The sequence below is a fragment of the Taudactylus pleione genome, unplaced genomic scaffold (genome assembly GCF_031769625.1).
Source record: "Taudactylus pleione unplaced genomic scaffold, aTauple2 ptg000464l, whole genome shotgun sequence".
In the NCBI taxonomy this organism is placed as follows: Eukaryota; Metazoa; Chordata; class Amphibia; order Anura; family Myobatrachidae; genus Taudactylus; species Taudactylus pleione.
In genome coordinates this window covers 3399042-3511397 of record NW_028284866.1, presented here as the reverse complement: position 1 = coordinate 3511397, position 112356 = coordinate 3399042, and the positions used below count along the sequence as shown (strand labels likewise).

Sequence of the window (112356 nt, the reverse complement as noted above, 5' to 3'; positions counted from 1 at the left end):
TGGCCGCCGTGCTGTGCTCCGCTCCCGGCTCTTACCTCTCACCTGTTCCAAGTTTGTCCTTGGGGGTGGTTTTTCGCCAGGGTGAGGCGCTGCCTTACTGTTGCTGTCCCGGGTAGTGGGCGGGACTTGGCGGATGCGGGACGCTGCTGCTGCTCCCGTAGAGTAGGCGGGTCCCGGGACAGGGTGGTGGGCCAGCCGGTGTCTGCCTGCTCTCTGTAGTTGGAGATTGGGTGAGGACTGGAGGGACGGGGGCTAGTTAAGTAGACGCCGCCGGCGGGTATTGGTTGAGAGGATGCCACTGGTGGCGATTGGCTTCTGCAGCGCTGCACACAGACAGCGCGTCCTGCAGGACCCACTCATTTTTTAAAACCAGGTCCCCAACTGCCTGTAGCGCATAAAAAAAATGCGCTATGGCGTGGATTTTGCAATCCCTGATTCTGTCCACCAATGCTATCATGGCTTTTGGTCACAAGTTTCTAACCAGCAATCAGGAGCAGCCAATCTTATAAAAGGTCTTCCTTATCTGATTTCCAGTGCAACATCTTGGATTTCCAGCATGTCTTGGCTCCTGTGAATCAGCTTTGGCTCTCTGCGCTTCCAGTGTTGTTGTCTGAATCCAGCATTCCTGCAGTAGTCAGCAAACTGGTGTCTACACCTGCCGATCCTAGACCGGTAATCCTCTTTTTCGGTCCCAATCCGGAATCCTGCTCCACTGGTCACAGTCCGGTAAGCCTCTCAGCCGGTCCCAATATGGAAGCGTGTTCCACCGGTACCAGTACGGTAAACATCCCAGCTAGTTCCTAATCCAGAATCCTGCTTCACCAGTCTTAGGGCCTGATTCATTACGGATTGCTATTGCGATAATGCACGCAGTCCTCCCACTGCAAAAATATGCTTAAGAATGGTGTCGCAGCCTAACATAAGGACGCCCACTTTACCTTACACACATCTGTAATATTTTGCGAAACCATCAGTAACATCGTGTACCATCGGAGCCCCACGCACAAGGTCTGACCTTGCTCAGCAATTGCTAACCTCATCGCACGCAGTGAAAGCCCAAGCTGTGTATGGCAACGCAGTGGCAAATTTTTTCACGCACCAGTAACGACATGAATCCTGACAGACTTCCGAGCACAGATCCAGTCCGGGAAAACAAAATCCTGCTGTTCTGACACCTCCGAGTTATGCCATAGCAAAAATACATGCACACACTCATGCTGAAATAACAGTAGTCTATTGTTACAAGGACCTGACTAATTTCATTATGAAGAACTGAAGAATGTACTGCTGTATTAGTCATTGATCATGGTATTTCATGCCTTTTGTTCTATATGACTTTTCAATACATGTGTGTGTCGGCAGATCTGATGAGACATGCTGCACATAGCTTGATCTCCATTCAGGTAAATGAATCTTTTTCTGCTAAAGCAGCTACGCCCAGTATAGCTCACTGAAAAGTCATTATGTAAATTCTTCAATTCCCCCCTTCCCCCATTTGGCTCATTTAACATATCTGTGATATCTGGATAGAGAATTGATCCAATGGAAGTACCCTGAACAAAGTTCTGCTTTCTAATGATAATGCTTTTATTTCTCGTGAATGAGATTATTTTCAACACTGCCTCCTTTCAATAAGAAGCTGGACTAAGCTTCTTTACATAAGCCCGGGGCTTTGGGAAGCTACAACATTCTAAAGCTTAGTGACCCTCTATCTACACCTCAGGGTTGTGGGACTTAGTTGCAAGCCTCCTGGGGTTTGAAACCACTCCGCACCTCCCTGTACCATTGATGCTGAAGAGGTTACTCAAAGTCTTTTCCATACCTGGAAGAAGAGGGGAAGGGGGGCATCCTACACCTTGCACTTTGGGCATGCATCTGGTCCATAACATGGATTGACCTTTGTCTTCTTTTTGGTTTCCAGGCTCACTCCTGTCTCCTGAGGATTAAATTTTTACTTCAGGGCTTCCATCTTTAACCATCCATGTTCCAGTAGTTGTTCTAGGAGGTCTTCACTTGGTCCTTTCTAGCTTTCATGAATGCCTTCTTTTGAGTCCTTTTGACTTTTAGTTCCTCTCCTACTTTGGTGTTTCCTTCTTGACTATTGCCTTATCAAGATGGAACCTGCATTGGCTGCTTCTATTGTGGGTCACTGTGTTTGTGTTTGGTTGTTGAATAGAAAACAAAGACAACCTTAGTAAATACAAAATACAGTTTTTAATTGATTATATCTAGAGATGAGAGGTTCAGTTTTCACTCTGTTTGGATCTGAAAAACTAATCTATTAAGATTAAGGTTTCCAGGTGTCACGTGTTTTGGATAGCCAATAAAATAAATCCGAACTGCGCTAATTTTGGTGAAAAGAACTTAGTAGAACCAAACTCATCTCTAATTATTTCATATGTTGAAGGAAAAAAGTTATCCAACATCTATATTACCTATGTGAAAAATTAATTGCCCCCTTAACTTAATAACTGATTGTGCCACTTTTAGCAGCTACAACTGCAACCAAATAATTCTGATAACTGCTGAGGTATTTTGGCCCACTCTTCTTTGCAGAGTTGCTTTAATTCAGCCACGTTGGATGTTTTTGAGCATGAACTGCCTTTTTAAGGTCCAGTCACAACATCTAAATTGGTTTGAAGTCAGGACTTTGACTAGGCCACTCCAAAACCTTTATTTTATTTACTTTGAGCCATTCAGAGGTGGACTCTTGTTATTCGAATAACTGTCTTGCTGCATAACCCAAATGTGCATGAGCTTCAGACCATGGCCTCATGACCAGACATCTCCCGCAGAATTTTCTGGTAAAGAGCAGAGTTCATGATTCCATAAATTACGGCAAGGCATCTCCACACCATCACACTGCCAACACAATGTTTGACTATCGGTATGATGTTCTTATTGTGGAATGTGTGTTGGCTTTACTCCAGATGTAACAGGACCCATGTTTTCCAAAACCATCCATTTTTGTCTCATCAGTCCACAGAACATTAACTCAAAAGGCTTGGCGTTTGTCAAATGATTTTTTGGCAATTGGGAGACAAGCGTTTATGTTCGTCCTGGTAAGCAGTGGATTTCGCCTTGCATCTCTCCCTTGGATACCATTTTTGCCCTGTCCCTTTCTTATGGTGGAATCATAAACACTGACATTAACTGAGGTAAAAGATTCTTGCATTGCTTAGATGTTTGACTATCGGGGTTCTTTTGTGACTTCCTGAATGAGTCGTTGATGCACTCTTGGAGGAATTTTGGTAGGCTGGTCAATCCTAGGAAGATTCACCAATGTTCCAAGCAGTTTCCATTTGGAAATAATATCTCTGTGTCATTCGCTATAGTTTCAAGAGCATTAGAAATGGCTTTGTAACCCTTTCCAGATATATATTTCAACAACTTTCTATCTAATCTCTTTTGTGATTTGTTTTGATCGTGGCATACTGTGCTTCTTGTTGATACCATGTAGCCGCCTTCACATTGCTAGAAAGGTTCTATTTTAGTGATGTTTAGATTCAACAGGGCTGGCAGTATTCAAGCCTGATTGTGTCTAGTATAACTGAACCCAATTATCAATTTAATTCAGTTTATTGTGAATTACTAACTAAGGAGGCAATTACTATTTCATACAGGGCCAGTTGGTGTTGCTTAACTTTTTATGATCATTTAAAAAATCTGTATATTGTGTTCACTTGGGTTGTCTTTGTCTTGTTTCAAATCTTTAGTCAAAAATTTTATATAAGTGTGACAAACTAGCAAAAATAGAAGAAATCATGAAGGGGCAAAAACTTTTTCATGCCACTGTAGGTATGTTCATTCCACCAGGTATGATGAAAGAGAAAAGATAATTCCTTTTTCATCCATCTGGGGGATCCCATTACTTCTGGGTTATGCGTAGTGAGGTGTGGAGTCGGACACTAACTAATTGAAACTGGCTCCCACCCCCTATATAACCCCTCCCCTTCCACCATAAACTCAGTGTTGTTTTTAGTGCCTTGGAGTAAGGCACTAGCTAGGTCCTAGCTTTACTTAGGTTTAATTTCTTTATTTTTCTGTTTTGGTTTGGGTGCTTAGTTCCTGGCAACAGGGGACAAGCACTAGCAGAGTGGGAGTTAGCTAAAATAGAGGTGTGTGTGAACCCTGTATCCCACTCTAAAGACTGCCCCTGGGAGAGTCACCAAACTACATAGTCCCTGGGTCTCCATACCAGACACACATCTGAGGGTACTGCTGGCAAAACAGAAGGTAAGCTTTATACTTGTTATATGTAAAAGACCTTGTTGCCTGTGTATGCTGCTTCTCGAATGCTGCTTTTGAGCAGAGTGGCCGAGTATGTTATTACTCACATAGTTGCACTGTAGGGCCAGCGTGTCTCACACTTTCCCAGGCTTCCACAGCACCCACTGCTCTCAGGACCCCGACGGTTCCCTTTGGAGGACCGCCAGGATGGGATTACAGAGCAGCAACATGCTGCAGGCTTTGTGGGAGAGAGAGGCTTGAAGGGTCAAAGGAAGCGGCGCAGCTGCATGTTCCGGTGCACCATAGGTTGATGTCATCATTTTGGGAACGATAACACTGTAGTTTCCGGAAATGCTGGAGGCTAGGATAACATCAGGTGATCTGCGTGAAGCAGGACACTAACAGCGCGCCCGGCCACACCTCCTCTGGTGATCTATGTAGGGCTTATAATATTGTGATGTGTATATATAAGCACCTTTACTGCAAATAATGTGGACTTCTAGGAGTCTGGGGTTTTGCATTTAACAGATAGGTGAATTAGAGTCTTAATTCGCCCCTCCTTTTGTTTTTTTTCTATTAAATCAGTGAAATTTAGGTAGATATCTGTATTGGTTAGACTTGTCTTGTCTTTCTCTCTACGTATGGATAAGCCAAGGGTTCCAAAAAACAGGGGTCAGTCACTTTTTTTACTTGTATAAATGTGATAAAAAATTGCCAAAAGGTACGGACCCAGGGTTGCTCTATGCTGGTTGTTCACAGGGATTTATTACGGGGAGGTTCGGCTGAACAGCCAGTGATGGCTGATTGGGCCAGGTCTATGGTTGAGGCCATAGGTGTATTACATCACTCTCAGGCAAATTATATGATACCCTGTGCTCAAGCTCCAACTTTGTCTGATCCCTTGGTAGAGCCCAGATGGGCCCAGGATACGGGACAATGTCTTGTTCAGATGGCAACATCTCCCTAAATAAAATGGTAACGTCAGCAGGGGCCACAGCCGCTAAGAGACGTTCAGGCCATTCCTCAGTGGAGTTTCCTGGTGAAGAGGCTTCAGCTACCTCTTCCCAGGAAGAAGGGGAATTGGATTATGACTGGGAAGACACCTCAAACTGGAAGGATGACTCCCATTCTGATTCAGGAGTTTCTATGTTGATAAATGTGGTTAGGGAGACTTTGTGGTAAATTTACTAAGATGGGAGTTCTATTTAAGTGATGTTGCCCATAGCAACCAATCAGATTCTACTTGTCATTTATCTAGCACCTTCTAGAAGATGATACCTGGAATCTGGTTGCTAGGGCAACATCACTTCTTAAATAGAACTCCCATCTTAGTAATTTTACCCCTTTGCATCTACAGGAAACAGCTATTCCCGTAACTAGTTCAGTTTCTTTCTTTCTTTAAACGTAAGAAGAAACATGTATCTGTGTTCCCAGAATCTTCACATTTTGAGGAAATATTAAAAAATGCCTGGTTAAAACTTGATTCCAAATTTCATATTCCAAAAAAATGTAAGTATCTTTATTTGATATGCATTGGTTAAGGCTCAATTCCATCTAAGGAGCCTACCAGTGTGAATCCAATCAGACAATGCCATGGCAGTTGCTTATATAAACAGGGTGATGCATGCAGCTGGCAAGCAATGAGCAAGGTTTCTTACATCCTTCATTGGGAAAAAAATTGAGTTCCAGCTATTTCAGCAATTTACATTCCAGGGGTGGACAACTTGGAGGCAGACTTCTTAAGTCACCACAGTGTGCATCCAGGGGAATGGGAATTAAACAAGGAGGTGTTTGCAGAAATAATTGCCAGATGGGGATCTCCAGACATAGATCTAATGGCTTCTCGTCTCAGCAAGAAACTTCCGAGGGATGGATCTCAGTCCTGGGATCCTCAGGCATCTCTGGTGGATGCCATGACAGCACATTGGGTGTTCCACCTGGGATACATCTTTCCTCCTCTGGTAATGTTACCAAAGGTACTTCAATGGATTTGATCAGTGGCACGGCTGGTCATTCTGGTGGCTCCAGACTGGCCATGCCGTCATTGGTGCACAATTCTTCAGACCATGTTGGCAGAAGTTCCATATCGTCTGCCCCTGTGTCCAGATCTGTTACTTCAGGGTCCATGCCGTCACCCCAATTTGCCTCACTTGGCTTTGAAGGCATGGTTCTTGAATCCAATATCTTGAGGGTTTTCAGTCTGTGGTGAAAACCATGATACAGGCTTGCACAACCAATTACTTCCCATGATTTATCATCGGATATATTCTTGGTGTGAGCAACACAAGTTCAATCCTGAAAGGTTCCGAGTATCTCGTCTCTTGTCTTTTCTGCAAGAGGGGGTTGGTTAAGGGTCTTAGATTTAACTCTTTTAAGGGACAAATTTCAACCCTATCGATCCTGTTTCAGAGGAAATTGGCCTCCATTCTTGAAGTTCAGTCTCGCAAGAGGTTCTTCGTATACAGCCTCCTTATGTCCCAACGGTTCTTCCTTCGGACTTGAATTTAGTTTTGGAGGCACTTCAAAAGGCACAGTTTGAGCCTTTGGAATCTGTAGAATTGCGATATCTCACTTTGAAGGTTGTTTTCCTTTTGGCCATTGCCTCGGCCAGAAGGGTATCTGAGTTAGCGGCTCTTTCTTGTAAATCTCCGCTTCTCATTTTTCACAAGGATAGGGTAGTGTTATGCACTAAACCTTCCTTTCTTCCATAGGTGGTATTGACTTTCCACATTAAACATCTTCCTCAGCACTGTTGGATGTGGTATGTGCGTTATGCATTTACTTGGACTGTACTGCGTCTTTGAGGCGTACTGATTCCCTGGTGGTGTTTGATGCACCAAATAGAAGCTGGTCAGCCTCAAAAGGATCCATAGGTCACTTCTGCCATTAGGCAGGCATATTTGTCCTCAAATGTGATGGTTCCGGCCTCAATTCGGGTCCACTCGACTTGTGCTGTTGGGGCTTCTTGGGCTGTACCGCATGGTGCCTCGGTAGAGCAGCTGTGCCAAGCAGCTACCTGGTTATCTCTACACACTTTTTTTACAAAATTTTACCGCTTACATACATTTGGCGCAAGGGATGCCAGTGTTGGGCAGAAAATTCTTAGAGCGGTCGGTTCTGGGGGCCCTTAATAGGCTTGCTTTGGTATATCCCAGAAATACTGGCATCCCCCAGATGGATGAAGAGGGAAATTAGATTTTTACTCACCATAAAATCTCTTCGGTGGAGTCCATCTGGGGGATGCCGGGGTCACTCCCTTGTTTGGTTTCATTCATGATACCTGTTGGTTTCTGGTTTCTGCATTCTTCCCGGGATCTTTCTCCAGCTTTGTTAACTATAGACTGAGCTTAGGGTGGAAGGGGAAGGGTTATATAGGGACTGGAAGCCAGATTCAATCAGTTAGTTTCCGACTCCACACCTCACTATGCATAATCCAGAAGTAATGGCATCCCACAGATTTTACGGTGAGTAAAAATCTAATTTATTTGCACTTAATGCTAAATCTGTTTCTCTGACTAGATCTGGCGAACATTGTGTTTACTTTCTTTTTTTTTGATCTGTTCTGTTCTTGGTGAGTTTGGTTCTGGTTCAGTGTTTGTTTTTGTTTTTTTTTAGTTATCTTTCGGGCTATAAAGTTTCAACTGATGTCTGGTGGCCTAATAGAATGTAGGAAGGGGAGAAGCAAGCCTTCCAACCAATATTGTGTCTGCTCTTGGTTTGCCTTAATCTGGCAGGCGGCACAGATTTGATTAGTGGTTGCTCTTCCTTGAACAAAAACCAACCTATATTCCCAGGCGCTAAGTGTTTTAAAAGAAACCTTAGGGCCTGATTCAGAGGTGGATGCAGATCCGGTTGCAGGTGCGTCTATTGGCAGTCGCACGTCTGCAACTATATGCAAATGCTGCTACAAAGTCCTTCCCTGATGTAAATCTGTGCATATGAATGTCAAGGACTATGACACCAACTTTCAGCATTCGTACACGCTGCAATAGCCACCATCAATGGTTGCACAATGGAAACTTACTCCAGCCCTATGGTCTCCAAAGTGCACATTTGAGCATCTGAGCAGGCAAACGCATTAGTGACGCACCCTTGACACTCCCATAACATGCACAACAGATGGATCATCTTCATGCATGTTTACTCCCGAGAATGGCCAGCAAGACATCTGTTACCGTGTCTTAATCACAACATCGCCTTTGTGTGTACACTCTGTGCGTGCGCAGGTTATTTTGTGCATGCACGGAAAGAAAATTGTGTAGCTCCGTCAACATCGCCGTAGCCTGCATCTCAGCATTGGGCCCTTCATGTGACAGAATGCCGTTTCTAATGAGGGAATACTCCGATACCCTCTAAAATTTTGGAGTATCAATGTCAAATCTGAAAAGGCATTGCTATCCTCCTCAAATTGAACGTGAAAGTATGCGTCCTTGATGCCCACGGGTACCATGAGCTCATTCTGGGGTCTATTTACTAAGCCTTGGATGGAGAAAGTGAACAGAGATAAAGTGCCAGCCAACCAGCTCTTAATTGTCATAGGAGCTGTTTGGCTGGTACTTTGTCTCCATCCACTTTATCTACATCCAATGCTTAGTAAATAAACCACTCTGTTACATGGTGTTTATGACAGAGATCAAAGGAGAGGATTGAGTTCCAGCCATTTCTGCTTTTCCTGGACTAAAATGACATCTTGTTTTGTCTTCAGGGAGACCGGTGGTGAAAAAACGTTTGTTCACTACGGGTGGTCTGGCTAGAATAAATAAGCAAGCTTCCTGCAATGACACAGGAAAGGTGGGAGGGCCTGCTGACAGGAGATGTAGAACTATCTGGCTCAGCATGCTAAAATGTTAGAGACAAGGCACTTATCCTCACACACACATTAAATATGTCTTTATATCAAACCCCGAATACTCACACATTTCATATTCACACATAAGGTTCCATAAGCATCAAAATGTATGATTCAAGTTGGTTGTTAGTTTAAATGCTAAGAAATAAAGGTTTTTGATAACTAAGGTATTATACCTGATAAGCAAGGTGTGTTTGGTCTCGTTCTGATGCATACGCTTTTTACAGCATCCCGGTGTTATCGGTGGAGAGATCGCATCATGCAAACTCAAGTTACGGATCGCAGAACTTACAAGCAACAAAATGTTTAGCTGATGAAATGTTACAGGAGGCGTTACCAGAAAGACTCCGGCTGTTAGAGGCAGGGAAAGTCTATTTGAAACAACCTGTTAAATGTGCCGTAACATATGCTTCTCCTCTGGGAACCAATGACATCAGCAGGAAGTTTCCCCTTTGTCCTGCTTTAGTCTGGGGGGAATAAATACATGTGCCCGAATACTGGTTTAAGAGTCCATGCTGAAGGTTGTATGTACTAGGGGTCTCTAGTCTGAGGTCTATCTCTGGGTCCGGAGGCGCAGCGTATGTATACTGTACTTGGGTCTGTATTATTTCCTTTTTACGCCTAAATTATGTATGTATAGATTGCGTGTAACTGACTGTACTTTTACCTGAATAATACTTGTGCGTTGGAACCACAGATTCCACTCCTGTCTTTATTTGCGGTCATACTGCGTACGCAATTAGCGTTGTGTTTAGAGGTTTATAGGAAGGTTTTCAGAAGGTATAGGCAGGGGTATATAGAGGTTAATTTCTAATATTGTTAGTTGGGGGCTCTTGAAGAAGTCACTTACCTGCTCACACGGTACATACGGTCATCGATATTTCAGCAAAGGGTGAAGTGGCCACATGCAGGGTTTGCCTGCAACCGCTTTGTGCTGAAAGATCGCTGTCCATCTCCGTGTGAATTAAGGAAGCTGACTAGAATCCAGGGACAAGAGAGGAAAAAGTTTGTTTTCCTCTGTTGATAGAACCTTGTGTTTAGAGGGGTGCCGCAGTATTGCGTACGCGGCTAAAACGCATTTTTGCATACGCAGTTAAAAAGTCATTATATGGTTGTGTGGTAGTCGCATAATTGTGTATGCGGCCGTTCGCACAATAGCGTATATGCACTTCCGGTTCTGCTGCCACGTGTTTGAACAAAGCCATTGAGGTTTACATTTTTTTTTTCTATTACCAATGTATGGGTTAAACGTGTATTTTTCTGCGCAGGAAAAAGTGTGTAACAGTGAGTGTATTGTTGGTAGGGGTAATTTATTCCCTAAAGTTAAGGGTATCGTATGATCCTTAAGGGCTAGGCGCAAGGGTTAGCCTAGTCGCTCGGTAAGCAGCTTACCGTTCTAAACACAGTAGCAGGTGTACATGTTGTCTTTGTTGTATAGAGGTGCGTGAGAGTGGCCGACATATAAACTCTCATAGGTCTGGAAGTTACCTTACTAAAACTTATCCGGGTGTGGAAGTGGCCTGCTTCAAATCTTATCCAGGTGTGGAAGTTGTCCACAGGTAAGTGAAAGTGTCTTGATTGTCTTTCACCGGTTTAAATTTTTATTGAAAAGCGTAGGAGTTGTCTCAGAATGGGAGCCACGCAAACAGTAGAGATGTTAAGCAATGATGTGCTGCTAATGGAGGCGCCGATCGGATCGGCCCGTCGTATCATGCATACCAAGTACGGTACTTATGCAATAAGGTATTGTGATATATGGTTTAATATGACGAGGAAGAGTGTTAGACCGTTTCCCAGAATTGGTAGTTTTGACAAAAATGTGTTAGATAATGTCCAGGATCACATCAGTATGGTGCAATCCCGAGAGAAAAAGATTAAGTATTTTGAATGTTTAAAACTATGGCAGCATGAAGGGGATGCTTGGCTTAAAAATGTGCAAACGACGCAAACTAGCGTTGCGAACGCATTGCCAGAAAATACATCCACGACGCTGAATTGCAATACGGGCGAGCCGCAAATTGGCGTGCACGTGCGGCAAGGTAGCATTGTGGAGAGTATTGCCAACAGTTCACGCTCACCTCCCCCACCTTATGTGGACGGAGGTGCAAGTACAGTTACCAAAAATACCAACAAAAATGTAACAAGTAAATTGTACCCCCTCTAAAGTAACCATAAAGAAAATGTTTATGACGTAGATGATGAGCCTATTGTAATGTCTGCCATTTCCCATGCTGTGCAAATGATAGATGCTGCATCACCACAATCACGGGTGGTGCCGCCATCTCCATCGGTAACAGCAAGGGAAGTGTTAATATACTCTGCACCCATTGAGGAAGTTGTTAATACCATACGTAGCAGCAGCAGATTAAACCCCCAGCCAGGTAATCAGGTCAGAGGTAGCAACGCTGCCGGTCTGCATCCCATTCGGACAATAACTGTTCCGAATGGAAATGCGGATGCAAACGGTGTAGTGCCCACTAGGGAAGTAGTAATGCATTGTCCATGGACAAGGGCAGAACTAAATTCCATCATAAATGATTTCCCTGATCCAAAAAAGGAATTAGCCAAATCTCAAAGATTTTTGAGAAATTTGGGTAGTTCTCATCAGGGCCGCCATCAGGGGGGGACTGCCGGGACTGGAGTCCCGGGCCCGGACACTGACAGAACGGGAGGGGGCCCGTGCCAGTTCCTACCCTATTCTATCGCCAATGTATAGCCCGCACTACCCCCTGGAGTTAAAATAGGGTGGGGTGCTGCTACAGCCTGCCGGCCTGCACTACTCGTGTGCGCACCTGCTCCAACCAGAGAGCCCGCTCCCCTCCTCCGATGGACCGAAATAATTCCCTTCACGCTGATTGAAATGGGGGCGGAGCCAATGTGACAAGCCCCGCCCCCGCACGGACGCAAATCGCGTTATCGCGCTGGGGGCGGAGCCTAACGATGCAAGGTGCCCGCCCCCCATTACCAAGCTGCTGTTGCTTCAAAGTGTAAGTTAGAAGTATGTATGTGTTTTAGCATGTGTATGTATGTGTCTGTATGCTTTAGTGTGTATGCGCTAGTGTATATATACAGTATTTATGTGTCTGTGTTAGTGTGAATATGCTAGTGTGTATATATGTGTTTGTATGTGCTAGTGTGTATATACGGTATGTGTCTATATGTGCTAGTGTGTATATGTGTGTGTGTTAGTGTGTATATGCTGGTGTGTATATATATATATGTGTATGTATATTAGTGTGTATATATGTGTATGTACTGTATGTGTTGGTGTGTATCTGCTAGTGTGTATATATGTGTATGCATGTTGCTATATACTGTATATATTATATATATATTATATATGTGTATATATATATATATATATATATATTATATATATATATATATATATATATATATATACCAGACCTACGAGGCGGCACTCGGAGACAGTGCAAATGTGATAAAGAAGCAATGTGGTTTATTGCATAGTCATCATCATCATAAACCACATTGCTTCTTTAACACTTTTGCACTGTCTCCGAGTGCCGCCTCGTAGGTCTGGTACACAGTGGGGACACAGCTCTCCTTCAAGGAGGGCATCGGAGCAAGTAATACTGCATTTACTGCATCTATTTCTTTGTGGTGTTTGTGTGTGTGTGTATATATATATATATATATATATACATACAGAGTATATTAGAACCCCCCCCCTCAGAAAATCCTTTGTTTGCCCCTGCTCTTGTTTAATATTTTTTTGCGGTCGGAGCGTGTGACTTCATGACGCCACGCTGCTGGAAGGGAGAGGTCAGAGGAGCCGCGAGAGCCAGACCTGAATGAGAAGAAGCCAGAAGAAAGGAGCATTCTTCAAGGCGATAAGGTAAGTCATGAATAATGAGACTTTTAGTGCATACACACGGGACGATTCGCTCCATGAATGAAATCGTCCCGTGTTTCCCTGGCAGATGTGTGCTCAGTGTCATTAACGACACTGAGCACAAACACTGAACGAAATCAAGAACGATTTAGTTCAGTGCCGGGCTCCCTCCCTCATCCCAGAACATGTTCAACCTTACAATATTGTCAGGTTGGACGGGAGGTTCGGCCGATGAACGTTAACTACCAACTACAAATGGGAGCGCGCATTGGTAGTTATCGTTCATCGTTTTGGGGCAAAAACTGAACGATTTTTTTGATGACTGAATGATAACGATATCGTTATCGTTCAGTCGTCCAAAAAATCACTGCGTGTGTATGCACCTTTAGCGGTAGTGGGGGGATGGGGGCCCAGGGGCCCTGCCTATTTTGTCAGTCCCGGGCCCCACAATTGCTGATGGCAGCCCTGGTTCTCATGAGCCTACTAATAAAGATTGGCGCGTAGTGTTATGGGCCTGTCTACCACGCAATACCGACGTGACAAAATTTATCACGGATTGTGTATTGGATGGCGACGTTCCCTTAACAGACCAAGTAAACCAAGGTAACATTTCCCGTATTGTGACTCAATTGGGTATATATTTTCCGGTAGTAGTTAACTGGAACAAAATCTTGACAATCAAACAAAAGGAGAGTGAAACTGCAGAAGACTATTGTGATCGGGCTCTGCAGGCTATCACCCAGTACACTGGGATAGAAGATATTAATGATAGCATTCACCACAGGGGAATGATAGTCACGATATTAATGGATGGTTTAAAAGAGAATTTAAAAACTCGGGTTCAGACCTCACAGCCTGGCTGGAGGGGACTTACAATAGATAACCTCATAGAGTCTGCCATAGAACATGACAAAAACATCTCAAAAAAGAGGGAGACCCAGAGCAAAAAATTAATGGCTGTCAGTATGCAAGCTCTGGAGGGAATGACGGTAACACCAAAGCCAACAGACACGCTTGCATTTGCACACACACTCATGTCAGAACAAGTTGCTCTCACTAACCCCACTCAACAACAAACACAACTCTATCCTACTAACCCAATGCAACCACAGGTCCCAGGATATCCACCTACTTCTTATCCCCCACAATACCCTAACCCTCCCTATCCTTACCCATATCCACCACCTTTACCCTCTGCTCAAACTCCACAACAACACATGCTTTCACCTGAATCACGGACATGTTTTAATTGCAAACAAACAGGACACTTAAGTAGAAACTGCACAGTAAAAAGAGTATGGACCCCACACCAAGGGAAACCTGGATATCCCCATAAGGGATATGCACAGAGATCAGCAAATATTCAGCAAGCACCAGCTCCAATTGTAGCCGTAAATGCTTTATTGGAGAATGGTAGCCAACGATAGGGGTCAGGTCATACCTGTAGTCTACAGATAGTCAGGTTAACGGGAACTACTAGGGAAGAACCGGTCATGATGGTTGATGTAGCTGGTACTGAATATCCTTTTCTTGTAGACACAGGGGCGACCAAGTCAGTGATGAAATCTCCCATTAATTTACAGGTGACCAACGAGACAATACCAACAATGGGTGTGACAGGTAGAGTGGAACTTTATCCTTTAACAAAGTCCGCAGAGGTTAGTATTGGGCCATTGCATACCAGACATTCTTTTTTCCTGGCTGCCGCGGCTCCTACTGACATGCTGGGCAGAGACTTGTTATGTAAAATGGGATGTGTCATATATTGCACCCCTGATGGTGTATATTTAGATATCCCAGAGAGAATGGTATACGAGGTGCGGGATATGTTAGACACTCCTCAAAGGATAATGTATCACTCTACCATTGTAAAAGAAAATCCATCACAAGTAGATGAAATGTTGTCCCAAATTCCAGATTCCCTTTGGACAAAAGATGGACAGGACACTGGATTAATGGCAAACGTAAGCCCGGTAATGGTAAACTTAAAAAGCGGTAGGCAAGCTCCAAAAATTCCCCAGTACCCACTAAAACAGGAAGTAGAACTAGGGGTGTTTCCAATAATCAAGCGATTATTGCAACAGGGAATTTTAGTTCGTACAGCTAGTGTAGCCAACAGTCCCATCTTTCCAGTAAAGAAGAGTGGTGGGAGGGGTTATAGGCTGGTGCAAGACCTTAGAGGTGTTAATAAGGTAGTAGAGAGCCAATTCCCTGTAGTGCCGAATCCAGCTGTCATCCTGATGCAGATCCCACCAAATGCAACCCATTTCACTGTCATTGACCTCTGTTCTGCTTTCTTCTCTGTGCCTCTCCACCCTGACTGTCAGTACCTATTCGCATTCACATAGAGAGGTGTGCAATATACATGGACACAATTGCCCCAAGGTTTCATAGACAGCCCCAGTATTTTCTCCCAGGCATTGCATGACTGTTTACAAGCTTTTCAACCTGCCAATGGATCAGTTCTAATTCAATATGTGGACGATTTATTGCTATGTTCTGACTCTTTTATGTCATTTGTGAATGATACTAAACTTTTGTTACTTCATCTCTCGCATACAGGACACAAAGTGGCTAAGGACAAATTACAGCCATGCCAGCCCAGAGTAAAATATTTGGGACACTGCCTAACCCAGGGGTTACGACATCTCACAAATGATAGAATCCAGGCCATACAAAACATGACACTGCCACAGAATCAACAGCAAATTCGTACCTTCTTGGGAATGTGTGGATATTGCTGAACGTGGATCCCAGGTTTTTGTATTTTGGCCTTGCCGTTACAGGAACTAGTCTCTTCCTCAAAGCCCAATCGCGTCACACACACTGAGGAATCAGAACAGGCTTTTCTTAATCTTAAGGATAGTCTGACAAAAGCTCCAGCATTGGGAATACCCGATTATGAAAAACCTTTTGATTTATATTGTACGGAAGCCGATGGTTGTGCTGCAGGTGTCCTTACACAAAAACATGGTGATGCCAGTAGGCCCGTAGCATACTACAGTGCTCAATTGGACACGGTAGCAAGATCACTCCCCACCTGTTTGAGAAGTGTAGCAGCTACCGCTTTATTGGTGAGTAAAAGTGAGGACGTAGTATTGGGCCATGATATGATTGTCTACACTCCCCATGCTGTATCTGCTCTGTTGAACTCAGCTCAAACCAGACACGTCTCCTCGGCTAGGTTCACCAAATGGGAACTAGCCCTAATCGCTCTTGCAAATATTACTGTTAAACGTTGCAGTACGCTGAATCCAGCAACATACCTACCATATGTACAACATGATGTACAGAGGGTGGAAGGAGAGGAGTTGCTGGTGGGAGGTGAGTTCAGCAGTCATGATGACACTCACGATTGTATGACATATCTGAATCAGACCTTTACTGCTAGACCTGACATACATGACACACCTTTAGAGAATGTGGATGTGACTTTCTATACGGATGGGAGTTGTCATAGACAAACAGACACAGGTGAATTATGTACAGGTTATGCTGTTGTAAATGACACAGACATCATAGAAGCTAAACCTCTCGGTCCTCCTCACTCAGCCCAGGTGGCAGAGTTAGTAGCACTGACTAGAGCATGTGAACTGGCAGCAGGCAAATCTGGTAACATTTACACTGACTCGAAGTACGCGTTCGGGGTGGTGCACGATTTTGGGTCTCTATGGCGTCTGAGAAATTTTATGACAGCAGCAGGCACACCAGTTGCACACTCCCGACACATAAAACATCTCTTAGAAGCAATCCAACTGCCCAAGGCAGTGGTAGTAATTAAATGCAAAGCCCACACATGTGAGGATGACCCGGTGTCACTGGGCAACAACAGAGAAGAATGAAGCTGCAAAATGGGCAGCGGGGTTAAAAATGTCTTCCCCGATTGAAACAATTATGTCATTCCAAACCATTGATATGCTGAAATTAATTGAGATGCAAAATTTGTGTTCAATTCAGGAAAAATCCATATGGAAGTCCAAGGGGTGTGGGCAAGAGTCCTCTGGGCTCTGGAGGGACGGACATGGTAAGCCAGTAGCCCCCAAGGCATATTACCCCAGCCTGGCTGAGGCAGCACACGGTCAGCACAAGGGTAACAACGAGGTAACTGTAAAGTATCTTATATCAATGAGTAGGCAGTTAAAGCAACAGCAGAAATTGAAATTGTTGTCTAATGATATGCCTGAAACTAACTGTCATGATGTTGAACCAGGAGAATATGTAATGATCAGAAATTTCTTGCATTCAGGTTGTTTGACTGATCGGTGGGAAGGTCCATACCAGGTGCTGCTGACGAGTACTACATCTTTGAAGGTGGCCGAGAGAGATACCTGGGTCCATTCCACTCACTGCAAAAAGGTCAATCAACTGGTGGAGAAACAAGGTGGAGACAAGGCTGATAGTGTGGACCTGTCGCTCGCGAACTTGTTCCAGGAGGATTGAAACGGTCGTAGTGAGATACCTGAACCGAGAGAAATTTTGCAGGACTTGTTGTTAAAATGGACAGGCCTGCTGTGTTCATTCTCATATTCTCTTTTAGAGTGTTCACCATCCTGGTCAGTTTGGGAATATCCAGTGTCTGTGATGGGGGACCGATTGAGGAAACAGGAGCTGATGGCAGTGCTGATGGAGTGGAGAAAGGAGGAGTGCAATTCCAATCAGGGGAGTGTCTGACCAATCTTAGTACTGTTATTGTTAAGAGAGCTGTCATTCCGGATACTCGGGGAAGGTGTGGAGGTTTATCGTCTGAAGATTCCTGTATTTGTGAGTTTTGTGGGTCCCTAGTTGATGAGAACTGTATCCAACGGTGTCAACCTAAATATAACCCGTACAGGGGAGGGTATCCTTTATAGGATTATCACAGCATGGTAGGCAAAGTGTTAAATCAAACTGATTGCTGGGTGTGTTCACATGTGCCACAGGGACAGCATAATGTAGGGTTGGTGCCATTTCCGCTGAATACCACGGAAATTTTAGATTTACAAAAAGGGAAAACTTTGGATGGAAAATTCCTCTCATCCAAACCACCTCATTTCAAACTCTATCAATTCCAAGTAGATAGATCACTTTTGTGTTTAAACATAACCAACCCCAATAAACCCGGAGGTTGGGAAGGGACGGGGAATAACCAGACGATGACCTTCTCACAAAGAGCTGATAATAAATCCATAAACTATGATCTGTTACACTCAATTAAATCAAGTGGGAAACATTTTAGGTACCGGTATACATTGAGTTCCACCAAAGAAATGATTGGTAAAGTACCAGATGGTTATTGTGCTAAAATAATACAACCCGAAACTTGCATATACCAAATGGAAGAGCCTGAGATAGGATTGTTTGCAAGAGAAATGTGTTTAATGATAATGATGCATACTATTCCTTATGTTCTCCCTGATAATGTATATTTTATATGTGGAAAAAAAGCGTATAAATGGCTCTCCCCGAGTTCCGAAGGTTTGTGTTATCTGGGAAGAGTAGTCCCAGGAGTTATGACCCTCACACATGTTGAAATGTTGGGAATACATAAAAATACACTGTCACCATATCTTCACACGCAATATGAACACAGAGGCAAGAGAAATATGATACCTGGTGATATGCATAAAGCCGCTCAGTTAATCAGTGAGACAACTGGCTTCCAAGTTTTAGTCGCCCTGTTTGGCTGGTACTTTGTCTCCATCCACTTTATCTACATCCAATGCTTAGTAAATAAACCACTCTGTTACATGGTGTTTATGACAGAGATCAAAGGAGAAGATTGAGTTCCAGCCATTTCTGCTTTTCCTGGACTAAAATGACATCTTGTTTTGTCTTCAGGGAGACCGGTGGTGAAAAAACGTTTGTTCACTACGGGTGGTCTGGCTAGAATAAATAAGCAAGCTTCCTGCAATGACACAGGAAAGGTGGGAGGGCCTGCTGACAGGAGATGTAGAACTATCTGGCCCAGCATGCTAAAATGTTAGAGACAAGGCACTTATCCTCACACACACATTAAATATGTCTTTATATCAAACCCCGAATACTCACACATTTCATATTCACACATAAGGTTCCATAAGCATCAAAATGTATGATTCAAGTTGGTTAAGTTAGTTTAAATGCTAAGAAATAAAGGTTTTTGATAACTAAGGTATTATACCTGATAAGCAAGGTGTGTTTGGTCTCGTTCTGATGCATACGCTTTTACAGCATCCCGGTGTTATCGGTGAAGAGATCGCATCATGCAAACTCAAGTTACGGATCACAGAACTTACAAGCAACAAAATGTTTAGCTGATGAAATGTTACAGGAGGCGTTACCAGAAAGACTCCGGCTGTTAGAGGCAGGGAAAGTCTATTTGAAACAACCTGTTAAATGTGCCGTAACATATGCTTCTCCTCTGGGAACCAATGATATCAGCAAGAAATTTCCCCTTTGTCCTGCTTTAGCCTGGGGGGAATAAATACATGGGCCCATATACTGGTTTAGGAGTCCATGCTGAAGGTTGTATGTACTAGGGGTCTCTAGTCTGAGGTCTATCTCTGGGTCCGGAGGCGCAGCGTATGTATACTGTACTTGAGTCTGTATTATTTCCTTTTTACGCCTAAATTATGTATGTATAGATTGCGTGTAACTGACTGTACTTTTACCTGAATAATACTTGTGCGTTGGAACCACAGATTCCACTCCTGTCTTTATTTGCGGTCATACTGCGTACGCAATTAGCGTTGTGTTTAGAGGTTTATAGGAAGGTTTTCAGAAGGTATAGGCAGGGGTATATAGAGGTTCATTTCTAATATTGTTATTTGGAAGATAGTTGCTTAACTATCCAAGTTTTCCTATGACGACTCTTTGCTATCCCAGGGGATGAAATTAACAAAATCTGGAAACCCTAGGTCTGAGAGCATAAACAAACAGGAATGATATAATTCCATGGCATGCCTTATTCAGATGTGGATATTTTAAAATGTTGGTAAAAAGAGTCTCTAGAGTCCCCTTATACCCCTTTCACACATAAATGAAAACCCGCATTGACCCAGGATTTTGGTATATGTGAAAAGAAGCTATCTGGGATGAATTCCCAGGTCCACAACCCTGCCCTTTACCAGGAATTTGCTGGGTTGATAGATCCAGGAATTTCCCGGATCTTAAGTCTGAAAGGGGTATTAGACTTCACTTCTACAACCTGCTAATTAAGCCTTAGCGTCCAGCGTCCAGCGTCCCTAGATTTCTCAGGTTGAAATACTTGTCCCAATTACTCGGGCATCTAGATCCTTGTCCCAAGTATTCTGTAGCCTCGAGACGGTGTCCTAGCAAGACCAGCAACTCTAGCCTGAGTTTAGTGGACTGCAAGCCACCTCCTCTCTACCACTTTTTCAGCCAAGACTATGACAGATGATGATGATAGCCCCTCAGCCTTAGCTCTTGAAGCACTCCCTTTATCAGATTGCAAAACACAATATGTTTATAAAAAGAAAATGAACCTGCAGGACTCCTGAATACAGCATGTCAGACTGCGCTAACCATTCAGAATTACTACCTCTCAATCAGAAGGTGTATAGAATGCGAGAGCTGGACATGTCAGTATGACTGTCAGTTCTGGCTTGCCTCTATCAGTGAGTAGGTCCTGAGAAACTATGCAAAAAAAGTGACCTCTTGACAAGAAAGGAGCTATAGATGGTGAGGAAGTTAAGCTTGTATGGGGTCTTTAACATGCGGCACACCAGATGCTGTGAATCTACACCTCCCAGCATTCCCTGCCACAGTGTTAGAATGCCCTAATAGCAGCTGGAGGGTTGCATGCTGAATACCCCTGTTACAGTGTAGAAATATAAGGTCCTGCAATCCTAGCTGAGCCTCTCTTCCCCAAGGTTTCCAGTGTTTCTAAATGGGATGAATTAGGGGCCTATGTATTAAAATTGTCTGTCTCTGTGGATATTTTCATCTTGAATGAAAATATCTCCACTATGTACTAAACTGAACCCTCAGGGACAGCGGTAGCAATAACTGCTGTCCCTGATAGTTACTTCCCCAGTATTTTGGAGGAGTTTTTCAAATTAGTGAAAGGCTTCTCTGGGGGAATCTGACACTGCGCATGAGCACAGAGTGCAGTGTCAGATTGGTTGCGATGTGAAAATATACACATGCCAGTTAAAGCATCCCCCTTGTGCAGCAACGAACGGACTGAGTAAACCCTGCGAGGCCCACTTTACATATTTGAGCAATGCTCAAGTCCACTGGTGGGTCCAACCACTCCACCATCGGTTGGAACATCAACTCCTCGAGCAACCCCTGGCAAGCGCATAGTCTTTCTTTTAACTTTCTCAAAATATGACCACTGTGGCTCCAGTGCGGCGAAAGAGAACGCAGCTGTATACATGTACATGCCCATGACACTCCCGTAACACGCTCTCTTTTTGCATCCATGGATCGCAAGTACCGTCTCTAATCATAGCTATGTCATAACTCAACTGTGTACTCCAAAGCACACCAGGGTTCGCACGTGCGCAGTGAGGGTGTCCTAGGCTTTTTGCACATGGGCAGTAGCAAACAATTATTCAACTGCACAAGCATTGGCACCACATCTACCTCTCTACCAGGCCCCATCGTACCTTAAAGACGTTTAGTTGGCTTTTTACATATCAGACAATAAACCTCTCTAGCGCATGAGATAAATGCAATACAAATGTACACAACAGACGTAGGGCCTTATTTAGAGATGTATGCAAACCTTATGGTGTGAGATCTGTGCAAGCGCAGATGCTGTACAGCACATGTGCAGATCTAGCTCTGCGAGTTCGCTCGCAGTGCCTCCTAAGCCACAGTCTGATTACACTGCACAACAATGAAAATGTTTCCGATGTGAAAATAGTTACTTCTAATTGATTTCAGCATGCAAAAAATGAATATGACATTTAAAACTCTCAGTTAGCTCTGAGTTCCGAGATATAGCCCATTCATGACGATGTAGGGGTATTCCTAGTGAAGTGGACAGAATGGAGAGAATCTTACCAGCAATCTGCATTCCGCGCAGAGGGGGCGGGGCCTAATGATCCAATTAAATGAATCAGTTATTTGTTCTCTCCCCTATTCAAATATATGCGATTCACGGGATTACTCACACAAGATAACTGTGGTGCACTGAGTGACAAGCATAGTGAGCGATTCCACCAAGACATTTCACCAATGGAACAAAGATATCAGGGTAGGTGATCACTACTGTTGGACACTGACAAGAGATGCCCCAGAAGAGGAGTACAAGCGACAAGCAAAGAGAAAGCACCCCCATAAATAGGCCACTATATTAGATAGTACTTTCGTATGGTGTATGTTTGTTTCGTATGCTGTATGTTTGTTTCTTTTTGTGTTCTTATTTGTGATTGATTGAATTAAAACAACTGTTATTTATTATCTATGAAGAAAATATCAGATTATTTTAAAATAGCTTTTCACTATGACTATATTACTAATGTACATACAGTATAGTGCAAGTAGTGTAGCTCAAAAAATAGAGCTAGTAAAAACATTCTGAAATCATTTTAGTTTTTCTTGACCTCAAATTAGTAATGTATGACTATTTTTACAAGGAAACAAATTAAAAGTATTAATTTGTTGTACAGTGTTATCATGCTGCAGCCGTTTGGGAAAAGGGGCTGGGCAGCTACAGACAGCGTTTTCAGAATAGGGGCGTATTAGCCTCGTTTTCGAAGCATGCTGAGGCCAGTTCCTGTGTCCACCGACACAGCTTCTCTGGCCCCAGGAGCAAGTAAACACCAGCCATCCCTAGGAACCTGAGAGTTACTCAGATGAGCGTTGTTCACGCAGAGTGATCCAATACTGCGTCTTTGGAACAGCCCTCGGATCTGCAATGCCGGCAGTAGGCGTCATTGTTACAGTAGATGCGCCATTAGCATATAATTGCACAGCTGTGCAATAGTTTGTCTCTGAAATAGGCCCGCAGTACGCTGTCCAGGATAAATTCTGCCTACAATTGGAAATTATAGTGCTGCAGACCACGATAGATAAATATGCAGAATCTTTAACACAATTTAAAAAATTTACTTTATTTTGTTTTACACAAAGTGCATATGTGTCTTTTAGCATTACAAATTTCACACAAATGAAGCATAATATTGACAATTAGCACAGTGTTACCATTTTCTTAGATGTTGCGTGTCAATAAACCAGTCTTCAAAGTATGCCGGTCGCCTGACTACAGAGCAGGAAGTCATTTTGTGAGCTGAACTACCGTTCAGACATGGATTGAAGAGACATCTCAGCCCACAAAATGGCTGCAGTGCATGTAGGTGACAGGAATACTTTAATAGTTGTGTCTCACTGGCCAAAACACAGATGTCTTGAGGGAGATGATTCACTAACACTTTATATATTCTATGATGACAACAAGTCATTGTGAAGGCAATAATTTACTAAATGTGTTGTCACCGATTCAATACAAGTTTTTTGTTAGAGTATTAATAAAAATATATTCAGCGATAGATTTTAATGTATGTTTGGATTGCATATAAGAGAAATCTTGAGCTAGCATGAACAACATTTGCCTCTTGGTCCCTTCACTGTAAACACGACCATGTGTAAACATTAGTGGTGCCTCCTCCGAATTATATTTCCTTACACACCAACAAATGATGGCTTCCATACTCTGGGGCCTGATGCTTACGAAGACATTGTGGATGTTGCAGTACGGTATAATAACCTGAACCATTTTTCACTTCTGTAAACACAGGTTCACTAGTCAAACTTTGCGTGGGGCTGCAGGATGCCATTGCTGACACCATGCAAGCCACATGCAGCTGCCGTAGGTCAGCGACAGTGCCGACAATAGGCCCCTGTGCTCTGTGCGCTGGCACCGCTTGCTCAACCCTAGTTACGGCCGTGGATGAGAGGCATTATACATAGCAGCTAAAATAAACAGTAGTTGAACCCAGAAAAGGAAATATTTATCAGTATGTTATCTCATTTTATTGTATTACACATTTTAACACCGTGTAGTGGTAGGGATGGCATGCGGAAATAAAACAGAGAAATCTTGTTAATAGGCCAGTGTTACCAAACATAAATTACAGATGAGCGGGTTCGGATTTACTCGGTTTTACTCGGATCTCAAAACGGCATTTTATTGGCTATCGGCTATTACGTGTTTTGGATAGCCAATAAAATAAATCCGAACTAATCAGAACTTGCGGTAAAATGGCGATAAGAACCGAGTAAATCCGAACCCGCACATCTCTAACATAAATATAGAATAATTAAAGAGAATGATGTCAAAACTCACTAGTTCGTCATCGTGTAGTCCAGCTGGTTCCCAAACTTGGTCATCAAGGCACCCTAACTGTCCAGGTTTTAAGGCTATCCATGCTTAAGCACAGGTGACCTAATTAGTACCTCAGCCACTCAGTATGGATAACTGTAATGGACTAGTAGAGGGCCTTAAGGAACATAATTGGGAAATCCCAGTGTAATTCATTGGCACTATAATAATCGGAGAATAGCTCCTCTATAATAAATTGATTAACATGTCTACTATGTAATCTATATAAAAGACACCGGTTACTCTGCGGACACTGCCACATCAAATACTTTGCTTGTCCTAAGTGTTCTCTCATGGATATTATAAGCTTTCTACTTAACCACAGCCCAGTCGGCTCTCAAGGCATTAAAGAGTACTAAATGAAAAAAAGACATTAAAGAGTACTAAATGAAAAAAGACATTAAAGAGTACTAAATAAAAAAAAACAACATTTCTGAAATAAAGACAGTCTGTAGACATGAGAAGGTTATTGTAAAAAAATTCTTTCAAATATACAACTTCAATAAAATTTAGACAATTACAACTAATATAAAGAGATTATAAAACAAAAAAAACATAACAAGATGAAAATAAATGTATCTTATGTAATTATTTATCAGTCCAGTTACCCAGATCATTAGCATAAGACAGTTTAAGGCAGTTCGGGCTCTTTAGCTGTTGTTGAACTACAGCCCCCAACTGAACACAGGTGTTGCTGGGAATTGTAGTGCAATAAGGTCTAAAGAGCAGCAGTTATGCTTCTTCTATGTATATACAGAATGTTTACGTTGCATTTTATGTTACGTATGAGGTGTGTGGGGGGGATTTTTATACTTTTTTTTCTCTTAACCACTTAACTCAAGGTTTGTGTTCTATAGAAAAAAGCTAGTGAGATAGATGCAGATTTAAATTCCCAGGATATATAAAACATTTAGACCTCACTGCTCAAAGCACAATGCAGTGACAATGCTATTTACAGTTCTACGCTGTTGACACATAACCCCCTTGAAATGTAAAGTGGCATTTTTACTAAGGTGAACATGGCAAGCCACTGCTTAGAAAAAGGAATTTTAATGCCCCATGGATCACAAAATATGTTTGGCATTTACAGATCAAAGAACATCGCAAGCGAATATGACAATAATAAACATAGTAATATCTTTACATTTCCTCCAAAGTCATGTGAGAGATTTTGGACTAATGGAATCTGTGACGTGGACAATTTCAGATAAATATGAGTTCTCTCTGGCTGCTTAGCTATGTGCTCATTGAGCGGCACTGTGTCCTGATAGTTACAGCTGGAAAGGAACAGAAACGAAATACTCTCAGCTCAGGCTAATATTTCATCAATATAGCAGGCACAGTGGTCTGGCCAATCACTCGCTCAGGCAATCCTGTCAAACGCCCAGGCTTCTTCGCTTCCGTTTTCCGACAAAGATTTGTTCTCCTAAAGGGGGAAAAAATAAGAAACATTGACTGAGTTAAGTGTGTTTTTGAATGGAAACTCTGCATATTTTGCAAATTCATTTGTCATATGGCACCAGGGGCAAACGTAGGTTTTCTAGAGGGGGGTTTCTAAATGTTTGAAATTAGAGCAAGTGTGGCCAGTCCATGAGAAGGGCAGAATTAGCACTTATCCAGCTATAATATACGTTATACGAAGTATAGTGTATGTAATAATTCTGACATATGCAGGACCAGTGATCACAGTTTGCCATAATATGCGGCAGTAGGGCCATCCTGCCTGAGCTGAATGGTTTTATTTCAGATGTGGGATCATTCCAGAGCATTTGAGCAAGTTTGGGAGTCTGGGGGAGCAGCAAAAGAACCTTGCACTGCCCTGAGCATATATGTACACATCTCCTTATGTACTGGATAGTTAATTATCATACAGTATACAGACACTATAAATGGTCTATAACAGTGCATGTTTTCCATACAGTATATCCTAGTTGGTGCAAAAGTGTAGTCATTACTGGCTCACACATTTTAAAAGATCAACAGGTGCTGCTAATTATTAAATATGTTACACTGAGTAGATCTTAAAAACATGCAGCTTTAGTATTAAATGCTATTTCTATTGTGGTAATCATGATGTGGACTGGGGAGGGGGTTTCCAGGCAACTGGAACCTGTATTTGCCTATGGGCACCCTATACTTTTTCCACCAGATCATATACTGTAAATAATAAATAAGGGGTGATCAATGGGGAAGTACTGTAATTGGGGAATGGAAATTGCAAAATCATTTTGGTAGTGAGTAGCCTCCTTCCCCATATGGAGATCAGGTAGACTTGTAATGTTTTCTCCAACATCATCCAGTATCAAATATCTTTAACCCTCTAAGAAAGAAATGTATGGAATGATTGTAAAAGGATGGCAATTTTAATATTGCTGACCCTCTGTATGGCTGTTTTTGAATATGACTCCAAAGGATAGCTGAGTAGATGGAATAGGTTATGGGTAGTGTACTGAGTATCTTGGTACTGACTGAGAAAAATTAATCTCTAGAGGCCAGAGATTGTATTATGTGTAGGTCTCCTATGTGTTTGGTTTCCCTGGGCAGTCATCTTTTTTCCACCCAAAATTGTAGACTCGTTGATCATATCTTCCCCTTGTTCAGACTCCTTGTGCCCCCAAAATGAAGATAAGTGGGAATAGATTCTGATAACTGCTTTACTATATCTTGGACATAAAATAAAGTATAGGATGGAATTTATGGCCTAAGCAAACCTCAGGTCACATGGATGTGCCTGTAGCCCCCCCCAGCAAATTAATATACAACCCATCTAACTAGCCTAATTGGGCATGGTCCTTTATTTGTGGATGTGATCACTGCATAAATGGTCTGTGTGGTAGCTGTATTGCACATGTTTGTAGTTTGGTAGGGTTCCGGCCTTAACTGATCACATTGAGTTATTGGGACCTGATTTTATTATATGCTGTCTGAACCAACATCCATGATAATGCAGAACACATAGAGGCAGCCATTTTGTGTACTGATACGATATTTATGCAGTCTAGAGTCATTTATTAGAAGTTTTAATATCCCTGAAGCACAGTACATAATAAAAGGGAAATACCCTTTGTTTCACAATCTGTGTGTGTAGTTGATTCCATAGTCAGGGTTTTAACCTTGCTCTTTTTTTTTTTAGCATAGTAGTTTACAACAATCAGACAACCCAAGCTGGAGTTAATCACCAGCCATGGGTCAAGCATGAGGGTATCTTGTTTTCCTTCTAGAGGGTAAACGCGATAATGGTATCTCAGGAAAGGCATTTCATATTCACTAAAGGGTTTGTGACTGACTTAGTGTGAGGTGGAAATTGGTGGTGATCAAGACATGTAGGGCATATCCTCTAATAGCCCAAGGCACTTCCCACTGTCCCTAATCGTCACGCACTATCCATCCACAATTTGTGGAGCCCTGCCAGTTCTGTACATGGAAATATGGACTGTTCAATGAAAATGAAACTCTTGTGGAGTATGAACAAATTCAAAATCTTTATAATGGCATTAGTCTGAGATATAAATGTGGTCATTACATAAAAACCATGATGTATTTTGGAAATGCTGATTTTGGGGGGTACCACACCTTTGTCTCCCTTATGACCTCTTGGTCCTGGTGGTCCAGTGTACCCTGGCTCTCCTCTGTCACCTGTAGAAATAAAATTAATTATTTACCATCTTTAATGCATAAATAGTTTTCTAAAATTATACTATAAGTAATGTAAATAATTCCACAATGTTTTAGGGAAAGATGGCTGTGGGATTTTTTTTTACGGTTACCCTCATGAGCTATTAAAGGGAACCTGCTGTCTGCAGCCGAGGCAGACATTTTGTTGCCTAGATTAATATTAATGAGGACAGAATTAGGAATGAGTGGCACCACTGAGGCATAGGGAACCTTAGTCCAATTGATTTCATTTATTGATTGGCGGTTGAGAACACAAAATGGCCACTGCCATGGTATGTAGACGAAAAGGCACCCTTTAATCTCTAGTTGACAAGTGATTGGACTGTACCACTGCCCCAGTCCTTGGTGGGGATCATTTAAAGAAACTGATTTTAAAGTGACATGGACAATAAAATACTGGTAATATCCTTTCCACTCATGAAGGTGACATATTTTTTAAATATGCTACTTACCTTTGGCGCCTGGGTATCCTCTCTCTCCCTTTTGTCCTGGTAAACCTGGGGATCCGGCAATTGTTCCATGAACTGAAGAATAAAATAGAAGTGGTTGATAGTTTTGATTGTACATAACGATGATCATGATATAACTACAAATAGAAGGACAACTGTATTTTCTAAAAAAAATAATAATAATACAATTTAGACAACAAGGCCATCGAATAGTAACATTGGACAATTTAGAATTCCAATTTTTTCCTCGAGGGTTAGTTGTAATGAGGCCACAGTCTCTTCACAGGTAACCAGGATTAATCATGTAGATGTCCTTGACAACTTGCCTCTGCCATTAGTTTAACATGCAAGCTCTTTCTCGTGAACAAATCTTATTCTAATATCATGGAAACCCTTTTTTTCCCAAACACCTCCCTCAACACTATTTGTATTATGTTTGACGATAATCTTTGTTGTTAAAGTGAACCTGTCACCTGTAAAGACAGTGAAGGAAGCCACTTGTGTGTATTCAACCAACATTCATGAGAATATGACCTATTAATTCACTAGCTGGCTCATAGTGAATGGAGGAGCTGTAATTTCCATGGAAACTGTCAGGCACTTATTCCAAGTCAATGCATGGCTGCTTTCTTATACAGATTGGTTCAGCCCACAAAATGTCTGACACCACTGCATTTAGGTGAAGGTTGCATTTTAAGACCCTGTGCACCATACACACAGTATGACTAAGAAATTCACATATTAAGTCAAACTTAGAAAGGAAGAGTACATGAAATGCATACGGTACCTCTAAATAGCTCCATGAGATCGGTTGTGATGTTAGCATGGGTTGCATATACTTGGCAGATTCCGGGTGGTCCTGGTGGTCCTTGGGGACCGGGAATACCTGATCTATGCACGTTGTAAGTGGTATCTCCAAGGAGCCCCTGACCTAAGGTTGAAAAAACCAACAATGTTTACTGATTTAGTTATGACGTTCTTATGTGGTCATTTAATATATTAATAAGGATATTTGAGAGCTAACAATCAAACAAAATGTTATTAATCTAAAGGAAATATTTAAATCATTATTTAAAAAAAAAAAAAAAACCTGAACTACTGATCATTTTGTGATAAAGGTCCTTTAAAAATCTATGTATCAATGCACCAACTCCAACTGAAGTTCTATGATATTATGTGACCTGCAGCAACAAACTTCTTAATTTTGTTCCACTATTCTGCACTTGGGTCTATGTCTATCTAAGTGCACAAACGAAATCGAGTTAAACTGATCCAACCAAGAATATCAACACACTCACTCTGTATTCTTTCTGTTACACGAGATGCAACTTCATTGTAATCAATTGACAAAGATGATGAAGAGGAGGAAGAATATGATGACCCTGATGATAATGATGATGATGCTGAAATTGCTGCACTGTCTCCCTTAGGACCTCTTGTACCTTGAAGACCAGGAGGTCCAGGTGGACCTGGTGGTCCTGATATATATTGACGAATGTTGTCACCTGGAGGTGGACCATAGAAGTTAAATAATCAGGGTACTGTAATGTAATACATTTTGCACAACTAAATTTAACTACATTGGCTGAAATGAGATTGTCCAGCATAAATTTTGATAATGTAATAATTTCTACACAATATGAACTGTTTGTGTGCCATTACCGATATGTTATAAATCAGAAAAAAGAAGGCAGATATTTCCGTGGTTAAATGTATTCTTAAGTAAATTCTGTCACCAAATTGAAGCCTGGACCATTATGTGTACTATACAGTCAAACCATAATTGTGGAATGACTTGAATTTTAGAAAAATAGGTATATTTACTTGTCAGATATTCAATAAGTTCAGTCCGTAATCGATCGCTCCTGTTGTCCTCAGCATAGGAGACCATGCTGCCACCTCCAAGGCCAGGTGTTCCTGGGGGTCCAGGGGGTCCTGGTGGTCCTGGAGGTCCTGAGTTGTATCCAAAACCTAAAGGAACAAAATCTTGGTTATACCATTTTTCTTAAAGTCAGTATTCTTTCTATGTCACATTCATGTTTTAGACCTAATGTGGCAAGTTTTATTTTTTATTGTGTTCGATGTATGTGATTTAGTCACCTATACTGCTTGAACATTCAGAAGATAGCCGGAATTTCATATTTAACCATAATGGGGCAATTAAACTAACAAGCAGAAAATGATCATCGTATTAGACTTACCTTGCAGGTAGGTTGAAATATCTTCTGTGTTGTAGGAAGTCATACTTGTGCCTGGATTTCCTGGTGGCCCCATAGGACCAGGGGGGCCGGTGCGACCTGGACGTCCATTTTGACCTGGTGGTCCTGGAGGACCAACAACTCCTTGAAATTCAGATGCTAAATTAGCAGAAATACAATAAATATGTTAGTATAAATATATATATAGTGTCATGTATTGTAAGTATTATTTATTACGTATGTTTTTAGTTGTATGATAATTAATACAATGAGATATACAGAACTTCTTTCCAGCACCAATATGTATAGGGAATGACGTAGACGAGACAGCTTGGTAATTTGTCTATTTATATTTCTCAACAACATCATTGTATATATGGTAACTGTCTTATTAATTTACTAACTCACTCTGCAGGAAATGCAATACCTAGCATCATTAAAGTTAAACATCCATATTATCTACTTAAGTGATTAAAATTAAGCAGAAATATTACTATGACAAACTTAGCAATACAACACTGAATTAGAGAGGAGCAGTTTGGTCTTGGCTTAGATCCGTGCCGAGATTTCTGTGAAAGATGACGTTTTGCCTCGTTCTGAGAGCCGAACTTTTTGGGAAGATCAGAGCCAAAACTGAACCGCTCATTTCTAAACTGAATATATGCAGTCGCTATTCCCTGTATTAAAAAAATTCCTTCTTACTTTGAAGTAAAGCTGCTATGTCACCGTAGGCCGATCCTGGTAACCCTGGCAACCCTGGTGGACCAGGTGGCCCCGGTAGGCCGAATGATAGCCCGGAACCTAGGAGATATAAATATGACTATAAGCCTTTCCAATATGGGAAGACGTAATCTTATATGTATTATTTTTTTCTTAGTCTGGTTACACCTTGTTCCTTGTCATAGATAATTAGGGAATTGTGCCATATTATCCCACCCCATTTGCTGTTGATATTGGTAAAAGTAAAAATGAAGAACGTACTTTGCAACATTGATAAGATTTCTTCATAAGTAACAGCTGGTCCTGGAATTACGCCAGCTCCATCTGTTGATGTTAACCCAGAACCTGGTAATATAAAAAGGTTAGTTCAATAATGACTCTAGAACATTTGTTGGATTGCTGTAAAATGCGTTGACCCTTCTTAAACAAGACATCATAACAGTCATATAGTGATAATCTAAATATATAAAACAGAGCACTGTGCAAGACGACATATGTGATTGTTAATTTGCCTCAGGAACATGGAACATGCTTATTAGAAGGCAACTCAGGCAGCTGTCTCAGGCAGCAAGCTTAAGGTATAAAGAAAGTTGATTTCCATTTAGAAAATAAAAGTGTCTTTTATAATGTACACTACACTATGCAAGTGTTTATTTTAGTTTTGGCTAGTGATGACAAGTTGTGGATTTGGCTTCTTCCCTCTAAATTTGAAAATGATGTCCTACCTCTTATGTAGCTCAAAACTCGGCTGGCCAGTTCTGCATAATCGACTTCCTGTCCACTATTTCCTGGTGGCCCTGGTGGTCCTTGGGGCCCAACCAGGTAATTTCTGACATTTTCACCTACATAGAAAGGAGTATATATTTAATATCATATCCTAGGTTAATGATTTACACCAGCCACACATTTCAAAAATGATTTCCATCCCAAGTGTCCAGTGTTGGGTGGCAAGATATAGATTTCTATTGGGGATATGCCCTGAACCAAAGTTGTGCAACCTGTAGTGTGGAACTCCATGAGGTGCCCCAAAAACAGGTTCTTTCATCTCCCGATAGTGAAATATACAATGCCTTATTTTGCGATCCTAGGGCAATGAACACACAGATGTGGTGTTCCAGCTTAATAAAGGCAGAGTACCATTGCTCAAAGCCATTCCAACAATAAGTGGGGCCATCAACAAAAATTGGAATAGTTAATTATAAGTTTATGTAGACGAATGTAATAGATTTAGGGGCCTATTCATCATAATATGCAGTGGCCTCAAGTAAATATCTGTCTATCCATGAGTTGTGGTGGCAGATCATATTCTACCGGAGCAGTTCAGTGTTGCTCCAGTGGTGGGACATCTGCTCCGAAAAGCAATTGTCCCGCGATCCCTAAACTACACACTTTCAAAGCTAATCAGTAGCAGCAAAAGTTTATACTGCCCAGCAGTGTTAGTGCTCATATGAGAACTTAGTCCATACATGCACATGGCATGGGTTGGGGGAGGTGGAGGGATCTTTGCAATCCAGACCTTCTACCCATAGGAAGGAGCGGGGCTCAGCAGGCCCAACAACATCTGACACTGACACTCTGGTCCTGTAATGGATGCAGGAGATATCCGTAATTTCTCTCGCATGTATAATGGGGCAAAATACAATACTGAAAAGGTCCCCATAGTAATAAATGGATGAGGGTAGTGTAAATAAATAATGGATAGAACACTGTCTGAAATGTTAGGTTATCGGGTCCATACAAGTAGATTTTATCTTTATTTTAGCCTATGGTTCTAATGTTGATATACAAGCATGTTTATCAATCGCTTAGATCTCCCATTTTGGCTTTATAAGAATGATTGATCATCACTGTTAATTTATGGGGTGGCGCCAAAACTATGCAGTGCCAGTCAGTGTAAGAGACCATAGAAAAAACAAACCAGAACAAGGAAAAACAAGGCTGACAAAGAAGAAACACAATAAGGACAATAGACGGCTGACGGAGAAGGTGCAGACATGAGGCGGAGGGTAGACAGGTTGTGCTTTTGAAAGTTATTAGTCTAGACATCTCCACTAATCCTTCACACACAGGCATAGCTATTTATATGGTAGCTGCTGCATTCAAAAGTACATTTTATTATACCTGACACAAGAGGTTTAATAACTAGCAAATAATTCCCATAGACAATAATAGCAGACTCCTGTAAGCAAAATGTACAGGTTTTCCTAAGAGAACATATTGCCCCTTATTTTAATCAGCAGCACCATTTATGTCCCTCACATTGAGACTTCATCCATTCTATGGTTTAGGAGAAATCTCCATGACACCTTCAACATAAGTGCCTTAAAATATCTAATTCAGCTTTCCCAACAGACAGAATGTGTCACATGATGTCACTAATTTAGTACATGTTCATTCTGGGGGTTTCATACTTTGGATGTATTGTGCAATGTATTGTTGGACTTCTTCCGCTCCACGACCAGAGCTACCGGGTTCGCCAGGAGGACCAGGAGGGCCAGGTTGACCAGGGGGGCCAGGAGGACCAGGGGAACCTTGGCCAGGTCTACCACCTGGTGGACCTAAAATGGATAAAAAATAATACTAATGTGTTACTAACATATATAGTAAATATAAAAATATGCCACTAATATAGTTCTGACACTCACAAAGTCTCGGTAAACTAACAACAACATTGTGTATTTCATATATATCAAGATGGTCAATGTCCTAAGGCAGAGGATATCAACCCTGATACTCAAGTACCACCAACAGGTCATGTTTTGAGTTTTTTATTATTAACCATGCATAGTTGAGTTAATCAATTTAGCTGGGTCAGTAATTATTATTCATGTAGGTGGGGTAAGGAATCTCCATGGTCACCTCCTGGGATAATACAAGAGGATCAATATTATAGAGTTGCGCAAAATGTGGGTTGGGATCACGTATACACTTAAATATTCCAGCTTTTGCCAAAATAATCCTAACACGAATAACTGTTAAATAACTTCTGAAATCATTAAGGTAACGTTGATACCTGGGGCCATAACTAGGGGTGTGTAACATGTGCTGTCACAAAGGACGGAGGGCACTGGGGGCGGCACTGTTGCTGTCCCACGGACCTTGCTACTGACTAACAGGGTGCCTGGAATGGCTATCTGCCTCCAGTATCGCTGCTGCAGGGCCACCAGGCAGGCATCCTGCAGTCTGTGCAGCCGCTCGGAGCACCCTGAGGATGCTCCGGGCAGTGCTGCACTTACCGGTGCTGGCAGCCACACCCCCTCTGTGCATCATCATAATGTCATGTGGTCAGAGGGCGGGGTTGGCACAGGGTGCCCGGCCAGCTTGTTACGGTGCTGTCATTACTTGTATAATCAAAACTGAAATGATTATTTGTGGAGTAACGGTTTGCCCCTGTGATATTCATTGCATAATGTGTTGCAAATAATAACGCCTATATATGTAGGGTCACGCTGCACTCCTTAAACGTTCCTAAACAATTCTGGAATTTTGACTTACCTCTGGAACTTCCTGGTATGCCGGGAGCACCTGGAATTCCAGCTTCACCTGTTAGTAATAATTATATTAGTCATCTGAAGATATTATATATTAGCTCTTTACAAAGAGTATTGCTTAATGCACAATAAAATACAGGTAGAAGAAAATGCTTCATATGTTACTTTCCAATGACAAATGGACAACGTGGCTTTTGATATCAACTAATCATCTTTTACTTAAAATATGGGGTTAAGCGACAGTACAGGGGAAAGAGCATTTTGTTGTAGTGTGAGGTGGGCAGGGAATTTTCTATGCAATCAATCTTTATCTCCAGCTTTCCATATGTCACCAGTTAGGAAATGGATAGAATGAGAACAACATATAACCAATCAGATTATCAAATATTTGTGGGATCACAGAGTTTTCCTAATTTTATTGGAATGTGTGATCATGCTAATGAGGACAGGGACCCAAGTGGCAGGGGCAGTGTCAGTATGCGAGGAGGAAAACAGAAACAAGCTGGAACCCACAGCCTTACAAAGTGGGAGGAGTAGAGTCCTCCCAACAGCACAGCGCTGTGATGTCACATCCTGTCAAGCTGAGGTGGGAAGATTGTGGGGATATTCCTTCTACAGAAGACTGGTGAAAAAGTTGCCTTTAGCAACCAATCAGCTTCTAGGTATCATGTTATAGAATTAACTCAAAAAATGATAGCTAGAACCTGATTGGTTGCTATGGGTAACTTCTCCACTTGTACTCTAGAAAGTTTGATACATCTCCCCCTGTGTGGTTAAACTCTGCTGTATATGAAACACAAGTGTATGGATGCCAATTGTTTGCAATATATATGAACGCTAAACTGTACCTCTTTCTCCTGGTGATCCGGGGGAACCAGGACTTCCAGGAGATCCAGGTGATCCTGGTGATCCTGGCCCGCCTGGAGGTCCGGAAGGTCCAACAGCTGAAGCTCCTGTTGAAGCAACACCAAAAATGAAGCAATTACACCCAACTATTTTGACTGCTACAAGACAGTGGAACAAAAATAAGTTCAATTGAATAATATTAGTGGAACTGACCATCACGGCCTGGTGGTCCAGGTAGTCCTGGTTGGCCTGGATCGCCTGGTTGTCCTGTATGAAACAGAAGTAGTTAGTTACAAACCACCATATAACAAGATACTTTATAAATGCAATTAAATATGATATATTTACCATAACAGAATTGACATATAATTACTATAAAGTAACATCTGCTGGAATCAGTGGAATTAAAGCAAGATGCAACGCCTTATTTATTTACCTGGTTGACCTGAAATGCCTCTCTGACCTGGATCACCTAGCAGATGAAAACAATTATTTGGTAATTGTATTTACAATGCACGTTACACTTTACATATTAGCATGGAGAATAGTCAGTATCTTATTAGTATGTATAGTATAAACTGCTAAAATTCAGCTGTTGGCTTTCTGAATAGTAGAGATGGGCGCATACCCCCGGGTTTTGGTTTGGGTTTTGGCAAAACAACCCTCAAATGTTATGGTTTTGGTTTTGTCAAAACCACCCTCAAGTGTTATGGTTCGGTGTCGGTTTTGGATTTCTTTAAAATTGATATAAACAGCTAAAATCATGTAATTTGGACCAGTTTACTTACAATCCAAAAACACGAGATCTAGTTTTCAGATCCGAGATCCAAACTTATGGGTAGACCCGAACCGGGACTCAGTCCTACTCAGAACCCCAAAGTTCGGGTGTGTTTAGTTTTCAGCAAAACCGATCAACTCATGTTTACTAAATAGATTAGTATGCTGACCCATGATTACCGTCTCCTTTAAGTTATGATTCTTAGTGAAGCATTCCTAGAGACTGATTTTTAGGGGTGTGGCTTGTTATGTCAACCTACAGGATGCCGACACCATAATGTCAACATGGTCTGAATACCGACGTAAATGTCATGTCGACATGCACTATGTCGACATGGACATAATGTTGACATTGTGTATATCGACAGACCGCATGTCTAGTGATAGAGCCCTAACCCTGCCATAGCCCTAACCATAGCCTAACCCAAAAGCTAACCCTAAACCTGTACTGTCAAGATTGTGACAGCTGACAGTGTACACGAGAATGGAGTTCTGTACTAGAGTTCACCAATATGGATACAACCTCACTCCAAAAGTGTATGGACCATTAACACAATGTCAATATATTAATTAGAACTTTATGATAAGTCTCTATTTGTCTCTTACCTGGGTCTCCTTTAGTTCCTGGCGTACCTGGGGGGCCAGGTAGGCCAGCAGAAGCAACGGCTTCTATAGACATAAAACAACATGCGTTATTGATTACCGCCAGCGCCTTATGCAAGACAATCAACAGACAGTTTTGAAATATGGACGTTTCCTTACCTGTTGGTGGCAGAGAAGTTCCTGGAGGACCTGCAGGTCCTGGTGGGCCTGGGGGTCCTGGTTTACCATCTCCTAATCAAGAAAAGGAGAATGGAATATTACCATATGTCATTGGGTCTAGCAATATTGTACACTATAAATTATCGTTAGCGATAGCATTTCTGGACAGATAGACAGGGAGGCCTGGGTTTGCTTTCTAGACATAAATCCAATAACATTGATAACGACTGGCAATTAAATATTGTACCTGCTGGTCCTGCAGGACCTGCTGGACCTGCTGGGCCTGCTGGACCTGCTGGGCCTGCTGCACCTGCTGGGCCCACTGCACCAGCTGGGCCCACGGCACCCACTTGACCTGCTGCACCTGGAGGACCCTGAGCTCCTGCTTGTCCTGGTGGACCTTGAATTGCAGCCCCTGCAATATAAAACAATCTTTAGGTTATAAACATTGACTATTAATTATTTGTCTTCATTTATCAGGATCCATAAATTATATCGACCAAACTAATCCAATGTAAAGGTCCAGTGTGCATTAATGTGGTAGAGTTGTTGAATATTATTCATACACCTTTATTTGCATGTACAACTTAGGTGCACAACTAACGCTGGCCATATACTACACAACAAAGCACACAATCCAACCAAACGGATGAGGGGCTGATGCCGTGCTTCCATGCACTGAATGATTTCTGGGCACCGTGTACAATTCACTGCATGTAATTGGCAGAACGCCATTTAAAAAAAAACAACTTCTTATTGTTCATGAACATACACTGAACGATAATCAGAATTTTCGTGCATCAGCTAGATGTGGACAATTATCGTTTAGTGTATGGCTGGAAACAAGCTCTCTAGAGTGGAATAGAGTGAAGTCATTTGAATAGGAAGGTCTATCCAATCACACGCCATCAATGCTGTACATCATAGAAACATGTAAGTACAGATATTCTTATATTAGTGTCATTTTAGTCAATACCCAAACTGAGCCCATATTGTACGTCTCCTTACGCTTATTATTTGTAGTTGATATATTAATTCGCCATCAGTGTTCTAACATCAACATCTACTGTAATCTGTCATAAAATACTGATTCCATTTTATCTACATATTTTTGCTATTGGGAGGTCAATATTACAGAGATCGATCATCTATGGTTTGAACAGGGCAGGCCTTGTCTTGGAATGGGCTGTGACCGAGTTACTGGTTGACTAACCTGGTGGTCCTGGCGGTCCTGGCAGTCCTTGTACTCCCTGTGCTGCGTACGTATCTAGGTGGAAAGACAACAGTCTGTATAAGAAAAACTTATGCTATTAAAAGTATCCTACAAATGTATGTAATCTATCAGGGATTCATAGCCAACAGGTGTGCATCTATTATCCTTGTCGGAAATAAGTTTATTAATGCTATTGTTGTTGTGATTTTGATATAAAATTCAGATCAACCGAACACAATACGTAGTGCTAATTCTGCTGATAAAATAACCTTCGGGCGAGAGGTAAGGTTAAAAGCCTCGATCATTTCATAAAGACTTTTATTGTATGTAACTGTACAACTTCCTTTTATGAAAACTCTAGTGCACAAAAAAACAGAAAGTCAGGAAAAATAAAGTTGTGTGATCAAGATTTATTTGTTTCCCAACAGCCTGATGTGCATGTACGTTTGGTCCTTGGTGAAGATGTGGGTTTAGCATCATCTCTTTCGGCAACTAAATAAGCATCAGTGCCATTCATTTCTATTATAATTGGGGTGGATATCCTTATTGGATAGTACCGTCTGCATGTGATTACTTCTCAGGTGTGCCCAGAGATCTATTACAGATAAAATATTCTTGTTTGCACATTATTCAGATATTTAATCTAGCCTGTATCATCTATATAGTAATATCCCCATACTTGCATGACCATTTGGCACTGACATTGAGTCATTTGCAAGAAGGAAAAGAGTGGGACTCATTGGTGACACATTGGTATTACAACATTGTTATACAAGAAGGGGGGTCATTTATTTACATAGATGTAATTTTGAACAATGCACTAATTCATAACAACCAATCAGCAATTAGTTTTTGTATTGTCTAGTGACGATAGACTAAGCAAGTATCTGATTGATAGATTGGTTGGTATGATTTCAAGCACTGTGGCACTCATGTTACTAAATACCACCCATAAAATCTGTTTGTCACCCAGTATGCGGAACCAAGTACATAAATATAATATACCAAATGCTGAGCCAGTGATATGTGCTATTTATTGGTACCAAATTCATACTTTCTGGCCTTGAGTATGTAATTCCTGGATCTCCGGGCTCTCCACGGGCCCCCTTTGCACCTAGATAGGAGATATTTATTTTTAGATCAGAACCAGCGTTTTGCATAGACCAAATAATTCTAAAATATCATCCATAGACACAACAACGGTGGGACTGATGACGCTTTTTATACATATAAATAGCTCTTATATATTGATAGTCTCACCTGGTTGTCCTGGAAGACCAGATGGCCCAATTGGACCTATAAAATAATGGTAATGGAATTATTGGACTAGGTCAAACTGATTTTTTCACAAAAATCCAACATATATAAATAGTGTTTACAATATTATTATTACCCATAGTCCTTCTAAAGAGGGAAAGGTGTTACCTGTAGCAACTAGTAATTTTGTGAGAATGTACTATAGAAATAATAGCTACGATCTGATTGGTTGCTCCAGGGAATTTCTCCACTTTCTCCTCTGTAGGAGGTTTGATAAATCTCCTCTATGGGTTATGCCATTTCCCAATTATTCTTATCTGTGTGTGCTGATGTGCTACATACCTGGGAGTCCTGGCGAGCCTGGTGGGCCCAGAGCGCCGGGGGGACCTGGTGGTCCTGGAACAACATAAGAACTACCGTCTGCAACAAAAGGAAAAAAATAATACATTAAACAGAGACTCTAGCTACAGCAAAGCCAACAGGGACATAGAATGCATGACAAAGTTCCACAACACATCAATGAATTTGTCAGGATATTATATTGTGTCATAGTGTATAGAGAATTACAAAATATATATTATTATTACACACCTGTAGAGACTCTTCCTGGATCTCCAGCATCACCTATGAAATAAAATATTTAAATTATAGTCACAGCTCTGCTTATTTGACTGGAGGTAAATCAGATTATGATATACGCACACACACACACATAAATATGGGACTGACTAAAATGCTAATATTCTATATTTCTTATGTTTATTGTTTGTTTAGGAATAGGCACATTATTTTATTTACCTTTAGTTCCTGCTCGGCCAGGGGTGCCAGGTGGTCCTAAAATAACAAAAAATAATTATCATTATTCAAAAATTTTATATTTGTGAACACATGCCCTGTAATGCCAAACTCTACTATAATAAGAGCAGGCAACATGTACCTGACACAGCGTAATAATAACTATATACATATAATTGCATTTTACTTATGTCACAAGTAGATATAACTATTAGTACTAATTCCATACGGCATCCACCCATCATGTAATTTATCCACCACAATTATATCTAAATACAGTCATTTCTATGATAGCCCAACGATAACCCAATCTGTTCTACTTGGCCCACCCATGTTGTCTGTTAACCACACCCACAAGGGTGTGGCTTCTGGTAGAAAAGGTTATCCCAAACTGCAAATCGTTCTCTAATATCCTGTGTTAACATATTTTCCTTTGTTACTGTTCATCATAAGCCTTTCAGGATAACATTATGCTCAACGGCTTCATCTTCTTATTATATTCTTTCACTATGATTTCTGTTTACATGTCTCTATATTGTTATATAGTGTGGCATCAGTAATATCACCATGCTGTGGTGCACATGATTGAATGCTGCCTGAGGTCATCGGTGGTATGCTTATGAGGCAGCCTGAGGCAACAAGCAATAAAGTAGACACAACCCATATACCCATACACAAGCCCATGGCCGGATTGCACCTTCAGGAGGCCCTAGGCACCAAAGACATGGGGGCCCATCCCCACTCTTCCTGCCCTATCCCTCTTGTCAGCATCGCCCCCACTCATCATTCCGCTCACCCCCATTTGTCATCTGGCCCACAGCCACTCGTCTTAGGAAATGCACAGGACTGCACAGGGTAGCAATGAGCTCCGGCCGGGGGTGGCCTTGAGAGAGGGGGGTTGGGTTGTGGTGCCCCTGTGCCCCCTCCCTTAATCCGGCTCTCCACAAGTCTATGTTAGTTGTATAATTGATGGGAACTTGCTGAGTCAGGCAGCAGAACACTTACATTTACCTCTGATGGTCTGTGTGATTAGCTTGATGCACTATTGATTGGTGCTGGTCACTGATGGTGGTTACATGGTCATACCTGGTTTTGTAGCAACCAGGATTATTGCACAGAACCAAAGTGTGCAGAGTTAAACCTCATCCCTTAGGATTCTGGGCCTGATTCAGACCCGGTCGCAAGCGCTGAGTGCTTGCAACCGGGTCGATGGTGGCCCAGAGCGCATGCGCACGATGGAGCCAGCTCCGTCGTGCGCATGCGCGAGACCCGGATAGCGACGGGCAATCCGTCACTCCGGGTCTCGCACCAAAGGGGGCGTTCTGTCGATGTTGAGTGACAGCACGCCCCCTTTGGTGGGTGGGCCGGGGGGGGTGGCTGCCCAGACGGAGGAGTTCCCATGAGAACGCCTACCATTTGGGGGCGGCCCCACTGACATCACAAGTGATCACAAGTGATGTCAGTGGGAGAGCTTTCGGCTCTGTTTGAGCCGAAAACTCTCTGGGACTTGCGGCCACGAGACCCTATCACAAGGGTCTCGTTGCAAGCCCGATGGTCGCGATGGTCTTGACCATCGCGACCATCATCCTGGCCGCTCGAGCAATGCGAGTGGCCAGGAGGCCACTCCATAAAAAAAAAAAAAAGACGCCCTGATTCAGAGCGAGCGCTCTGTCAGAGCGTTCGGCTCTGAATCAGGGCCTCTGTGTTAATATTTGCTAATTGTTTCTTATTTGTCCATTTTTGACCGGGCATACAGCTGACTTTCTAGAGATGCAGAGCCATCAATATGAAGAAGCCTCTCTTGGTCTTGTTAGAGCTCATCAGTACAATACTACTTTCTAGTATCCTGCTATAAGAAGGCAGTAGCTGCATTATTTATAATGGAAGGCATTTAGGGTTCTTAGAAGAACCCATTGCAGTACTGTGTGAATGCTTTGTTTGGTTTACCAGTTATGTACTTTTATCACAGTGAACTCAGAAATATTACCTGGTGGTCCCTGTGCACCGGGAAGTCCTACAAAATAAAGCAAAAACAAGGACATTTAATACAATAGTTTATGTAACTACATGGTAACATAAATGTTGTACTGGGAGAGCCAGCTCTCTACAAGGATCTTCTTTCACACTATGAATTATTAAAGAAACAACTAAACAGAAGGGATTAAATGGAACTGGATACTTTGTGCTTTGTGAGGCTCCGCAGTATATGAATTATTTATACTTTAAACTTTCAGTGACACTTTTGCGTTGTGTGTAACCATTCTGAGGCCCAGAGACAACTAGCTAGCAACAACCCACTAATGCTGTGTGGAAGGAGGACGTCAGATCATAGGAGAAAGTGGAGATGATTAAATAAAACTGAATTACTCAGCTGACCAGTTCTGGTCAGACGGTAAATGAAGGTGAATGATATTGCACTGACCCTAAAAAGGGTTTATCTTTCTGGCCTCCGTCTGTTTCTCAGCCATTTAGTCACATAGAGTTGTTACATTTCTGTTGCTCTTGGATAGGACACAGCTCTGCTGTGCTATAATTGTGGGCCTGATTCAGTAAGGATCACTATTGCAACAGCAATTACGCACGCAGTCTCACTGTGCAAATATGCTAATGATTGCAATTGCAATGCTGTCGCAGTCAAACATAAGGACGCCCACTTTACCTTATACACACCCATAATACTTAGCAAAACAGCAAAACCATCGGTAACATAGAGTACCATCGTATCCGCACGCACACTTGTACAATGGGTCTGCGTAGTCACTGTGATCGCAGTCCCGATTGCAGTGGAGTGTTTGCGCTCACGCACTGCGATGCATACGCGTGCGCAGAATGCAACAGACATCCGATTGCGCGCGTAATCTCAGTTGCGATCGGTAATGATGATCAGGCCCTGTATCAGCAATGTGTCATATCCAAAGGTAATGAAAACATAGATGAAAGTCAGAAATATGTAGCAATTTATTTTGTAAAAGTAGCAGGATGGCTTGTCAAGCTAATTAATTAAAACCCAATGAGGGTATTATGCCGCTGTAATATTCACTAGCATAGGAGGGATTCAATTCTCGGTGATGGCAACATTGCAGATTTTCCTGAGTACCAGTATCGGGTGTGAAGGTTAATTTGGCGATGGAGGCAGGGAGTTGTCAGATAAATCGTCCAAACACTAAAGGGCTTGTACTAGGGGTGGGCAATAAATGGCCCCTCAGCTGTTGTAGAACTACAAATTCTAGCATGCCCTGCCACAGTTTTGCTATTTGGCCATGATAAAACAGTTGCAAGGCATGCTGGGATTTGTAGTTTAACAACAGCTGCAGGACCGTTTATTGCCCACCCCTGGCTTGTACTGTAACACATGAAATAAATAAAATAATGTTACACAATGTTTCCCTTTTGCCATATTTCTTCAGCTTTGTTAAGTACCTGGGCCTTCATCAAGCAGTGAAAAGTGTGGAGAATCGAACCAGTGGAGACGTTGACCATAGCAACCAATCATCTTTCTACCTCAAAGCTGATTGGTTGCTATGGGCATTCTTTCCACTGGTCCACTTTATTCTTCTCACTGCTTGATACATCAAAGTTATTAGTCAGATGTATTTGGGAATGGCAATAACGGTATCAGTTATAATAATGATACAACTAGCATTCATGGCTTAGTTTTCTGCTGTATCTTATTTATACTTGGGTTTCTTATGTAATGAAAAGTCTTAGCTTTAGTAGGACTTTTCCTCTCTGATCACTGTGTCAGGGCACAGTAACCGGACAGAGATTTCTCCAAACTCAATGCCCACAGATCCGGCCTTACCTGGCAGGCCGGGGTCTCCTGATGAGCCTGGAGGCCCTCTTGGTCCTGGCAGTCCCAAAGGCCCTTGTTCACCTGAAGAACACAAACATTATTATTATCAGGAAAATCTTTTATTGTGCTTATTTAGGACAAGTTGATATTAGTTACCAAGAAGAATGTATAGTAATAGGGTTTGTGTGCAATTGTTTGTTGCACAGGTGACCTTGCGTTATCTTGTAAGTATATTAACAGCCATTTATTGCTTTTATTCAAAGAAGATTAAACCAATGATGCAATATCAGCACGTATTTACTGAGTGTATGCATCACATGGTATTATAACAATGAGTAATAAATACATTATAACATTTGCACCGTCACTATATCGGAGTAAGGTTAAGAACGTATACGCAGGATGTTGTATGACATCATCCTCTATATGTCAGATATTAGGTGACGTCAGTATTTCATGGCTTACCTCTTGGTCCTTGATGTCCATCTGGTCCGGGTGGTCCTAATAAGGAAAAGTAAAGTTAATCAGTAAACAATATTCATTAAGCTACAGTACAATAGCCTTCATTAAGATTAATGAAGGAAGACAGAGCTGTTAATCAGTAATAAACACTTTGCAATCCAGGCAGCACAGAGGCTGTTACTGCCTCGCATCACTGAGGTCATGAGTCATGGCTCATATGTGTAGAGTTTATATGTTCTCTCTGTGTTTGTGTGGATTGCCTTCGGATACACTGGTTTCCTCCCACACTCCATAAACATACCGGAAGGTTAATTGACTCCTGTGAAAATGAATGCTAGTACAAGTGTATATGTGTGTACTTGTACTTTATGTTAGGGACTTTAGACTGTAAGCTCCAATGGGGCAGGAACTTAAAAAAATTACATATAATTTTGCCTACAGCACTGCATAAAATTAGTTACATCATTACAGGGACGTAACTAGGGTAGTGCGACCAGTGCCATGGCACAGGGCACCGCAGGGCAGGGGGCGCTGTTTGGGTCTGTCGATTTTCCTATTTATTATCATTCTCACTTGTAGCTTCCTCTCCTTTTATCCCCAGCATCTCCTGGCCTCTTCTATCTCTTCCCTTCCCCATGAGGCCATGGCCCTTTTTCAGGTGCACTATCTTATGTCCCAATTTAAAAAAGGGGGTGGGGGGTGCCAATGCCCTCTCTGGCACATATTGGTCATCTTAAATACGCTTCATATATCTTGTAAACACATGCTTGTGGGCCATAATGACATACAACACAGGATAACAATAATAAATCATTAATAAAGGCGTTGTTGGGTCTTCATGAGATGTAGTTCCATCACCCGCACAGTATAAACTTATTGTACAAGTGATAGAAGAATTGGTGCTTATTATAGCGATACTGATGTTGTGATTACTTTATAATAACTACGCTAGTGCTATAGTCAGTCAGCAAACAAAGCTGCTAAAAATCAATACAAAAAGATAACAAAAAGATACAAAAAGGAATTCAGGAGTTTTCAGAAGCAATAGAGCTCAGAAACAGTAGCGGAAGTTCATCCCAGACGCCTGGAGGCAAGTTATCATTTAGTGCTCCCTTATCCCCCATATTTACAGCCCTAAGTGGGGTGAATATATTGTTGGTGATGGAGGAGGTGCCCCTTCAGAGCTGGCGCCCGGTGGCAGGCGCCTCCATTGTCTCCCATAGTTCTGCCCCTGCTCAGAAAAGACTGAAACTGACAATGCCCTCTCTGGCACAGAGCACCAAAAAGTCTAGTTACGGCTCTGCATCATTATATCACCAGGCGGGTTCTTGTCGCAGGACACAACAGACGGCTCTTTAGATAAAATGATATCCAGATGCACTAACAATGATTCATTGTTCTTCGTGATATAAACACATGATTGAAAAGTGCTAAAGGAAGGAAGCCTTTAGCAAACTTCCAGAAGGACACGTACAGGCCAATCAATTACAGTTAACAAAGGTGGGCAGCCCCTTACTGAATAGTTCAGCAAAGGACTGATTGTAACCTGAACTGGAAGGTCCTGTGTAGGTACACGAGAACGTACTCACAGTCTATACATATGACATACAATGTAACAATCTAATAGGCCTGTACAATGCCTCCTTCAGGAATGTTGCGCTTTGTCACAGGGTACAGGAAATTGTAAGTGTCCATTCTCCCTGTGTCAGTAAATTGTGGTATCTCACCTGCTGATCCTTTAACTCCAACCTCCCCAGAGGGTCCTGGTAATCCCCTTGGCCCTGGTTCTCCTGTAATCACAAAGAAGGGCTATGCTGATTAGTTTGGGATGTGGTTACTATTCCCGCAACAAAAAATTCAGTTTATTCTGCCACTAATGCTCAGGAATGGATTGTAAAAGCCTCAGAGGGAAACCCGATTATAGGGCCCAAATGCAGAGTAACAATGGATATAAGACATGTGGCAACAGAAGTGCATTAACAACTGGGAGGGCATGCATGCAGCGTCCCACACACGCCTCTTGCTGGCGGTGCCATCTTCCGTGTGATATGTTTAGAAGACTGCGCAGGTGCAGAAGATATAAATAGGCTCTGGTACCATCTATCCGAATATAATCACACAATAGATGGCACCACTAGTATAGAAATATCCAGGGAACGGCTTTGGGGTCTCTAAGATACATAGTCACATTCCTTGTCGGAGACCATTTGTGATCGGTAACAGTGAGAATGCTTTACTAGCAGCACCACAGAGGTCCTTCTGTATACTGACCTGAAAGACCTCGGGATCCCTTTTCACCTGTGTCACCTAAAATAAAAATAATATGTAATATTATAATGAGCAGCTATAAGTAGACAACCGCACGAAGATATGATTGTTTAAAAATATATATAACCAACAAAAGTATTATCATTTTGTTCTAGGTTAATTTGGAGGACATTGAACAGGAACAGGTCAGACCAAGTAAGACGTCTCTACCTTTAACTCCAGGTGGTCCAGGAAGCCCTTTGTCACCTGAAATCAACAAGAAAAAATATTGTCACGTTTCCATACAATTACAGAAAGACATCATACTATATACAATAGGACATTAATGCAATGACCATTACAGCATACTCCTACAGTATGTCTTGTTCAATATATTTGGCTTGCTAATTCCCAGGAACCGGGTTGATTTACTATTCTAGCCAACAGATGGTGCTATTCTCTTGCTGCTACAGGGAACGTGATAATTAATTGTAACTCAGGAAGAAAAGCAATACGTCAGAGCCATCTTTAAAAAACAAAAACAAAAAACAAATATACAGAGAAGCAATGTTACGAATAAGTTCCGCCTGTGTGATTTATATAGAACAATACATAAATAGAAAATGCTGGTTAATAAAAAAGTTAATATATCTAGAATTGTATGTGATATTTCCAAAACCATGAACAGTTTTCCACTGAAATTATTGTGGTGGCGCTGTCAATGCTTCTCTCTGTGGAGAATTTTTTTACAGTTGGCTTTTAAGATGTAAGCTTTGTTCCAAATATATCTGTTTATATATTATAATCAGTAATGGCTGCCTCATCCCCGTTTTGTGCAGCGAGGTCTCATCCAGAGGCAACGGCAAATGATGGGTCACAATTACTAGTTAAACTATAATAGGGGCAATCAGACAGGTGTTTTTCTGCCTTGTAGTTGTAACATTATTAGTTTCAACACAGATGTACAAAAATGTGGCTGTGAATATTTCCAGTCATTTATGCCCCTTGTTTTCATGTGATGATCGGACATGATTCAATGAAATGCATGTAGGGGCGATGTGCCATTGGGATGGTGTGTGAATGCTGTCAACATCGCCCCACAGAGGTGCGCAAGAAAATGCACGGTGTTAGGCTACTGTATGTACGGGTTACGTGTGCACTACACAGGGCCCGTACCTTGCGCCAGATCACGCAATCACATTTAATTTTATTGCCCCTGAAGCCTGCTTATACACATATATATATAACACTCTTCCAAGGGACAGTTCCCCTCTGTATATTGCCCTGGAGATTCCATTTTCCTTCACAAGATGGTAGCTATAGTAAATGTTTGCAGTGCATGGTGGCCATTGGTTTCCTAAGCCAGAACTGTACTGAGTCTGTGTAACAAAATACACACAAATTACCTTTAGGTCCTGGCAGTCCAGCATCCCCTCTGTAACCCTGCTGCCCTGGAATACCTGATCAGAAGTAAAATGATACAATTAATTGCATAGAAGTGAAGAAAAATAATAATAATAATAATAATAGTTGATTATTATTATTATTATTATATATAGGGGTCAATTCAACTAGGAATGTGTGTGGGGTGGTGAGTTGCCTTTTCAACAGTGTAGAAACATTGGCAATGGCAGCTGAACACGCCCCCTTCGCTACCCAATCTCACCCCAGACTCGTGGATTTTTGTACACAGTCCTGTGGGGCTGCAAACACAATCCCAGGAGCCCGGCGGTACATTAAGTGCAGCATATAGTGGCAATTACTCCTGAGGGTGACTTAGTCGTGCCTAATTGAATTGATCCCATATAATATTTATCACAGTAGGACTGAAATCACTTTACACTTGTACAAAGAGAAAAAAAAGTTTTGTAAGGGGATAGATCACTATGGGTTACATTTTAATGAAAGCGTATTTCTTGTGGGGCTATGGGCTGTAACAGCGTGCCAGTGAAGTCTATATTGTTCATCTTAAATACGCTTCACATATCTTGTAAACACATGCTTGTGGGCCATAATGACATACAACACAGGATAACAATAATAAATCATTAATAAAGGCGTTGTTGGGTCTTCATGAGATGTAGTTCTATCACCCGCACAGTATAAACTTATTGTACAAGTGATAGAAGAATTGGTGCTTATTATAGCGATACTGATGTTGTGATTACTTTATAATAACTACGCTAGTGCTATAGTCAGTCAGCAAACAAAGCTGCTAAAAATCAATACAAAAAGATAACAAAAAGATACAAAAAGGAATTCAGGAGTTTTCAGAAGCAATAGAGCTCAGAAACAGTGGCGGAAGTTCATCCCAGATGCCTGGAGGCAAGTTATCATTTAGTGCTCCCTTATCCCCCATATTTACAGCCCTAAGTGGAGTGAATATATTGTTGGTGATGGAGGAGGTGCCCCTTCAGAGCTGGCGCCCGGCGGCAGGCGCCTCCATTGTCTCCCATAGTTCTGCCCCTGCTCAGAAAAGACTGAGATTTGGGGATTTATTGCTTTTTATGTAGAAAACAGCTGCTTTAAATTATGCTGCAATACAACAGAACTAAACTATGCTGCAACACAATAGAAAATCAGAGTATTTAACAGCTGCCAATAGATAAATAAACCCCTTATTGTGAGATCTCCAGATGGTAAGCCTAGAGCCATCTTTATAATGAAAAGTATTATCATTTTTGAACATACAACATACCTGCCAGACCCTGCGGACCCTGCGGACCCAAATCACCTGCAGATAGAAAGTGACCATCACATTACATAATTGCTTAATAGCCACGATAATAATATTTCTTGTTTATATATTTTTTTTTGTCTTAGAACAGAGACCTTACTAGAGATTGCAGAAAACATGTTTAAAGGATTAGTTGCCAGACCCATTCTCTGCCAATTAATATCTGCTCTTCTGTGATCTACTACTGCAAGACATAAAACTAGATATTCATCAATCCAATTTAAGGAATAATATACTCTTTCATTTGTTGTCCTCGGTAGCTGTCAAAGCCGATTGCTAACCGAGCCGGTGGAGGATGTTTGCAGAGGCCTTTTATACTATATTCACTAACTAATCTTTTATATCAAAGTACAGTAAGTGACTGTTAGACAAATGTCGACTGCGGCCATCTGTTATCATCCCCAAAGCTACCTATATTGACCACTATAAGTGGGTCTTTTCTATTGAGGAATTGCAGATATTCATAGTGGAATGGAGCAAGTTGCTTAGGGTCAAATTTCTTAATGGCCATAAATTACCATCTGTTATTGTTTTATTTGCTTCAATAATAGCCTGTTGGCTACAGTTTTGCTCAAAAAGTATCTACAAAACCCTCCATGGCAGAATTAAATTTACCATTGCCATCAAGTTGAAGCAGAACGTCCGATTTAAGGCTGTCCAGCAATAACTTTGCCCCATTCAAGCTTCCTTTACCACTTGCTTGCAGTAAAGGAGGTATTTCTACTGCCCATGTGTGTACACCATGCTGTACATGTGCCCAGTCCAAGCTACTAGGGAGATCTGTCTCCGGCCACACTGTAGTCAACTGGCTACAGCTGCTCATACCATGTGACGTTATTGGTGGCCAATTTTCGAAACGACTGAAGTCCACATTGAGAGTTATGGGACTGCATTCTTCAACTTTGGATTGTTGAATAGGCGTAAAACCTAAACTTGCCACAATCATGCGGAAAAGGATGTTTCCACATAATTTAAGGGATATCGGCTTTATAAATAGGCCCCATAGTCTTTACTCAATCTAGCCCGTGGGCACCAGACCCGCAGTTTTCCATTTTGCTGAGTATCAGAAAAGTGTTAGGGGTATATTTATTTATTTTTTTAGAAGTGGAGATGTTGCCCATAGCAACCAATCAGATTCTACTTAACATTTAACTAGCACCTTTTAGAAGATAATAGCTAGAATATGATTGGTTGCTATGGGCAACATCTCCACTTCTGAAAACTCTCACTTTAGTAAATTTACCCCTTAGGGTCACATCAGCTAGAGACCTGCTGGTCCTTTACGCCTGAGCTAGGCCTAAACCAATATTTATTTTTCATTACCTTTAAGTCCCATTTGTCCTGGCAAGCCTGTTGTTCCTGGCAGACCTGGATCTCCTGACAAACCTGTTGACAAAATAACATTTCTATGAGATAAAATCCATACATACATATTTCATAATATCCTAGATTTAAACTTAAACTCTTCGTTGATGGCCCCAGCTTTAGCTATTCTCATTACAAACATGCACTGAACTGTATGCATAAAACTATCTTACTTACCTCTGTCTCCCTTTTCTCCAACTCCTGCTGGACCGGGTTCACCGCGAGGTCCTGGTAAGCCATCTCGTCCTCTTTGCCCAGCCTGCCCTTCCCCACCAAGGTCACCTATGAAGACAAGTGCATTGATGTCTCAAACTACTTATGTATTACTTATTATAATATTTACTGTATGTTATAATAAAAATGTTATCCACTATCACGACCCTGATACAGTTTTATTGGTATATATCACCATCCTACAACAACTATATACTTTGCTTTCTACTTATCATAGTAATAGAATTTCTCGCAGGGTTGGTCAATGGTTCTCCTGAGAACAATCCCTCTAGATTCCTCACCTGAATTGCCTTTCTGTCCTTTTGGTCCTTCTGCACCAGTATGACCAATGAGACCTGGAGCTCCTGTTAGATCATAGTAGAGAACTATATTGTTAGCCACAGCCATTTGGTGAGTAACAGTACACAAAACGACAAATGACACTAATTAGATTAATTAAAATATTGAATGAATAGAAAGAGAGCTAGTCTTATAATAAAACGTCTATTTTAATTGCAGTCACGAACTCTTAACTTATTGATCATGATTCATAAATGGGTCAGCTGAAAGTAATGTATACCAACAACCAATAAATGTATTATTAATAGTATATTAATATTGTCTTTTACATGTGTGTTGTTTTCCTCAGTTATATTGAAGGTAGGTGGAGAACTGTGAATCATTTGAAATGTAAAACATAAGTAAATACTAAAACATGGCCCTAAAAAACTAACTCCCGAACTTTGTCATGGACCTAAAACTAACAGCCGGACTTTGTTATGGCCCTAAAAACTAACAGCCGGACATTGTCATGACCCTAAAAACTAGCTCCCGAACTTTGTCATGGACCTAAAACTAACAGCCGGACTTTGTCATGGCCCTAAAAACGAACATCTGGACTTTGTCATGGCCCTAACAACTGACTGCCGAACTTTGTCATGGCCCTAAAAACTAACAGCTGGACTTTGTCATGACCGTAAAAACTAACAGCCGGATATTGTCATGGCCCTAAATAATAACAGCCGGACTTTGTCATGACCCTAAAAACTAACAGCCAGATATTGTCATGGCCCTAAAAACTAACAGACGGACTTTGTCATGACCCTAAAAACTAACAGCCGGACTTTGTCATGACCCTAAAAACTAACAGCCGGATATTGTCATGGCCCTAAAAACTAACAGCCGGACTTTGTCATGACCCTAAAAATTAACAGCCGAACTTTGTCATGACCGTAAAAACTAACAGCCGGACTTTGTCATGACCCTAAAAACTAACAGCTGGACTTTGTCATGACCCTAAAAACTAACAGCGGACTTTGTCATGGCCCTAAAAACTAACAGCTGAACTTTGTCATGGCCCTAAAAACTAACAGCCGGACTTTGTCATGACCCTAAAAACTAACAGCCGGACTTTGTCATGACCCTAAAAACTAACAGCCGGACTTTGTCATGGCCCTAAAAACTAACAGCCGAACTTTGTCATGGCCCTAAAAACTAACAGCCAGACTTTGTCATGACCCTAAAAACTAACAGCCGGACTTTGTCATGGCCCTAAAAACTAACAGCTGGACTTTGTCATGACCCTAAAAACTAACAGCCGGACTTTGTCATGGCCCTAAAAACTAACAGCCGAACTTTGTCATGGCCCTAAAAACTAACAGCCGGACTTTGTCATGACCCTAAAAACTAACAGCCGGACTTTGTCATGGCCCTAAAAACTAACAGCCGAACTTTGTCATGGCCCTAAAAACTAACAGCCGGACTTTGTCATGACCCTAAAAACTAACAGCCGGACTTTGTCATGACCCTGAAAAACTAACAGCTGGACTTTGTCATGGCCCTAAAAACTAACAGCTGGACTTTGTTAGGGTTCTAAAAAGATTCCTATCACCTGGTGTAAAAGCCCCACATCTACGTTAACATTAGCTCCATCCATATATCACCCTCTCCAATCAATATTCTTGTGACTATACTTGTTCTGTTTACATAACCCGCCTCTCGCCCATTTAAGTCATATATTCACTTAATTGGCAATAAAGCTGCTTCATCAGAGTGCCAAAAACAGACGTAGTGCCAAAAACAGACGTAGTGCCAAAAACAGACGTAGTGACAGAGCATCTACAGTGTAATGGAAACTTTATTCTAAAATATAACAAAACTTTACTATTGAGCCTGTATTATTTGTAAACCCTAACTAATATAAACAGATCCCGGGAATACAGAATATTAGAGACTATACCAGCTGGATCATTACTCCTCAGTTCTCATTATTATATGTAGTTAGATAGATTATAACCCACACTTACAGCGTATCTGTCTGTCTATCTATCTATCTATCTATCTATCTATCTATCTATCTATCTATCTATCTATCTATCTATCTATGAAAAAGCTGTTTAGTGTTCACTTACCTTGAGGGCCTTGGAATCCTCTGTCACCTATTAGAAAGTAAGTATAGATAGATATACATTAATAATTTTCATATACTACTCAAGACAAATGGAAGTTAGGATGGATAATACTGATTTTATTATGTAACAGCAAATATACTGTGTGTAGTACATGGCTAATGTTTACACTGTGATATACTGAGTACATTAGGTAACATTGTTATAATTTATGAGTAATGGTATAAAAAAGATATAATTACAGAATGTAACTGTATTTCTTATTCGTTCACTGTGAGTTATATACTATCAAAGTTCAAAAGTACAAATGTGTACAGTAGGTCACCATTATGTAACTAGCTTGTTTTTGATGACATAACTAAGTACATCTGTAATTTACAAGAGTCTATGCTTATTAATGACACTTCTGTATTCTGTGCCAGTCTAATAATGTGTTAAATATGTTTCCAAATGTGTTGTGGAAGGTGTAACAATATATCTATGTGAATCCTATGTCCCGTATTGTGCACTCATTACGGGGGCTACGAGAGGAGCTGCAAGCTGCACGACGCTGCAGAGTCAGTGCGGGCTCCAGCTGATAGCCGACCACGCTGCCAGAACACGCGGCAGCCTCATTAGATGCTCTGAACTGGGAGTGTTTGATATTATAGTCGCTCACGCTGCCAGAGCATATGATAGCTATATAGAGTATATCAGTTATACACACAAAGGAATGTTTCAAACTGTAGACAGTTTATATTGTCTGAGTTGGCAGCGTCATCACGATATAGACATAGCAATTATTATATGATTAGTGATGTCAACATGTTCAGTGCCCATTGAATACATGGTCACATATATATGCAGAGTGTACATTAGATGTGGAAGGTACTAATTCCCTATTTACAGCATTTATTCTATTATAAGGGAAATAGTCAGAGAGAGTGATTATATATCATTTGCACTCCATATATATAGATATTAAGCTATACCACACTTAGGGACACAGGTATATAAGATTGTACATATATATCTACTATCTATTAGGCACCTTTACAGGTCAGCATTTGGTATACCATTGAGTATTTATAAATAGGACACATTTGACTGAGCACCAGATTGTATCTAACGTACTATTTTAATTATGTTTTTTTCCCCCCCTTTTTTGTATATTTTGTTGTGTTTTTAATGTTACCACTATAGTGGATATTTAAACGATTTAATAAAAGTTATATTTTAGTTGATATTGGCAAGAAATAGTGCACTCTTATGGGGATTCTTTCTTTTTCTTGCTCTTGTTGTGATACTTCTGTATTGTAACTAGGGATGTGTGTGGATTCCTGTGTTTTGGTTTTGCAAAAACCTCAAGTATTTTGGTTTGGATTTGGTTTTGGATTTTCTTTTAAATTGATAAAAACAGCTAAAATCATGTAACTTTGACTTGTTTTTTGTTCCTATACTACATACTTGCCTACCCTCCCGATTCGGCTGGGAGCCTCCAAAAAATCGTGTGCAGCTGCCGGCCCCCCGGAAAGGCAGACAAGCCTTCCGGCGGCCACCGATCCTCCCCGACCTCCCCGCGATTCATTGTGAAACCCCCGCAGCGGAGGGGGTCGGTGATGTGATTCATTTTGACCCCGCCCCCTGCTTCACAATGCCTGTATTATCGGCATTGTGTAGCCGGGACAAAATTCCGAGATTGTGTGGCCCCGCCCCTGTCACGCCCCCTAAATGGCAGTCACTCCCCGGGCACACCTCCTTGTACCGGCCACTCCCCCCTGCCCTGCCAATCTGGCAGCTCCCTCCCGGAAGGAGCAGCCAGAAAGTTGGCAACTATGCTATACTATGATTAACATCAATAACTTTCATTTCCAGTTCATTTTGACTACCTCACAGCACCTGAAAGCACGAGGGAAGGACTTAAATGCAATCCAAAAGACGCGAGATCCGTTTTTTAAATCAGTTTCAAATTGCGAGAAGACCTGAGTCAGGAGTCAGTTCTACTCAGAACCCCAAAGTGATTCCAGACTGGGACTCAGGGCCTGATTCAGAGCCGCTCGCTAGCAAGCGGCCGCTCATTGCAGACAATGTTTGCTAATGTGCGCATGCGTGTAGTTCACAGTGCGCGTGCGCAAACTAGTGACAGCGATCGGAATGTGCTCGCTCGCCCTGCAAAGACAGCCCAGTGGAATGAGTGACAGGAGAGACCGTTTGTGGGTGGTAACAGGGGCAGGCCAGTAGTAACGGGGGAGTGGAGTTGTGGACGCAGAGTGTTTCAACGCCGTTTCTGGGGTGTGCATAATTATCAGGCAGCGTCACAGTACATGTCACCTGGTTGAATAATACACTGAAGTGCTCGCAGTGCTTGCGGTAGGGTACAGTCCACCGCAAGTGCTGCGGTCAGCTCCGATGAAACCCGATGTACCAGATGGATGAATATACTTCCTGGAGATGACGTACGCTAGTGGGCGGCTAAAGACAGGCTGGTGGGCATCTGTTAACACAAAGTAATCGCTCACCAAGACATAAATGGCGGGCTTATGCCTTGCCATGCGAGCAGCTGCCTTGACGTCACTTAGCTGAATTTCCAAACGCTGGGAGCGAGCGGCCACATCTAGTGAGTGGGTCTGAATCAGGCCCTCAGTTCGACTTGGAACCCCTAAGTTCGGGTGTGTTTGGTTTTCTCAAAAACCAAACCGCTCATCTCTACTTGTACCAATAAGTAAAGCTGCTGTACTTTCAATTCTGCTAGATGAATCATATTATGTCATACAATATGTTATGTTAATGGAATCTTCATGATATGTCAGATTATGCTCAAAGTAAAATTAGAGACAGACATGCAAGAATAACTAATAAAGATTGCTAATTGCTAACCTTTCTCGCCTGATGTTCCCACATCACCTACAAATGAACAGAAGACAAAAACATTTAAGGACAAAAAATCACAAGCAATATAAAAATTGGCTGTGAGGATTATATTTGTTGTTGTGTTTTGTTGTTGATTTATTCATATTCAACAAAATAATGTTGCGTCCTGTCCGTAATGACTTGTTGTAATTAGAAGCACTACTCTAGCACCATCTAGTGGTCTGTTCTATTTACATACACAAATGCAATGTTAAAAGCACTTGAAGGTTTTATAGAACTGGAGGTGTTTCCCATAGCAACCAATCAGATTCTACTTATCATATATCTAGCACCTTCTAGAAGATAATAGCTAAAATCTGATTGGGCAACATCTCCACTTTATAAACCCACACTTAAGGAAATATATCCTAGAGAATATAATACTGGTGAAAGTGACAATGTTTTAGAACCAACAGAAATGATACAATTTCAGCAGTTGTATTTGTTGGGAAATAAAGAATAGCTTTTATTTTGTTTTACTAGACAAAATGTACATATTCTCACCTTTCACTCCAGGTTCACCTTTTACCCCCGCAAATGTTCCAGCTACAAAAGACAACGTAGTGAATGAGAAAAGACATAAAGCACACTGTAATTTACATGGTATAAGAGGGAGAAATATCTCTGATAAGCGATAAAATGAAATGAATCTTGATAAAAGTACTTGTGACAAATTTTTCACACTGTAACTTTGATTGATTGCGTCAGATTTAACTTGAAGTTAAAATTAGGATCAGCTTCATCTTTAATGTCCCTTTCAGATTCCATCTGTGTGGCCTAGGGGAGTTTAGATCACTACCTAAAGTTTTTGTTTATATTAGCAAATTCTCAGTGGTTTTCTCATTGTTAAAAGAATAATGTCTCTAAAGTCTGAGATGATTTTGATGAAATGGAGAATAAGGAGAACATGTAACATGTAGGGGCATCAGAACGTTTTTAGGTTGGGGGGGCAAGATATCATTTTGGCTCCCCTAAATCGCTAAAATCTGCTCCCACCAAGACAACTGGAGTGACCCTCACACCACCTAACTGATGAAGGGGTAAAACAGTAGTAAATGCAGGGATCTCTCCGTGGAGTAAAAGGTACCTGTTTGGGTAACTTTAGTAACACCTTAATGGAATATGCCACTAGTAGGTAAGCATACATTTGTTAATTCATTCACAGCACTGTCACATGTTTACAAACAATTATTTATGGGGATAAACTCTCCTGGCTGAAGAGGCAATAGGTGAAGCTATAAGTTACTTAACTACCAATTAATTGCCATTTATTTATATAAGTATTAGAAGGAATCTGCAGAAGTGAGAAAATTGACGTTGATTAGATACCTCACGTTTTTCTGGTTGTGGCTGCTACGGCCAGGGCCGAAACTAGGATTTTTGTCACCAGGGGCAAGACAGTAATTTGGCACCCCCCATGTAATTCCCCCTGCAGTAGTGCCCATATTGTAATGCCCCCATAGTAATGCCCATATGTTAATACCCCCAGAGTAATGCCCCTGTAGTGCCCACCATACAGTAATGCCCCTGTAGTGCCCATGCTCCCATATTAATGCCCCTGTAGTGCCCATGCTTTCATAGTAATGCCCCTGTAGTGCCCATGCTCTCATAGTAATGCCCCTGTATTGCCCATGCCCCATAGTAATATCCCTGTAGTGCCCTTACAGTAATGCCCCTGTAGTGCTCATGCCCCCACAGTAATGCCCCTGTGGTAATGCCCCTGTAGTGCCCATGCCCCAATAGTAATGCCCCTGTAGTGCTCATGCCCCATTAGTAATGCCCCTTATTGCCTATGCCCCCATAGTAATGCCCCTGTGGTAATGCCCCTGCCCCCATAATAATGCCCCTGTAGTGCAGCTTATTAAAAAAAAAAATACTTACCTTGAACCCCGCTCCTGCATCCAGCGTCGCGTCCGGTCCGCCGGCTGCTCCTTGGAACTATGGGGGAGATGTCATGACGTCTCCCCCATAGTGCCCATGGGGAGAGCCGGAAGCTGGAGTTCGGGAGAGAACTCCAGCCTCCGGCTCCGGCTACACCGCGTCGCTGCAGAGAAGGAGCCGGGCGCCCGCTGGTAATAAATATTACCAGCGGACGTCCGGCTTGGAGCCTCTCTGCAGCCCCGGGCTGGAGGTCACTGGCACCAGGTACAGCGGCTCACCCGGTGCACGTGCACCTCCAGCCCCCCCCTAGTTGCGGCCCTGCTACGGCCATTGCTTAAACCACCTGATGTTCCTAAGGATGGAGACATATCAACTTACCTTTATCTGCTAACATCCTGTCCCTCACATATAGCCAAATGGAGTCCTTGTCTTGAACATTGAAAGTGCCTGCGCCTGGTAACGAGCTGGCCAAGTTCACCTCTGAAGCACGTACAGGACCAGCCTCCAAGCGACCCATCACCGCCCGGCCTTCCATATTGTCTACACGTTCCTTCAAATTCTTCACGTCTTGCCCTATAGTGCAACATACAGTTCATTTTCATACTACATCATGTACCCTGGCGATTTTCTATAACCCAAAATCATGTCATGAAATCCATTTTTAGAAACAAGATTCATATGTCCTTTATAGGCTATAAAGGACATATGTCCAATGACCCTCCTGGATTGTTAATAACATCCAACTGAGGGAAGCATTAAAACACTTCTACATATATTAAGTAGCTGCGGTTGTGTCATTATTAAAGTAAGGGTATATAAATATATTCTTGCATCATTTAATTTTTGGTTGTGGTATACTGGGTTCCCGATCTCGTCTCACAGCTCATAACTCTCACTTTTATCAAAGATAGGGGTGGGAATGGCATTAAGACCATTATCTCTGTGTAGTGTAATGATTCAATTAACTTTGTTCAATTAAACATTATCAATATGTATTGTTACTGTGATAATTTTTAAATATATTGTCAACAATATTGTTTTCAACTATTGAACTGTAATGTAACAGTGATTGTTTTTTCTATCTATATATATATATCATATACAGTGTTTCAATAAAAAAAAAATTTAAATAAAAAAAAATAAAAAAGTGATTCAACACAATTGAAGGAATTAATGAAATCTGTTCTATATGTAATTGTGAATTAAAGGGGAGTTTCCCAAACGTACTAATCAAAAGTTAGTTTTCATATTCAGAACTGTCCTAGAAAATTGGTAGCGGGCTCTAGATTCGTCATGCTTACAATACTCAAATTATCCTAAACTGAAGTGAAGACATGAACTCATCAATTATAAGCGATGGCATCAGAATACACCATTTATACAGATTTATACACATACAGACATTCCTCACTTAACGACCGAGTACCATTCCTACGACTAGGTCGTTAAATGAATTGGTCACTAAACGAGGAACCAAGAGGTAATCATTTTTATGTATTCTGAATACAGAAAAGGTCTAAAGGAAACTCAAACTTGATACTGTAACTGTTTTACTTTGCATAACTCTTACATACTGTACAGTACAATTAAAGTTATAAAAAAATAAATCTTCAGAATAAGATTTTAGTCATTGTACTATGGGTTCCAGCTGGTTAGAGTGCTGGTCGTAAGTCCGAACGGTTGTTAAACGAGTAGGTTGTTAAGTGAGGAAAGTCTGTATTACATTTACTTTTGTATTATAGAAAATTATTTCAACATTCAAATCAACAGACTTTATATTTATTATTTACTCATTTCTTATTGTGTCTTGCTGATGAAATATACAGATAGTGTGAGCCCAAATTTAACAATGTGCAGACATAAACAGAAAAACGAAATAAAAAAACAATATTTAATCATGAACTTAACATAAAGCTGAATTTCAGGTAGTTCCCACAGACTATTATAAGAGCAAGTCACCCTCTCGTATCCTGCTATGAAATGGTCAGGATAAGGGGTGTATGACACGATGATGATATCCCATCCCCTCACTGGCCACCAGGTCTCCCCTCTGGGAATGCCCGGATGGAGAAGATAATAGCAGGTAACTATGGAGGAGTGTGTATATGGTACATGAGTTTGTGAAGCAACCATCGCCGCCATACCTTGTTTCTGACAAGGAACATTGGAATCGTTTACTTACATAGAGATATGAGGCCGAAGAGCAGTCCCAGAAGAAACAGCAGTCCCAGGATCAGACCAAGCAGCCACATCCACCACTTGCAGCAGGTACCACATGGACCACAGACGGCGTCTGTACCACCTTCCCTCCTGTCCGCATATTGATCAGCGCCAGCTTTCAAGGCCTCAGCTCGGTGTATCTCTGTGGGGAGAGTAAAACCATTGTTGTAGACTGTTACAGAATGCCCTCACATACAGGAGGCACCTATTACTTACCAGTCATGTTCATAAACATGAAATGATTTCAGTGTCTAGTTTCATGGTGCCACCACTGCAGCGGGATGTCTTCACTGTGGCCAAGAGCTGACGATCATGTCTGCCCATAATATCATTAAGTATTGCTAACACTGCTATTGCAATGGCAAAGTCCAACAGAGCATGCTGGCGCTATGCACGTTAATAAGTAGTGACCTTTGATAGCCCATGCTGATAGATTGGTACATATTGAGCACTGGGATATTTAAATAAAAGCCCAGGAGATAAATCTTTTCTTACCTGCATATGTGGCTTTATCTTTGGTCACCCTTATACCACCTATGGCAGAGAAAGAACTCATTATAGTGTGTGGACAGATATATCAATGTCATGACAACTAAAAGGTTTGCGAAGAAGGAAATAAATGAATACCATTAGCTTCTCCTTTGTATAAGGCCTCCCGACTGCTAGTGTATTGTTTCTCCTTCTTCAGAACTTCATCACCGTATGAACCTGGGTGAAGACACAAGAAACTCCTATACTGTGCTGACAAACCGGAAACTAGAAAGTGTGACTTTTATATTCCGTTACTTTGTTTATGGTACTAAAGTAAAACATGGCAATCACATGTATTACATATACATATGTAACATGCACCAAGCTATTAAAACTATACATTGTGCTAAAATGTATTTGATGGAGGGCAGGTGGGAGGGGCAGTAACTTTTCACAGCCTGTAATTTGCCAATTGGTAGCGTGATCTTTGCAAAATTTTAAAGGGGAACCCAAATGTCTAGGGCTAGATTTACGAAAGTAGAGGTTTTACCCGTAGCAACCAATTAGATTGTATCTATCGGAAAATGATAGACATAATCTGATTGGTTGCTATGGGCAACTACCCCTAGATTGTGGCAACCTATGGCTCTTCAACTGTTGGGGAATTCCAAGTTCCTGAATAGCTGACACGACAGCTTGAAAATTAAATATATATAGATCAACAGTTGGTGTAAAGTAACATGTTACATAAAGCTTATTCGGTAATAGATGTGCTTGGATCACCCCTTTAGGTTTAAAGAAGTTACTACTATCATCTGAATGTTTTCTATTTTAACAACTTGATATGTTTCTTATTAGTGACAGAAGAAAATGGACACTCTCATGTAAACACTGTGAATGTCTATAAGATCCTCAGAATATTAACAGGGAAATTGACCCTTACACTTTAATCTTCACAATTAATCCTGACACTCTAGTAGCGGCTTGTCTTAATAATTGTGTTTCTTTAAAATAAATTATTCTTGCAAATGTATTATAGAATGCCCTTAACCGCTAGTGATTAGGGAATGTTGATGGCTTGATATTCTAGGAAGCATGAGTGCACAGGGTCCTGTAGAAAGCTGTATTGGTAGCCCCGAGCTGCGTACCTGAACCGCCCATGCTGGAAGCTGTGAAGACCTTGCCACTGTCTTTTGACATTATGAGCATGTCTCCATCCTTCTTAGCTGGGGCCTTTTCCTTCTCCAGCAGGAGGAACTTGTAGTCTTTGCTGAGGATTTCTTCACCTTGTTTAGTGCTGGTAACTGAAATATAAATAGGAGACTCGGCTACTACTGGATTGGTGACAACTTCAAAAATCATCTAACAACTACGCTATGACACCTAGTACCAGCCTATAGCTTCATGTTTTGAATTATGGTTTTCTTCCCAAAACATAAAACTTGTGCAAACACTGTACTCTGTTATCCTCAAATATCACAGTGCTTGGACAATTTATTTCAGTGACATAAAATGCCAGTTCTATAAATACTCAGGACTCAGTACACATAGGAAGACAGATACAATTACATGCAGAAAAGCTAATCTGTGCTTTAGATGCACCTTAGCAATGTGTTTTCATGTATTTTACATGGGATTTTCATAGGACTGTCAAGAGGTTGGTTCGGCCCCAAGTAATATGGGGTGTGGTCAAATGTGGGGGGTGTGGCCAGACATAATCTGCTGCTGGCCACCATCTTTAGGTCATGCTTACTCCTAATTTTTCAGCTAGAGGAACGGGCTTACCCCTCCCCCTTCTACGCCTCTGGCTTTTCAAGCAGTGTGCCTCTACCAATTCAGCCCACTAGACCTGGCAGTGCACATTAACGCATGAGAAACACAGTAGGCTGGTCACGCTCTAAAATTTTAAATACAAAGTTAAATATTAGAATGTAATGGCGTGAGAAAGTCCATAAGAAACTAATTATACTGTTTTAAAAGCCTTTCCCAGGCACTGTATGATGAATGGAACCAGTTTGTTGTTCCATTTAATGAGAACATATGACAGCTACTGCATGGGCTTGCAAAAATATCTCTAACCTCAAAAGACCTATGGATCTGCATACATGATTTCAGGCCGTCAGGAGTGTGCTTTTTGTCCTGGCTTGGGGACGTTGGGCAACAGAAAGGAAAATTTTAAATTCTATTGGTAATCAAAGTATCAGCCTGGGACTTAAGTATACCTATTAAAAGTAGAGATGAGCGGGTTCAGATTAGTTTGGATTTTCCCGCCAACTTCAGATTTTTCCCGACAAAAATCGGGTCTCAGAAAGAGGCAAAACGTCATCTTTCTTGGACAAACATCATCATTCCTGGACAAAAGTCCAGGAATGATGATGTATATCCATGAAAGATGACATTTTGCCTCTTTCTGAGACCCGATTTTTGGCGGGAAAAAAAATCAGAATTTGGCGGGAAAATCCAAACTAATCCGAACCCGCTCACCTCTAATTAAAAGTCACATAATAACTCACCAGTTGATGAGGTGACAGTGCTGCTAACCCCACCACCGCCACCTCCACCACCTCCGCCACCACCGCCAACACCTCCGCCTCCTCCGCCACCGGAGCCTTGTGTGCTGTGTGTGATATTTTTTTGCACTCCGTATCCTGAAAGAAGAATGTTGTAATCATTAACATGCTCACACTCCAACATAGAACTTCGGGCGCTCCTGGGAAGTTCATCAGCCAACGTCCACTCACCCGAGGAGCCTGCTGTTAGTGCAGCGCTGTTGAGAGCAGGTGCCGGAGCTGATAAGGCAGCTTGCGTTGATAACGGAGCCAAATTATTTTGCATACCGAATACTGTATAGAAAGAAAGTAATAAGTGACAGACTGTTGTTACATACTGTATGTAATTAGATATAACTTGTCTTATAGAACACAAGTTGAAAGTTAAAAAAAGTGTCTTAAAAAACACCTACGGGTGCTGCTGGGGCCTGGCACCAATACTCAAGCACAGTGCAGCAGGACAATTTCATTTTTTGGATTTTTATCACAATTTTTCTATTAACTTACTGTATAGGATACAACTGAGTAATTGTAGAACACCAACATTAGTATCAATTCAACAACTAACTGTACCTAAGACTAAAACCTTACTTTAGGTTGACATGCACTATATTACACAATAATGCTGAATATGACTTAACTGGGGTGCAGCATTCGTCGAGTGTTTGTAAGAGCTCTGCTACTTGGAGCTATTGAGACAGGGATATCTACAGGCAGGCAGGTAGGCAGCAGGTTGTCAATGCCCCTCCTGCACAAACCTTCCGTTTGTATGATTAGGAAGCTCATGGAGGAGGAGCTTGACAACACAGAAGAAGAAGCAGCAAAGCGAACATCACTAGACCATTGCAGCATTAAATAACCCACTGGATCTGGAGGAACACTGGACTCCAGGTAGGTAATAGTCAGTATTATAGGGTGGAGTTACCCATTAATAAATATTTCCTCTTTTCATCGTGACCAGACCCTCATATCTTTATGTATTTGTTAGGAGTCACTATGATTATGATGATCCAGGCTGAACAGCAGACCTCTTTATAATTACAATGTTCATGAATAATTATTAATTAATAATTCATTACATATTAATAATAATTAATATTGAAGCTTGGAATAGGGTGAAAAATAAAATGGCTTTTCTAGACTGATTATTATTTATTTGACTCCACATATTGCAAAATAATGCACAGCAGTTCTAAAAGAGGTTACGTATTGCTTACATAAGAAGGTATATATTGTATCTACTGAAGACAAAAGTCAGAAGTTAGATGTTGATTACCTGCAGAGGAGGAGTTGAGCCCTGAATGGAGAGTAGGAGAGCTGGGAGCCAGATTGTTTGGGATTCCAAATACTAATGAGAAGAACAAAAACAAAAAAACAAGTGAAATAAAAAAAACAAATGCCAATAATATAGTATATATCTATATTTGTTGACTACTATTTTAATGTTTCTACCTGATCCTGAAGAATGGGCATTCATCATAGAAGAGCCATAACCCATTCCACCCATGTTGTTGTGGTAGCCAGCCATGGATGATCCTGCAGGAAGTGTGGAGGTCCACATGTACGAAGGGAGCGCGGATTCTAGTATGCTTGTGTCATATGACCCCGAACCTGTAACAAGGAGCCATCCGTTATACAGAATACAGGTCATGCTGATCAGCAAGTGACATAATAATATAAAGGTTCTCCATGGCAATATTACAGGCACTGACCTGATTGTGAGCTCTCTGTCACCACTTTTGTTTCCAATACTGGTTTTTTGGGAATGGGGAGGGTGTTTGTTGGGGATCTGCTGGGGCTGACGCTGGTGGAGCGGCCTCCTTTCAGCAATTTCTTCACATCATCAAGTTCTGTCCCTGGAGGAAGATAAAAAGGACACGATAAATCCATCTGTGTTTGTGTATAATGAGCCTTACATCCTCCTTATTCAATATTGTTTCACGCTTTGTATTTTAATTACTGGAATTTAGGGCTTGATGGCAACAATATTTTTGTATCATTTTGTAAAGTTGCTCAAAGCAATAGGGTGGGCGCAATATTGTAAGAGACGTGCCTGCTGGCATCACGACTTTTCTCTTACACGCTATAGAGGTGACACTTCCGGCTCTATTCACTAAGCCAGAGGTGGGGAACCACTTTTCTGCCGAGGGCCATTTTGATATATATAACAATATTTGCAGACCTGTGCAGGCCACACCCCCTCCATGTGATGTCATACGGGGCAGGGCCCCAATTGGCAGTGATTACAGCAATGCCCGGAGCATCCCTGAGGATGCTCCGGGGAGCTGTAAGGGCAGCGATGTGACCGTCTGGACGATCCAGGTGGCACTGCTGCATAGATTCCGGCTGCAAGGTGCCATTCTAGGCACCCTGGTAGCCATATGAGGCTAGTAGAAGAAAGCTCAGAGGGCCAGACCAAATGATTCCGTGGGCCTTATACGGCCCCTGGGCCTGAGGTTCCCCATCCCTGCACTAAGCCTTGGAGAGAGATAAAATGGAGAAAGATAAGTCCCAGCCAATCAGCTCCTAACTGTCTTTTTTCAACCATACAGATTTATAAAGTTTTACTAGCAGGAATAAGCACTGGCAATGATGTTGTGTTCATATAATGCATTTATATGGCTATGCAATTGGTCAGTGATGGCATTTGTTTTTTTTTTTTTTTTTACCTATGAAAAGCCAAGTGCTTAGCATGGTGATACTGCAGCATTCTGCATTTAAATGACCTTACGTCTGCTTGGTATTTTCCCTGGCAATAAAGTAGCTTAACGGATATCAGTGTTCAATTTTATGCTGCCAAACTATCATTATTATTTTTTTACTTGACATTGAAAAATGTTATCTCCCTGGAATTATTTTATCCTTATTTTATTAGTTTATTCTAACTTATATCAGTTTCCTTTTCATTTATACAGTAGAGAAAATAACTTACATCTTGTGGAAGGAGATGCACTTTGGAGGCGAGTGCGGATTTCAGTTTCTGTAAAATCAGAATGAAAGTTATAAGACTACATACTTGAAATCATCAATAATTACACCCTTGTGATAGCTGTTCATGATTACGTTTACTGAATTTAGGTTAAATTTAAATAAAATTTTACACATATTGGTTTCAAGTACCTATAGCTGTTTTACTTTACTTAGGGTGAGATGTAACAACCCTTCTAAAGAAGACAACCAATCAGATTCTAGCTATCATTTATCAACTACTTTCTATAAAGTAATATCTAGTATATGATTGGTTCCTATCACAAATGTAATAATTTGTCCTCTTTTAGAAGATTTGAAACATCTTCCCCTATGTCTGAGGAATTTTCATGTCACTTGATCATCACTGCCACAAAATGTATGTACTTACCTCTGCTCTGGGTGCGACCCCTACTTGCAGAAGATGCTGTAAAAAAAAAAAAACAATCAGTAAAACAAACACAATAAACATCAAGCAGCCACTGTACCCTACAATGATGAAACTTAATAGGAAAAAATAAACAAATAGATGTATAAGTTCCCATATTGCTACTGTTAAATAAATATACTCCTTTTATCTAACACAGATATTTTAGTAACACATACCCATTTCTTTTCTGCTGTATTCCGGTGAAGAATTCCCACTGGAACTTCCTAAAAAAGAAAAGCAGATGTGAATTCCAGGTAGTCTAACTTTCACAGAGGATATTTTCACCAGACAGTTTAGAGAACCATGTATAACGCTGTGAGGGCAGAGGGCAGTTCCTACCTTCATAACCCGCCTGGCGAGAACTTGAGATGTAGCCTTTCCTATCAAAGGTAGAGTTTGGAGATACTGATAGGGTAGAACCAGTGGACTGATTGTATCTTGCTCCAGACGCGCTGATATTTGCTCTTGAGCTCCCGCCTGAGGCTGAATTTCAAAATAAATTTGTTGAGGTTTTGCCACTTTGTACATCAATATCACAGCTACTCAAACATTATTAATATATATATATATATGTATGTAATATATATATATAATATATATATATATGTTAAATAATATAAGTGGCTCATGTTTCCCTGACTGTTACTCAAGTTGATCAATTAGAGCTAACTTTGTAAGATAACTTAACTTGCAACAATACATTTTTTTTACCCCTTATATAATTTATTAATCCAGAGCTAATCAGTATGTATTGTGTATTGTTGTTGTAGTTTGATTCTTGCAACATTTTAAATGTATTACAACTAGAAGTAATTTCACTGAAAAGTCCGACAGTACTCTTTATTAGCCTGCACATGATGGAAACAAACTACTATTAAAATCCATGAACACTTGGGGCAGCAGTCTTAATTTTTTCCCCAACACATTGCAATTACATACGCCACCTGCAGGCCATAAGTGGGTACTTCACCTCAGGAAAATTTCCTTTCATTTACTAAATTATATATCACTTTATCAGCAACTTAAACATCACCTTGAAAAACAGTAAGTATGTATTAGGAGGCCTGTCTTTCTTTTTGTTCATGTTTGGCATGAACTATTTATTAAAATGAACATTATGTGGGTGACCTACTGCAAAATGGCTCTATATGATGGAAATTGAATATACTGAGGACAGGTCTACAGAATTGTACGGTAACATGGACAGTATAATACATACCTGATGTGATATAACTACTGCTGTTTTGCACCAGAGTCTTCTTTTCCATACCACCCCCTCCCACCTGGTATGAAATTTTGGAACCACTAGTGTTTGTTCCTTCTGTTGAATACAAAAAAAACCATTAGAATATAGTCATTATAAAGAGACTGCGGGTTACTTCCAGGGAAGAAGGCACGCTAGCCCAACTTGGTCTTTCTCATAAGATTTGCATAAAAACTTGAGAACTACATAGATAAAACATTTGTACAGATCGTTTATCTGTAGAACCTGCAACACACAGGAGGCAAACAGTCCATTTCAACCACTACCACCATTGGTCTTATTATCTTTTTAGCCCAAACTTTCATGTGTGCAGCGAACACCCCAGCCACCCTCTCTGCACTGTGCACTCTTCCATATTGCAGGTAGACAGCACAACTTTGAACAGCAAAGTAAAAGAAAATACAAAACAGTTTGAGCTAACAGAAAACAAATATGCATTAATAATAGTATTTTCAGGCTGAACAGCTTCTCATACGTAATAGCTGTAACAATTTCATTATATAACAATGTTTAATTAAATTTTATGGGGGGGGGAGCATTTAACCAGTGTTGATTTGCAGTCGCTATGAGCAGTTGCGCACATCACCGCCAACACCACAGATTTTTCTGTGCAACCCTATGGGGTGGGAGGAAAAATCTATATTGTCGGTGATGGCATTTTCTTTAATCGTATGATATCTCACAGAACATAGCAAACATGACAGCTTACTTGGTGGTAATGATACAAGTCTTGATGAACTTGTTACTGTTTCCGTATAGGCTGGAAAAAAGGAAAATAATATAAATAATCTAATTCTGACAAATAGACCAATTCTATGTATAAATAAATAAAAAATAAATACATAAATAAATAAGAAATAAGAATAAATAAATAAATAGACCAATTTGTAATTCTGACAAATAAGTGTTGTTATATGAAGTCTTCATTTTTTATTCCAAAACTATTGTTATACTAAGAGTTATACCACTTTCTTTTAAAAATAAAAAAATTACCACTGAAGCCATTTTATCGACAAAGCTTCATGATATTAGTCTAAAGTATCAAAGTACTTATAAAGAAGACGTGTCTCCTAACTCCTACTCTGAACAGGCACTATATGTGCTGACGTTGTACATTCTCCCCGTGTTTGTGGGGTTTTTCTTCCGGTACTCCAGTGTCATCCCACAGTCCAAAAACATATCAGCAGATTAATGGATTCTGAGAACATGTTCCCATGTTACTGTGTGTGGTGGAGAATTTAGACTGTAATCTCCAATGGAGGAAATATCGATGTGAATGATTCAATAGTCTCTGGAAACAAGATGGGGCTTAATTAAGGACAACACATAACTAAACATGTATATACTTGCTGTGTGTTTAAGCTCTATCATTTTAGTTTTCGAAATTCTTCTTTTTACATTTCTGTATAAAGAAAGCCATCATCTGGGCAGGTATGCATGTATTCATGCATATTAGTAAGAAAACAAATGGCACAGAATGTATATTGGCAGAATCATGCTTAATAGGCTCCTGGGAAACATCCTGTGACATCATCATGCTGGCAGCTTTTAGTATATTGGCTCTGAATGATCACATGACCTATGTGACAAAAGGAACCTATACCCATACCAACGACTAATGTAAATAATATGTGAGGTATTTATGACAAAGAGAGGGACAGGCACAGTTTTATAATGGATTATTCTCAGCAATGGATTATGTGTTAATAACTGTTTATTACAAGTAAGCTTTTACTCAGGCGACATTATTGCTGTTAGGTTTTCAAAATTGCAAGTACAGTTCAATGATTCAGTAAAGCCTCTTTTATGCACAAGTAGCATGTATTCATCTGTGTTCCAAAGTTTGGCACTCTGTATGATAGAATGGCAATGTCTTTTATAGTGTTGGAAAATACCTTTATAAAGCCAAAAGGTGTCCCTGTTGCAGTTCACACAAGGGCTTCATTATCTGACACTAGCTGTGATACCCAGCGTTGCCCAAGTTGAAGACTGGACCCTAAAGTACACCTGCAGCCTTCATTTTTTTACATTTTCCTCCCCTATAACCTGGATAACTATGCAAGTAAATGACAGTGCAGGCAGCATATTCTCATACCATTTGGAATGGGGTATATAAGGAGCAGATTGACAGAACAGAAATCAGTATAGCTTCCAAAATCACTGCAGAACAGAGGTGGTGATTCAGCTGCGGACGGATATGCTATCGCAGCTGCAAACATGTTAGCAACTGCGACAGCTGTAATGTGGTAATGCAGCAGAAGGCGTCACACCTCCTGCATGCATTACTACTGAACTGAGCTGTATCCAAGGACGCAGCATCAGACGCAAGCCAGCCGCCGCAGATGAGAGAAAGAGCCCAAGAAATCTCCATCTGGGACGGAGATCCTCAACTCTCCACTCCCTCCCCAATGGTAGCAAAACATCTCCGTTTTGGGAAAAGTGAAATACTAATAATGCACACTGTTTAATGTCAAAGTGTATGCTGCAAACACGGAGGGCTGGCTAACTCCGTATTTCATGTATGTGGCTGTTGGAAAGAGATGAGAGTGTGACAGTGTGTGTATGAAGCCAGCCCAGGAACCTGTGTAATTTAAGAGTGTCCCCGGTTTATGGGATTGTGCGACAGTGTGTGGCCCTGACGATGTTCAAACCTAGGCTAAAAACTTAATCCTGGTCAAACTACACCACCCTTCCAAATTTGGTGGAGCTAGGTCCAAAACTCTGTCCGTGCATAAAGGAAAAACAGACAGACACACACACACTGCCCCTGCTTTGCACTGGAGCAATTTCATCTCGCCACAGCCCCCTGCATCTCATAACAACCTATGCCATGTCACCACAGTCCCTTACATATCACCACAGTCCCCTGCATTTCAGCACAGCATCCTATATTTCACCACAGCCCCTTGCATCTCACCACAGCCCCTCACTCCTGTTTCTTACCACAGCTCCCTGCATCATACCACATACCTCTGCATCTCACTCCCTGATTCTCACTCCTGCCCCCTGCATCTCACCAGTGTCACCACAACCCCCCTGCTTCTGCCCTGCAGCTGGCTGGGGCCCGGCCACTGGGATGTGCTGGAAAGGGCAGGATGATTATGGATGAGAGATTTGTATTGCAGCTACCATAAGTATTATCAGCAGCATGTCCCCGGGGCTGGGGCATCTCTGTGCATATTTATGCAGTCTCAATGTGCACCTCTCCCCCGCTGCCGAACATGGTGATGAGCAATGTCCTTTTTGAACATGGTACCCTGTATTTCCTGGACTTCCTGTTGAGCTTCTTCGCCGTGGTTCCCCTGACCGACAACAGCGCCGACTTCCATGAGAGATGCCTCCAGTTCACTGAGGGCATGTGGCTGAGTGGGAAAATCATGCTGGAGAGTGAGCACTTCATGGTGGAGGTGTGGTGGCCAGAGTGCGCCTGCAGGTTCAGTGTAGTGATGGACATCGAAATCTGATTTTGAATAACCATCGATGTTTTTGATCCAATGGTAGTGTTTTTACCATTTGATGGTGGCGATATGTGTGCCACAATGGAATGGAAATCATTTGATGGTTATTTTTTTTATTCCTGATAGCTATGCCTCCCCTGGCTCCTTCCTGGCTACTGTGTCTGCATCAGCACATCATCATGGGATCATTGGAGGCTGTCTCTCACTCTCTGTCTGCCCCAGATGTGACCTGGCTCAGTCCCTAGCTCACTTTCCTCTCTGGCTGCTGCTAAGCAACAGGGCACAATGCTAGCTCTCACTGTCTCAGGGGTTTATGTATCAAGCAGTGAAATAAGTGGACCAGTGGAGAAGTTGCCCATAGCAACCAAATCAGCTCCTATCTATTATTTTATAAACTGTAATTGATAAATGCTACTTTAAAGCTGATTGGTTGCTATGGACAACTTCTCCACTGGTTCACTTCTCCACACTTTTCACTGCTTGATACGTAAAACCCCTCAGAGAGACAATCAGAGAGCAGCCCTCGCTCCTGCAGTAGTAGTAGCAGTCACACACATAGCACAACAGGTTTTTTGTCTGAGAGTTTTAGAAGCTGTCTTGCTGTTTCAGCACCATGGACAGCTCCTCTACAGTTGCACGGTGCAAGATATTTGTGTGTGACTGCTTCACTAAAATCATCACTGCTCGGTTCCCTTTTGTCACAGATGAATGGTTGAATGGTTCATACACCTAAACCTTCCTCGAACAATGCTGAAAACCCCATCAAAATCCGTACAGCGGTTCAAGAGCTCAGCCTGAACAAACAGACAGATCCCTAAACCAGAAACTTTATTTTATTTCATTTATACAGAGAAGATCAACATACGCTGCAAATTCAACAGTAACACCCAACAGCTGAAATCATTTTCTGTATTAAATGAGGGATGTAGAGATTTGTGCTGATATCTAAAACATTTAATATGTAAAATTATAATGATCATTTATCTTTTAATTATAAGTTTTAATCAGGTCTGGTTAATAGAACTGAGCTTTTCAATACAGATGCCTTTTATACATTGGTCAAAGTAAATTGAAACAAAGGAAAATAGATAATAAGTGAATCTTACTTCTTCCTGTGACTTCCCCGCCGTCCCGGTAACTTTTTTTTGTTATACTATCCATTCCATAGTCCCCTGAAAGAAAATAAGAGCAGGAGGTTAATGCGTTCTCTCTGTATAATATGCCGTATATTATGTACAAATTATAAACCATGGTTATTATTTTTACCATAGAAATGTTAATTTGGCCCATAATGCTTTGCTTTGACATTTTTTCTCGCTGGTTCCTCAGTTGAATGATTTCGGCTTGCTTAAATAATTCACATATAAACATGCCGACACCAATTCATTCTTCCAGACTAGATTACTGACAAAATAAATAATCAGCAGGAAAAACGAAAGCAGACAATTGTTTTATTGGTGAAAGGGACATTTGTGAAGTGTGTTGATTCCATGTGTGTGTGTGTGTGTCTCTTGAGGATAGACATACCTATTGCTACTTACAAAACTACAAGAGCTGTGGCCAAATAACTATATGCCTACAGTAAAAGCACTTGTCCTGCAGCCTCACACTTTCATCCTTTGCCACAAGTGCTCAGTGCTTCTGCGGCACTGATCATACAGGAAATAACAAGTCTTAGCTTTCCCAGGCAGGATCACAAATCTGCAGAGCTGTCGGAGATCCAGCAGTGGCCTGTTAGCCAATTTTGTGACAATATCTACTTAAGCTTTGCCAGTTGGTCTTTGAAATTGCCAGTGACACTGTACCAAGTAATCGTCCCATAGCCGCCAACCTGACATTGCGTTAATACTTTGCTTCCAACATTCCCGGGTATTTTCTAATTACAATGACCTCACCTAAACTCATTAATAGATGTTAAATAAATGCCTCTAACATAATTTCATTGATTCAGCAACAGCTTATTCAAATTTTATTATATAAATTAAAAAATATCAGAAACAAATGAAATGTTGATCCTGTTTGTGATATAGCATTCCTGCATGCACACGGTTTTCTTAAAACATTCCAGAACTTCTCAAAACAAAACTTATTCCAAAAACCAGTTACAATAACTGTGGACACAATAACTGGGGTTAAAGGGATGGATCATCTAAACTGCACTAAATGGCACCACCTGGATGTGACACCTGGCAGCTGGGAGTACTTTGGAGATGTTCAGCAACTAATAAGATCCCTCCCCCCTGTATGACCCTGTATGCTGCTCCCACTTCAATGCATTACTGTAATACTATTACTGACCAAAACCTGCTAAAGCATTCAGATGGTAATTGGCACCGCTTACATACACAACCTTTATGGGTATTTATTCAGCATTAGTTAATTACTTCAGACCAGGTTATTGCAATTGTAAACTCGATGGAAAAAAACAATTGAATATTATTAAAACTAGAATGACTTAGGTTGGTGGGGCTGATAAGATGTGCATAATTCTGATGTTGGAACGTAGTTTAGCAAATATCTTTTACGACGAAGGCTTTCCATATATCAGCAATTAATTTGGGGCACTTCCCCTTTCTGCCGAAGACTGGGTCGGGTGATCCAACATGTTGGCCAATCTTGATTCGCCAATTCAATGATTGGAATGGGAGAGTCAGGAATTTTTTAACATGTTCTATTTTGCCAATCCCCTGAGAAATTGCCGATCACCAGAGTCTGCCGATCAGCAGATCTGATGGCCCGCCTATAGGTGGATCAGATTGGCTTTGTGGATTTGGGGATTGGCCCACTAGATGTATGACCTGCATAAGTTGCACTGAGTGTGCGTCCCGATTGTGTTTGCACAGAGGCCGTACTCAGGTGGAAAACCTGGACCTTGAATAGGGCTGGTGCAAGTTTAATGGTGTGAGCGATGGTTGAGTGAATGATTGCTGTGTCTGAAAACACTCAAATCGGATGTCTCAGTCCTTGCCCAGTAATATGCACAGATGTACATAAGGGAAGGGCTTGCAGCGGGTTTAAGCATGAAGTTGCAGAGCGCAGTCAACAACATATGCTCACGCAGATGCCACTGTAGCTGGCTCAGAACCAGGACAATGGTGTGGTACAAATGTCATCATTCAGAATGTTGACATTGACATTCACTGGCATAATATCAATATTATTAGTGTCCACAGTCTTCATATCGACAAGGCGATTTTCTATACACTAACCCTGACCCTAAACCTAGCACTAATTGTACGTTAACCATAACCACAGCCTAACCCTAACAAAATTGTCTGTCGGCATTCTGCTTGTTGACCTTAACAATGTCAACATTAGGTCAATGTTGACATTCTGTTAGTGTCGATATGTTGAATGTCAACATTCTGACCACGTAAAATACTTGTTATTTTACAATTAAGGAATAATAGTAAATTATGCTACAGTTTTTGTGAATACAACCAGAGCAAGTGAAGAAAAGTGTAATGTTATTCATTTGAATTAAAAATATAATAAACAATTTTTTTTTATTATCTTTTATTTTTTTTAAAAAACATAAGCATTGTAAGTAGTACTATGTTACTTTACTGATTGAGCCTCAAGGGGTCCCTGTTCTATAGCGAGAATTGTGACACGCTCTCTGCATTGTTGCATGTCATCCCAAAACATCTGCTTTTAGTGACAAAGCCTCCCCTAGTAACCACAGAGAATTATGTGACCACCGGTGCTCTCTATAAACTGTTTTGAGAGTACCAGTCACCAACACAAAAGCTACACGATGGATTTGCTATATGTCCTCCAACCTCTGAAACTGTCTAAATATTATACTGTAGCTGCCAAAAGGCCAGAAGTGCAGATAAGGAACAGGTCAGTGACAGGAAGCAGAGTATTAGGGACTGATTCTAAGTCATAAAAAAGTATGTTATATTTATTACTTACCTGAAGTCCTAGTACAGCTTACAAGATGTGTAAATGTGTATATGGAAAGCACCTAATTTTGCTCCTCTCCGCTAGGTCAGCCAGGCAGCATAATGGCCCTCTCTAGAAAATAATACTTAATAATTGCTGTGAACATTGGGCCTGATTCAGAGCCGCTCGTAAGCGGCCGCTCGTTCGCTCCGAGCGATGTTTGCCCAACTGCGCATGCGCACGGATCGTTATACGCATGCGCGAACCAGTCAGTGCGGTCGAAATTCATGTGCTCGCAAAATAGCGAATGTCTGCTATTTTGAGTGACAGAAAGAGGCGTATGTGGGTGGTAACAGGGGAAGGTGCTTGAAAACGGGGAGTGGAGATCCGATCGCAGGCGTGCTTAAAGGTCAAAACGGGCGTTTTATGGGTGTACATAATTAAAACAGCAGCGTCATTGAGCATGTCACTGGGTTATTTTATAGCCAGAACTGCTCGCAAAATTGTGGTAGCAAAAACCAACCACAAGAATAGCGAGCAGCTCATACCCTGGTCGATGTACTCGATTAATCTAATAAATAGCGGACATGACGTAGGATGCGAGCGGCCAGGGGGCGTAGTTTCCCAAAAAACGACCGCAAGTTTTGTTCGCTCATTCAGACCTAGAGGCGTGAACAGACCGGAAAGAGCGAACGGTTCATTTGAATAGCCACCCCTTTTTTTGAACGAACGACCGCAAATAGCGACCGGCTCTGAATCAGGCCCATAGATCTTTTAGCAATGCCATGTGAGTGTTGGGGAACGCATGACAAGTTTACCCTGGCAGATTACAGAAATCACTTTCAGCTGCAGAAACATGAGTGCCTTCACAGACATGGCCATTTATGTCATATCCAGAAAACTTGTACAAAGTGTTATATATTGTATAGATAAAAGAGAACTAAGCCTAAAAAAAACATTTAGTGTCGGAAAGAGCTTAGTTTAAGTCAATCTCACATTCCAAGCCCATGACTTGAATAAATAATCAGTCCTCATACCAACAATGTAGTGTAGCAGACGTTCTACCTGTTTAAATACGGCGGTTTTCCTTTTAGAGCTTTCGGTATGAAGCAATTTCTTTACCTCTAGGCATATTAACATGACAATTCCCATTGATTAACGGATTAAATACAGTTGGTCACTTTTGCACGTTTGAATAAAGCCTTATAATAATAAGTATTTTCAGCTATGTGTTAATATGTGTTAATATGTGGCATCAACTGGAGGAGAGACGTATCAAGCCTTGGAAGTAGATGAAGTGGTGAAGTTGCCCAAAGAAACCAATCAGCTTCTAACTGTCATTTATCCAGCAGAGTCTATGAAATGATAGTTAGAAGATGATTGGTTGCTTTGAGGTAAACCAGATCATCTGACTCATCTGCCATCCTGACTGACAATAATTTTATTTAGCGCCCAAACACGGTACAATGCTTGGTTCATTTGCTAAGCAAGTTGTATGTATGTACTTCCATATAGAAGTGCATTCGGCATCATAGTATTCCTGTATCAGGAGCCTCATATTACTACTCTGTGCTATTGGGGGAAGTTGCTACCACCTGCGATTCCTTTGTAGCTCTATTCCCTTCCGCACATCACATCTTTACTAGTGTAATCACATGACTGGGCAGGACACTGCCTCCCACATGGCCCATCCACTCATTTCTTGTGAGCTTCAATGTTCTGATTTGCTAACGCTTGTCCTCTTCCCGCCCACTTGAAAACTGTGAACATCCCTGCGCAGAAGGAGATCAATATTGCCTACAATAAGGTGCACAGACCTTGGGCAAACTTGTCGGCAGTCTTACAAATGACCAAGCTGACCAACCAAATCTCATTGTGAGAGATAAAGTACCAACCAATCCGCTCCTAACTGTCATTTTTCAAACACAGCCTGTAAAAATGCAATTTAGAAACTGATTGGTTAGTACTTTATCTCTCACATTTGTATCTCTCTCCAAGCTTTGATAAATACCCATATGTGGCCAGCTTAAGAAATATTCATGTATAACCATGTTCTGTCATTATTGCAGGGAAAGGAAATCTCGTTATCCGCAGCCAAAACTCTCAGCAAGTTGGAACACTCTAAGCTCCTGCAGATGCAGTAAACAGTCTATCCTATTTATCCAGGGTTTATTAGGCTTACAGGCTACATTTCGGAAGAATGAGGAGACTGATTTACTACTGAAAGCGTCGGTGACCTCAGACACATTGCGTGATCATCATAATCTGCACAGTATTCTGTTCCTGCAGGCAGCTTGCATAAAAAACACCTGTATATATAATATGATGATACAACACCCCTCGCTATCCTGTGAGACGTACAGTAATTCAAACCCTTATAAAGTATAGCTTGGAGGGAAGAAGGGAGAGCTCTGATACATGAGTCCGGAGGAGAATGTGTTTCCCAGGAAGACAAATCTATAGTTTAAACTTTAAAGTTGTTGGTAAGTTGAATGAAAAGTGGCACAACAAAGCCGGTCTGTATAGGATGCCAGATAGATCCATTGTACTCCTGCCCAGAATCTGTGGTAGGCATTGTTATATAATGAAACAGAACAATGGCTGACACATGATACAATTCATTCATATGATTCTTTCATGGTCTTTAAAACTAAGGGGTAGATTTACTGAGCTTGCAAAAAAAAATAGCTATCAACTTCTAGCATTTACTAAACGTAAGCTACAATCTGATTGGTTGGTATGGGTAACATCGCTAGGTGTCCTTTTTAGAAGCTTTAGTAAATCTAGCCCTAAGTGAGCACAGAGGAGCGAGGACAATAAAGGCCAAGTAGCTGGTAGACCATAACAATGTGGGAAGTGAGAGTGTGAAATAGAGATTTAGGTCTCCAGTGTTGTTTGTAATAACAGTGTAATATTTAGCCCAGGATTGGACACTGTTATTGTGAGCAAATTATGAAGACTGTTGACGTTATCCGTATGGGATATAAATGACAAACACTGCTCTTGGGATTCAGTGACATTACAAGCTCTTGATTGTTCAACAACTCCATTTATTTGGAGAGTCTGTTACATAAGCGTTTCCCAGGAACAAGTGGTCTCTGGCCTCACGATCATTAGAAACAATGCTCAACATGAATGCTATGTGGTGATTGGTGCTAGTCATTCCACAATTCTAATTGTAAATCACATGACATCTACATGTGACATCACAGGGATATTGCGGTGTAGAAACCCATTGTTAAATGCAGGGGAAACCTCAAGCAAGCAACTCATACAATGTGTTTCTAATAGATCAATGCAACAAGGGTCATAAAGTGATTTCAGTACAGGTTGAGTCTCCCATATCCAAATATTCCGGAATATTTTTAGCATGACTGAAATAGTGAAACCTTTGATTTTTGATGGTTCAATGTACACAAACTTTGTTTAAGGCACAAAATTATTAAAAATAAAGTGTAAAATTACCTATAGGCTGTGTGTATAAGGTGTATATGACATATAAATGAATCTCATGTATCTACACAAACTTTGTTTGAGCCACAAAATTATTGAAAATATTGTATAAAATAACCTTCAGGATGTGTATATAAGGTGTATATGAACCATAAATGCATTCTGTGTTTAGATTTGGGCCCTATTCCTAAGACATTTCAAAATGGTATGCAATTATTCCAAAATACGGAATATTCCGATATCCAAAATACCCTTGGTCCCAAGCATTTTGGATATGGGAGACTCAACCTGTAATAGAAACTATTAGATCAAATTTGTATTGTATCTATAGGTGTTGAGGACTGAGAAGATCTATTGGAGCCTCAAACACCTCTGTAAGGTCTTCACTGATTAAAAAAATCAAACAGTGAATTAAGTAGAGGAAAAAGTACAAATAAGAAATAAAATAAAATACTCTGGGAAACTAAACCTATAGCACAATATCTGGGATTTGCGCTAATTACAGAAGAATAATAAGGGGAAGGATTCAATATATTTTTGTGATTTACTAGATTGATCCCATCTAATGCACATACAATAAAAATGGCCATGCTCTTAAATAAAAGTTCTATCACTTTTGAAAAATATAATATGACATTACAATAAAAAAGCACAGAAATGCAAAAACTGTCCCAACAATTAAGGTGCAAAGTAGCTCTGGTCCTTAAGAGGTTAATAAGTTGGGATTAATGGGAGAACAGTCAAGTACCATTTCTGAATGATTTAATGTGAATGCTGCATATCTCATGCTAGTTTCAGTAGGTTCTACAGGTTGAGTCTCCCATATCCAAATATTCCAAAATACTAAATATTCCGAAATACAGATTTTTTTTTAGCATGACTGAGATAGTGAAAACTATGCTTTTTGATGGTGCAATGTACACAACCTTTGCTTAAGGCACAAAATTATTAAAATTATTGTATAAGATTACCTTTAGGCTTTGTGTATAAGGTGTATATGAAACATAAATTCATTTCATGAATGTACACAAACTTTGTTTGAGCCACAAAATTATTGAAAATATTGTATAAAATTACCTGGAGGCTGTGTGTATAAGGTGTATATAAAACATAAACATAAATGCATTCTGTGTATAGATTTGGGTCCCATTTACCAAGATATTTCATTATGGTATGCAAATAATCCAAAATACAGAATATTCCCCCTGGTCCCGAGCATTTTGGATATGGGCGACTCAACCTGTAATACCAAGTTTGTCCCCTTTTTCTGATACCTAATTGTGACCCTAGCTATGTGAAATGTAAATGATATATTTGGCACTAGTCATGGAACTGTGATATCAATGCTGTAAGCTGTTCAAATTGATATTTAATTAGTGAGTCCATCAACAATATTCATGGGTAGTATCAAATTGTATTAATTCAGGACACTTTTGATTGATGTTTATTACATCTATCACTACAAAAAGTGATGACCGATTTCAACCATATAACCAGACCCATTTGATGTCACTTTATACACTTACTGTAACCAAATCCTTAGGAAGTATATAGCTAAAATGGGTCACGCAAACTGCCTTCAATACTGAGAAACAACTGCCCTGTACTTAGAATTAGTTGTGCTCCAGGTGTTCGATTAAAGTGAATATAATATGTACAACCAAATTTGTTGGTACATGTACTCAAGGAATTTGCAGACGGTGAGAAATTCTGTGTGCTGTACATGTCTGAGAGGGGAAAAAACTCAAGTGATCGCTTCTGTGCTGCAAATGAATGTGTCACAGTAAAAATATCTCACAATGTAAATGTTTTTTCATAAGAAAGGTCCATATACATATACAGTACCTAGCACGCCTACCACCACATTCTCAGTGCTACAAACCACTTACTAATTCCCTCAATTACCCAAATAGGCTCTAATAGGATCTAATTGATTTTGCAATTGGTTATCCCAGATATTGTCAGACAGGTAAAGGCTTAAACATTAGGGTACTATAGCCCATGAAAAGCATGAAGTTCAGACAACAGTATCCATTTCTGGAGATGTACATGTATCTGATTTCTGAGCTTTTGACCAAATTCCCGTAGGCACAGTTACCATCAAGATGAATAAGGCTTATTTACTTCACTTCTTTTGGAATACTGATCCAGACAAATATCTCCATCTCTCATTGTCATATACAGTATATATAGTATAGAGCATTATAGGCTAACTGGCTGTATACGGCTGTCAATGCCAAGTGGCTGATTTCAGGGCATTATTCCATCAGTAATTCAGGATAGCCAGCTCACAGCACACTGCCACATAACAGCCACCGCTATTACCACAGGGCCGGGCTCACTGCATTTGGCTGCTCGCTTATTCTTTACCCTAGAGAGTTTTCAGGTCTCTCTCCTTCAGGCAGAGGGCGCTAGCAGGGACTGGATGGTGCAGACAAAAGGCCAAAACAAGAGCAGGCCTGAATCCTTTCCTGGTCACTATGTGGACTCTATGGAAAAGTCCTGTGATTTTAATATCAGTTAAGTAATGTAGATCTGATTATTTTTCCAAGTCTGCAAACATTTATAAACATAGTTAAATATTGTCACAACACAACACATCACTCTGTGCATTTTGGGATAAGGGGGAATTTCTCAAACCTTCTAAAGAAGGTAAGTGGAAGTGTTGCCCATAGCAACCAATCAGATTCTACCTATCATTTTATAGAAAGCACTAGATAAATGAAGGCTATAGTCTGATTTGTTGTATGGGCAACACCCCTTCTTGTCCGCTCTAAATGATCTGATTAATCTTCCCTTTAGTTATAAGTAGGGATGCTATTTACTTCTTAATTTTCTAGTGTACAGTGAAGGAAAATTATACTAGTTCCTAAAAAAGTGGGACATGATAGATCTAACATGACCAAAACGTATTTCCTCCTGATATCGGCAGTGGTGTTTCTAAATGTATCTAGCACAGTATAACAGTATATCCCTAGCCAGTGCCAGATTAACAATGGTGGTGTACAGAGCTACGGCTCCAGACCTCCACATAAAAATAGGCCCATCATCATGGCAGAAAGATGACCAGTTGCCTAGCTGGCCACACAGTCAGCTATAAATCATACATATTACAATCGTTTTTCTAGTTTGTTCACAAATGATGCATTTTTTTCTGTTTGTAGGTATTTAGGGAGACAGTGGGGCTGATAGTGTAAGGGGTGTACACACCCACATGGCACTGGCCACACCCACACAGCACTGGTCACACCCCCTCCCCTTCTCAGTATAGGCTCTTTAACATTTTCAGTCCCAGGCCTGATGTAGCCTGTAATCCAACCCTGTCCTAAGGATTATTTTATGATTTTAAAATGAATGTTTTCTCCATATAAAATCAGTGAGGGTTTTTTTATGGTTAAATGGCTGAAGTTCATATTGTCCCTGAGATATGTAATCAATTTTATTTTAATTTACTGTAGCTAAAACCATCTGATTAGCTCACACATACTTGCATAATCAGAAACTAACATGTTTGTTTTTATTATTAAGGTGTTAAATGATTGTCTTTTTAGCTGCCTGTAGGTTTTGTCCTTTGTTACCTGTAGCACACTAGTATTCATCCTCTTAGTGGCACTGGTTTTCAACTTTAAAAAAAATAGTTTTTCAATTTTTTCTTCCTTTTTTGTAGCATCTTAAAAAACCCTCACCATAATCATTCACACTACAGGCAAACTATAAGCGTGAGATTTCCGAACCAGCACAGCTGTCCTTTAGATCTCGCTGCAGTTCCAATAGTCACCACTAGTGGAAGCTGGAGGTCATACAGTGGTTTAGCAGACTCATGCAGCTACGCAATGCTCAATCTTTTATTAAGCACAAAAGTAATTTGAGCTACATTCTTATTGCACCCATCCCTCTAGCAATGTTTTATGTTTTCTAGACTGTATACAGAATTTCTTTGTGAGCCTAATTGTTTGATCAAGCTTGTTGTCCCAGTGCCAGCATACATAATAGTTTTCTACGATTAAACGAAGTTCATGTCGCCTATTTAAAGGGCATAGAACATACTTGCCTACTTTTGAAAAAGCATTTCAGGGAGCTTGTGAAAGCAACGCCTATGAGCGCAGCGGTAAAGTGGGCATGTATGTACTACTACATCTGAGAGGCGGTCAGTAAGATCTATTTGTTTATGAAAACATACTTACTTTTCAGAAAATGCATGTAGCCATAGGGATCATTATGCCTTACAACCAATGCAGAGAAATTATACTAATGATCCCATTTAAATGTATATATCTTTGATTTTTTTAATATAACAGCTTCATAATGGGTGGCGGGGAAGGGAGCTGGAATCAGGGAGATTGCTAGACTCTTCAGGGAGACAGGGAGATTGCTACTATTTCAGGGAGTCTCCCTGTCAATGAGGGAGAGTTGGCAAGTATGGCACAGAATCATACTGTATATATATATATATATATATATATATATCAATATCATGTATATATTCCATTCTTCCAGAAACAGGTCCATTGTGTGCTTGGAATGTGATAACAACAAGACTGGAAATGTATAGTGCAAACACAACCGACTGGTACTGGTGACAAATCCATATGCATATGTTCTCTTAGAAGCAAGATAAGTCAGCTGCTTTAATGTTACATTGAAGTTGCAACTATGATTTACAGCAGTGGTTCCCAAACTGCACAGGTGCCACGGGTTGGTGGTCCAGGACCAAATACATTTTTTTATGGTCAATGTGATAGCCAAAACCAGAGCTGGTGGCTGCCAATCATATAATATGTGGATAAACAGAAGTGGAACCCTTTCTACCATCACAAAACTGACCCTAAGGATGACAGTTAAGTACAATTTACTTAATGTAATCATTATTGCTGAATTTCTCAATAAGAACCTTTTGGCCTAGCGGTGCCGTGAAAACAATTCTGATACTCTAGGGCACCGTGACTCAAGGAAGTTTGGGAACAACTGATTTATACTAATGCTGGGCATAGACTAAAAACATGAAAGATTTAAAAAAAAAAAACCCATAAAAACATGAATATTAATCAGTGTGACCCAGATCGAAAGATCTGATGCCTTGTTAATATTGATTTTTTTTCCATTTAAATGTCATGTAATCTTAATATTACCTGTCTACTAGCTAATAGTATTAACTAAGAAATGCAATTGTAAGACATGGATTTATTACACTTTATATTTAATCAATGTTTATTGTGCCCATTCAGTTTTTCAAACTGAAAATGAGTTTAGAAAAAAATTTAAAATATTTGTCCCTGATGTCAGTATACTACTGGTAAAAAACACTTACACCTGAGTACATATTGTAGGATGGACTGATCTTGCACAGCAGAAGCATCAAACTTAGCCTGTAGTACCTTTCACAACCTGCATAAGCATGGGGGCGTTGTTATGCTATTGATGTGTATACCAAGCTAACTTGTGTTACTACCTGTCCCTATAAAGTACAGCTGCCTTATGTATCTATTAGTTTGAGGATTCTATTGTTTTACCAAGCACAAAGTCCACTAGAATATATTAATTACTGACAATGTAAAAGATTCTGGGCCTGATTCAGAGCCGTTCGCTATTTGTGGTCGTTCGTTCAAAAACAAGGGGTGGCTATTCAAATGATCCGTTCGCAAATTGCAGTCTGTTCCCACCTCTAAGTCTGAACGAGCGAGCAAAACATACGCTCGTTTATTTGATAAAAACGTCCCCTGGCCGCACGCACCATACGTCATGTCCGCTATTTATTAGATTAATCGAGTACATCGGACAGCGTATGAACTGCTCGCTATTCTTGTGGTTGGTGTTTTCAACCGCTATTTTGCGAGCAGTTCTGAGTTAAAAAAAAAACAAGTGACGTGGTCAATGACGCTGCTGTATTAATTATGCACTCCCTTAAAACGCCCGTTTTGACCTTTAAGCACGCCTGCGTTCGGATCTCCACTCCCCGTTTTCAAGCACCTTCCCCTGTTACCACCCACATACGCCTCATTCTGTCACTCAAAATAGCAGGCCCTCGCTATATTGCGTACCAACGATTTTCGGCCGCAATGACTGGTTCGCACATGCGTACTAAAAACCGTACGCATGCGCAGATGTGCGAACATCGCTCGGAACGAGCGTACTGCCGCTAGCGAGTGGTTCTGAATGAGGGCCTCAATTCCTTACTCCAGTAGATGGACAACAGAGCATCAGTGTGTTTAGTGTGAGGTTAGTTTTGTAAACTATTATTTACTAACTAAAGTTTTCTTTTTTCTGGTTTTGCAGGATCCTGTATTCAAAAATTACATAAATTAAAACTCAAACCATGTTCTAATATTTATTTCTTGTTGCATGTATGTATCTAGGACCTATAGAAACGACCGTTGGTATTTTTAAGGATTGACTAATTATTATTATTATTATTATTATTATTATTATTATTATTATTCAGGTATGTACCATATGCATATGCTATGGGCCAGATGTACTAAGCTATGAAAAGTGATAATCTGGAGAGTGCTAAACTACCAACCAATCAGCTCCTAACTGTCATTTTTCAAACACAGCCTGTAACATGACAGTTGGGAGCTGAGTGGCTGGTTGTTTATCACTCTCCAGTTTATCACTTTTAGAGCTTAGTACATCTCCCAGAGTATTTTTGATTTCTTTGTTTGTAGAGCATCATGCTGTATTGTAGAATATGTAATGATATTTGTTAGAATTTGCAGTAATGAAAGCGCTATATAACCTCCAGGATTCATGTTGCTCCGCAGTGCACTAATACCCTTATGGTGTCTCTATTTCCAGTTTTGATATTTTTAGTGTTTTTGTCTTATTTGCAAACAACGTTTGTTGCTACAGGGGAACAGTGGCCTAACTGTTTCTCAGTGTATAGTGTGGTTTTATAGGAATGATCTAATAGCAAAAGCCTCTCACACGTCCCCCAGTTCTCACCTAACTGAATCCAGTAACTGCATTGCACTAGCTGTAGTCACTAGTTTTGCACAAAAAGTGTCAATGGGCAGGCAAAGCGTTTTCTTCTTTAAATTTGCTTTTAATCACTGCAGAGTGTCAAATTTGCAAAAAAATATAGCAGCAGCAGATTCATCCGTTTGATTGCTTCTGTCTGTAGGTGACAACTTCAGTTCTAATATAAATGAACTTGCTTCAGGCATCAGCACATTGCTCTGTTTAATAGATGCAACACATTGTACAATGAGACCCTTCCCTTTAATTCTGGGGAGAGGTGAACCATACTGGACCATGCCCAGCAATATAAGAAAGTCTGATCACCTTATTACTAGCAACTAGAAAAATAATGAACCCCACAACTGAGAGGCAGCAGTTTCAATACTGACAATAGAGGTTTGTCTAGTCACTAGTGTATCAGACATGAGATTAACATGAAATCAGATGCAATATCTTTATAAGGCAGTGCTAAACTAAACCACTAACTAAGCTCAGTAGCCATTTTACTCTTACACAGAGAGATGTACTAAGTCGGGGAGAGAGATAAGTACCAACCAATCAGATCCTAACTGCCATTTTTCAAACACAGCCTGTAAAGTGACAGGAGCTGATTGGTTGGTACTTTATCTCTCTCTACGGCTTAGTACATAGACCCCACAATTATAACAAAAAGCAGCTTATGTGTAAAGTATAACATGCTTATTGCATAGGTAGCATATTACACATGCATATAGAACAACCAGAAGCCCAGAATGTGGACCTTGCTTAAAAGAGCTTACACTCTGAACCTACAGTATACGCTCTCATTAAAACAAAGCAAACAATAACCTATGCTTAGACTCCTGCCGCAATCTAACACTAGCGCTTCTTATGGAATAATAATAAACTGCTGGTACGCAGGTTTCCTGAAAATAAATGTCAGGTTCAAAAGTCCAGAATCACTGCTCCCTCCCTGTGATAACACCACCTTAGTAAATACACCAGAGGTTCTGAAACTGAAATTGTGAAACAATAATAACTTGAGCTCTGTTACTTTCTACCAAGCACTAAAATCACCCTCACAAGACGAGTGCATGCAGTAACCCTTCACATCATCATCACCAGAGTCAGTAAGTCAGGTCCAGTGACAGCTCACTGCATCCTGTCACAGTAACCTTACTGCAGCACATGCTAGGCTTCTGTAGTCTACATCCATCCTTACATTATGGAGAATTATCTATACCATAGTGCTACAATTTATAGCCAGAACATTCTGTCCTTGCTGTGAACGTGTGTATATATATATATATATATATATATATATATAAGATGTAACAGGACAGCATAGTAATGCATGCAGTATCTCTCTATCCTGTACATACCTTGTGTGGTTTGACAGAAGAAGAACCTCCGGAAAGAAGTGAGGTAAAATTATGTCTGTCTCCCCAAAACTTTTCCCTTATATAATTGTTTGCCCTCCTACACTTGTTTACCCGTCCTCCGAGGTGTGTTGAGGCTGACTGATGCCTCAAGAATGTTCACTTTTTCTCCGATTCTCTGTGTATATCCCAGCCTCCCCACAGTCCCTTCATTTCCAGACAAGTCCTGACAAAGGTGTGGCATTGGTTTCATTTTTTTTCCCCACCCTACGACTCAGCCCAATAATCTGAAAGCGAAGAAAAAAAAAATCTCTGCCTTCAGGATGTAACCTCTGTGAAGCTGCACCTGCCTGTGATTGAGTGTACAGTAGAGGGAGAGAAACATTATACAGTATTTGGAAATATGATGTTTCTTTGTCAGGATCCAGCGATTGTATTGTTGCATTCCGCAGATTCGTGTGTATTTCTGCCTATATAATATTCCCATGCACAAAGTTACTAAGACACCTCTGATGTAAGCATTCTACAATCTATCTTACTTATCAGGCATATGATGCTGATGAGGGTGGTAGTCCAATAGGATTGTGATGCTAAATCTTACAGATCACTGAAGGTACAGAGCTAGCAAATAACTGTATGATACAACTGATTAATGGTGGAACCTGGGGACACATTGGAGAACCATTGATTTTAGAACATGAAGCCTCATTGTTTTTAGAAGCCTATTTTTATTACCGTACTAATAAGGACACTTTATAAAGTTTATATGTCTACGCCAATCGGTCATCGCTCCTGGCGACAGAGTTGCCTCGTGGTTCATTTGTTTGGGAACGTTAAAATATTTTAAGGCTCAGAACAAAAATCATGAATATATAAGTATATGTAGGTCTGAAAACCAAATGAAAACTAACTTGTGTAATTTGCAATTAATATATAGTCAATGTATCATCTCCTTTGCATATATTCAATTATATTAAATGTATATTTAGAGACCTGGTACCACCACATTTGTGTGAAGCATTATGACACATAAACCTGGGAACCTGTGATGTGCACAATGTACATAAGCCTCTGCACTTGTTATGATAACTCAATACTACTTTAGCACAAGTTTAGAAAGGCTGATAGCGGAAGCTGGTTGTCATAGTGATGTTTTCCCAGGCTCAAAACATGTACCTTGGGACAAATCTACAATATGGGCTGCACCTAATCTTGCAGAATAGTGATGGAAGGGTTGTTCTCTACGCTTCCTGGCCAAACAAGTCTCAGCAAATCAGGTCCTCATCACCAGAGCACAGACCTAATTCACACCATGGAACAACCCAAGCTGCTGATTGGAGGCTGATTTTCAACTCTATGGATTTTACATACTGTTTAAACCCTCTGAGTAATATAAAGCAGATCAAATACATCATTTAGCACCTGACTGATCTTCTGATCTGCTTCTCTGATATACACACATGAATCGGTTATCCTTCAAACAAACGTTACGGAATAGAATTTGGTATTTGGTATACAATGGTGCAATCATTTTTCTTGTTCTCCAGTTGCCAAAACACAGATTTCCTCACTCACTGGTACATGCACGTCCAGGGGTGACATGAACAGATCCAAGGGGAATTGCATGAAACTTAAACTTTTTATGTATGTCCTGTTTTCCCCTCTGTCCGGTGCTGTGCGAGCACTGTGGTGTCTTTCAAATCAATGACAATAATAATATAACAATTTATGGAATTAGCATTTACAGTACGACAAGCCAGAAGGTACATATTTAAAGGAGATCACCATTTAATGCTCATATTTTCTCGGGTTGTGTACGGGATACTTGCGCTCGGATTCCTGGCGGTCAGAATCCCACCGCCGATATTCTGGCAGGGTCCATCTGAATACGTCATTGACCGGTAACCACTATGTTGCATTGCTTAATGACCATTTGCAACCCTTCATGTACCCCCACAACAATGGAATACTCCAACAGGATAATGCACCATGTCATTGGTCCCAAGTTGTCCAGAATTGGTTCGAGGAGCATTCTGGAGAGTTCTGACGAAGGATGTGGCCACCATGTTCTCCCGACATGAACCCAATCAAGCATTTATGGGACTTGGTAGAGAGATCCATTCGCAGCCAAGATCTTGCACCTACAAATATCAGGGAGCTGTGGGAAGCTATCCAGACGGCAAGGGTCATCATCTCTCCAGAGGTCTTTCGTCCACTTGTGGAATCGATTCCACGCCAAGTTGCTGCACTTCTCCGGGCTAGAGGAGATCCTACACAATACAAGGCATCTATCCCATGACTTTTGGCACTTCAGTGTAAACTAGACATTTAGGAAAATGCAAACTAAACATATGGAGGAAAATGTATCAAACCTTCTAGCTATCATTTAATTGAATGCACTTCGTAAATGATAGCTAGCAGCTGATCAGTTGCTATGGGCCACTTCTCCATTTGTCCTTTTAAGAAGGCTTGATACATCTCCCCCATCGTGCACAATGGCATTCCATATGATGATGCAGGAAAATTAGAATCAAAGATTGTTTTGCAGGAATCTAACAAATGTCCTGTTCCACTACAAACTCAATTCACTCAGTGTGCAGCGGCTTCACTCATCTCTACCTGGAGTAGTACAGTCCTTCTTCCAGGAACCAAGTAATATTCAGGACTTGTTTAGTAAGAGGATCATAGTAACAAAAGCTTGGTTTGAGAGCACATATCATGTTATAAAATCGTAAGGCAAATTATAAAGTACCAGCAGGTGGGCAGGAAAGATGACAGACAAGGTCAGGGAGGAAGATTTCTAAAGGGATAAACAGCACCCTACAGGATACGGTTAGAAGTTGTCAGGAAGGGGGCAATTTAATTGGCAGCAATGACCGCAAAATGCCAGAGCAATGGTCGGCCGGCGCCTTGCAGCTACCAACATGGCACCTGGAATTGCTCAGGACAATGTGCCATGTTGCGGTACAGCAATACTATGTGATCTGCACAGACACCCATAGCTGAGAACTGAATTGTCCCCAAAAACTCCACTAACAAATAAGGCCACATGTGAAACAGCAGGAAGCCAATACAAAGAGAGTGGTAAATTGTGATGTGCAGAGAATATTTATCATTCACATCAATCCCTACCCCAAAGGAGCGTCCAGGCCCAATTCCATGACACACGAGCACATGCAAACTAGGGTAATTTTGGCAGTATCCAATTAAACTATCATTATGTTTATGGAGCGTGAGAGTCAACCAGAGCACACGGAGGAAACGCACACAAAGAGGCACATACAAATTGCACACAGACACGGCCTAGGTGTGGATTAAAAGATCTACACTATTTATTTATTTTATTATTTATTTATTACCAGTTATTTATATAGCGCACACATATTCTGCAGCGCAATACAGAGAATATTTGGCCAGTCACATCAGTCCCTGCCCCAGTGGAGCTTACAAGCCATATTCCCTACCATACTTACACGCTAGAGCAGTGGTTTCCAAACTTATTTGAATCACAGCGCCCTAGAGTATCAGAAATGTTTCCACGGCACCCATAAGTTTAATTTTGTTATTGAAACATTCAGAAAAAATTAAGTAAAGCAGTAAAGTGAAGTAGATTGTGCTCACCTGTCATCCTTAGGTTCAGTTATGTGATGGGGACAGGTTTGCTTTTCTGAATGTCCACATGTTTATATTACATTAACCATAAATAATTTGATTTGGTGCTGGACCACCAAATTGAGGCACCCCTGCAAGTGTTCCAAGGCACCCCAGGGTGTCACGGCCACAGTTTGGGAACCACTGCACTAGAGTTATTTTTTTGTTAGGAGCCAATTAACCTAGCAGTATGTTTTTTGGAGTGTGAGAGGAAACCGGAGTACCCGAAGGAAACCCACGCAAGCACAGGAAAATATACAAACTCCACACAGTTAGGGCCATGAAGGGAATTGACCCCACGACCTCAGTGCTGTGAGGCAGTAATGCTACACATTACAGCATCTGTGCTGCCCTATTTAGATAGACAGTCAGAAGATCGACACCAAATGGTAGACAAGCAGTAGGTCGACAGGTACAAAAGGTTGATAGGTACAAAAGATCAAAATACAAAAGATCGACAGGTACAAAGGTTGACATGGTCAAAAGGTCAACATTCGAATGGTCGACACAAAAAATTGTCAACTTTTTGTTGTTTTCTAACCTTAATCTTCATCCTAACCCAAACCCTTCTCTTGGTGCCTAACCGTTGGGGTAAGTGCCTAACCATAACCGTCTCTTCTAGAGCCTAACCCTAACCCTTGACCATTTTTGTTTCGATAATTCAAATGTCCACAGTTCAATCATATCGACCTTTTGTACCTGTTGATCTTCATCCATGTCGATCTGTTGTGTGTCGACCATTTGTAGCTGACGACCTTTTGTACCTGTCGACCATTTGGTGTCTACCTAGACGCTGTCTACTTTTTCATTGTCGATCTATCAACTACCATCCATACAGCCTTGTGGGGTTCGAACTTATGACACCAGTGCTGTGAGGCAATAATGCTAACCAGTGTGCTGCTGTGCTGCCCAATTTAACATAAGGAGCAGCTCCCCATAGCACAGGAGACAGAAACATTTGTGAAAGGAGCATAAAGGACCTGACACTCTATTACCTTGTGGGAATGGAGTACGAGTTTCTGTAGCTTTGCCATTGCTAATTTTATATTGAATAACTATGGGCTCCAACAGCATAGTATCCTTAGTTGGAGTGACAGGTAGCCTGCTTGTTCTGGTTGGATAGTAAAACAATAATACAAAATAATAATCAGCATAACTTCTGCTTAAAGAGTAATTGTGCATATATTTAATAATACAGATCTACATATGCAGAGATTGTGTAATTATGTGAGTCCCGTGCATTTGTTTTACATTGTTAATAGTTAATTATTAATAGTTGCACAGGACTCACATACAGTAAATTAGACTGGAAGCAATAAAAGTGAATTTAGGGTCACGATATTAGGGCTGATGGAGAGTTAGATGTAAATCAGGTGTACCATACATTTTTGTCCATATGTACCTGGTTTAGTAATAGCCATATTACATCTTATTTATAAGGTGCCACAAGTGATCCACAGAGCCGTACACACGTCAACAGTAGGACAGTACAGGGTACACAGGACATTACATTACAATACAGTAACCAAAACATAAACAAAGCACCACAGAGCACTTCAATTCTCAGTACACAATATAGGTGAAGGCTGTCATTGAAGTGCTAGAGAAGAGGGCTGTGAGAACAGTCGGGAGGAGGACCATGCTCCTAAGAGCTTACAATCTAGGGGAGAAGGGAGATGGACAGATTATATGCGGCATGAGCGTGTTGAGGCGAACCTGAGGGCAGGAAGTAAGCGAGGTGGAGATGGCTAAGGGTGTAGTGAGCGGCCTGGTGACACGGTTATGTAGTGGAAGGGTACTCTTTGATGAACAGGTGGGTTTTCAGTGCACGATTGAAGTTATGCAAGGTCATAGAGAGCCATGGAGCGAGGGAGCTCATTCCAGGGAAGGGGGGCCGCACGGGATGAAGTAATATATTGTTGTTACAGTGCGCTACCATGTAGCAGCCGGTAGGGGGTTATCAATCCCTAAATGAAATAACCAAAGGTGCAGATAAATACAAGAACCAGCGCTTATCAAGTGTAGTATAATTGATGAATAAATATATTCTGAGAATGGATGTGTCAATTTGAACCAATAGTTTATTATACCTTGTGTATTTTAAAAGAGCTAGTAAGTTTTAAAAGAAAATAGTTATAAACAACAACCTGTAGATGGTAATTGTCTCTCCTGTATGGTAATGATGGTATTAGGACTTGCTCCCATACGACTGAATATATGAACACAGCAATAGTTACCAAGCAGTGGATTGAAGTATTATCAGTCCTCTTAGCGTGTCCTGCGCAATGAAACCAGGACTGTATAAATGTCCACTTGTAGCTGTAGGTCCAAAGTCCAAGAGGGAGCTTGTTTAAATGTCCAAAAATCCACAGAGAGTTCTGCAATGCTGGCTGACTTACCAACCTGACAGGTGTTGTTGTATAGGCTTAACGCGTTTCGCTGGATCAGTGTCATCCAGCTTCATCAGAAGCAACGATGAAATAACCAGGGTAGAGGAGAGGCAATGGTCATTGCCCGACCGGAGAGGGCGGGAGGGAGTATGTAAGGAGATGAGGTTGAAGATGTAGGGAGCAGTAGAGTTAGAGAGGGCCTTGTATGTGTGGGTGAGGAGTTTGAAGAGGATTGTGTAGGGGAAAGGGAGCCCGTGCAGGGTTTGGCAGAGGGGAGTGGTGGAAGTGGAACGGCGGGAGTGGAAGTTAAATCTAGCTGCAGCATTTAGAACAGATTGAAGAGGAGCGAGATGGCAACTATGTATCTGCCCTATCCTATACTAGGAGCCAAATACACAAATGTGCTGGTCTGCGTGGAAACCTCCTCCCTGAGCTTTGCCTATGTGAGAATGCCTCTTCCCCATAGGTGTATCTATAATGGGTGCAGGGTATACAGTGTAAAGTCCCGAGTCTAGGGGGACCTACACCTGCACCCATTGATATACTTACCTCTTGGCCACCGCATGAAAAGATCTCCAGCACTAGCTTCGGAAATATGGCACCAGTGCCACGTTTCAAAAGACTATGATGGACAGAGTCTCTCGTAATCTGCAGATGGTCGCATCATGCAAGAAACACTACAGAAAGGGCATAAATACAACCATGCATCAGCCCCAGTAAGTGTAGATACTGGCATGTCATTCTGATTATGCAAATTGAAACAACAAGTGATCTAGAGATTAGAGAATAAACTATAGAACATTATTTTAGGTATAATATATAAAGTTTATTATTAAGTTGTAGAACCCTAAGTTTCCAGCTAAGTCTGTCCCATAATTTTTTATACATAACTTTTCCAAGTGATTTACTTTTTGAAATTCTTGTTTCAGGTATGGACTGAATCCGGAAACAGGTTCATGTACTGCAGCCCATCCTCGGGATAATTGAGTCATTTACATTTTTTTATATGTGCATTTTGACGTGAATAGTGGGAGGATTTAGAAAAAGAAGTGTCAGACTACTGCATTAACCATAAATGGAAGCAGGATATCCCTGTATTAGAGTAAAAATTGTATGTTCATACTTCATACAAGCCTGTCTTGGCTTTATTTAACATATGAATAACAAGTAAAACTGTAGTTAATTTAACAAATATTTTAATTTCTTACATTTTTTTAAGTGGATGTAGATGTTAACTTTGGTTTGTCTCTCCATTACTATAAACCTGGTGTACTGTACATATAGAACATTATAGCATAATGCCATGCTGTAGGTATCATTTGTGATTCTAGCAGCGAAAGAGTCCTGCAACTGTGTTGCAATATTGCAAAAGCCCAAAGATGGCGCCCCACAGTACACAGTGCACATATAGCTTGGAGGAGCAGTGTGGAAATGAGATTCAAGTTTGCTTACTGTAGCAATGAGAAAAAAAGAGTATAGTGAGTGCAGAGGGATCTGAAATTTACACCTCATCAGTACGGAGTTATATGCAGGTATATGTGCCATGAACTTGCTAAAAGAGGGTATGCACATGTATAAACTATAAAAAGTATTCAACCTCCAAGACATATGAAGTTGTTACATCATGGATTTGTGTATGGACATACATTTATTTGAGAAGTATCACCACTTATCAACACATACTAATTCTAAAGCCAAAAAAAAAAAAACTGCTTTAAGGGGCCTATGTATCAAGCCAATTTTTTTTACATAAAACTATGCAGAAATGCAGTTTCTGCATATTTTTATGTATCGATCCTATGTACTAATGGCACATTGCAGGAGATTTCAATGGGAACTACGATCTGACCCCTTTGTACTAAACTCAAAAAAGAGTTTAGCACCATCAGTTTACACCATTTTCAGATGGGGCAAACTACTGTTTGCCTATGGGACCTCCAGGGTCTTTAAATCTCTCCCCTGTAGCCCCTGGCAAGTCCCAGAAGCTGACTCTGTGCGCATCTTCCGATCTCTCCCCTGCAGCCCCCGGCAAGTCCCGGAAGCTAACGCTGTGCGCATCTCTCGATCTCTCCCCTGCAGCCCCCGGCAAGTCCCGGAAGCTGACGCTGTGCGCATCTTTCGATCTCTCCCCTGCAGCCCCCGGCAAGTCCCGGAAGCTGACGCTATGTGCATGTGCAGTGTCAGCCTCCCCCGGGGAAGTCTTTCACTTCAGTGAAAGACTTCTCCGAAAATGCCAGCGATATAACTCGTGGGGGCAGCGGTTACCGCAACCGCTGTCCCTGCGAGTTCCCGGTAGTACATAACCGGGATATTTTAATTAAAAATTAAAATATTCCCGGTGAGTTGGAACGTTAATAATCGTGGCAGTACCGTGATTATTAATACATAGACCCCTAAATCTTTTACGCAATATTAAAAAGTCAATAATAAATTACATAAATTTCCCCCCTACTTGTGCTACTTGGCAGAAGACTTGTTATAAACGGCTCCCAATCCTAATGCACCAAAGTTATAATATGCCTACTATATAGAGTATACAATCTATGTGAACTAGGAACAAGGTATTAGTAGGGATGAGTTAAGAGAGCAATATTTATCTCTTGTGGGGTGAGAGAAGAAATACCAATGAAATAAGGTATATATGCACAGGTATGGTTTCTGATTCCGATAAATGATTTTGAAAATAAAATCTGAAATTAATTCTGCAGAAGGATTTATCCATGTACAACATCCCATACCGACAGGGAAGGGCTGGCAACCTCAAATTAGTGGCTCAGGCACTTAGCATGGCAACATGTGCAGGCATTATTCATTAAGGTCTATAAAATACATGAAAAACTGGGTCCAAGAGCTATAATCAATATACAATACAGAGAGCTTCCCAGTGATAATAATACAATAAACAATGTACAATGCTAAGAATATATTAGTCAAAACATAATGTTCAGTAGTGACTGCTATTCAATGCCAAACCTGTTCTGCAGGTCGCTATTAAATGCTGGACCACCAAATCTCCTGTGACTTTACTATGCAATTTCCCTGATCTATAGTAGCTTTACCATATAGAGCCCAGGCTCCTGGTTGCACTATCCCTGGTGGTGAGTCTGGTGAGCTGGAAAAGTGTGACAGCTTCCTGCATTGTAATTGGTGGATACAGTAGTTCCAGCCATCTTCCAATCAGTGTACTGTATATAAGCTATACACTGGATATGACCGACTCTTGTCATACCAAGTAACTGTGTGGTCACACACTGCATGGCCACGCCTGGTGGCTGAGAAGCAGAGGAAACTCACTGGCCTTCCCAATTGTATTTAAAACAGAGCATCCTCTGGGGCGGCCTACCAGGGCCGTAACTAGGGTGGTGCGACCTGTGCCATGGCACAGGGCACCGCAGGGCAGGGGACACTGTTTGGGCCTGTCAATTTCCCTGTTTATTGTCATTCTCACTAGTAGCTTCCTCTTCTTTTATCCCCAGCATCTCCTGGCCTCCTCTATCTATTCCCTATGAGGCCATGGCCCTTTTTCAGGTGCACTATCTAATGTCCCTATTTAAAAAATGGGAGGGGGGGCACCAATGCTCTCTCTAGCACAGGGCAAAAAAGAGTCTAGTTACGGCATTACGGCCTACTTATCTATTAATATGCTGAATGTATCATGGAGATATCTGCTATAGTCCCTTCATTTCCGACAGCACACATAGCTCTAGATAGAGTTGTCCTATAGTAGCCTAAGGGCTACTAATGTGCACATTTTTACAGAGAGGGAGCCAGAGGCTGCCTCTCCATCTACCACTGGTGATCCGAGTGCCTGAGTCCCAAACCAGGAAGCAGCATGATAGTAGCATTATGCTATGAAACTTCCTCCAGCTCTTCACCAGGCAAGAGATGGTTGGTAATTTTGCCTGAAAATATTTATCACATCTGCATTAAATACAGATTGTTATAAATTTGCCCTTTGGTCACTAGAAGGGTTGTGCACTGAAAATCCTACCAGCCATGTGCAGAATAGCTTACCCCAGCATGCAGAGCAATCAGTAGTGTTGCTATATTAATGCAAAATACTGTATACTGTTTGTATAATAACTAGGGGTTCTCTAGAAAAATGGTCCATATTTCTGTATTCAGTCCCCTGGTGAACAAGATGCAGCTTGCAGATCGCACTCATATACATAAACGTGTGTACGTTGTCAGCTTGGTAATAATTATTATACAGACCATACTATGTTAGACTATGACACGTGCCTCTCATGTGAACAGGCTCTGACATGACTGTACTGCTTCTGTTGTAATTGAGCAGGAGAAAGTAAGCTTATTATCTATCAAATAAGCCCTTTATCAATATGTCCTGGTTGTTAATAAGTAAAAGTTTTTTATTAAATAGAAGCACCAACACGGAATACAAAGATTAGCTTTATACCATGTGCTACTATATGTCATGTTAGGTGCAACTATGCATGTGGTAAGTTTGGTTGCAGTTGTGAGAGAACCAAGAAGCCCCCTTTTCTGGACCTGGGAATGTGAATCTCTGGTATTACGTCCCTTAGACAATTGTAGTTTCTCCATTTTCTGAATAACAACAATGAGAAGCCCAACTTCACAAATCACATTCTCCCATACTAACTTACTTTTCAATGGTGGCCTCCAGGAGATCTGTGGTGTGGTCCAAGTGGGGTGCACGGCGGATGGGGGTGGGGTGCGATTTGCCTTGATTACACAATTCACCTGGAATAGGGATGAATGATCTGAGAGGGTTGTCTACTCCTCTTCTGGGAGGCTCGGAAAACTGCCCCAAATTGTGAGCCTACTGAACAATTCGTGAAAGTAGGCAAGTATGCATCCCCTGTGATAAATATATTTTGGATGGTCTCTCTGTAATATATACTGAGTATCGTTCCACCCCTAAAGGAACATGGGTTCTTTGGGATACATCAAGTGTATATATTTTGAAGTACTTGGGCCTGATTCAACTTAAGACGGAATTGCAAACCTGCACCGCCTATGTGACCCAGCTGACCGAGATCCTGGCCTCTTCCTTCCACCCCAACGGCGGCTACGCACCTCCGTTTCAGGAAATGGAGGCAGTCGCCGCCCCCTCCCGCCCTCAAACAACAGTCACTCGCAGTCTGCTGCCTCTTTGTATGTGAACACGCAGGACCCGTACTGCACATGCGCTCTACAGGTCAGGCGCCGGCACAGATTGCCGACCATCGGGAATCTATGTTCAGCTTGGCACTAGCATGCACTGCTGAATCAGGCCCTATTTTGATGAATTTATATGCATATAAGTCTCTGAAATAAGTTATATAACTATCCAGTGTATGCTTCAGTGTATCCATGTGAATGTTATTATACTTGTATCCCCCACTGCTTGTTATAGTCTACAGCTGGCAGTGAAGGAGCTAATACCAGCGTTTGAGCCCAGATATGTTGTACGCGGAATGGGTACGGCTGAAGCCCGAACACTGAAGATCCTGACAGGGGTGGTAAGTATACTATCCCTACATCTCTCCCCCTTAACCCTAACTCTCCCTTTTTGGTGCCTAACCCTAACCTCCCCCTCTTGTGCCTAACCCTCACCTCCCCCCGGTGATGCCTAACCCCCCCTTTCCGCTCCCTAAACCTAATCCTCCCGGGGGGGTGCCTGACCTTAACCTCACCCCGGGGGTGTCTAACCCTAGCCCCCTTCCCCGTAGTCTAACCCTAACCCTCTCCATGGGGGTGCCTAACCCTAATCTCCCCCCGGTGGTGCCTAAACCTAACCCCCCCATCCCCAGGGAAACCGCGATACTTACCGGGGTCTGGACGTTCGGGTTTCCGGTGTTTGGGATGCTGATGCCGGTATCCTGATCACCCAGAGTGATCTAGAGTCCAGAGAGGATTTCAGCCAGCGATAATGGCCTGAGAAGAGCATTGATAGTGAAGGACTGTTCCAGTGAGTTTCTGAGTTGGCAGCGGAATCTAGGGGGTGATATATCATGCAGTGAAAAGAGAGGATAAGTTGACCAGTTTAGAAGTTGGCCATAGCAGCCAATCAGCTTCTACCTTTTATTTGATAGAATGTACTTAATAAATACTGCCTCATAGCTAATTGGTTGCTATGAGCAACTTCTGCACTTGTCCATTTTCCAATCTTTTTCTAGCTTGATATATCACCCCCTAGTGTGCAGAAATGGTACTGGAGTGGTTAGACAAGTTTGGACTATTTAATCCCTGTCTGAGTCAGCAGGGGCCGTGCAGAAGATTGTGTGCACAATATTCTTACCACAGAGAAGCAGATTCTGCCGGTCTGTACAAATACTACAAAAACTTACTGTATGATATGATACTACAGAGATTTTCTTACAAATTATGTACAGAAAAAGTTTTACTTATCACTTTTGCAGGCCATACACGGTGTGATAAAAAGACGTACAATATGTCTTATACGATTTCCCCTGAAATTTGACATACGATCATATGATCCGATGCTTTGTTTCACGAGTTGTATGGCGATGTATACTCACTTCAATCTCAACACACACACGCTACGATGCGATGCTGCTGCTCGGAACGCTGTCTCTCATGAAGAAATGGAGGAGGGGAGTGGCTAGGGATTTTTATACACCTCGTAATCAGACATCAGATCGTACTACCTGCCAAAAGTGATACAATGTGCGTCACATCGTGGTAAGATAGGTCGCCCTCGTACGGTTTTCTGGTACGAGAGGCGATCCAATTATACAACTGTATGTACACCAAAACAACATACGATGTGTACAATCGCTTGCTACTATCGATCGAAATCGTACACATTGTATAAAAAATCTTGTATGGCCGGCCTTACATAAAGAGAAATAAACATTACCATCAACTGCCATACCACATTGTCCAACATTCCTTTCAGAACTTCAATAGATAACGATTAAAATCTTTGAATATAGTGGAGTGGGGCATGCAGTCAGGGTAGGCAGAGGAGGCAGAGCCTCCCCTGTCATACTCCTGAGATTTTATATAAAAATGATTAGAATAATACAAAGAAGATATTTATAACTTATAAATATCTTCGGGGCCACACCACGGGCAGTAAGCTGCACATAATGAGAGCTAATATGGGGAACGTGCCTTGAGCACTGATGGACACCTTGAATGAGAGCCTTTGAGTATGGGGAACATGCCTTGAGCACTGATGGACACCTTCAATGTGTCATATGACCAGGAAGTGAACTGCAGTGTTTAAATATCGGAACTCAGTCAGCAGCATCAGCAAGACACAGTGATGCAGGTAGGAGAATCAATGGACACTGGTTTAGTGTAGCGAGGGGAGAGTTAAAGTGAGTAGGGGGTTAGACAGGCTCCCAGTACTCAGACCCATCTCCATGTGTACCTCACCAGCCATTGACCTCACCGCACGTCACTGGTTGACTGCACAGGCCATGTGCCCAAGTGCACAGTATGGAAAGAACCTAATAACGAGCCATCTCTACCCCTTCATCTTTCATCAATAAAATCTTGTTTCGGCACTGCTCCAAAAACTTAGGTAAACTGTAATTTGAAAGTCCCCTGGACATTCCTGGACAGTAGGCAAGTATCCTATACAGCAGGTATATAAAGTGTAACATTTCTAAATAAAAAGGTTAAACTAGGATTAGCTGGTCATGAGGTAAACTAATATGATCATCCAATAATATGGCCATCCAATCATGATTATTCATTGAAAACTTACAGCCTGCTGTGTCGTCTTGTGGGATGATTGAAAGGGCACCTGCTACATCCTGGAGAGCATGCGTACAGCGTACGTAGGATGCGCCCGGAGTCCAGCTTCCTGCTCCCGGCCACCTCTTCTGTGATGTCTGGGGAGGGGGCAGCAGGGGCCAGACCAGGGCGTAGATTGGCTACAGCACCCTTTCCACATCTCCAGACATGAGGATTGGTAATATGTGACTAAATTGACATACAGTAGCCATCATAGTTTTGGACAGGCCATGTATTCATGACCTATGTGTTGGGCTTCAAAAACTCACAGGTAATTGTGCTAGTCACACTAGTGTTAACCACCTGGAGCCAAACCTGGACAAAACCATGGAGGGGCAGGACACTGTACTACATTGGGGAATATTTCTCAAAGCTTGGAGAGAGATAAACTGGAGAAAGATAAAGTACCAACCAATCGGCTCCTGTCATTTTTCAAACATTGTAAAATGTAAAGGACACTAGAACAGAGGTGTTATATTACTGTATTACTTTGTAATAGCTATATTTGTTTTTAGAATTTTGACAATATATGGTGAGTTATATTCCATGTGCATACTGTTATACCATTCAGTAAGATTTTGGGATGATCTGTTGCCACATTGGGAATAACAATATTGCTTTAGTAGTATTTTATGTGCATCATACGTCGGGGTGATATGGAGAAATTAAACTTGGATGACTTATCAGAAACACCATCATGCCAGAGTTACTCATCTGTCCGTATGTAATAACAAAGCCAGTCCTGAGATGTAAATATTCCACACTTAGATGCCAGGATCACCATGTGTACGCAACTTGTTCCATCGCCTGAACTCTGTTAGTGTGATACCGCTCATTAGTAAGTGCTAGCTCTTCTGACTCGAGGCAGATACAGTATATGGTTCTTAGTCATTTCATGCAATCACGATATACTATGTGCATAGTGGTTATTATAATTTATGAGTATTACTAGCAATCACAAAGGTAGCTTTTAATGCCTTAGGGAGTGTTTATGAATACCAGAGAAAGTCCTGTGTTACTAACTCATATGAATCACCTCTGAAATTACTTAACCTCTGTAAAAAGAATTTAGTAAAGGAAAGTGGATAGCAATAAAATGTAATAGTATTAGAACTTCGTAAAAGCTGCGCCAAGGTTATAATAGGATCATAAACCCAACTGCAGAGGGTATTGTGAAAGATTTCAGATATGTCATATAAGGGTACCTATGATGCTTTGTCTTTATACTGGGGTTTCTCGTATGGCTGCCTCTATTGTCCATCAGCTATAGGAGTTTATCTATCATTAGAGCCGCAATCACGGGGACGAGGCAGGTTTCTAAATCACTGTTTATCACAGCAATAAATCACTCATCACTGCAATATAACAAAATAATATTGGCTGGTAAACTGAGGTATACACAGCGGCCCCCAGTGACTCTCTGCAGTGCAGATACACCTATGCGTGATATAGATTCAGGTATGTACAGGGGAGCTAATAGCTCAGATATGGATTTTCAGTTCCACTAATATGGAATTAAAAAAATATATAATATATTTATTTTTTGTAATAAGAAACAAATATTTCACAATTTATTCAAAGGTTAAAGCATTTTGATAAATTATGTTCTATTATCTCTGGGTCTGTTTCATCAGAGGATGCAGGAGAAAAAAATCACGCAGATTCCTGATGATCAGGAATCTACACGTGCGCCGGACTCGTACTCCGCATGTGCAGTATGGGCCTGCAATGTCGCACAGCGTTCACCAGCAGACTGTCAGTTATCAGTTTGCTGCCGTTTCTGGGTGGACAAGGGGCGGCAATGGCCTCCTCTTCATAAAATGGAGGTATGTCGCCGCTGTTGGGGAGAGTGATGTCCATCGGCCGATGGAGATTTCCTGGCATCTGCGGTGGCCGGTTTTATGACCACATGGGTCACTTAATCAACCAATTAACGCGTAGATCATACTTGCCTACTTTTGAAAACTAGTTTCAGGGAGATTGTAGGTGGCAGCAGAATGTGGTGCGTTTCACATGAAACGCCGCTGAGGGGGCGTATCATATTCCACCCAAGGGGCGTGTCTAGTTCCACCTGTGGGCGTGTCTTGCTCCACTAGTGGACATGTCTATTGTCACTCGGAGGCGTGCCCTTTAGTGGCAGGTGAAAACTATAGTGCTAAGAGCAGCATGCCACCAGAGTTAGTTTTTGTATGGGTCTCATGCTGCATAGGAGATCACAAGGGCTAATTTATGCACGCCCATGTAACGGCATTTAAACAGTAAGACACGCCGGCCTTTTTTTTGACCACCCCGTTACCTCCCCCAAATGCTGACTACCTGTCACTCACTTTGTGAATGGGTTCTTTGTGCATGCAGAATCGCAATGCAATTGCAGCGTATATGCATGAGGCTCTATCTGCCTAAATATAGCCATCTTTGAAACAGGCACAATGTTGCTAGCCAATGTATTACAGAAGATGACCAGCAGAGGTCCCCAGTAATCATCTTCTGGATTCAGTATCTGTGGTTCCCAGTGCAGGGAGTGCCAGCAATATGGAAGGTTGTGGGCATGTGCTCCCACCTAATACAGACTTATACACATGATTTATTCCTTTTATGTGAGCTTGTGAGGCCACTGTATGAAAGACACTGCTAGATTGTCACAGACAAATCCAAATAAATGCAGGAGAAAGGGAAGAAACTTACTGGGTCTGGACACTCAGCACCCAGCCACCATTGACCCCATGACGCAGTTCCCGTTATTTACATTTACTACTACTACGTTTAAAAATTTCCTATCCCTTACATGGGCCACCGTGCATGGGCGAGAAGAGCCTGAGGCCACTATTGCTACCTCCGCTGGCAATGTTGCATCCACCGCGTCCCCCGCTCATGCCGTGTCCACAGCTGCCAGGCACACGAATGACTGCACAGTGATAGGCAGCCACTGCTACCCATAATCCCGTGGTGGCCGGCCTTCAAGTAACATCTCCTGTGCAGGCCCCGCCCCCCGGCATCTCCGGATTCACGCATGCACAGTCTGGATTTTAACAGGGGTGCGGTGAGAAACCGGGAGTACTGCTAGGGTTTGCGGAGCAGCGGGAGTCTCAGTTAAAATCGTGAGACTCCCGCTACCGGGAGGGTAGGCAAGCCTGGCGTAGGTGATCTGATGTTGTATTGTACAACGCAACACAGATTAGTAATGCTGCATTACCAAAGTAGTACTATCGCAGCTGCTACCAAGTTAGCAGCTGCGACAGGAACTGTCAATCAGGCCCTCTGTTACATCTTTGCCATCTTCAACTTCTTCCTCTGCCCATTCTCTCCTCCTCCCTCCAAATCCTAGACTTTGCCACATATTTCAACTCCTAAATTGCCACCTTTCATCAAGAAATCTGCTCCTGTCAGTCCCCAGCCGCTCTACATAACCTGTCCTCTTCTAGCCAATGCAGTAATGTCTTCTTCACCATCCCCCAAGGGACATGGCCCAAGGTCTTCTGTAACCGCCCCCCCCTGTCTTTATCTGCCCACTTTACTCCATACCCTCTCACCTTCTCCACTCGCTCTCTTCAATCCATGCCTGCACACTAGGCCACCTATGCAACTTGACCCTCCCCACTGGCATTTTCACCTCATCCTATAACTCCCTGGGGATCCTCCCCTATAAATTCCATTTCCTGACTGGCCTCTGTTGCCAGTATAACGTTTCTTCTTGCTGAAGTTACAGCTCTGTGCTGAGCTCCCAGGTACTCGCACAATAATGTATATACAGACAAGGAGGGGGAACACGATAATGGCTGTTCAGGGGTGGATAGGGGGAGCACAATAATGGCTATACAGGGGTGGATAGGGGGAGCACAATAATGGCTATGCAGAGGTGGATAGGGGAGCACAATAATGGCTATACAGGGGAGCACAATAATATATATACAGACTAGGAGGGGGGGCACAATAATGTATATACAGATTAGGAGGGGGACACAATAATGTATATACAGACTGGAGGGGTGGCGATACATACAATGAGGGGGGACACAATAATGGCTATACAGGGGATGATAGGGGGAGCACAATAATGGCTATACAAGGGAGGATAGGGGGAGAACAATAATGGCTATACAGGGGTGGATAGGGGGAGCACAATAATGGCTATACAGGGGTGGATAGGGGGAGCACAATAATGGCTATACAGGGGTGGATAGGGGGAACACAGTAATGGCTATACAAGGGAGGATAGGGGGAGCACAATAATGGCTATACAAGGGAGGATAGGGGGAGAACAATAGTGGCTATACAGGGGTGGATAGGGGGAGCACAATAATGGCTATACAAGGGAGGATAGGGGGAGCACAATAATGGCTATACAAGGGAGGATAGGGGGAGAACAATAGTGGCTATACAGGGGTGGATAGGGGGAGCACAATAATGGCTATACAGGGGTGGATAGGGGGAGCACAATAATGGCTATACAAGGGAGGATAGGGGGAGCACAATAATGGCTATACAGGGGATGATAGGGGGAGCACAATAATGGCTATACAGGGGATGATAGGGGGAGCACAATAATGTATATACAGGGGTGGATAGGGGGAGCACAGTAATGGCTATACAGGGGTGGATAGGGGGAGCACAATAATGGCTATACAGGGGATGATAGGGGGAGCACAATAATGGCTATACAGGGGTGGATAGGGGGAGAACAATAATGGCTATACAGGGGAGGATAGGGGAGAACAATAATGGCTATACAGGGGAGGATAGGGGGAGAACAATAATGGCTATACAGGGGTGGATAGGGGGAGAACAATAATGGTTATGCAGAAAGGAGGAGAGGGGGGCACAATACAGAACATACAGGTGAGGGAAAACAAAAATACAGAGCATATAGGGCCCCATTTAGAAATGAAATATAACCCAATTAGCGCTCGCTAAAGAGGTTATACCATCTTCCTGTATTTAGTAAACAGCGGTAATCTTAGAGTACCGCTGTTTGTACAGCATCACTCTCGCCATCTTTTAGATGGTGAGAGCGATGCGGACCCCATTGCCGGCAATGGAGACCCGGTGGTGTCTTTCCAGCTTCAACGAAGCCTTCCAGGTACTGCTGGATCTCTCTGTCATGCACATGCGCAGACGGACCGTCGCGCATGCTCATGACACTGGAGCCCCATCGCTGGCAGCGTTAGGCTGCCAGCAGCCCAGCTGAGGACCTCGCCGGAAGGGTGAGTATTACTATACACCAGTGGAATTTTCATATATATCACAGTAATATTACACGAAAATTCTCGGTGGTATTTCCCTTCATTTGTAAAAGGGGCACATAGACGAAAGGGGGGTCTTAGTGGCACAAATACAGATATAGGGGGTGAGAACAATACAGAACATACAAACACAGAGAGTCAAATACAGACATGTAAGGACATAAGACAAGTCAAAAGGAAAAAATATAAGGGGGAGTTTCAATTATGTTTACCCTGCAGCTAATTTCGCACACTTCCCAATTCATTTAGCTGCGGGAACCCCACGCGCTAAGCCCTAGAGCAGTGGTTCTCATACTTGGTCCTCAGGACCCCACACAGATCACATTTTCCAGGTCACTCAGCAGGTGCACAGGCAGTGGCGGAACTCCCGGAGACAATGGAGTCATTTGCCGCCGGGCGCCTGAAGGGGGCACCTGGCTCCATTGTCCCCGGGAGCAGCATGGAGAAGGAGCGCCGCTGATTGGCGCTCCATCTCCATTGGCATAACTACGGAGGGTGCAGGGGGTGTGGTCGCACCCCTTGCACCCTCCATTTGCCGGGCGCCCGCTGAGTGTGTTACCAGGGGGCGCCCGGCTCCTATTCAAACCCCCGGCGGCAACCGGAGGACGGAGCTCCCTCCGTCTTCCGGGTCCCGCAGTGCACTATGGGAGTGACGTCATAACACTGCTGCACACTATGCACACTGCTGATAATCAGGGCACATTGGTATTTCAGTTGGTGAGTGAAGCTAATATCATTGGGGGAGTATGTGGTTGAGAAGTGATAGTGGGGGTATTTCAGTTGGTGAGCGAGGGTAATATAATTGGTGGAGTATGTAGTTGAGAAGTGATAGCGGGGGTATTTCAGTTGGTGAGCGAGGGTTATATTATTGGGGGGGTTTCGGGTTGAGAAGTGATAGCGGGGGTATTTCAGTTGGTGAGCGAGGGTTATATCATTGGGGGAGTATGTGGTTGAGAAGTGATAGCGGGGGTATTTCAGTTGGTGAGTGAGGGTAATATCATTGGGGGAGGATGTGGTTGAGAAGTGATAGTGGGGGTATTTCAGTTGGTGAGTGAGGGTTAGATCATTGGGGGCATATGGGTTGAGAAGTGATAATGGGGGTATTTAAGTGTTTGAGAGATGTCTAGTTACAGCTATGCACACTGCTGATAATCAGGGCACATTGGCAGTGCTGGTGTTCATTCTCTGCACTTCTGCACTACACTGTCTGCACACTAAGCTGCTAAGTAGGGAGGCCGTGGAGAAGCTTGGTTTGGTCTTGTGAGACTATCAGGTGGGTGCTGGGACATGGAGGAGGAGGAGCATTGTTTTGTGTGCTGTGAGCAGACTAAGTCATGGAGCAAGTGACTGGCAAGAAGCACAAGTGATGCAGAACACATCTGACCTACTGCCTCCTCCACTATATGATATCTAGGTTGGTAAACCCCAAAACTCAATACTCCCCTGAATGAAAATGAAGCATCACCAACAGAGAGAGGATTAATATATTAAGCTGGAACAAGAATTGACATGCAGGTGAGGAATGGGGCGGGCACACGACTATACATACAGATGAGGGGATGGGTGCAACAACAGTTTGTGTGTTTTTTTTATTTTCTAGTCAATAAAATAGCAGATAGTGCATGTTTCATATGTGGAGGGATATTGAGGTGGTTAAAGGTAGATGCTAGCTATGCCCCCTATGGTGCTAGTCACATCCGATGGTAAAGGCCACACCCCCTGTGTAAACCACACCCCCACATTACTAGTTACACCACCGCCATGCTGGTCACCTTTGACGATGGCACACAATAGGCCCTTCATAAGTTTCAGCTCCAGGCCCATGCAGACCTTAATCTGGCACTGGCCATACCTATAGATGAAGTGTAAGGAGGAAAAATAGTTGATGAGAAAATTCACAACATAGGGAATGAGATGTGGTAAGCAGATTGCCAGTGATTTCATTCCTGTGTGCTAGGCTGGAATCTATGGTATCTCCTCACTAATTTGTCGTAGAGATCTACTGTACAGAATTACACACAGGTCTTCCTGTCTCTCTGCTGATAATACCCATAGTTAATCAACCAGTGCCCTCCTTACGTTGCCAGTTTTGAAATGGGACCGGTGAACCACAGTCTGTGGCGAACCCTGGTCCTCGTGGGCTATTAACAGTTCATGTTTTCCAGGCTCCCTGCGGATCTGTAGAATATGTTGGTTAGGAATGAATGCACCACATGTTTGAAAATGTGACAGTTAGTAATGATTACACCTGTGCACCAGCTAGGTGGTCTAGAAAACGTGAACTGTTAGTAGTTCTCGAAAACTGGGTTGGCTACCCCTGGTCTACAGGAACCAGCCAGTGCCACACTCCTAGGACGTAATACTTGGGTACCATGCATTTATTGGCAAAACAAGGGAGTAGCTTCCAAAAAGGTAAGAAGAATGCAGACGGGGAACAAGTGTCTATGGATCAAATATAGAGTAATATCATATATAATATCTAGTCACATAGATAAAGCCCATCAAATAATTGTGTTGCTTTAATGTATTCAGCATTTGTGACCTGATTACAACATTTGTTGACACTGAGGGTCTCATTCAGACCCGCTCGCAAGCGCCTATGCGCTCGCAAGCGGGTCGAAATTCTCTTGCTCCGGGGCTCACAACAAAAGGGGCGGCTGTTGATGGTGATCGACAGCTCGCACCGTTTTGTAGGTGGGGTGGCTGGCCAAACGGTGGCGTTCCCGATGGAACGCCTGCCATTTGGGGGCGGCCCCACTGACATCACTCTAATAGAGCCGAAAGCTCACTGGGGCTTGCGGTAGACGATACCCTACCACAAGAGTCTCGTCTCAAGCCCCAATGGTCGCGATGGTCTTGACCATTGCGACCATCAATCTGGCCGCTCGCTAAAGCTGTGGTTGGTCACCCACAGCCTAGCTAGCGGCCAGAAGGCCGGGTCAGAAAATAGATGCGGCCGTCCTCTTTCAGAGCGAGTGCTCGCATTTTGCTGATCACAAACCTGGGACTTTACAGTGTCAAGAAAGGAGAACGGATTTTGTATGGTGACTGCATCATTGGTGACTAAGAGAAAGTATGCATTTTTTAAATATTACAGATAAAAATCTGTATAGCCTTAGTATCTTGCACGATTCTTTAAATATTTCAAATGTTGCCATAGTTGCACCTGCTTTCCTCAGGCTCTCTCCGTGTGTCTAGTAGGGACTTGCAAGTAAAGAGAGTGACCCTCCCTTCATCACAAAATATACATTCCAAAAATGTACAGTATCACATTAGATGTTTCATGAAATCCTCAAAGATTCCCTAGATTGTGTATGCGTGTGTCACTGTGTTATACTGAGGAAATGTATCTATGTAGATGACACTTTTTGCAATGGGCAACAACATGCTCCCAAACCAAGTTTCCATTACCATCTTTCTGTCATCCAACATTCCATCGTCCAGGCAAAAAGCACGGCTATGGCCACATGAAGCATTGGTTGGTTGGGTTTTATCTTACTTGTCATCCATTCTGCTGACTGGTACTGCCGCTAATGACTGGAATAAAGATGGTCATTTTGCAGCTGAGGTGACACTCTTTTTTTATATAAAATGTTGTACCTTCAAATATCATGTACACCGGGCCTGTGCACGTACTATCCACATATTGTGGTCGCTTTGCATTATTCTTTCCTCAGTAAGAAGATTCCGATGTATATAGAATACATCCACTTCTTCTGCATCATTATTATTTAATTATCCTTTAGTGCCTTACAATATACATAAACCAATAAGTGAAGAAGAAACCAGTGACTTACAGTACAATACAATGCAGGACAAGGACATGGTTTATACACATTGCTGCATTAGCGATCATAATTCTCAAATAAGCAAAAGAGCAAAAGCAACTAAGTGTTAGGAGCCCTTGTGGGGAGTAAGAAGTAGATTAAAGTATAAGAAAGGACAAGCACAAGAGGGTAGAGGGCCCTGCTCGTGAGAGCTTACATTCCAAAGGTGAGGGGCAGAAAAACAGACTTGCCACAGATGGGGTAGACAGGGAGAAAGAGTATGAAACAGTGGGTTAGGATGAGAGCTGGAATGCTTTGATGACATAGTGGATCTTGGGAGCCCGTTTAAAGATTAGTAGAAAGTTGTAGAGTCTGAGAGATGGAGAGAGATCCAGAGGTAGGAAGTATCACATGCAAAATCTTGAAGGCGATAGTGGGGAGGAAGTAATTAGTTGGCATGAGAGGCAGCATGTATTTGTTGAGTGAAGAGGGCGGATAGAAGTGTGAAGGGAGAAGAGGTCAGAGATGTAAATGGGAGAGGATTGGGTAAGGGCTTTGTAAGTTAGAACTTTGAATTGGGTTCTGAAAGGGAAGGGGAGCCAGTGGAGGGCTTGTATGAGAGGGGATGTAGATGTAGAATGTTTGGAGAGGAAGATGAGCCGAGTAGCAGCATTGAGAACAGATTGGAGTGGAGAGAGGTGGGAGTCAGGGAAGCTAGATAGGAGGAGGTTACAGAAGTCTAATCTGGAGATGACTATTCAGAGGATGAGAGTTTTAGTAGCATCCTGGGTGAGGAATATTTTTGTGATAGAAATGGCAGGACTGCGAGAGGTGCTGAATGTGTGCTTTGAAGGAGAGGGAGAAATCCAGGATGTTATGTTCTGGGTTGTTTGTGGACCCGGGGTGGTAGCAGGAGCGATCACAGAAGCAGATTTGAAAATAAAAATAGGATTTTTAATAAGTGCTTGAGTAGACATATAATGTGGCAGTAAATAAAAGTCCAGGAATATATAAATGTGCACAAGAGTTCTGTGGTGGGAGTAAAAGGGTTAATGTCCAAGTAGAAACAATTAGAGCTGTCCAGGTGTGCAGGTAGAGAAACTGAAAATAATCAAACCAGGTATGCAGGTAGTGAACTGAAAATAAACAAGCCAGGTATGCAGGTAGTGAACTGAAGCGCAGGATGTCAGCAGGCTCAGGCACTCAGGTATGGGCAAGGGTGATGGAGGAAGCGGGGTAGTCCAGTGGGAGCTAGGAGCTGACAGGCAGACTGGCAGACAGCAAATTCACAGGAACAGGATAAGCACAGAGAACTCCCTCTCAGCTAGACTGAGATACACGTTGCACTGGCAAAGAAGGAAGGCACCGACCCTTCATAAATACCCCATGCCGTGCTGTTACTGGCCGGAGGGAACATGTGACTCACCAGGATTGGCCAACCGCATCACATGGCCAGAAGACAAGATGGCGGCGCCCATGCCAAACTGAACGGAGACGCCGCCAGGCCTCACCAGCGCAGAGTGACAACAGGGACGCACAACAAAGCACCCAGCCAAAGCCCCCCGCCAGACACCAGCTCCGCTACTAGACAGCCCGCGCCACAACGACCTCACAGGTAACACCCGCCTAGCGCCATGCTGAAATACCCTGGCCGTGACAGTACCCCCCCTTTTGGGGTGGCCTCAGGACACTCACCAGGCTTCTCCAGATGGGCAGAATGGAATCTCCTGATGAGCGTGGACATCACGAGCATCGGTCCAGCAATGTTCCTCTGGACCGTAACCTTTCCAGTCCAACAAATACTGAAGATGACCTCTGCACAGACGAGAGAGCAAGATCTGGGCGACTTCAAACTCAACTCCTCTCTCCGTCTGGACTCGAGGAGAAGCAGGTAGAGCATTATGGAACTTATTCAGGACTAGGGGCTTTAATAAGGAAACATGGAAGGAATTGGGAATTTTTAGGTATGGGGGTAACTGTAAACGGTAGGCCACTGGATTAATGACTTCTGTTATGGTGAAGGGACCGATGAAGCGGGGTGCGAATTTCATAGACGGAACTCTTAGACGAAGGTTCCGAGTAGACAACCAGACCTGGTTTCCTACTTGCATGCGTGGAACTATTCTACGCTTTCTATC

General features: G+C 41.7%; 1 protein-coding gene across 2 annotated transcripts; it reads right to left on the bottom strand.

Moving 5' to 3' along the window:
• Positions 1-22958: 22958 nt before the first annotated feature.
• COL17A1 (collagen type XVII alpha 1 chain) lies at positions 22959-87604 on the bottom strand. Of its 2 annotated transcripts, XM_088448731.1 has the most exons (56): positions 87443-87604; positions 72890-72955; positions 69035-69085; positions 68281-68382; positions 67401-67544; positions 67238-67285; positions 67023-67058; positions 66597-66644; positions 65377-65520; positions 65117-65275; positions 64941-65012; positions 63857-63958; positions 63629-63763; positions 62264-62419; positions 61272-61352; positions 61140-61178; positions 60607-60786; positions 58803-58997; positions 57048-57089; positions 56511-56537; positions 53658-53684; positions 51549-51611; positions 51211-51315; positions 50992-51054; positions 49630-49665; positions 48338-48391; positions 47163-47198; positions 46956-46991; positions 46412-46474; positions 44688-44723; positions 44232-44303; positions 42417-42443; positions 40433-40468; positions 40226-40258; positions 39977-40054; positions 39638-39673; positions 39432-39491; positions 38378-38431; positions 37412-37579; positions 37165-37236; positions 37009-37071; positions 36062-36097; positions 35839-35892; positions 35628-35732; positions 34784-34831; positions 33700-33846; positions 32014-32130; positions 31550-31633; positions 31271-31369; positions 30572-30727; positions 30195-30341; positions 29669-29875; positions 29158-29301; positions 28374-28445; positions 27820-27882; positions 22959-25672 (listed from the first exon to the last, which is right to left on the bottom strand). In XM_088448731.1, the coding sequence occupies exons 2-56, from the start codon at positions 72942-72944 to the stop codon at positions 25623-25625; spliced, it is 4563 nt and encodes a 1520-aa protein (XP_088304857.1). In that variant the 5' UTR covers positions 72945-72955; positions 87443-87604; the 3' UTR covers positions 22959-25622. The 2 variants fall into 2 exon arrangements, with proteins under 2 accessions (XP_088304857.1, XP_088304858.1); XM_088448732.1 differs by lacking the exon at positions 32014-32130.
• Positions 87605-112356: the final 24752 nt, after the last annotated feature.

What these genes read in the sequence shown, in the direction of transcription:
- COL17A1 (XM_088448731.1), bottom strand. Translation starts at nt 72,944, where the DNA reads ATGGATAGTATAACAAAAAAAAGTTACCGGGACGGCGGGGAAGTCACA. An exon ending in TTCCAGCATGGGCGGTTCAG is followed by an intron (nt 61,353 to 62,263) that starts GTACGCAGCTCG and finishes GTCTTCACCCAG; the next exon opens with GTTCATACGGTGATGAAGTT. An exon ending in TCCAGGAAGAGTCTCTACAG is followed by an intron (nt 40,055 to 40,225) that starts GTGTGTAATAAT and finishes CTTTTGTTGCAG; the next exon opens with ACGGTAGTTCTTATGTTGTT.